This window comes from Canis aureus, chromosome 17 (genome assembly GCF_053574225.1).
Source record: "Canis aureus isolate CA01 chromosome 17, VMU_Caureus_v.1.0, whole genome shotgun sequence".
Lineage (NCBI taxonomy): Eukaryota > Metazoa > Chordata > Mammalia > Carnivora > Canidae > Canis > Canis aureus.
Window position 1 is genome coordinate 60,637,738 of NC_135627.1, and position 117,415 is coordinate 60,755,152.

Here is a 117,415-nt window from a genome sequence, read left to right on the forward strand (position 1 = left end):
GTGATAAGGTCAACCCAGGAGCTTGCTGCATTTGAATGCCGTAGGCATTGAAAACACACACACACACACACACACACACACACACACACACACACACACACGCTTTCACATACACTTCTTCTCTGGGAGGGAAGGGAAGGGGAGGGGAGGGGAGGGGAGGGGAGGGGAGGGGAGAGTGACCTGGACATTGTCTTGGGGCAAGTCAGAGGAAAGAGTAGATTTCTACAAGAAAGTATACAAAGCACCTCCCAAAGCTGAAAAGCCCTGTCCCCATACGTGTCTGGAGGCGACAGTCATAAAACCTATGCCTCTAGGATTTCCCCAATCCCCCCTTGAAACCGAGCCTGAGGAGTTAGCCGCTGAGGACCAGGGCAAAGGCGGGGGGGGGGGGGGGGGGGGGTCTGTTTGCCACGCAGGGTAGAGGCGTAGGCTTGCTCCGCCAGTCTCTTTGTGAGGCAAACAGAGCCGGGAGGTGGCAAACGGCCTTCCAGCCCATGTTCACGGTTTGGAAAGGCTCAGTGCTCCCCCTATTTCTTTCTTTTTCTTTTTTTTAAGATTTAAATAAATAAATCTATTTATGATAGATAGATTTATCTCTCATGAGAGAGAGAGAGAGGGAGGCAGAGACACAGGCAGAGGGAGAAGCAGGCTCCTCGCAGGGACCCTGATGTGGGACTCGATCCCCAGACCCAGGATCATGCCCTGAGCCAAAGGCAGACGCTCAACCGCTGAGCCACCCAGGGGTCCCCCCCCTATTTACTTCTACTCCTCTGAGCGGATATCTGTGCTGTAGAGGCAGAGGCCTGAGGAGCTTCGACTGACCAGCACTCCAGGTTCCTGACTCCACCCAGTAGGTTAGAAGAAACACACTTTTCTAACTTGATTACCAGGCTGGAGGGGCCGCACATCCTGCCGCCTCACGGCCCTTATCCTTAAGCTCTGGAGCTCTGTATGCTCAGAGAGCAGCTGTCAAAATCATTTATCCTAAGCTTTCCCGCTGCCGCCTCACAGCAGGTACGTCCAGCCAGAAGACGAAATCCCAGAAACGAATCTGGGTTCTCAGGCTTCAGCTAGTGGACGATACAGCCGTGCTAAGACAGTCTTCAGCGTCGGGCACTTCCCAGGAAGGGGAGAAGGGGGCCCTTCCCTGTTGACCACCACTGTGTCCCAGATGCTCTCACATCACCTCATAAATATCAATCGCTGTTTGTTGACTCTCTTTCATGGACAAGAAAACATACCTGTGGGAGGTCCAATTAGTAAGGGGCAAAGATAAGATTTGTTCAGATTACCATTTACCTGAATCAGATGAAGAGTTCCCCATTATCCGATAGGCGTTTATGCCAGAGAGCTAGTTTCCCCCTAGTGACCGTTCGCTCTCCTCTCTCAATTTTAGCTGAACGAATGCTTTCTCAAAATCAAGGTCACACTTCTCAGCCTTCCTGGCAACACGCTACAGTCATGTAACAGAGCCCTGATGCCCGGGGGTTAGTGGAAGTGTTGTGAGCTTCTAGGTTGCTCCATTAAACTAAGAGGGCTTTCCCTGGGACCCACACATCTGTATTTACGACAGCGCCGCACTCTTCGGATGACGGCAACTCCGTAATATATTTTGGGATCAGGAGTGTGATGCCTTCAGCTTCGCTCTTCTTTATGATTATTTGGCCATTTGTGGTCTCATGTGGTTCCATATACATTGTAGAATTGGCTTTCCCATTCCTGCAAGATGTCTTTGGAGCTTTGATAGGAATTGCTTTGAATCCGTGGATAGCTTTGGATAGTATGGACATTTTAATGGTACTAAGTCTTCCAGTCCATGAACACAAGGTGGGTTTTCCACCTGTTTCTGTCTCATTTAATTTCTTTTGTCAGTGTTTTGTAGTTTTTAGTATATAAATATTTCACCTCTTTGGTTGACTGTATTACTATACAACAGGATAGAGAGCCCAGAAATAAACCCACACATATATGGTCAACTAATTTTCAACAACGGTGCCAAAAATACACAATGGAGAGGAATAGTCTCCTCAAGAAATGGTGTTGGAAGAGCTATACATCCCCACATAACACAATGAAATTGGACCTGCATCTTACACCGTACACAAAAGTCAGCTCAGAATGGATTAAAGACTTCAACATGAGACCCGAAACTGTAAAACTCTGAAAAACGAGGGGGAAAGCTTGATAACATTGGTCTTGGCAATGATTTCTTGAATATGACACCAAAAAGGACAGGTAACAAGCACAAAGTTAAACGAATGGTACTACATCAAACCCAAAAGCTTCTACACAGCAAAGAAAACAATCAACAAAGTGAAAAGACGCCCTACTGAATGGGAGGAAATATTTGCAAACCATATATCTGATAAGGGGTTAATATCCAAATGATATCAAGAATTTATCAACTTGATGGCAGAAAAGCAACCAATCCTATATTTAAATTATACCCATCGCTCATTAGCCCATATCCCTCCTCTGCTCTTATCCCGGACCCTGACCAGGTTCTATCCACCCTGTGACATCCTCAAAATTCTAGACCTCCCACAGAACGGCACTCACTTGCCTTATTAATTAACTTGCGGGTGATAAGCTCAGTGACAGTGATTCCTTTCAGTCACCACTTGCCACTCTTCCTGAACAGCAAATAATGAAAGGGTCGTCGTAGCATCTGAGCTCTTCCAGGGCTTGCCGAGAAAGACGTTGAGCGAAGTGTCCTCCTTTCACAAAGCTGCGTCCACCCTAAGGGGTCTACTACTCCCCCCCTTATCCCGACCACTTCTCTGTGGTGTAATCAGAATCCCACAGGTCACTCCCAGACGGAAATGTGCACCTCTGGGGGCAGAGGTCAGGCTTCTGATGCAGCCCGTGATGCGCTGAGCGTCCACACCGAGTCAAGCAGCAAACCGACCATTGATCCAACCCAAGGACCACCCTACGGTTTCGCTAAAACTCAATACACTCCTCTCAGGAACATAGGGCACGTACCAACGTCCTCAAATCCCACGGCTACCTGTTGTTCCTGAAAGCAAGTTGCCTTCCCCATCACTCCTCCAAATGTTCCCTTCACCAACTGTGAAATTTTGCCCCTAGAATTGACTTCCCACGCCTTGGAGGATGCTGGGCCTTCACAATCCCCTGCTTTCTCTGACTCTACAAGGCCAGCCATCTGTCTTGGCTGGTACACTCCACAATCACAAGGGATACGTTAAGCCCGAGGCATTCTATTTCCAAGGACATATGCTACATTTTTTTCTTCCTTTTTTTTTTTTTTTTTTTTGTATACATTTTCCTAGATAAATGAAGTTGACAGTTAATCCCAGCTCCATCTGGAAGATCAGGGCAACTCTGCCCTCACTGAGCGCACTTCTTCTCGTCCTCCCGAGGGAAATTCTTGGCCCCAGAAGTCAGTGTGGCTTGGGGGGGCAAGTATGAGTCGTAGAGCCTGCAGACCTGAATTCAAATCCTCCAGATGTGAACTGAATTGAGTTGAATTCAACTCCTCCAGATTACCAGCTGTGTGACTTTTGGCAAATTATTAATCCCTCCTGAGCCTTTGTATCACCATCTATAAATTGGGGATGGGGCTAATGCTGCCCTGCCAGCCAGCAGCAAGGCCCATGTGTGTAGTACTCGGTATTAGTTCAGTGAGTAGGGGCTGGTGTTCTTTATCCTGACGCAGTACAGACGTGGTTAAGAACCTGAGCTGCTGTGCCGGAGAGACGTGGCTTAGCATTCACGTCACTACTACGGTTTTGGAAAACGTGTTTAACCTGAGTTTGTTTCTGTGTCTAGAAAGTATTAGTGAAAACTAAGTACTTCCTGTTGAGAGGATTAGAGGTGATTTCCGTAAAGCGCTTAGCACCTGGAATGTGCTTTATAAACAGGAACTGGCGGTATCCTTGATGTCGCTGTTGTTGTTATTATTGGACATCCTCCCAAACACGGGCTCGGAACGCCTGTTCTCTCAGCAGAATGATGTACCGATTCAGTTCGGGAGACAACTCCACGGCTGGGGCCCGTGTTCTCTTCTGGCCCACCCTGTGGCTGAGTCCCGGGTATGAGGGCAAGAAGGGTTCTCACTTCCTGATTTTTTAAAATCCGTCAAGGACTGTTGTGGCCTCTCTGAAAAATGTTTTGGTTACCACATCCAACCTTCAGAGTAACCAAAAACGTATGAGCCGTGATGGAGATGTCCTCGTCGCAGGTGAGAGGGCGGCCCAGGGCAGCTCTGAGTCTGAGGTTATGGAGGCTTATGGGGCCGGAAGCCCAGTATAATTCAGTGCCATCTGCTTTAAAGGGAACCAGGCAAGACTATATCGTTATTCAGGCGGTGAGGTCTGTGCCACACAATGCCAGCGTCTCTCAAAGCCTCTCTAAATGTCCATCTATGATCTTCCTTTTAAACCCAAGTAGTGTTCAGATGGTTGCTACAAAACTGAAATCATCTTCCAACTGAAGATGGTGCCGAACCCATGTATCTGAGACCTTGTGACCAAACTGTTCATCTTCTTCCCCAAAGGCAGTTGACTCCTCCATCAGCTCCCCTGCCATTCTTACTAAAGGAACAGTTGATTGAGTTTGAATGCTCAAGACCTAAGCACATTGAGGTGAGGAAGAGTTACCCATAACAACACACCCAATCAACTGCCTTTGCTTCACTAAATATGGGATATTATAAAAAAAAAATATGGGATATTATAAAAGGCATCTGCTGGGGCACCTGGATGGCTCAGCTGGTTAAGTGTCCGACTCTTGATTTCTGCTCAGATCACGATCTCAGTGTTGTGAGAGATGGAGCCCCGAGTCGGGTGCCATGCTGTGTGTGGAGTCTGTTGAAGAGTCTCTCTCTCTCTCTCTCCCTTTGCACCCCCCACCTCTCTCTCTCTCTCAAAAAAAAATAATAATCAATTAAAATCAAATAAAAAGCATCTTTTATAAATGAGTGATTGGAAAAGGACTATGCTCACTTACATTTCCATGACCACTCGTAACAGAAGCCAACCCTATGTCCAGCTGAAAGGAGTAGAAATAAGGAGAAATGGCACTGAAAGGACTAAAAATTAAATTACTGTACAGAAAGCATGCACCTTGTCTTGAAACAGGGTTTTATGACTGTGCTATATTTGTCCACTTACCAATACAATTTTATTTTATTCCATTTTTTCAATTTTGTTTTACTTTATTTTAAACTCCACTACAGCTGACATACATACAGTGCTAGTCTCAGGTGTAGGTGTAGTGATCCAACGCCACTCTTGGCCTATTTCACCCATCCCCCCTCACTTCCCCTCTGGGAACCATCCGTTTGTTCTTTGTCAATATAATTTTAAATGATATCTGTAATGTCCTGAGAACTTTCAGTGTTGGGGTGCCTACCACAGAGCACTCCTATAAGAAAGAGATAAAACCAAATCAAACAAGAGGATGGCTCCCTGGCATGGCCTTCTATATGCTAATGATAAAGGAGGGGAACCTTCCAACACAAAAGCAGAGCTTGAGGATCAATGCCCTGGGGTGACTGTGAGACTGTGACTGTGATAAATAGTTCATTATATCCATGTCTGGGCATGATGAACCTGTAAACCAGAATAACGTGATGACCATATATACATACACACAATAATCTGTATTACATAATGCACGTATATACTTATAATATGTGTTATATAATTTACATATACATAATGAGCATATGTACACATTCACAATCATATACCTGTATCTGGCTGTCATATGCAATAGTGAGGCCAAGGCAAATTTTTCTTAGTACTAACACCTACCCCTGGAAACCTAGTTAATAATCAATACTTTATTAGGCAGTTGAGATTTCGTAGGCAGTATCTGTTTTACTCTCCAAACTCTTAAATCCATTAAATACGTTAAAAAGCCAATGCTGGAAACATTTGTTATCAATTTTTAATTTAACACACAATACACTGAATTTATCTATATCATGTATATCTCCCATCTTTTTAAAAATTGTCCCATTTGAATCATTACCGTTTGCTTGCTTTCACTGTCAGAGAGTGAATGTGGTATCTGGCAATCTCTGTAATTCTGACATCCCATCCCTAGCCATCCCCGCCCTGCTCCCACCAGTCAAAACAAACACACCCTGGAACGTGTTTCCACTATTCTCCATTAAGCTTCACGGAAAAAAATAAATCTGATGAAAAATAAGCCTGTCATAGCAGTTGCTAAAGATGCCTACAACAAATTAGCAAAAGAATTTTGAGAAACAAATGATCACTCCAGGTAGCCGTAGAGAACAAACACATGGAGCATTTTTGAAAATTGATCAGATATCCCAGGCCACATAGCAAATCACAAGAAATTCCTCAGTAAATTCTGGGAGAAATGAATTCCAGTTTCCCATGAGGCGGGCAACTAGACAAGGCATCCTTACATGGGATTTCTCTCGTCTGCATCCTCATCCTCAGGGCCACTGTCCTACATCCTGGATCCCATTCCAAACAAGCCATCTGCTCACAGGCCTTTGTTCCGGGCTTTGTTTTCAGCGGGAACCAAATCTAGAATAAGATCTTTCTTTTGGACTTTTCGTGCCCATCCTGCTCACTTTGGATTTTACTCTTAGCAGCGCCTCCCGAGTCCCTAGATGTGTCCTGCAAGGTAGCTGGGGTTAGTCAGTTTTGAGGGTTCCCAGGGTCCACTCCATACAGCACTCACCTGGAGGTTGAAGCCTATGAAATGCTGTGCAAGTTTTTCTGTTCTCAGGCAAGTCGACTGACTGCGCTTTCCTTTGAAAATGTGTTAGCAGTTTTGGGGGGTTTAGCTCTCAGATTTGCCAGAAGCCCCTTTGCTTTCCCCCCATCTCCACCTTTGTAGTTGCTGATACCAAGAAGGTTTGGTGACTCTACATAACTCACACCAGCCCACCTGTGTGCAGGCGCTCTCCCCCGCTCTCCCCAGGGGGGTCGTGTGATCATCCGGTTTCGCTCTCCTAAACGGCATTCCGCGTCATTCCATTCTATTCCACGGCCACACGGGGTGGGAAGGGTAGATTTAGTAAGTGACCCACAAAAATAGGTGACTGAAGAGAAGTAGTGGTCATCCCTTTACAAGACATGCTAATATAAGTCATAGACGAGTCAGGATAAATGTTAAAATGAGAACATAATGAGAAGAAATGATAGGTGACTATGTATCTTATTTGTAAAGAGGAAATTGTTTTTCTAAGCTTAAAACCCTGCAATACAAAGAAAACCACGATAGACTCATATGTATAAAAATTTCAAAATCCGATTTAGAAGAATGACAAATTAGACAATAAACAACAGGCGAGAAAAACACTGGCAGTTCATCTAGCAGGCAAAGGATTAATATTTTTAATATATAAATGCCATGAAATAAGTCAGTATGGATGATACAAAAACCTGTATAGAAAAATGGACATATGGCATAAACATGTAACTTGTAGTAAACACAATGAAAATGACAAACACATAAGTAATTTTCAAGCTATCTAGTTAGCCCCCAAAATGCAAATTAAAATAATAGCGTAATGTCTTTTTTTCCCAAATCGCCAATATCTTAAAACCGGGTAATGTCTTTTCCTAGCAAGGATGCCAGAGAACCAGCATTTTCAAGGACTGCGATTGAGAATTAAATTGTTAACAATATTTCTGTAGGGCAATAAAGGGTTAAAAAGTGTTACTGTCCTTTGACCAAGTAGTTAAGCTTTTAAGAATCTATCTTAACGACCACAAAAGCAGACAAATATTTGACAGAAAGGTTCCTATCAGTGTCATTTACAATAACAGAACATAGAAATTATCTAAATATTCAAAATAGAATATTTTGTAGCCACTAAAATATATTCTCTCAAGGATAATTATACATGCATATTCAAATATTATAAATGTATTATCAAAAGACTGAAAGTAATATATGTTCCTTTTATTTGGGTTGTATGGTTACATGTGGTTTTGTTGTCTTTTCCCTATACTTTTCCCTGTTTTTTAAGTTCTTTAATATGAATAATCATTGCTTTGATTATAAAAAAGTAAGTTAAACCATCTGGATGTTACCTGACAAATACAGAATAAGAGTAAAAGTAGGTAGCATGTGAACTTATGTGAGGGTTGCAAATTGCGTCATCAACGCATCCTCCTTCTCACCACAGGGATAATCCTACCTTCGCAGAACAGATTCGTTTGCTCATCATGACATCCTCTGCCCTGGAAACACATAGAAAAGGCGAACTCTCCATTCACCTGTTTCTAAACCCTGAGCACCACAAGCCCTTCTCTTTGTTCTTGTCAGGTCCCTCTTTTTTTCATTTAAATCTGTTATTGAGGGACGCTTGGGTGGCTCAGCGGTGGAGCGTCTGCCTCCGGCTCAGGTTGTGATCCTGGGGTCCCGGGATCGAGTCCCGGATCGGGGTCCCCCTAGGGAGCCCACTTCTCCCTCTGCCTCTGTCTCTGCCTCTCTCTCTGTGTCTCTCATGAATAAATAAATAAAATCTGTAAAAATAAATAAATAAATAAATAAATAAATAAATATTTGAATCTTGGTAAAAGGCATCATCATCTACTCAGTCAACCCAGCTGGATCCTAAGATATCTTTAACTTCTTCCTATATCTAGTTTCTACTCCCTGCCAGGTGGGACACCCAGGAAGCTGGAGCTGGCCTTAGACAGGGGCCCTCACTAGTGCTGGGGATAGCGAGCGGTGGCCCAAGAAATAGTAGATCAAATAACTGGGCAGGCTCCAAAGGAGGAATCATGTGAAAAGGCTAAACCAGTGGCTCCTTACCACCTGTGAGATTGTGAAATGTGTTAAAATGTAGATGTCAGAGTTTCCCCACAAGAGTTCACTCAAGAATGGTTCAACCAAAGCCACCAGTGATCTCCTTGTTGCTAAATCTAGTGGACACTTCATAAGACTCATCTTGCCTGAACTCTTAACAGAATTTGACACTCACCAGAAAAGCTCTCTCCACCAGGCTCCCCCACTCTGGCCAAGAGCTTCGGTTGCCTTTGCCTGCTCCTCCCAACTGCTCATTCTCTAAAGTGTTGATGCTCCCTGAAGCTCGTATCCTTCTCTTCTTGGCCTATAAACTCTCTCTGAACACCGTGATATCTTCAATTACTCTATACATGCCGGAGTCTTCATAGATCTATGTTCACGTTTAGTACTCTCTTCTGAGCTCTTGGTACACAGTAGGTGGCTAATAAATGTCCACTGAATGAGTGAATGAATGAATTATGACAAACATTTCCAAGATGTATAATTACTTTCACTTTGGTTGCATTTTTAAATGGTTTACTTCTTGGTGACATGAAATGATCTTCATCTCATAATCAATATCTCTAATTCGTTCTTTATCCAGCAAATTTCGTGCAGAGTTTGGGAATTGACATAAACTGTCATATAAGGGAGTTCTTTGGGATGACCCATCTTCTTTTTGACTTGCGAGCTAGTTACGTCACACATCATTGTTTATCCTACAGTACCTAGGTTAGGGCCTTAAATACCCTCTCCACCAAAAGAGCCTAGAATTTATTGGGGAAAATTATTGATTCTATGTAGTGTAGGAATAAGATGAACCTAGAATACCAGATAGCAAGGAAGCTGCCAAAGACCATGAGGGCCGTGTCGAAAATACTCAGAAACCAACCTGAAGAGGCTCTTGCCAGCCAAAGAGAAACAATTTGAGTTTTGAAGAGATCATTGCAGTGATTAACTCCATTGATCCAACAGGTTCATAGTGATATTTTAAAAATTGAATTGTTTACCTTCAAAGAATCAGAGGAAACTGATTTTTTAAAAAAAGATTTTATTTATTTATTCACGAGAGACACACAGAGAGAGGCAGACACACAGGCAGAGGGAGAAGCAGGCTCCATGCGGGGAGCCTGATGCAGGACTCGATCCCAGGACCCCCGGGTCCTGCCCTGAGCAGAGGGCAGACGCTCCACCACTGAGCCACCCAGGTGCCCCAGCAAACCAATTTATCACCTTCAAAGCCAGTAACCCAAAGGAAAGAAAAAATATTCACCCTGCCTTCTATATGAATTAAATCACTCAACAATCAAATTGTAAATGAGTTCAATGTCTCCAGAGTTCTATAATAAATAATTTGCAAGAAGTGATAGAAATACCACTATCTCTGAGTCTCAGGGAGTTAGTGGATCTGGGCATTGAGCAATAGCTGCTGACATCACACACACACGAAGGCCACACGACATGCCTCCTCACGATAGGACACAGCACTACCCAAAGAGTACTGGTTATAAAATGAAAAAAGTTCTGGGGATTTAATGCAGAGCATCGTGATTATAATTAATAATTTGCATAATATACTTGAGAGTTGATAGCGAAGTCGATCTTAAGTGGTCTCACTACCAAAAAGAAACAGGAATTGTGCGACGTGACGTGAGTATTAGCTGAAGCTACGGTGGTGATCTTTCTGCAATAATAGGTGTATCCGGTCAACGTGTTGTACACCTTACGGTAGATGGTGACTACGCCTGTGGTGGGCACGACACACAGAGAAGCTGAATCACCATGTGGGGCACCTGAAACCAATATAACATTCTGTGTCAATTATACTCAAAGGAAATTTTAATTGATGGGGAGAAACGTGTACGTCTTAAAGTTACGCGATGTTATACATTGATTATATCTCAATGCAGGTGGAAAGGAAAAACAACACAGTGTCACCTGTAGTCTTGCCATAAGGATTAAACATGAGTCTGATCAAGACCTTAGATCTAAACACCAGTTTGCAGGAAATACAAGGGGCAGAGGAACATGTTGAATTGCATGATGATTATAGAATTAAAAATTCCGCACTGTGGGTAATTCTGCCGGTCAAATGAAACTTGACTTTTAAGAGAAATAAAAAGATGGGGGAACACTGGAGAACAAGAGAGATTTAATCCCAATTTTTTTATTTTTTAATTTTTTTTTAAAGATCTTATTTATTCATGTGAGAGAGAGAGAGAGAGAGAGAAGCAGGCTCCATGCAGGGAGCCCGATGTGGGACTCGATCCCAGGTCTCCAGGATCACGCCCTGGGCCGAAGGCAGGCGCTGAACCGCTCAGCCACCCAGGGATCCCCATCCCAATTTTTTTTAATGGGTGAGACTAAACTATAATGACTACTGATGTATCTGTACAATGAAAATATTCAAATGACACAAATATTCGATCAATAGATCATTTTACATGACCGTGTTTGTACAGTCATATCTGATCAAGGGAGACAGGTGTTGAGACCTGAATAGGCTGCATTGGACGGGTTTCTGGAGTGACTAAGAAAGTTCTAACCTTGTAACCTATTAAGCAAACATTGGTTTTGCAGCTTCTTTTTCATCAGATTTGTTTAAAAAATATATAGTTTTTTTTTTTTTTAGGTCTATGTATTAGCCACTATTCTTTCCTGCTTGTGTATCCTGCTATGAAGACAGGTGTGGGGACCATATGATAAATATGTTGAGAAACATGTCAGGTTGCATTTTTACACTAAAACTTTGTGTCCAAGACCGACTGCACGAGTACAAATAAAGGAGCTGTAAACTTTGCATGAGAAGGACTCGGGAGTTCAGGGCGTGCTGACGTGTGCTAGGACCATTCCGAGAGCGAATTTGGTCTTTGGCTACGTTAGTAAAAAGGCAAAATCTAGAACAAGAGAGGTGGTGGGTGCTCTCCATGCCGTTTGGGGGGTTGTAGGCTCTGTATGTTCACAGGGATTCCCGGCCCAGAGGGACACACAGACCGGAGGTTCTCAGAACCAGATGATACAAGAGATAATGAAGCAACGAAGGCTTTTTGCTCTGGAAAGACTAGTGTGAAAGACGCGTGACCATTATCTTCAAACATCGGCCGAGTAGCCCGTGGAACAGGGGAACATGGTTGTTCAACACGATCCTAAGATCGGTGGGTGAAGAGACAGGGAGACAAACTGCATCTCAAAGAATTTCCCGACCACCCAAGTCTGAGAAAATGTGATGATTTCCTTGAAGAACCAACAAGGTTCTTGGCCCGGGGATTTAGTTACAGGTGGGATGACCCCTTGGGGATGGATGGTGGATACGTGTCCAAAGTTGGTGTGAAATGAAACCCGTAGGTCCATTGACCCTGCAGGTCTTTGAATCCTTGTAATTCTGCAGGGCACAATCCTTGCAATTCTGGGACCAGGGGCCAACAGTTTATTGTCAGTTCTTACTTCATTTCCTACCATGATAAGGATGAGCCATGAGAAAAAATAAACCATCTTTCTGGTTTTGTCATCTCCTGTTAGAATGCAACCGAAACTCTACCCTTGATACGAGGAACAAATATAGGAACAAATTTGAGAAGCTGGGATCCTGGCTAAAAACCTGTGTGTGATTTTTCAGGCCCGGCGGGGAGCGGTCACAAAGGCTTCACCTGGCAGGCCTCCTGCAGGCGCATCCCCGGCTCTGCAGGACTCGTGCGGCTGACCATCTGCCCTCCCGGCCCAGCCGCCTCCATCCGGAGGTCCACTTCTCGGGACCCTTGAAGACGTCTTGCCCCCATGGCTCCGGTATCAGGTGCGTCTCCACGTCTAGGCCTCCGTTGTCCCCTCCTCCAGCCCCTCGATCAAACGTGAGGCACATCACGTTCACAGATGATCCGTGAAACCACAGGAGCCATTACGCTGCGAGGCCTGTGTGCACACCTCCTCCGACGGCCCGACCACCCCCGCGTCCGCAGGGATCGCGCGAACCCTGCTGGGAGCACCATTCCGTGGGCAAAGGGGACCACGGTGGCCCGGTGCCGCGTCCCAGTTGGGCCTCCCGCTTACACCACTGTGGCCGGACTATCTTATTTTTCTATTACAGTCACTGTCACCTTGATAGCTGTTCCGAGGTCTCCCACCAGTAGACGGAGGTCTCCCTGGGGTCAATAACTGAGACTCTTCTGCTGTGTGGATGTCTCGTCCTTTACCTTCCCTGAGCCCCTTCGGGGGACGTCTCCTCCCATCGTGGGCAGCAGCCGTGGGAGTCTCAGCTGATCTGCCATCGGAGCCAGTGGAAACACGTCATCAACGTCCCCACCACGCCTTCCTTCAGGGGAAGCATCCTCCTTAGGGTTGTCACGGCGGGGACAGTCCTGACCACACGTTAGTGCCAGGTGTGGGCACGTGACCCAAGGGAGGCTCCAGCCCTACGGCCATAGTGATGATCTCGGAACTCACGTGCCAGGCAAAATCACAGCCTTCCCGAGGATTTTTCTGCCATGGATATGGGAAAAATTTCTTTCTCTTCTTCTGGGATCTCGAGTGCTAAAGTCTATAAATTCAAGCTGCTTTGAGACACTTTCCTTGATTGGAAAAAGCTGTCTTCTGTGGGAAGAATAAGGCCAACACTCAAAGGAAGCAGAAGAAGACAGAGAAAAAGATTGAAAAATCAACTCTTAAGGCCCAAATGTACCGAAAGTGCACTTCAATCTTGCAGCTACACGAATCAATACGTTCATTTTCCTTTGATTTGGGTCTGTGTGAGTTGAGTTTCTCGCTGGCAAACCAAGAATTCTGATTAATACATACAGTACATCGCAGTTGTGTGTTTGTTTGACATAATGCTTTCCTGGATAATTGTGTTAATGAGACGAGATCTGAAATTAAGACTCTAAAATGAAGATAATAGCATTCGATTAATTCTGTGACATATTCATTTATTCAATTGTCATTATGAAGGGTGAGATTTGGGAAGGAGGATAAGAAATCATTTATAGCCCTCCACTCAGCGCAAAAATCCGGCACCATGGTCATGATCTTCGGTTACTGGGACATTCGCGGGCTGGCGCACGCCGTCCGCCTGCTCCTGGAGTACACGGACTCGCACTACGAGGAGAAGAAGTACACGATGGGGGACGCTCCCGACTATGACAGAAGCCAGTGGCTGAATGAAAAATTCAAGCTGGGTCTGGACTTCCCCAATCTGCCCTACTTAATTGATGGGGCTCACAAGATCACCCAGAGCAACGCCATCCTTCGCTACATTGCTCGCAAACACAACCTCTGTGGGGAGACGGAAGAGGAGAAGATTCGTGTGGACATTTTGGAGAATGAGGTTATGGACACCCGCATATACTTTGCCAGGATCTGCTACAGCCCTGATTTTGAGAAACTGAAGCCTGAGTACGTGAAGGCAATCCCTGACAAGATGAAGCTCTACTCACAGTTTCTGGGGAAGAGGCCTTGGTTTGCAGGGGAGAAGCTCACCTACGTGGATTTCCTGGTTTACGACATCCTTGACCTGCACCGCATATTTGAGCCCACTTCCCTGGACGCGTTCCCGAACCTGAAGGAGTTCATGGCTCGCTTTGAGGGCTTGAAGAACATATCTGCCTACATGAAGTCCAGCCGCTTCGTCCCAGGCCCTCTGTTTCTAAAGATTGCCATGTGGGGCAACAAGTAGGGGGGGCATAGGAGGAGATGCCAGCAAGGAGCTGGAGCTGTGCTTGCTCCATGTACCAGAACAGGTGTCCTGCTTTTTCCCCTTTGTTACATTTTTTTTTGTCCCCATGAAATACCTATTGACTCCTTTTTCTCCTTCCCAACCCTATTTTCATCAATGGCCCTTGACGTCAGCTATCCACTTCAGCAATTTTCCTCCTCCCCCAGTGTTACCCCTCCTGCGCTAAAGCCAACCAGATCATTCTTCCCTCGGTGCTTGTGCCACTTGCAGGAACTGGCCTGGACTTCTGGCCTGCAGAGCCTGCCCCTGAGCTCTGGAGCACTGCCCTGAAGCCCGGTGTGACCTGGTGTGCCCGTGTTGCTCCCCCGGGGTGGTCCCTGCCCAGCCCTGCTAATCCCCAGTAAAGCCTTGAGCACTATGAAAAAAAAAAAAAAAAAAAGAAATCATTTATAGCACAAAGCTCTGATACCTCGATTGCAAAATTCTAATCTCTATAAGATGACTACAACGTAGCTATTTCTGCTTGAGAAATGAGTGGTTTCTGCCCAATTCTGAATCTCTGCCTTATTGTGTGTTCTGAATTAGTACTTCCGTGAATGGGAAATATTAATTCTCATCAGAACCCATTTGGATTCTGACAATGGTTGTGATTTATATTTGCATCTAATTATGTTCTACTTAAAAGGGACAAGATTGGGTGTAGCAGAGACCGAATCCTGTTGAGTCCTGAAGAGGTGAGGGGTCTCCAGAAACCAGAAGTCCGGTGAAGTTGGAAGAGGGTGGCTGCGAGAACAGTTCATCTCGTCTCTTTTATCCACTTAACATCTTCAAAGCAGACGCTGTGTGGGTGCCCCTCTCCAGATTTCCAATGGCTGCTGTAGATATTTATATAAACATCTACAGTATTTTTTTCCCCACGCTCCTGGGGGGAAAAATTATGTTTTACTTGAAGAAGCTTTATGACTGTCCTGATTCCTCCAGTTCTTGTAGTGATTAATCTCCAAGTTTCTCAATAGCTTCGGTTCCAAACTCCTGCTGCACATCAGGATCATCAGTATTACCCGGGGAGCCTTCCTGGGAGTCCGGGTGTGGACGCCACTGCTGGATAGCCTGTCGCTCGCAGTGAGGTCCGAGGACCAGCTGTGCTGGCATCACCTGAGAGCTCTTGAGAAATGCAAGACCATTGGCTGCGCCATAGACGCATTGAATCAAAATCGGCAACAGAGACCCCCCATGTGATTCTACGCACCTTAGTGTCTAAGGAGCATCTACGGAACATGGTCAACAGACCTGGTCCCTCTCTCCTCCATTCCTACTCTCAAAAATTCTGGCTTCTACCTAATTAAGAACATTATGCAGTGCACTTCAATTTGATGTATTCTTCACCTGGGCCTTGCTCCAACAAAATTTAAATCCTATCTGAGACCATAGGTAAGAATAGGTTTTAAGCTTTGTAAAGGTCGTCTTCAATGGCTCATCCCATTTATTTTCAGAAGGATGCTCCCTGTTGGCCTGGACCACTAAGGCGTCCAGAGCTTTATCTTCTTGTGTTTCTTGATCTTTGCTTCCCGTGTAGGTTTTACTTTCCAAGGCTGTTTTATCTTAGACCTGACATTGTCTTTCATCTTGTGCTACTAAATCTTCAAAATCTTTCCTTTGACAGATTTTCCGGGCTCTTGCCTTTCATCTTTCTGGCCAGCTTTAATTTTGACTAATACAGAGACCCCACTTTCTACAGGCTCTCGGGCTAGATGCATGACCTATTATTCCGAGTTCTAAACTTCATTTCGAGAAAATTGTCTGTCAATATCCATTTCCAGGCCACTCCGACTTGACTTCAAAATGTCCGGATAAAGGGGATCCATCAATCACTTTGACATCTTACCTTCCCACTGCTAGATGCTTGATGTTACTCAAACCGTCTTCTGAAGATCTTCAATTTTTCACTTTTCATCTGGACATTTCGATGTCATATAGATGCAGTAGATTGGAAACACACACACACACAGAGTGATTAGCTTATTATATTCACAGCCACAAGGAGTAAGCAATGATAACAGGAACATGAGGATTGTTATGAATTAAGTCTGCTTCTGGTCTTTACTTCCTCACTTCCAGAAACTTCACTGCCACACCCTTTCAAGAACCTCTCCCCTAATTAGACCCTGGACGAGGCCATCATCAGGAATTGGCCACTTCTGACACCTTGAAGGCCACCTTCCCACCATCTGGTCAATAATTGTTTATTGATCAGCTTATACTCCCTCATCCGTGCCTGTTGACGTTGATTCAGGTGCAATCACCCAGAACGTGAACTCAGCCTTCCTGAGGTTCCCACAGAAAATCAAATTACCTAAGAATGTCATGGTTTCTGAGTCATGGAATCACACAGAAAGGTCGCATCCCCTATGGCACGATATCACCGTTCTCCCAAGCCCAGAGCTTCCCAGAGAGGACTCCATCGTCCTCACTCAACAACGCTAGCATGTAAGTCAGAAAGGGTGTGAATGGGGACACCTGGGGAGCTCAGCGGTTGAGCATCTGCCTTCGGCTCAGGGCGTGATCCCAGGGTGCCGGGATCGAGTCCCACATTAGGGTCTTTGCATAGAGTCTGCTTCTCCCTCTGTCTGTGTCTCTGCCTCTCTCTCTGTGTCTCTCATGAATAAATAAATAAATATTTAGAAGAAAAAAAAAGAAAGGGTGTGAATGTATTTAAAGTATTCCCATGTCCTTATATTAGCCAAGAGATGAAAAGTATTTATTAGACTTTGGTAAAATAATGACACATGCTGTCGTTTCTAGTGTAACCATTAGAAGAAAAGAAATAGGGGCGCCTGGGTGGTGTGGTGGGTTGAGCCTCCGACTCTTAATTTCGGCTCAGGTCATGATCTCAGGGTGGTGAGATCAAGTGCCAACTCGGGCTCCACGCTCATCACGGAGTCCGCTTGGGATGCTCCCTCTCCCTCTGCTCCTCCCACTCGTGTTCTCTCTCTTTCTTTCGCTCTCAAATAAACAAATAAACCTTAAAAAAAGAAAAGAGATATAACATAGCTGATCCTTGGATGACATGGATTTGGGTTGCGTGAGTCCACTTACGTACAGACTTTTTTCAATAAATACAAGACAGGACTGACTGTAAATGTGTTCTCTTTTTTGTGATTTTCTTAGTAACATTTTCTTTTCTCTGGCTTACTTTACTGCAAGAATAGTGTACAATACATCTACAGAATACATGCGCGCTGTTTATCTGTAAGGCTGCTGGTAAAAAAAAAAAAACTTCGCGTGTGAGCGCATCTTTATCGAACCTCCTTCTTTATGGATATTTTCGCTAGGTTTTTAAAAACCTCATTGAGAAAGTAAGTTCGTGACTTTCTGACTTCTTTTATTGCTCGCGAAAATTATTGCTGTCAATCCTTTAATAGTAATATGTCTTTTTTCTTCCATTGCTTTTAAGATATCCCCTTTGTCTTTAGTTTTCTGAATTTTCGCCATGATGTATTAGGTGTGGCATACCTTTTACTTTCCTTCTCGGAAGTCGTACGGTTCCTCGAGTATGTGATTGGTATCCTTCCGTAGCTCTGGAAAATACTCACTACCTCCTCAAATATTGCTTCTTCCTCATTCTCTCTACTCTTTTGTTAGACTCCGATTTAATATATATTGAGATTTTCTTACTACGTACTTCTGTTGCTTACTACACTAAACTCTCTTTTTTCCAGGTAGTAACTATATCTTAGGTCAATATCCCCAGCCCACGGTACAGCGTACTGAATCATGGAGACAATTCCACTCCCAAACTACCATTTAAATACAAAATCGAAATCCTGTGGTTGTCAATGGTGGTTTATAGCAGAACAGGAATATTCATTAATATTCCCTAAAACCATATAAGTGAAGGAGGGCCAGCAGGAATGTACCCAGGAGTGTGACCCACAGAGGGATCTTTCATGTTCACTTTGGCTTCCACCAGAAGTTTGCCCTACTAGGCAAGAATAAAGGTTTATCATCCAAGCTCCCATTGGGTAATAATAGATCAACCCAAGGGGGAACAGATGAATAAACTTTAGCTCCTTTACAGGTTAAAGGTTTTCATGGTAGAAACCAACCGCCATGTTTCACATGCTCACACGGGAAAATACTTTCCAGGCTCCAAACACCTGACATCTGTACATTTCTCCGTGTCGTCGTTTTTGGTTTTTCACTTTTTTTTTTTTTGAGATTTTATTTATTTATTCACGATAGACAGAGAGAGAGAGAGAGAGAGAGAGAGGCAGAGACACAGGCAGAGGGAGAAGCAGGCTCCATGCCAGGAGACTGATGTGAGACTCGATCCCGGGACTCCAGGATTGTGCCCTGGGTCAAAGGCAGGCGCTAAACCCTGACCCGCGGGGAGGCCTCGCAGAGGATTCCCGTCCTCCAGTTGCCCACCCCAGCCCTGGAGTCCTCCTCACTGGGGTTCCCAGCATGTAACTGGGTTCCCAGCATGTAATAAGCCATCCCCAGATCCCCCCCACCCTGTCCCCCCGCCCTGTCCCCCCGCACTGTCCCCCCATCCTGTCTCCCCACCCCGTCCCATCCCATCCCCCCATCCCATCCCATACTCCCTGTCCTCTCCCGTCCCCCTGTCCTGTCCCATCCCCCCCATCCTGTCCCATTCCCCCCGTCCTGTCCCATCCCCCCATCTGCCCCCCATCCTGTCCCCCATCCCATCCTCCCTATCCCATTTCCCCTGTCACCTCAGTCTGGTCCCCCATCCCGTCCTGTCCATACCCCCGTCCCATCCCATACCCTCTGTCCCATCCCATCCCCCCCGTCCCTTCCCCCCGGTCCTGTCCCCCACTGTCCCATCCCCCCCACCCCATTCCCCCATCCCGTCCCCCCATCCCATCCCCCCTGACCCACAAAACTCCATGAGCATAAAAAAAACGGTTTGGAGGCCATTGTGCTTTAGGGTTTTGTGGGCGGCAGGAGGACCCGGAGCCGTGGCCTCGGCTGTCAGGCATAAGCTAACCTCATCTCTGTCGGGTGGACACGTGCCAGTCCTGCCCGGTCGCGAGGACCTGCCGAGTGTGGTGCTCGGAGGCACGAACAGCCCGTAAAGGCAGCAGCTGGGGCTGCAGCAGGCGGGTCCATGCATGTCCCCCCACGGCCCCGTGAAGCGCTTACGCATCCAAAATCGGCAGGCTCTGGGGCTCGGGCTCCCGGGCCTCCTCCGAGGACTGGCCGCCCAGCCTAGCGCTGCGGGGGCGCCGTTGGCTTCTCGGATAATAATATCTCGGCCCGATGGTGAGAGAGAGAGAGAGAGAGAGAGAGAGAGAGAGAGAGAGAGACTGAAGTTTGACTTCGTTGACCGTTTTCCTCCAAGGCTGCTCCTGAGCCCGTCGGGGCCCTGGAGGGGCTCCTGCCTTCAGCTCGGGTCGTGTCTCAGGGTCCTGGGTTCGAGCCCCTTCCCCGCTGTGCTGGGCTCCCCGCTCAGCAGACAGTCTGCTTCTCCCTCTGCGTCTGCCCCCACCCCGATCGTGCCCAGGCCCCCCCCCCTCATTGCTCAAATAAATAAATAAATAAATAAATAAAGGAGAGCCTGTCTGTGACCTTCAACAGCCGCTCAGGAGCCTGAGACTCACAGGTCGGCTCCTCAGCCCCGTTCCCCGCAGGGACGTCCCCGTGGCTGTGCATCGCGTGTGGCCGTGGTCCCAGACGGAGGCCCAGCAAGCCCAGAGGTTCTTGGGGGCTGACGGCCCCATGAGTCCCGCAGAGAGTCGGCTTCCCCCCCACCATGGGTTCCCCGAGGGCTCCCCTCCGGCCGCCTCCGTGGGCGCTCAGGACCCCGCACGGGACCGCCGACGGGCTGGACAGGAGGAACTTCATACAGGCTCGCGGACTTGCCTGGGCAGGTCACCATTAGGTGGCCCCCCTGCGTACGTGGGACCCCCGGTGCCGCCCCCACCGGGCCGGCCGCCAGCGTATCACCTGCACGGCTGTCGAGCACCTTGGTGGCCGGGCTGCAAAGCCGGGCGGCCAGGGCTGGAGCAGGGGGCCTGCGTGCGTCCACCTGCCCCAGTGGGGACGCTGGAGGCCGAACCGAGGTCATGGCCGTTCAAACAGGGCCGTCGAGCCTCACTCACGCCCTCATGTACTGGCGGCGGCGACTCTGCGGGTGTATTTATATAGGGACCGTGAGGAGGCTCAAGGAGGTATCATTCGGGTCCGGCGATAGGTTACAGCCCGTGGGGCGCCCGGCTGGCTCACCTCTGACTCCCCACTTTGGTGCAAGGCACGACCTCAGGGTCGTGAGCTCAGGCCCCACAACGGGCTCCGCATTGGCCGGGGAGCCTGCTTCCCCTTCCCTCCCTCCCTCCGCCTCTGCACACTCTCTCTCTTTCTCTCTCTCTCTAAAAAAAAAAACCCCACAAACCAGTAGCAACCCATATAATGAAATAGTAAAAGAAAAGCTGCTTTAGGGGCAGGTAGGCCTGCATACGTTCATATAGGGGCGTCTCAGAGGCGCTTTCGAGGACAACAAAGGCAAGGTAGTGTGCGTGCGACGTTGCAGCAGACGTGCAAAGATGTGCGTGAAGGATGTCTGAGGGGAAGCAGGGAAACTGCTAGGGAGTCAGGCTAAGAGGACAAGAAGTTCTGGGAGGGAAAGAGTGGCTTTTCACGCACCTGGTTTGGTGCTGCATGAGCGTTTTTAGCACCTGCACGTATCTTACAGCTGAAGAAATGGCACCGCCGACCCAGTAGTGACCTGCTAGAACTCACTAAGATAACTCAACGGGTGTTAAGATGCTGGAAGTCCTCCCAGACCGTCCTGCTCTCTTCGTTTTTACGGCGCTGAGATCTTCTGGGTGTCGTCTGCTGCGACCCAACCGCCCTCGGTGGATCCCCTCTGACCCAAGCAGCTCACTGAAGCATCCTTCCAAAATAAGGTCAGATCAGCCTGTTTTATTTGCTTATCGTTTTATCTCCCCGAACCCGGAACAGCACCTCATGCACAGTGAAGGTAAATAAGTAACAACAACGTGCAATAGGTCAGACGGTGGCCAGTGCTGTCCAGACAACTGAGCAGAGGTGAGGAGGGATGAAGTGCAATCTTTTACAAGGTGATTAGGGAAAGTTTTATCGTTATTTGAGGAGAGACAAAGGATTTAGAAAAGCAGGGCACAAGACTGTGGGGAAGAAGAGATTTCCAAGCAGACGAGTAGCAAGTGCAAAGGCCCTGAGGTAGCTACGAGCATATCAAATAATATGCTGAATTCCTTTTAAAGCTCATGTTTGAATATATAGAATCATGTCAGAAGTTAACATAGGAATATGAATGCGGGAGGTTTCATCTATCTGGTCGCTTCTTTAATTCCAAGGGTTAAAGGCACTAACCAAGGAAATAATTTTGCAATTTTGAGCAAACCAGGATTACTGTTCTAAGAGAACTGGAGCTGAGGTTACCAGCCCAAGAGAATTGGGGTGGCCCCTTTGAGAACTCCTGGGTGAGAACCAGAGGGGCCGATTAACAAGTTGCAGAGATGCCAGGCAGTCTGGCCACCGACCCCGGGCCGTGAGATTCGAGCACCTTCTTACACGGACATTATCCAGTAGGGACTATTGGCCCACGCCTGTCGGGCGGAGCAGCGTCTTAGCTCCGACCCGGCCTCGGGGTCACACAGCCTGGTCCTCAAGCCCGCTTTGGGTCTGCACCCCCGGCCCAGGTGTCGGCGACCCCTGCAGCCCCTGGCTCCCAGCACGTGTGACCAGGGCTGCAGCCTCCCCGTCACCGCGCTGATACCTAGTTTCGCTCTTTCTACCAGGGCGTCTCTGACCCTCAGCGGTGTCTTCAGGGCTTTGTCCTACCTGAATGGAAGGATGCAGTCAGCGGGTGGCCTCGGGCAGAGCCACAGACAGTGCAGACCTGCCGGTGTGCCCGCTACACAGACCAAAAGGCAGGGACCCCTGTTGCCTGACCTGAGAGCCGCCAGCTCGGCTCGCGCCCGTGTCCCCCCTCTCCCCCCGTCTGCCCTACAGCCCATGGCCGGGCGTCTCCTGGTGTGCAGAGTAAGAGAGACAGAAGCACAACAGGCACCGATGGCCACGTCCCTGCTGCAGCCCCTTCGCCTCTCTGGGACCCCCGGGCCGGGCATCGGGCTCCTCACTCGGATTGGGGCTCCCCCAGGACCCAAGGTCGTCATCCACGTGGCACTGTCGTGCTTCCAGGGAGAGCAAAAGGGAGAGGTTGGGATCTTGAGACTCAGAAATGGAACCTTCGAGGCTCAAGTGCGGGCTCAGCCACTTACTGGTCATGTGCCTCCAGCGAGTGACCCGCCTCCTTGTAGCTCCTGTGTCGGGCCTGCAAACTGGGGGAGAAACAGGGCGTCTAAGGCACGGGGTTTAGGCACTCCGTGAGTTCATGCATTTGAAGGGTGTGGAGCAGTGCCTGGCTCCCAGGGAGCTTCCACTCCCCGCAGCGGCAGGGAGGAGCCGCGGAAACAGCAGAAGTCCCGGCAGCCCCGTGCTTCCCCGCTCCTCCTCCTCGTGCCCCTCCCCATTTCTGCTCCCAAGCCGAGCTTGCTTCCCACTCATGCTTTTCCCCCAAGGCAATTACATCACAAGTATGGAGCTTCTCTCTCCGGTTATTATTTTTTTTTCTAAGACCCAAGCAGAAGAGAGGAATCAAATGACTATGTGCTCAATGCCTTTATCTTCCTTGGGATAAAAAGTTCAATAAATTAGGACCTTCTTCCAGCTGGTTCCCGGGGAGAGTACAAAGTCACCTTCCGAATCACCACACGTTTTGAGCTGAGTATTTCCACCTGAACGCTGCACATTTCTGCAGCCCGGTGTCCTTCGGTTGTCTGCTATTTTGCTCTCTGCCTTCGGCTCAGGTTGTGAGCCCAGGGTCCCAGGATCGAGTCCTGCATCAGGCTTCCTGCATGGAGCCTGCTTCTCCCTCTGCCAGGGTCTCTGCCTCTCTCTCTGTGTCTCTCATGAATAAATAAGTAAAATAGTTTTTAAAATTAATTAATTAAAAAAATAAAATTAATTAATTAATTGACACGTTGGTTGTACATCAATCCCTCGTGAGCTAGATGTACGCAGACACCCCCTAAACCACTGCTTTGCTCTGGAGCACTCCAACGAAGTAGAGTTCCTCACCGTCTACAGCGTCTAACATGCTGCGGCCACCCTCCCGCTGGAGTGCCACTCCGTGGGTCCTAACGGGGGTGCTCCTAGCTTATGGTGATAACCTCCCTGTTTGGCCCTTAGTTCCCACAGCATCTACCAGAGCTACATTGCCTGCTCTGACCTCTGTGTCTGCTCAGCGGACCCTAACTGAGTCCTACAGGCATGTCAAGCTCAACATTTCTAAGACACAATGTAGAGTCTTGCTCTGCAAGGCCTTCCTTCCTGTTGCCCCTGAGGGTGTTGGGAGATCATGGAAGGGCTTCAATCAGAGAAGTAACATGATTCGGTTTGCACTTCTATAAAATTTCTCTACCTGGTATGAATAATATATTGTGAGAGGGCCGGAGTGGGCGCAGGAGTGCCAGTTAGGGGGCAGCTGTCGTCATCTACGTCAGCGATCATGCTGGTCGGGACTGAGATCTTCCCACTGAAGATGGAGAGAAGGGGACAATTCAAGGGACACTTATAGGGTGTGCTCATGATGATCAGATGTGAAAGGTGGGCCGGGGGGAGGTACCAAAGGTGACTCTGGTGGACGGAGAGCTCCACCGGGTTCTGGTGGACGGAAGGATCATATATTAAGAAACGCGGAGGTGACACAGCAGGTTTGGGGAGGAAGATCGGAGTTTCTGCTTTGGGCATTTTGCATTCAACACACCTCTGAGATGTCCGAGAGAGAACATCATGGAGAGAATTGAACTTAAGGTTGGAGCTCGGCTGGGAGAAATGGAGCAAAGATGCAAACTTAGAAGCCATCATCGTGGTGATTGTGCTCGTACTGCTGAGCATGCATAGAGTCACGGAGGAAGTGAGTAGAGAAGGAGAAGAGAGACAGACAGAGAGCAGAGGAGAATTACGCTCCTCCGATTGTGTTCTTCCAATACGAGAAGTTGGGCTGGTCTGTATCGGGTCAGGATCTGGCAAAGGAATCTGAGAAGCAATGTCCAGGGACGTGGGAAGAGAACCGGCAGGGGTGGTATCCAGTGAAGGGAGCGCTCCAGGGAGGAGGGTGTGGCTGCCTGTGTGGGATGCTGCTGACAGGCCAAAGGGAGCTTTCTGCAATCTTTCTGTTGGGAAAAATCGTATCACAGAATTATAAAACACTAAAGAAAAAATCAAAAAATTAAAAAAAATTATAAAACACTTATTTTAAAGGAAAAAACCCACACAAGACCTTTCTGGGTACCCATAGGTCTTTGAAACTCAATGTAAATCCTAGTTACATATAACAGAGCCACTTTTCAAAAAGGATGTATGCAGCCCCAAAATAAGGAATTAAAAAGGAAACCCACATAATTTTTCATCCAGAAAGTGTATCCTTGCAATGTCAGACATTTCAGTGTTTCCAAATATCTCAGGGTTTGGCATCGTATAAACCAAATGGGCAGATGCTTGACCGTCTTTTTTTTTTTTTTTCTTTTTCCCTCAAGAATCATCTTGATACTCAGCATCATGTGCAAAAGAGACCAAAACTTTCAACAGCACACTGACCCGTATTCCCTCCTTTTTAGCATAAAACCAGGGGTTGCCCTTGACCCTTGTGGTCCATGCGCTATTGGCGTCATAAATCACGTGGAACCCCACTTGTCAGTGTTCCCGGATTCATGGAGAAGATGTCACATGTGTTTCCTCCCACCATGAAGCCAAGTCCAGATAACTCTGAGCCCCTAAGATCGCCGTCTGGGGCCTTGCGCGTTTCCACGGTGACGGGGCCGTGCAGCTGGCTGCTATTCCAAAGCACACGGCCAGACCCCCAGCGCAAGGATGTATTCCATTTTCTATTCAGTTTTGTCCCCCGGAGAAAACCCGAGGGTTGTATGGAATTGCACATTCAGACGTGCCCTCCTGTCAAACATTAATAGGATCATGGAATCATAATGCAGAGGGAGGCCCGGGAACGCGAGGGATCAGCCCCTGCCCTGTCAGCAGGAGAGCATTTACCCTCACCCCAGGAACGGAGGCATCCTCGCATTTGAAGACGCTCCTTTACCTTCCCGATGGGAAGACTGTACAACCCCCAGCAAACGGTTCTCAGGGCCCAGCAACCTGTCCCCTGTGGGAACCGCAGGTGACGTGTCCACAGGGCCACCGCGGTGGACGCTTGTTACCCAAAGGCAGAAAGAGGAGAGAATGGCCTAAGTCTCCTTGTGATGACTGGACGCACTGCTTTGAATTCTGGAAAATATAATGGAAAAATGAAAGCATCCACGCACAGCCGGGTCATCACATAATGTTTTCCACATTGTCTTACTCACGCCCGGAGGAGTCCAGAGGTCGCTTGGGTCAGCTCTTGAGCGGCTGTGGGAATTAACCACTGTCACTCGCTGTACCCTTTCCCCCTGCTGCTTCCAGGAAGCGCGTCTCCCAGTGGCAAGAGGCTTAATTATTCGGGCCACGTCTGCTCTGCTACGTGTTGTCCCTGGCCTTAAAAAAAAAAAAAAAAAGATGAACATCTTTGAGAATCTTCTGGTTTTCCAAGAGCCAGGTTCAGTCACCCCGTCAGCCGTGTGCCAGGCGAGGAGGCACCTGCTGCAATGAGACACCACGGGCACACCCTGTGGGGGACAGGGCAGGAGCAGGCTGAGCGAGACGCCCAGGCTTTCCCAGAGCTTGCAACTCACAGGTCGCAAAAGGGCAGGGTCAAGGGCCGGGCAGGTAAGTCACGACCTCTTGGTTAGGGTCCTCTGGGGAGTAAGTCGGGGAGGAAAGCATTACTGAGAGGTGGTCGGTGATCAAGTAGGTGGACGGGGGCCGGGAAGGGCACTCCAGGTAGAGGCCGCAGCGTGAGCGGTGCTCCCTGCGTGGGGACAGATCACCGCTGGCCGCTAGAGGACATACAGGTGGTCGGTGCAGGTGGAGAGGAGAGAGAGCGGGGGGAAGGGGGTGGCGCTGCGGTCCCCGTCCTAAGAGCAACAGGAAGCGGCCGCCTGCTCTTTCAGGGACCTTAGGGTGCGGGCGTGAGAGAGGCAGCGGGGGGAGCGCGGGGCCGCCTGAAGACCAGAAGAGCAGGCCAGCCTCGAGCAGGAGGAGGTACGGGCCCACGGGACGGCCGGGGAGTCGGAGACAGGCCAAGACGGCAGGACACGCCGGCACACAGAGACGACAGGGCTTGGTGATGCTCCGGGAGGTGGCCAAGGTGGGGAGTTTCCGAGGATGACACCTCGGTGTCTGGCTGACGACGACGACGACAACGACGACGATGACAACGACGACGGGGACGCGTGAGGGCAGCATTGGGCCGGATGAGGGCGGAGAGGAGGGCGGGCGGGCCCGTCCTCAGTTGGGTTTTCTAGGACTGTGGCTGGAAGTGCCTTGCACAGCTAGCGGGGTGGTCGGAGGCCACTCGAGGCGCAGAGAAGGCGTCGGAGCCCGGGGCTCACATCGGGAGTCCCACATGCTGTGGCTGGACCCGCAAGCCCAGGGAGAGGAGGCACAGGAAGGGGGGCAGGGACCCCGGAGGCGCCCGCCGGCAAAGGCCTGGGGCAGCTGCAGGAGGGCCAGGGCCGATGTGCCCCGATGGGCAGGGAGACAACGGGGCTGTGATGCCACCGGGGCCCAGGAGACGGCCTGTCCCGGGGAAGACGGGGACGTTCACGGTGGTGAAGGGAGAAGAAATCTCCCCGGGATGGAAGGGACACAGGACTGTGCTGCGTGACGGATGCCTGGACCCGGACAACCCAGCAGCCGCGTGACCAGGGCGCGGGGCAACACGGCGGCCACCAGGGAGCACGGGGGTGCCCAGGGCACTGCGGGCTGCTGCTCGCCACCCGAGGACGGCCGCTCGGCTCTCGGCCACCCGCCGCCCAGCAGGACACCCCCTCGTTTCCCTCGTGACACCCGGGAAGCTGCCTCACAGGAGGCGTCCCCAGGGGCCCAGCTTACCCTGCTGGCACAAAATAAAATGAAAAAACAAGGAACAAAGCGAGGAAAGCAAGAGGCATGGCCCGGGAGTTCACCTGCACGACAAGCCCTCAGCCCCACGTCGGGTGGCTCCTTCCGACCCTGGGTCTCCGCGGCGGCTCCTCATCGCAGGCCGGGCCGGCCCCGGGGGCCTCGGTGCTCACCCCGACCCTGATCCTGAGCAGCGGGGGGCCAGTCGGTTGTCAGCATGGCCTGGAGACAGGCAGATGGAGAACCCCGGCGGCCCAGGTGAGCCCGTGGGGTGGCCCAGGTGAGGCTCCGGCTCCGTGCGCCCGCCGGGACCCCGCTTCCCCTCGCGGGCCCGATAGGGCCTGTGGGGCTGCCACCACAGGGACAGCGGCACGGAGCCTGGATGGGCGAAGGGGACCGGGGGGGGGGGCTGGAACGGGCTGCAGGGGGTCTGGAGGGGGGCCGGAGGGGGGCTGGAGTGGGGATGGAGGGGCCAGGGGGGCCCAAGGGGGGCTGGAGCAGAGCTGTGCCGCTGCGCGCCAACAAACACAGTCTCTTTTCTTTTTTTTACAGAACAAAGTAGGCCAATTTTATTTTCAAGTGTTTATTTTTCAGCATCACCTTAGTGTCAGGTGTCCAGTACGTGACTCCCACTCGCAGCCACCACGCTGTGCTCTGCCCGAGGGCCCCCCCCCACCTGTGTGAGCACGGCGTCTCCTCCGGGAAGCCTTTCCTTCCCCGGCCCCGTGGCTCCCGTGTCCCCGTGTCCCCCCCCATGTCACCCAGGGAGATGATTTCCTCATGGCAGCGGCTCTAATGGCACTTTGTACATGTCTCTAAACTGACCCCGCACAACCTCTGTCTGGCCACCCATCAGGCCATGCTGAGGTGTAGGGGTCCCCCCTGGACTCCCACGTTCAGGGCTCGGGGCCCAGTTGCTCTCCTATGGGGCCACAGCCGCCAGGTCCCCGCGTCAGTCACCTTGAAGAGCGAGCGCGGCCTGCAGGTGCAGATGGTCGGGGACACTGGGGCCATCAGGGGGTCTCAGAGACCTCCCAGGGGAGACGTGGAGGCTGCCTGCGGGGACCCAGAGACCTCCCAGGGGAGACATGGAGGCTGCCTGCGGGGACCCAGGGACCTCCTGGGGGAGACTGGAGGCCGCCTGCAGAGTGGAACACTAAGGCCTTGCTGCCCACCTGCCGGGCACCGAGTCAGCCCTGGGCCTCCCAGTGGTGACCCCTCAAAGCCCCCCCGAGCCCCGGGTGCTCCCCACGTACATACAAGGCATCCGCCCATCAGGTCACCCACCTACAGGTGCGAGAAGACGGTGTACACGTGGGCAGGTGGCTGCCACCAAAGCTCTTGTCGCCCACATGCACGTGGTCCTGCCTCCTAGTGAGGTGCTGCATCGGGCCCCCAAATCCACAGGCCGAAGCCCAACCCCAGATCTCCCCCCAGATGGACTGTGTTTGGAGGAAGATCTTCAGAGAAATATTTAAGTAAACGGAGCCTTTCGGGTGGGTCCCAGTCTGGCAGGTGTCCTCATACAGAGAGGACGTTTGGACACACACAGAGACGGATGCGGAGAAGGCAGTGACAGGGCCGCCATCGGCCACCCTCCGTGGGCCGTCCCCCTCCAGGGACCTGACAAAACCAATCCCTGCGCCTCAGGCCGCTCAGCCTGTGGCTCTCCGTGGTGAGAACGTGCAGACGAACGCCGGCGGTCAGAGGTGTGAAGACTGGACCCACGAGGGAAGCGTGAGGGTGTGGAGGGCCCGCAGGCAGCCTTCCCCAGACCAGGCCGCCGGTCCCACGCCCAGCGGGCCACCCGGCCGCGGTTCCCGGAAGGCCCAGCGCTCCTGGGCACTTCTCCCCAGGGCTCCCCGGTGCCCTGTCCCGGGTCACCCAGCCCTGGCGGTGGGAGGGCGGTGGTGGGCCCTCCATGGGGTGTCCGGGCTCGGGCTGCAGCTGTCACGCCGGGAACCGTGGGCTCGAGCGGGGGGCGGCCTCCTGGGCGGGACCCCCTCTAGGCTCCCTCATCCCTGCCGAGCCCTTCATACTTTAATGAGATTAATTTCCAACTCAACCGTTTGTCCTCCGATTCGTTTATCCCTTTGCCATCTGGTCTCCTTATGCTCCCACGTAAGCTAGTGGCTCTCTTTGTCTCAGTAGGTTTGTCAATAGTTTATGATTTTTGTCGTCACAATCATAATATTTATTTTTCACAGCAAACTCTTCTGGAGACTTGGAAAAAGGAGATTCCCGCCCCCAACCCCCACCCCCGCGGGGGCCCCAACCCCACCATCTCTCTTTACCCTGAAATGTTTGTTTCTGGGACAAGTGGTTTTTAAAATAAAGTGTTAAATAAAAGCCAATGAGCAAGACCTCCCGAAGCAGCCTAGGTCCCCCTTCTCCTTGCTTCTCGCCCGGACCCAGTAGGTACTTAAGGAGCCACCGGGGGCGGCCGGCCTGGCAGTGGCGGTGCCCAGGGCTGCACCCGGCTCCACGCTCAGCCCGGGTCACCCCCGAGCTTCCGACTTTTGGTTTATAGCAACAGAAGGCAGGGCGCTGAGTGTCCTGCGGCCTGGAGGGCGGGGCCCCGGGGGTGACCCGGGCGGGGTTGGCAGGTGATGGGCCAGGCGTGGCGGGCGCCCCGGGCTGCGGGGACACAGCTGCCCCCGGGACTCGCGGAGACCCGGGCCCGCCCCGCCTGTGGGTGCGGCTCCCAGCTCCCGGGAGAGCGGCGGCTCCTGGGCGCACACGCACGCTCGCCCACACGCCACTCGCGGCCTCGGAGCGCGGACCGGCGCCGGCTCAGGGCCCACCCGGGAGCGCGCCCGCGAGCATCACCTGACGCCGCCACATCACCGCCCAGCGCAGGTGCGCACCTCCCCCACCCACGCCTCCCGCGCAGGTGCCGCCCCCGCCCCCGCCCCCCGCGCACACGCCCCGCTCCGCTCCCAGGCGCGCACGCGCACCCGCACCCGCTCCCAGGCGCGCACCTACATCTGCACCCGCTCCTAGGCGCGCATCTGCACCCGCACCCGCTCCCAGGCGCGCACCTGCATCCGCACCCGCTCCCAGGCGCGCACCTGCACGCACACCCGCTCCCAGGCGCGCAGCTGCACCTGCACCCGCACCCGCACCCGCTCCCAGGCGCGCACCTGCACGCACACCCGCTCCCAGGCGCGCACCTGCACCCGCACCCGCTCCCAGGCGCGCAGCTGCACCTGCACCCGCACCCGCTCCCAGGCGCGCACCTGCACCCACACCCGCTCCCAGGCGCGCACCTGCACCCGCACCCGCTCCTAGGCGCGCACCTGCACCCACACTCATTCCCAGGCGCGCACCTGCACCCTCGCACACGCCCCGCTCCCCGCGCCCACGGCCCCGCCCACACGGCCCGCTCCGCGCTCCCAGGCGCGCACACGGCCCCGTGCACACGCATCTGCTCCCCGTGCCCACGCACGCGCACCCGCTCCCCTTGCACACACGCGCACCCGCGCCCACGGAGCCGCACCCAGGCGGCCCCCGCCCCCCGCCCCCCGCGCCCCCGCACGCGCACGCGCACAGCCCGAGCGGGAGGGCGCGGCCAGGAGAGGGCGCGGCGCCGGCGGGGCGGAGGCGGCGGGGCGGAGGCGGAGGCGGCGGAGGCGGAGGCGGAGGCGGTGGCCCGAGCCCGAGCGCGAGCGGCTCGGAGGGAGCCGAGGAGCCGGGGGAGCCGGAGCGGGAGCCGGCCGGGCGGCGCGGGGGCGCGCCATGGAGCCGCAGACGGGCGGCGGCGAGGAGGACGACTGCGTGGACTCGGGCGCCGAGACCGGAGGGTGAGCCGGGCGGGGGGCGCCCCCGAGTCCCCGAGTCCCCGCGGCGCCCCGGCCGTGCCTCCCCGGACCCCGCGGCCGAGCGGAGCGGGGAGGGGCCCCGGGGGTCCCCGCGGAGGGCAGGGCGGCGTGGTCGGGGCCGGGCCCGGGGGGGCACCCCGCACCCCCGGACGGTGCGCTTGCCCCCCAGGACCTCACTCGGGGGGGCACCTGGCGCCCACAGCTCTGTGAGCTCATCCAAGGCGATGATCTTTTTCATTTGGAGCCTTTCTTGCGCTCGCTGCTCAGCTCCTACCTCCCCGCCAAACTCGTGTGCGCACCTGTCCCGGCCTGGGGCCAGGTGGGACGACGCTGTGAGGTAGCCCGGCTTGCAGAGATGGCCTCGAGGCCCCGGCGGACACAGCCGGCCCAAACTTTTACCCTGGAGCCAAACCAGCCTCCTCCCAACGACACCATTTTCCTCAAGTGGGACAAAAGACCCGGTAGCATTTAGGAGATGACTGTCCTTGCAAAAGCTTGCACCCGGCCCCTATCTCTAGAGGATTTCCCTGTGCAGCGTCAGCAAACGTCCAGGATGCGGGTACTGATCCAGGAGGAAAGGGTGTCCTTTCCCATCTGGTGAACCCCCGGGGGTGGACCGGAGCTGCGCACATCAGGGAAAGCCTCCTCCCTGGAAAGTTAGGGAGATTTAGACTAATCTCAGGGCTTGGCAGTCCTGGGACAGGTTGGGTGTCAAAGGCCAGAATGGGCACAAGGGGCTGCCCCTGAGAAAGGCTCCCAGGGGGTCCTTGCAGCCCGCACCCACTCCTCGCCTGGATCTGGGATGTTACACCCCGCAGCAGGTACTTCCCAGCGGGCTCTCGCTGGTGTTCGAACTTGTGCTTGTTTAAGGTTCGCCGTAGAACCCCGTTACATCCTGGTGGGGTGACCTGATTCCAGATAGAACTCCCTTGTTCCTTCCCCACACTGGGTGCATGCGGCATCTATCAACTGTAACTGAAGATCCCTGATTTTTATCCCCCCCACCCCTCCACCCGCCTTCCCGGTTAGCTAAGCCATGAGTAGAAAAAACCAAGCAAAACTCGCCAGCTCACTTGTAGCTGGGTTCATCAAGGCACCAACGGGTCCGTTTGTTTTCAGTTTGTGGAGCTCACCTAAAACAGGTGTTTTTTTCCCCAAGGATTCTCTCCTGGAAAAGCGGAGGGGAAGCCCTGACCCAGGGCAGTACCCTGGGCTCCCAGGGAAAAGCATGATAGCAGCCAGGGCTGCCGGGAAGGGCTTGCTGACCATACGGACACCAGGCTGCTCTTCACTGCCTCTGTCACCAGAACGTATAGTCGTGATGGGATGGAAGTGGTTAAAGAGTTCTTTTTGCCTCGGTAGCCTCCTTAAGCTAAAGATGAAGGCCGAAGAGCGTGCACTTGAACATGAGCCTCAGCGTGGGGTTACTGATCCTGAGTTTGCCGCATACTCACGTACCTCCTGAAGTTTGGTTATCAAAAAGCCATTCATAGTTTCCTTGCTTTTCCAGAACTCACCCCCAGGTTTTGTAGAGCTGTCTGTCCAGACTTAATACTTGTTTGCTATCGTTATTTTTATCTTCTTAAGATTTTTAAATTTTTATTTACTAATGAGAGACACACAGAGAGAGAGGCAGAGACACAGGCAGAGGGAGAAGCAGGCTCCCTGCGGGGACCCCGATGCGAGACTCGATCTCGGGACCCCTGAGTCGAAGGCAGATGCTTAACCACTGGGCCACCCAGGCGTCCCTCATTATTATTTTTAAAATACAAATCTGATCATGTCTCTCCGCCTTCCAGACTTTTTGTGTCTGTGTCCGCTCTAACATACAAAGAGCTTAGAGTAGCTCTACAGGCCCCAATGTTATAGGGTCCCCCTGTGCGTCTGTGGCTTTGTTTCTCAGCAGGTGCATCCTTGGTCCCTTGGACATCAAGCCACATCAGCAAGGTGTTTCCGATCCTTTGCCTTTGTTGTGCTGCCCCTTTTGCCAGCTGTGCCCTTCTCCACCTGGCATGCCTGTCCACCGGGTGACACTCTATCTTCTTTCAGAACTCGGCTCAAGTGACACATCTGCTGAGGCAGGGACCCTAAGTTTGAGGTCCACGAAGGGCTTGAAGTCGTAGGCAAAATGATGTTTTTTGTGAACTTTTGTGAGAAAAGACTGATTTTTCATCCACATTCTCCAAGTAGCCTGTGGTCCCCCCCAAACCAAGTTTGGGCAGGGCAGGAGAAGCTCCATTTTCAACACGTTGTGTCTGAGGTATTGGGAGACAGCCAAGGAAGGATGTGCTGAGCCAGCGGTTGAGTAGATCTATCTGGAGAGGAGGTCGGCGTGATGACATCACATTTGGGAACCATCAGCCTAAAAATGGCAGTTGCCGCCCTAGGAGTGGGTTAAATTGACTAAAGGTAATAAATAGCAAACACCTAGCATTTTCTCTGGGCCGCGGACCGTCCTGAGCCTTTGCGTAGTCCATTAAGTCATTTAACCCTTCAACACCTGACGAGTAGGTGTGGCTTAAGACCAGCCTTGAGACAGGACAACACTTAAGTGCCAGGCAAAGGCGGAAGAGTTGATAAAGGGGCCTGAGAAAAAGTGGACATGGACACAGAAGGAAGAACGAGGTGGGGGGCACGGAAAGGCCTGGGCTATGAGAAACCCCGCTTGGATGAAGGGACGTAGACGGAGGTAGTGGAGGAGAGGTGCAGGCGGAAGGCAGATCCCCAGGCCTCCCCGAAGGCACGGAATTTGTGGTGGAGGAGGAAGCTAGAGCCCTTTGGGAAGGGACGGGTGAGGAGAGGCAGTAGCCGGAGTGGAGGGGAGGGTGGGCTGCAGGAAGGATTCCCAAGGCGAGCAAAGAGGTACTCCTAGAAGAGACTCTATAAAAAGGGAAAGATGAAGATCTAGGAGAAGAACGTGGTTTGCAGAGTCCGCTTGCTGAAGAGGTGGGGAGGCAGATGGGCTCCAGGCCTCTCTGTCAGAGGGGCTTTGGGTGGAAAGAGGGACCTCCCCTTCCTGCAGCGTGGCGGGGCAGGTGGGGTTCCGTTCTGGACAAACAGCTGCCTCCCCCAGGAAAGTGGGGACTGGAAATCGTTGTTTGGGGCAACGTTGGCCGAGAACCCAGCTGGGATTAGTGACGGTGAACGTGCGAAGGGCCCCATCTCCGTGCTGTATGTCCTCCTGCCGCCGCGCTCAGCTCCTTCGGGGCGGGCACAGGGAGACGGTGAGCGGTTGAGAGCATCGCATCAAGGTTTGGGGGAGAGGGACTATTATTGCCAAGCAGGTGTGAACGAAACATAGGAGCGGGGAATGGGGTCATAGTGGAGCTGACTGTGGATCCTTCCGGCAGCACGCTCAGAGAAGGTGCTAAAAACCTTTGTGGGTCCCGCCACCAGGGGCAGGGGGTGTTGACTGCTTCGAAAGGGACGATCAAGAGAGCCAGGCTGGGGATCCCTGGGTGGCGCAGCGGTTTAGCGCCTGCCTTTGGCCCAGGGCGCGATCCTGGAGACCCGGGATCGAATCCCACGTCGGGCTCCCGGTGCATGGAGCCTGCTTCTCCCTCTGCCTGTGTCTCTGCCTCTCTCTCTCTCTCTGTGTGACTATCATACATAAAAAAAAAAAAAAAAAAAGAGAGAGAGCCAGGCTGCTGGGGTTCCGCTCCATGCTCTGAGTTTTCTATGGGATGACAGCAGTAGTACCTACCCCACAGTGTGGTTGTGAGAATGCAGTTAATCTATGCATTTAAAGCTCCTAGAACAGTGCCTGGCATACGTGAACCCTCTGTACATGATTCCTCATCATGCTATTAATATCAGTGTGAAGAACACGCCAGATGATAACCTGGAGTTTTCTAAAATAAAAATGTATATTTCCAGGTACGCTCAGGATCCCATGTTCTTTTTTTTTTTTTTTTTTTTTGGATCCCATGTTCTTTATAGTCATTGCAGCAGATGCTCTGATGTTTTTTCAGTTTGATCAGCGTTCAGAGCATCTGCAGGATGATAGGACACGTCCCAATATTATTATTTTACAGATGAGGAGGTTCAGCGGGTCATGACGAGTTCGTGGCCTAAATTGAAGCCTAAGTCTCCGGCGTGCTTTCCACCTAGCGAAGTTGCCTCTCTGAGGGCTGTTGATTGGCAATTAATTCTTGTTTCCTGCTCAGACGTTTTTCTTTTGCTTGAAATGCCATCTTTGCCGTCTGCCCCACCTAGTGCGGGCCAAGCTAAGAGCAAACTAGTATTCTTCTGGGGCAGTTGATGCTATTTTGAAGCTCCTCTTTTCCAAATGCACTGAAGGCAAGCTTTTTTCTTTTTTTTAAGATTTTATTTATTTATTCATGAGAGACACAGGCAGAGGGAGAAGCAGGCTCTGTGCAGGGAGTCCGATGCGGGACTCGATCCTGGGACCCCGGGGTCGCGGCCTGAGCCAAAGGCAGACGCTCAACCCTTGAGCCACCCAAGGATCCCTGAAGGCAAGCTTTGTGCTTCTGTGTATTTTTTCATTAGGAAAAGCTGGCCAGCCAGCTACTGACCATGATAAACTATCTCAAGAAACAAAACCCCTTAACAGAGGGACAGGTGGTGGTGTTGCAGACCAAAATAAAAGACATCAAGTAAGATGAGTGCTTTTTAGCGGGTGTTTCATTAGTGAGGTCTCCCAGATACGGTGTCTGAGCCACTCTTTCTAATATGACCATATCTGATGGATGCATTAATTTAATTTAGAAGTTTGATCTGGCACTAATGAACCCCCACATCCATGTCACCCGTCACTGAGCTTCTGAAAACACAGCCACCCCGTACCCTTTGGGTGACCTCCCATTGATACTTCACTGTGATTTAGAGATGGCAAACAATTCACAGGTCTGGCGTTTATTAGCAGGAGAATGGAAAAGAATGGGGGGGGGATAAATCTGAAGATGGGACAGGTTTAGAGAACAGTAAAAGGGGAAATCTGGCAGAGGAGACAGGATGATCGATTAGGTACTGTATTATCTCTGTGTTCGAGGTGGAGCTAGTTAGCTCTCGATTACCATGGACTGAGAGTTAACAGATGAGGTCCATGATGCATCGAGCTGAAGTTTTACAGAAATGTCAAGATCAATTCTTATGCCAAGATTTTCCTGGAAAAGAGAATTTAAGAAGGTATCCCATATATGTGTTCATATATACATATGGGCAAGTAGGTGCTACAGTGACGGACTGTTTAAGTGCAGACCCCTTTATACTTAACCCTTACGTGTATAATTGTAGTTAAAATACCGCCAGGGGCCTGTGTCTAACTCTTTGGTCATGGTTGGCACAGATACCAAATAAATGTAATATTTGTAGATATGTCTATGTGTCAGGTGTGTGAATATATATAATCCTTACATTATTCTGCTTATCTGTATCATGTGCCCATACATCTTTTCTTCCTAAAATTCATGGATTCACCTCTCGTGCTTCATTCTCGCAGAGCTAAATGTCCTGTTTAGAGCTAGGTGGTAAACTCTTAGGATGTAAGACCAATAAATAGGATTCACACGGCAGTATCCTATTGCTGTTCCCTCCTGTCCTAAAAAAAAATAAAAATAAAAAAAAAGCTGGAGATCATGCACCCCTCCAGAGACCTGTAGTCAATATCTGAAATTATTTGAACCTGTTGAAGCACAAAATTATTTTAAGCTTTATAGCTTGTCTTTCACCAGCAATATTTCCAGTAAATAATCTCTCGGAGCCCTTTGTAATGTATTTTATGAGCTATACAAGTGTTTGTACCTTAACTCAGCTCCTATCTCCCCTCGTGATAATTTTCCTAAGGAACAGGAGCTGAAATATCTGTATGTATAAGTATGTATACAGCTGTATGTATAAGTATCTCGTCGTCATGTGGTTTGCGGAGGTGAACAATCAGAAACGATCATATAGCAGACAAAAGGCAAATGGTGCACATGGTAACGCGATGCACTACAGTCCATCACTTTGTCTAAAATTATAATTACATAAAAAAATAAAATAAAATTATAATTACATAGTAGCACGTGGTATCTCCATCATGATGGCAACTGTGGACAAGTCGCATAAGCAGGATCAGAGGCTGGAAAGCAGTGTAAGGTTTTAGGGGACTTTTCCGTTTGATTTCCGTTTTGATGGTGGACGGGGATGGCAGGTGGGGTGATGGATGAGACTGCGGAGCTGGGCAGAGGCCATCATTCACGGAAAGAGGGGTTTATGTTGTGCACTGCCGAGCTTGAACTTCATCCAGAGAGTGACACGATCAGGTTTGCACTTTGCAAAGATTGGCTGCTGTTTGGAGAAGGAACTGGAGCAGGGCAAGAGTGACAGTCGGGAGCACGGGCCGCTGGCAGGCCTCACCCCGGCAGCGCCTTTCGTCCCAGGAAACACATACGGAGAGAGGCGCGGCAGGGACGTGCGTTTTGCTCGCACCTGTCCCAAAATATGATGGTTACACCTTAGGATTCTCAGATTAGGTCTCACACATAAATTTCCTTCTGCATTCGTATCCATCTGCGTGCGGATCCGTGCAGCGTCTGCATTTGCAAAACCCGTCTGCCTCGGGGATGTCTGGAAAATCCTAGCTGAAAAGACAGATTTCTAATAATAAAATGAATAGTCCCATCACACGTTCCCGTTGAACATTTTCTTTGATTTGTCGCGGAATGTCCTTAAAGCCTGGCCACCTTATTAAGATGCTCCTGCGGGATTGTTGTGTTGTTGTATCTGCCACAGTGGCTGCTCCTGGAGCATCTGTTACATTCGTTCACAGCCACATTTCTAAGTTTTGTCCTAAAGTCAATTTATGTCCTGCCTGGTCTCAGGCAGAATTGAATGCACCAACGCCAGGGGCTCCTGACTGCCCCCTCTTGCATCCAGCTCCCCGAGCCAGCACGTCACCGCGTTCCAGCCAATGCTTGTCCCTTCTGGCTCCGCCCTTGCGGGGGGGGGGGGGGTGCTGCGCTCCTACTGCAGGTCCTTGTTGCCTTTTGCCTCCCGGTCTCCTCGCCGATAGCATCGCTTTCGTTTCCTAACCAATAGCATGGGAAGGTGGACGGGCTGAGCTCTGGGTGTCATGCTACATGTTGACAAATCGAACTCCGATGAAAAAACATACAAAAAATTAATTAATTTTCAAAATTAAAAAAAAAAAAGAAGGTGGATTCGGTGTAGGTGGATGCAGTCCGTGACGCATAGGGGGTGTGCAAATGTTAATAGTTGCTCCTCTCTCCAGCCCGAGGCATCAGTGACTCTGCAGCTACCAAAGCATTTCGTTTGAAAGAGAGAACTTCCTGCCGTTTTCCTTCCATTTTGTTCCTCTACCGATCCATGCATCACTTTGTGTGAGTGGTGTAGGCTATTTCAACCAGTAAGAGGTGTGCTTTTGATGATTTTTTTTTTGAAGTTTCGTATATACTTCTGTGGTAACAGTCCGCAGAGTGAAAATGGGATGATTTAAGGAAGGGCGCCATGAGGCTGAGTAACTAAAAGGAGCGTATACGGGGAGAATTAACCAGAATCGAGGGCTTTATTTGCATGAGCATATCCCCTGACTACCACCTTGCGGAATGCATCCCTACGTGCCTGAGAGATTAATTCCCTTCTGAGAATGACTCCGGCCGCTGGAGGGAGGGAGCGAGAGCCTCTGCACTGAATGTGCTGCCGGGAGGGAGGGCTTCCCAGCCGCACAAGGAGAGCACAGACCCGCGGAGATGAAGCAGGCAGCTCCCTGGCCAGATGCCCGTTCTCACAGAGGCGGGGGCCCGCGGCTGGCTGCTCAGCCTGGAAACCGATGGGTGGTTTCACCCCTTGTCCTAACCCTGCCTTTTTCCCCTTCCCTGTCACAGCCCACATCCTGTCACTGTAAATATGCAGCAGGATCTCTTCTCAGCTGGATCTGAGACCCCTCAAACCTCATGGTGCCCCAGTGCTTCCCGGTGGCTGGGGGGGGGGGGGCGGGGGCCGAGCCAGGGGCCCGTCACCGCCCTGCCCCGGTTGGCAGAGAAACATTTCCCTGTGACACGGTGCCAACCTGAGGGGTGCCCTCGCTTGCAGCGGCTGCTTCACCTTCTTGGGGAGTCGTGATGGTGGCCTTCAAGAATCTGCTGAAAACTCTGTCTTCTCCCCAAAAGAATAAGCTTCCCTTAAAAAATTTGCCAGTGAATTTACATCGTTTGGGATCCAGCTGGCTTCCCATCTTGGAGACTCACAGAGCCCATAGGGGGGACCCCTGATTTCTTTTTTTCTTTAAAATTTGCCCTTCAAATTCAGACATGCCTTTGTGTTGCACGAGAGCCCTTGGTTCTTAATTTGGTAGGAGGTCCTTACCATGTAAATATTGCTTACCACTGACTGTGTTTAAAATTCTAGCTTGAAGAAATCATGTGGATACAGAAAAATCGTGTGTAATGCGACTAATACGAAGGTTTTGTGTTTCAGGTCTGACTACAGCCACATGTCCTCCACCAGCAGTAAGTATGGCTTAAATGTCCTTCAGCGCTGGCTTCTCGGTCCCATTTCCCAGGAATTTTGGGCTTTTCCCGGAGAGTTTAACTGTCCCTTTCAGAATTCTGAATTCTGAATTTCAGAATTCAGTACGCCACTACTTTCCCCGTGGAAATCGAGCATAGGGGAACTAGCCCAGGCTTCGTTAGGATACATGCTCCTAAAACAGCTTCTCTGGATAATGGGAGGTTACTCATTCATTCAACAAACACGTATCAAATACCTGCTGCCGGTGGGCTCACAGCTCAGAGCACATCCATTAGACCCATGGGTGGCCCCAGTTCATCTTTAGGGCCTTGTATTTCTGCATCATAGGTGATTATCAGATACGGTAAAAAAAAAAATTAAAAAATTAAAAAACTAAAAAAAAATAAAAAAGAGGTGATTGGGAATATGTTCATAAACATCCTGCAAGCCTAGAAAAAGATGCCTATATTAAATACTAATTGACAAGTAAATCTGTTCATGGGCAATGAGGCCTTCTATCTAGGAACAGTTTGCAGTGATTAAGATCACTGTGTAAATGACCAAAGCCATTCAGATTAATTAAACACCTATTTTAAAATAACCACACACAAAAAAATTGTCTTACAATAAAAGACCTGGTTATGTGAATCAGTAAATACTGAATTGTTTTTTTTTTTCCTATCTTCCCTGTGAAACTCCCCATTCTAAATAGTACCCAAATGGAAAGACACTTAATTGGATTATTCTGTGTATTGATGTTCTGGCTTAGTTTTCCTTTGCAATAAGAGACTGTGCAGAAAGCTGTATTTCTGGCATTGTAATTTAGTGTCAAATTATATTTAGTTATTAGTATAACTGCTGCAAGTAATCTCTGATCATTTCAGGCAACTAGAGACCCAGCATTGCCCCTTAGTTATTAAGAACCGTTAGTAATAATGAGAATAATGCTCTGGTGATTCGCGTTCCCTCCCTGAAGCTTCTGCGTTCCTAAAAAATCAGGGAAAGCTCCCTTGAACTCTCTCTCCCTGCTGCCATTTTCATTCCTCTCAGTTTTGCCCAGAAGCTACATTTCTTTAAGAACGATTCTTATGAAATACTTGCCCAGAGCCTTTGCTCAATTTGTAGCTCTCACATCAGTCCTCTGGGTCACAACAAAGCACCTCCCTTGTCAGCGAAACTGGTAATTCGGTTTGGGAGGCTTTCCTCTCCCTTATTTTAATTACGATCTTGGAGTTGGAATTCCTCTTAGGGATCAATAGCCTTTTATTGTTCTTCCTTTTCTCTTTAAATCTTTGGTGACTCCTGCATCAGCCGTAGGTGCTGGGACCTCTTGGTAAGCGGGGATGTCCGTGTTTCAAATGTTTCACATTTGAGTTAGGAAATGTGTTTGGCGATAAATAATAGAGGAAAAAATAATGACTTGAGTAGGCGTTTATTCTCCTTTAATGTTAAAAAAAAGAAAAGAACTCAGGTCTGGTCTGGAGGCTCCTTTCATTGTTCTGCTTGGCTTTGGCTTCTGCCTCAGGTCACAGAATGGCTGCCTGGCCGCAGGCGTCACAGCCTTGTGGGGCAGGACTCGGGGTGAGTGGGTTCCGCGGCCCCGTCGTTGCCTTGAGCTTGCCTGGCCTGCCTCTCCTCTGAGCCGGGAGGTGAAGCCCGACTGCACCCGGTGGGGGAGGCCCTGCCGCAGTCCGTGAACTGGCACGGCGGACCCTTTCCAGAAAAGGAAAAAGAAATTAAGCCTGAGGTCTTGAGCTTGTCCTGCACAATGCAGGCGCGGCGGGGCTGCAGTAGGGAGGGTGTTTGCCACCCGCTTTTAAAAGTAGCGGTTCGGGATCCCTGGGTGGCGCAGCGGTTTGGCGCCTGCCTTTGGCCCAGGGCGCGATCCTGGAGACCGGGGATCGAATCCCACGTCGGGCTCCCGGTGCATGGAGCCTGCTTCTCCCTCTGCCTGTGTCTCTGCCTCTCTCTCTCTCTCTGTGACTATCATAAATAAATAAATAAATAAATAAATAAATAAATACCTTAAAAAAATGTTAAAAGTAGCGTTTCCCCGCAGACTGGCTGATGGCACGGAGAGGACCGTGGGGAGGCCGCTGGGCTTAGGGGCCTGGACGGGGCGGCTCCGGGCTCGGGGTCCTCGGCCAGGTCCTGGTCACCTCCTGGCCACAGTGACCCCGCTCCCAGTGCTGCCCGGGGAGCCCGGCCGTGGGTCTTGCCGTCCGCCATCAGGTTGGGAGGTGGCTTTGCCCGGCCACTGCCCTTCCCGCGGGGCCCCACGGGGCGTCCCGAGGAGCACCCTTGGGTCGCTGTCCTTCCGTCCTGCTCGCCACAGTCCGCCGGCCGACCTGAGGCTGCCAGGGCTGACAGCGTCTCCCCGGGGTTGTCTGCGAAACTAAAGACGCCGCGACACCGTCTTGGTAAACCGCGCGACACGTCCCGAGATGAATTTAATGTCTACTCGCGGAATTTTTTAGGTGGTTTTCCCAGCAGCCTGGTTGGACGGTCATCAAGCCACTACGTACGATTTGCGTTCTTAAGTGACTTAAATAAAAAGGAGAAATTTCATAAACAGGATGGAAGAAAAACAGCTGTTATGCCAGGGGGAGGAAAACCAACTGTGCCACGTCATGATCATGAAATTCCCGTCGTGTGTGATTGAATATTTTCATTCGGATAAAGATTTATACAGGCACTTGGACAATCACCCTTAGAGGATGCTGGGGCTTACGAAGGCCGTTGTGGGGGCAGCGGCTCTGTGGTCCCTGGCCAGAGAGCCGACTAGTTCTCTCGGAGACTCTCCCCCAACAGCTCCTCTACTCGGCCTCCTCATTTCGGCCTTAAAACTGCGCCTCCTGGAAACTCGGGTGTAGCCGCTGACTCCTGACGTGGCCCGCGGCAGCACAAGGGCCCTCCGGCTTCCCGCCCCCCTCACTTCTCAGGACGCAGGCAGACGGCAGACGATGCGCGGAGGCGCTACGGAGGCGGTGCCCCGACGAGCTCCCGGTATCTGCGGCCGCAAGAAGTGCCCGTGAGCGGCGTGTTCTGCAGCTTCCAGCCTGGGGCCGCCAAGCCGTGCAAAGCGGGGACGCGGCCTGGGGTGGGGGGGGTCACGGGACCTGGTCTTCCACCCGCCCGCCCTCCCGTTCCCATAGCCTCCCGGTCCTACGGCTTCCTGCTCTGTGCTTCCAGGGACTGGCTTCCCTGGGGCCGGCAGGACAGTGACCTGCCCTTGAGGGTCAGCCCCGAACAGGCCCCACTGACGCTGTGGGCCCGCCGGATGCATTTTCCTCTTGAGGGCAAAGGGTCAAGTGCATCGCAGGTGTCGTTCCAACGGGAGCGTCAGGGGCCTCCGTCAATGGCAAGGCCTGGTGGTTGGTCTGGAGCCCCGTGGGGCTCGTGGGTCCTGCCCCACTGCTCCGTGGGAGGACGTCTCCCGGCTCCCCGAGCCTGCCTCGTCTCGTGGGTGCCTCTTTGCACATAAATCCCATCTCTCCACATCATTTCTCCATAGTTTCATCATTTCCTTTAAGTTTTAGGATATCGAAGCATTGTTACATTTTTAATTTTGTCTTTGGCCGCATCTGTGCCTCCCCTCGGTGTGATTTAACCCAGAAGCAAAGGTAAGGAGCTTTGAAAGCAACACGTTGAAAAGACATGACCGCGTTCTGCAGAACATGTCGCTGATGGGGGGGCGTTTAAATAAAAATGATCCGTGTCTGCGTCTCCCAAGAGCTAAATTCAGACTCGGGATAATGAAACATTCCGTATTTTCCTTCTGTTTTTGTGAGGGGAGATCAACCTATTGACAGATTAAGGTTTCAAGGCCGCTTGTCCAAATAAGGAAGGTCAGGGTGTTGGAAGAGGCGGTGGTAGGCAGTTTCACTTCAATCCGTTGACACGTTCCGGAGTTTTCTTTCTTTTTCCCTCTGCGTGCAATGCTTACCCCATTGTGATTTTCAGAGTAAATGTTCTCTTAGGGTCTTATTTCATGAGATCGAGGCAACACCTGGATCTAGCCGTTAATCCTCGTGGAGAAGGGTGTCAGCCGTTGCCTGTGTGTGTGATTCCGTGACCCGGATGCAGTAGGCCGTGCACACGGCTCCGCCAGAAGACCGGATCACCCACCTGTGCATCTCCACCTTTACGCCCCTACTGCATGTAAAACATCCAAAGAAAGGCCACCAGAAAAAAAAATAATAATAATAAATAAATAAATAAATAAATAAATAAATAAATAAATATTAAAAAATTAAAAAAAAAAGAAAGAAAGAAAGGCCACCAGTGTTCTCTAAATGAGGACGACAAGCCCTACATGGCTCCAGTTGGGCCTGTGGCTCCTGTCACCCGTTCCCCGCTTGCTCGGCTTCCAAAGGGCTCGTTAGCGATGCCAGCGGTGTGTGATGTGCTTTCGTAGACCCAGCAGTCGACATAAAAGAAGGCGTAGGGGAAACCCTGCACTTACTTCCAAGTGGAGCGAGATCAAGGCCTTGAATTTCCACTGGGCCGCTCCACAGAGCCAGGGGCGCTTAACTTTGGAGCGTCCAGCAAATGGATCCCCCGACTGAGAACAATCCCCCCCCTCTAGGACGGTTCAGGGCCTGACCCGGCATGGCAGCTGTGCTCTGAGGAGCTGCCTGCCAGTGGCCCTGCGTGGGTCCGTGTGTCCCCGGGGACATGGCTCCGAGCGTGGCCGCGGCTGCGCAGCCCGATCAGAAGTTACGGAGCTGTTTGCGGGTGGGAAGGTGGCGCCGAGGCTCCCTCCGGCCGGGATGGCTTCAGGCTCAACTGGACTTAGCTCTGGGGCTGCAGCCAGGGAGCCTGCCGCTTGTGGGGCCTCCCGCGGGAAGGCTGCAGGTGCAGGCGTGTCGGGTTGGGCAAGCCCGGGTCGCGAAGCCCTCAGGTGGAGGCCGAGCCACAGCAGGAGAGCCACGGGGTGCTGCGGGTGCTGCAGGTGCTGCTGGGCCCGGTGCGCTTCCTCTGCATCCCATCAGCTTCCGGATGACAGCACAGCAGTCGGCATCCCGCAAAGCTTGCTGCTCGGGGCTCGGCCCACGCGCCGTGTCAGCATCACCCCCAAGCATGATAGAGATGCAGACCCAGACCTGCAACTCCAACTCCGAGGAGCTGGCTCATCTCCCCCATCGGCAAGATTGCTCTTAAACCCCCAATCGGCATAATCTATCCAAATTTCTTTTAGATTCTGATTTTTTTTTAAAGATTTTGTGTATTTATTCCTGAGAGACACACAGACAGAGAGAGGCACAGACACAGGCAGAGGGAGGAGCAGGCTCCCTGCAGGGAGCCCGACGTGGGACTCGATCCTGGGACCATGGGGTCACACCCTGGGCCGAAGGCGGCGCTAAACCGCTGAGCCACCTGCGTGCCCTAGCTTCTGATTTTTAATGGCATAACCTGTAGGCTCTAGGATCTGCATTATGTTGATATGAGAAAAAAAAACTCACTTGGCCAAATATTTAAATTATGAATGATTGATAATCTAAAAGAAAATTGTGTTCCTTTCCCAAGTTTATTTTAAAACATAAAATTTGTCCTTTATCGGGCAAGCTAGAAATGTGTGTTTGGGTTTTTGTTTTGTTTTGTTTTGTTTTTTTGATTTTTGGTTTTTGTTTTTGCGAAGCGGGCAGCAGCCTTATCTGTAAGATGCAGAGTCGCGACTGAAGCCCGGGATGAAGGAGCTGAACACTAGTGCGCTTAAACAGTGGCTTGATGGCGTGGGCTGTGTGCGGCCCAGATCCCCTGCCCAGGAACCGAAAGGCTGAGCGATACTGGTGTTCGGCGGTTGATAAGGAAAAAAAGCAATAACCAAAGGTACACACCAGGAAATCAGAGGGCGAAGACCATCTACCGTACAGACAACTCTTTGGACACTCCGTCATGCTGGCCTCCATGCCCCCAAGAGTAGGGTGAACTTGGCTCCAAGACAGGTTTTAATTGTATGATTTATTTTTTTTAAAGATTTTATTTATTTATTCATGAGAGACGCAGAGAGAGAGGCAGAGACACAGGCAGAGGGAGAAGCAGGCTCCAGGCAGGGAGCCCGACGTGGGACTCGATCCCACAACTCCAGGATCATGACCCGGACTGAAGGCAGGCGCTAAACCACTGAGCCGCCCAGGGATCCCCCTAATTGTGTGATTTCAACTACATAGATGATGTCAGTTTCTGTCCAGGATATGAAAGAAAAACGGAGGCCAGTTTCTCAGCACCACGTCTTACCTGGGAAGCCCAAGTGATGCTTCAGGGACAGCTGGTCTACCAGGTTCTCACGCCCCTCCCTGCCCCCACCAAGGGAGGGAGTACAAGGGAGCAGCTTCCATCCACACTCTGACACGCTTCGCTTAGTGCTTTCCTCAACTTTAAAATAATCGTGATTACTCAATAATACATCGTCGTTGTAGAAAAGCCAGAAAATACAGATTCCTGTCGTCTAGAAATGCCCAGTTTCTACACGGTGTCTGCCCTTAGAGGTTTTTTTTTTCTTTCCTGAGCATCTGTATCACTGTAGATACATATTATTCGCAAAAGTAGAATCGGATAGTTTCACAGGCTGGTTTTCTAAGTAAACGTATGTGAGCTGCTTTGATACCAGTAGAGTCACTTCTGCGACAGCGCGAGCGTACGGGATCCCACTACGTTCCCGTACGTTCACTGGCGCCCTGTTGTGGGTACTGGAGGTTCCGTTTACTTCTTCACTGTTACAAACAGCACTGCCAGGAATATTTTCATACGAAGTCCCCGGGTGTATATCCTTCCTCACTCCTTTCGTACAAGCTCCTCTGAGCGGAATTGCTGAGGTACGTGTTGCTTGCCTTTGAAAGCTTCTGATGCCTACCACCGGGTCATTCTCCGTACGTCCTGCTTCTCTCTCCCGCGGGCATGGATGGGAGCACCAAGGTCTCCTAAAAATAGTGATTTTTGCGAGCAAAAACCAACACGGATGGACGTGCACACACAATAACAATGGGCCAAAGGGCTTTGAAGAGTAGATGACAGACAAGGACAAGCAACTTGGAGCCTTGTGTGTGTGTCTCATGAAAAACGAGGTATCGATTCTACTCCGACGGGGACATTGGGCGGCAGCGCCAGCAGCAGAGGCTGTCAGCCTTTCCCGCTCCCGTGGACAGTCCCTGTGTTTGGCCGTGTCCGTGCTGTTGCCATCAAATCCTGCTGAGGTGACGAGACGGGCGTATGTGGGGAGTACTGTGCAAAGAGCCAGGTCGCGGCACGAAAGGTTGCAATATTCAGAATCAATTAGGAGAACCGAGGATCCCACCCGCCTGCCTGTCCTCCCCCTCGTCCACCGGACTTCTCCTTCAGACAGCACGCTGGTCACGGAAGGGAAGGAAATTTCCATCTGCTGCCACCCCCTGTGTTTCTGTGTCACCCGGCGTCCTCTGGCTTCCCTGCCAGGGCAGAGCCGTGCAGGCCGCGCCAGGAAGGCCCCGCTGCCCTCTGATGGGAGTGGCTATGAGCCGCCGTCCCCTTATGCCCCACAGGGCCAGCTGGGTCCCTCCGTGACTCATTTGTACCAGTTCACGGCTCAGGCTGAGTCTGAGCGCCAGGTCACCTGGGCCCAGACCCTGGGCGTGCCTTCTTGTGCCCCGGCGTGCTCGTGGAGCCATGTTCTCATACCGGCTGCGGCCCGCGGCGGACGCTGTGCCCACGTCCCACGACGGCGAGTAGGGCTCTCACGTCTGCAGTCAAGCTGCCCGTGGCTCCGAGCGGCAGGTGAGGGCACGGCCGTGCTCTAGGACCGTCGTACCCGCAGCGCCCGGCCCGCGGGGGTTCACACGTGACCCTTTCCGGGAGACCTTGCGGCAGGCGTGCAGACTTCGCTGGGTGCCTTCCCGTCGCCTGCCTTCCGCCCAAAGCCCAAAGTTGGCGCCTCCTGAGCCGGAAAGGCCGCCCACAGCGTGATTCACGGGGCAAGGCCCCGCTTTAAGGCGTTAGCCTTTCTGAGCTCAGAGGCCTTTGCTGCCTCCAGAGCCTCAGCCCTTGCCCTGGAGAGCCTTGCCCTTCAAGACTCTTCCCTGCTGTGATGGGAAGACATACACGGATCCAGAAACCCGGATCTCTGCCCCCACGTCCCCTGCGGCCGTGAACGGCCCAGACCCTGCAGGTGGGGTGCCACAAGGCAGTGAGAACGTCATGAACGGCGGCCCTTGGTGGTCCCCTCGGACGTTCGTCGGCTAAGTTGCTTGGAGCATCCCTCCTACTGTAGGTGTGTCTCACGTGTGCACGGCTTGCTCCCCCGGGGCGTGGGCTCTGGAAGGGCCTCGGTCTCCTGCTTCACAGTCCCTGGGCCATTAGGAGGCCGCGCTGCACAGGGAAGGGAGGAGAGCCCGGAACTGGGAACTTGGAGATGTTTGCTCTCTTTCTAGACCTGCAGTGAGTAGCCAGGTGACTCAAGTAGTCGCCAAACCTCAGCCATGACATGGAGGCTGGACGAAGCATCTCCCCCACCTTTAATTTTCCAGTCATTTCCAGGACGCTTGCTCTCTAAAGGGCTAGAAGTTTCATAATTTCTAAGGGAGTGGAAACAAGGACCAGGAACATGTTGGTGTCTTATTCAGACCGGTCAAACATTTGAATATTTTATTGAATTTTAAGCAAAAAAAAAAAAAAAAAAGGAGTCCAGAGGCTCCATTTCCTCCACCGCTAGTTTGATCACTAGCAAAGCCCATGCTGCGTCTCATCGCTGGCTTTCCTGCAGTGGTGCTCGAGAGATATTTTATCAGCAAACGGTGATAATGGCTCGTCGTCGTTTGATTTCTCAACATTCTGCCAGAAAAGTCCTTTTGTAAAATAAATCTTAATTACTACAATTGGGAGGATTCCTCCCAGCAGCTCTGGTCGATGGTAGAGGTCTTGGGCTCGTTGCTGGACAAATCCTCGGGGTGGATTTTAGTTACCATCCTCCTCTCTTGTCTGTCTTGGTAGATGCACGTTACGTCTCAAAAACAAAATGCATCTTCTCATCCTGTTGTTTGCAAGCCCTGCGGCCCCATCCCCAAATCTGTAGAACTTTATGAAGCCCCGGCTTGACTTCGCTGCCCGTGGAAATGACGAGATCCAGATGACGCGGTTGAGGAAGCATGGAAATTCCCGAGTAAAGGAAGGGTTCTGTGTAAAAGGTGGCATCCCCTCTGTCCGTTTGAGCCCTTCGATTGACTTTATAAAAGCCGCTATCATATTACTACATGTTGGACTTTGGTGTTCACCGGACCTGTGCCACCGTCTCATAAAGCTTGAAGATCATTAGGGTCCCAAGGACTTCGATAGCTACGCTGCTCCGTTCCGTGCTTCTGGCTGCTTTTGTACCTTCTCAGACTGATTACCTCTCTGCCTTCTGGTCCCCTTCCAGAAACTGTGCCACGCCGGGTCGGGACTCAACGTGTCTTGGTCCTGATGCTCCGGCGGCTGGCGGTTGGCCTTTGCTCCTCCTTCCTCTTCCCACCTGGAGGTCTCAGGATGGGACTTAGACGTACAAAATAAAAGGCACGTCCCGCATTCAAAACATATGCGGAGGATCTCGAGCACCGGCCGTACGTTCTCTGTTAATTTCTTCCCTAATGGTGTCCTGGTTTCAGACGAGCTCTCGAGCACGTGTCGCACATCCCGGTGCCGCCGTGGGCTCTGCGACAGATGGCAAGGATGGGAAGCAGTCAGGGAACTTGAGTTGGAGCTTTAAAAAGGCCTGAGGATCAGAAAGATGCCACGCTGGTTCCCTGTGCCAGGCGAAAATACAGGCTTTGGCTTTGGCCACCTCAGCCCGTTTTGCATTCTTCAATGACAAGAGCGCGCCACGGATTCGGGCCGAGGAGGGCATTTTTATCTCCACTGTGAGTGCAGCCTGAGTCCCTGGGCTCACTGCTCCGCACGCCAGCTTGTCGCCAGCACGTTCTCTCCGCGCCCACCCTGCATGTGCTCCTGCCTCCAGCTGGGGCTGGGCGGGCAGCAGGCTTCCAGGCACGCCCCGACTTGCAGGTCCATCAGAATCACCCAGTTACTAAGAATTGAGAAACCTTGATATTTTATCTTAGGTGCTGGCAGGGGCAAAGGGAATTGCTTGCATTTTTTTCATTAATTCAAGGAAATAGCTTTAAGTATACATATATATAGAGAGAGTGGGGCTTTAGAAATGCAAATAGGGCGTTTATGGGGCCTCATGCCTGTGCAATTGGAGGATCTGAGACAAGCACCAGCCAGATTCCCTGAACACCTGCACCTACTGCAGCTGGAAGTGCCCTGGGTCTGATACTTTTAACCTCCTGGGGGCTTCGGGGCGCAGGTGCTGCAGAATATATATAAATATATTTTTTTTTCTTTAAAAAGAAGGCAGGTCTGGAGAAGGAAGCCCCTCTCCAGAGTATTTACTGCAGGCATCCCGGGAAGGCCCGCCTGCTTCCCGGGGGAGCGTGGCCCTTTTGCGGTGGCTCGCGGTGCAGTGGGGTGTGTGTCGCTCACTGCAGAGCCTCTCTCCCTCATGCTTTCTGACCTAATCTTTCCACTCAGGGTCAGCCTGGGTCTGGCAGGTGCCTGTTGCGTGCCTGATGCACCCCGTCGTCACCTGGGTTTCCTTCCTGCCACTTGGTCGTGAGGCTCTGCTTGACCAGACCACAGGGCAGGGCTTTAGAAATGCAAATAGGGCGTTTATAGGGCCTCACGCCTGTGCACTTGGAGGATCTGAGCCAAGCGCCAGCCAGATTCCCCGAACACCTGCACCTACCGCAGCTGGAAGTGCCCTGGGTCTGATACTTTTAACCTCCTGGGGGCTTCGGGGCGTGGGTGCTGCAGACACATGGCCCTGGGAGGCCGCACATCAGTCGGCTCAGTTGATGATGGATGGTTATGGCTGCTGCCTGGACGTCTCGTGCTGTGCCACGTTCAGTACAGGTCTGTCTTCACTTCGCTTATCCTCCGACTCCCCCACCGGATCCTAAGTTCTGGGAAGGCAGAGATTCTCCTGTCCCCCACTGGATCCTGCAGTGCCCTGCACGCAGTAGGTGCTCAATAAACAAAGAAATGACTGTAGCTGGATTGCAAATGGCCCATAAATTGTGGGTAAAACAACAGAGGCAACGCCCACTGCCCAAAACCTCTAGAGAGAGGCATCTAACTTGTGGTATCCTAGGACATGGCCGGGCGTCATGTTCGGAATGAGAGATCTGGACTTCCGAGGAGACATACCTGCCGCTGGGAAGCGAGTGCCTTGGGGACACCCAGCAGTTTGGCGGTTCTGGGAGGAGGGCCCGCGCGGTGGGCGCGGCAAGGCTGGCGTGAGGCTCAGAGCGCGGGCAGGGGCAGTGAGGGGTCCCGGCCAGGCGGCACTGGGCCCGCCAGGTGGGACGTGCGGCATCAGGACGTCTGGTCACAAGCAGCAGCACCTCCATGTCCACCCACACCTCTGCCAGACTGACGCTTCGGCTGTCCATGCGGGTCGGGGGTCTCCAGGCCGTCCACGCGGGTCGGGGACCTTAGAATCTAGTCACTGCCTAAAATGCTACTCTCCTGTATTCCTTACAGCTCTTTTTTTAAAAAAGATTTTATTTACTTATTCATGAGAGACCCAGAGAGAGAGGCAGAGATCCAGGCAGAGAGAGAACCAGGCTCCCTGGGGGCAGCCCGGTGCAAGACTCGATCCCGGGACCCGGGGTCACGCCCTGGGCCGAGGGCAGCTGCTCCGCCCCTGCTGCCCCCAGACGCCCCCCTACTCTCTCTGTTGTACCGTGAGCAGCGTGAGTCCCTGGCCAGGGCTCGGTTGGGTCAGCTGGGGACACGGCTGGTGCAGCGCCGAGCTTGAGGCGTGGAGAAAGGATTCCATGAACGTTTGTTGAATGAATGAGCAAAATAAACCCATGACTTGGGCAAATCTGAGGAGTGCAGGAGGATCGGGAACATCTGTGGGGTAAGGGGCTGCAAGTGGCTTCAGGGGACACGGAGTCTCTCTAACGGCTGTGTCATCCCTTCCAGGCCCGTGGAGATTTCACTTTCTGCTGTCCTAGAGCACACCCAGCCTGCCGAGCACAGGCCTCCCCTGCCCTGGGGTTGGTGGCTCCCCCTGGAGCACAGGCCTCCCCTGCCCTGGGGTTGGGGGCTCCCCCCTAGAGCACAGGCCTCCCCTGCCCTGGGGGTAGAAGGCTCCCCCCGGAGCACAGGCCTCCCCTGCCCTGGGGTTGGGGGCTCCCCCCTAGAGCACAGGCCTCCCCTGCCCTGGGGGTTGGGGGCTCCCCCCGGAGCACAGGCCTCCCCTGCCCTGGGGGGCCCAGCCCTGCCCCCGCCCAGTTCCCTGGGTTTGGCTGACGGTAGTGCATGTGGGGTGGGTTTCGTGGGCGAGCTCAGGGTCGGGAGAACCCCGAGGATCCTGGTGGCGGTCCAGTGAGCGCTGAGCTTGCCTGTACCCGCCGGGACCCCCCGAAGGACATCGCGACCCTTTGCCTGTGTTGGGTTTCCTTGTCCCCCGCAGGTGAGCTGTCGCTGGAGGAGGCGCAGGACCCTTTCCTGGTGAGCATCCACATCATCGCGGACCCAGGGGAGTCGCAGGTGCTGCAGGAGGCCGTGGACAGGGTGCTGGCCTGGGTGCACCCCGACCTGCAGCTGTTCCGGGTGTCGGAGCGGAGGGCGTCCCGGCGGCGGCGCAGGGCCTGCAAGGGCGCGCGGCCGGCGCTGGCCGTGGTGCTCTTCCTGCAGGAGGAGTTCGGCGACGAGCAGATCCTGCACCTGCACCGCACGCTGCAGCGGCCGCCCTGGCGCCACCACCACACGGAGCGCGTGGCCGGCCGCCTGCGGCCCTACCTGCCCTGCAGCCAGGACTTCTTCTCGCTGGGCCCGGGGACGCCGCTGTGGGCCGTGCGGCCCGTGCACTACGGCCGGGAGATCGTGCGCTTCACCGTCTACTGCCGCCACCACAGCTACGCCGACAGCCTCCGGCTCTACGGGCTCATCCTGCGGCGCAGCCCCAGCCAGAGGAAGGCCGACTTCTGCGTCTTCCCCATCTTCTCCAACCTGGACGTGGACATCCAGTTCTCCCTGAAGAGGCTGCCCTGTGACCAGACGCCCGCGCCCGCCGACTCCGCCGTGCTGGAGTTCAGGGTCAGGGACATCGGGGAGCTCGTGCCCCTCTTGCCCAACCCCTGCAGCCCCATCAGCGAGGGGCGCTGGCAGACGGAGGACCTGGACGGGAACAAGATCCTCCTGCAGGTACACGGGCGGACAGGTGCTGGGGTGGGGACCCCGGGGTTGGGGGTCGGGCCCGGAACCCCAGCTACCCCAGGACCTGGTGCTGGGTGACCAGGGAGGCGAGAGGAGGGAAGCGTGGGGCCTGTCCGGCTCTGAGTCCCGGTGGCCGTCGGCCACCCCGGTCGTCCTCGCTTGGCCCCTGAGGCTGCGGGGCCTGGGGAGCACCTGCTGGCTCCTGTGCGGCCTCCATCTGCTGTGGGAGCCTCCACCACCACTGGTGGCTCCTGGGGATTCAGACCAGCTTCCATCCCTGGGGCCTTGTCACGTGGGATTCCTGGATCCCAGTCTCCCTGCCAACACTTGGGGAGTTGTCACCGGCGCGCCCTTCACTTCTCCGGGGACCTCAGGAAAGCCCAGCCATTGGGGAGCTGCAAAATACAGTGAGATTCCCGGGAGGAGACACCACGTCCCTCTTCCCTCTAGCGCTCCCCACCGTGCACCGCCCACCCTTCTACCCCGACGGTGTCAGCGGGGCGTTAAAAGCCAGTGATCGCTTAAAAAAGTACAGTCTGATAAGTGTTTTAAGAAGTAAGTGATGCCTTTTGGAATTCTTGGTTTCATGAAGCTTGGGAAGGGGTAAGCGAATACTTTTTAAGGGAATGGTTAACCCTTCACTCAGTTACGGGAGCTCTTTGCCCTCCCAGCCTCCCCCCGTTGCCGGACACTCTTCCAGGATCACTAATTGTACTTGAGAATTTAAAATTCAGCACAGGGGGGATTCCTGGGGGGCTCAGTGGTGGAGCATCTACCTTGGGCGCAGGGTGTGATCCCGGGGTCCCGGGTTCGAGTCCTGAGTCGGGCTCCCTGCAGGGAGCCTGCTTCTCCCTCTGCCTGTTCTCTGCCTCTCTCTCTCTATCATGAATAAATAAATAAAATCTTTAAAAAAATAAAAAATAGAAATAAAATTCAGCACGTAGACTTAAGCAAGTCCTACACCTGGCCCCACTGATAAACACTTTCTAAACTCAGGCTTTCTGGGATTAATGTGTAAATCCATTCCAGGCATATAGGACTTTGTTTTTTTCCTGGAAAATCTCTGGCTCAGGCATCTGAGTTTTCCCGTGTGGCTACCTGGAAGGAGAAAGTTGACAGTGAGTTAGGGGCCGTCATCTCGAAAGGTGCTGATTGCAGTTGCTTCAGAGCCTTTCTTGCTTTTGACACCAGGCGTCAGAACCGTAATCCGCAGGTCACAAAATGAAGCGAGCATTTGGCACGTGCCCGGAAAACTTTTGTTAAAACTGCAGCCAGGCCGCCTCGCTGTGGTCAGAAAGGTCACCCCTGAGACGGTCCCTGTTTCTAGGACACAGGTAACGCTGAGATCTTCCTTTGAACTACACAGATAAGAAAGTGAAGGAAATCGCCTTATTATTCAGTGAGCCGAAGGCGAGCTAGCACTTGCTCTATAGTCTCTTCCGAGTCGTGAGAACAAAATTCTTCCGTGGTCGCAGACTGCCAAAGCCCTATGCAAGATATAATGCAGTTGAATAGGTAAAAGTAAACGGAAGGACTTTTTTTTTTTTTCTCTATACTAAAAGATCTAAATGGATGCGATTGTTTTGAAGGGACCTCTTCCTTTTTTTTGGCTGTAATTAGAACACTTTTTCTCTCGAGGCCTGTAATAACCTAAGTGAAAGAACAGAGTATAAAAGACTCCTAACAAAACAAAACAAAACAAAACAAAACAAAAAAAAGACTCCTAACTCTGGGAAACGAACTCGGGGTGGTGGAAGGGGAGGTGGGCAGGGAGTGGGGGTGACTGGGTGACGGGCACTGAGGGGGCACTTGATGGGATGAGCACTGGGTGTTATGCTATATGTTGGCAAATTGAACACCAATAAAAAATAAATTTATAAAAATTTTTAAAAATTAAAAAAAAATAAAATTAAATAAAATTAAAAAATAAAAGCTTGGCCGGGACCGTGCTCAAAGGAACCGTTGAAAGAGTATTTCGAAGAAGATTCACACGTGTAAATGGTTATAAAACCTGTACAGGTGCAGGCTTTTGAAGTTAGAGCATCAAAGTGTGAAAACAGTAAGAAAAACAGATTTGGGGGATCCCTGGGTGGCTCAGCGGTTAAGCACCTGCCTTCGGCCCAGGGCATGATTCTGGAGTCCTGGGATTGAGTCCCGCGTCGGGCTCCCTGCATGGAGCCTGCTTCTCCCTCTGCCTGTGTCTCTTCCTCTCCCTCTCTGTGTCTCTCATGAATAAATAAATAAAATCTTTAAAAGAAAAACAGATTTGTATCTTGGTCCCAGGAACGCGGGGCTCCGTCCCACACAGTGATATGTCGCGGGGGTCAATCAATGTGAACGGAGACGGCCAGTAGCCCCGTCACGATGCTGGACCGTGGGCATCCGCACGGGTCACCAGGTCGGAGCCACTGCGGATGGCAGCCCCTCGCTCTCGCGGGAAATAAGCTGGAAAAAAAAAGCCTGTTTGCTTAAAAGCAAAAGTGTATGTCTCCGTCTTCAGCAAAATGAAGACATCTGAGTCACGGAGAGGGATCCGGTTGAGAGAACACCCTCTCTCCACATCACCCTTAGCATATATGTTTCCCAAACTGTATTTTCAATTATGATTTTTAACGTAAGTTGCTTTTGCTCGGCTGGGTGGTGTTATATGCTGGAGCAGATCTCGGTTGGGTAGTTCTTAGGGGCTTTCTTCAACTATAACTGCATTTTATTTCCTCATCCTGCCCCATTAACTATTCCAGACACCTCCCCACCCTGATTAAATTACTCTGGAGAACAAAAGATGAACGTTCCCCCCCGCCCCCCGCCCGACTAGGGGAGCTACCCAGCTTTTTATTTTTATTTATTTATTTATTTTTAAGATTTTATTTATTTATTCATGAGAGACACACAGAGACAGGCAGAGACCCAGGCAGAGGGAGAAGCAGGCTCCACACAGGGTGCCCGACGCGGGACTCGATCCCAGGACACGCCCTGGGCTGAAGGCGGCACCAAACCACTGAGCCACCCGGGCTGCCCTACCCAGCTTTTTATAAGAATTTGGAATGTTTTTGACTAAGATCCGATAGGATGGAAAGAAAGACCTCCTCCTCCTGAAGCTCATCTCTCCCTCTTTCTTGGCACTTCCTGATCTGGGGGGAAAAAGGGAGGGAAGGGGAGGCAGGGGGCTGCAAGTGTCGGAAGTTCCCCAAGATCCCTCTGAAAAACATGTTCCTGGAAAATGTCATCGATGCTCGATGAGGGGCAAGCGCAGCTTTCCGGAGTCATGGTCCATGTTCCCTGAATCCTTCCGTGTCCCCTAGAGCTGAACTAATCTTGTGCCTCAGCTACCACAGGTTTCCCTTTACTCTTCCCTGAAGGATAGTATCAATAATAGATGGAAAAGTGCGTACATCATAAATACACAGCTCAACGAATTCTTACACACTGAATGTGTGTGTAAGCAGCTCCCAGATGAAGAAACAGGGCAGAGAAACAGAAGACAGGGCCTCTCCCCAGCTCCCGTGGCGTCCTGCCCTTAAAGGAACATATTCGTTACTCGATTTTGCACAAAAGGGGGAAGACGTACCCCATCAAGGAAATTGGGAATGTGGGCATGTTATCTCTTCTTTTTTGTACTTATTAGATGTCACATTTTTAAAAGATTTCAGGGATGCCTGGGTGGCTCAGCGGTGGGGCATGTGCCTTTGGCTCATGGTGTGACCCCGGGATCCGGGATCGAATCCCACGTTGGGCTCCTTGCAGGGAGCCTGCTTCTCCCTCTGCCTGGGTCTCTGCCTCTCTGTGTGTGTCTCTCAGGGATAGATAGATAAAATCTTTTAAAAATAAATAAATAAATACATATTTATATTTATTTTAAATATAAAAATATTTCAGATAGCTGACAATGATATATATATATATATATATATATATATACCACACAAGAAGACCAATAAAAATAATTAGACAGCAAAGGGATTTGAAGCAGATGGAATCTATTGATAGGAAAGTCGGATGAACCACAAAGACCACATCCAGAATGCAGGCATTTCCCTTGCAGCGCTTAGAGCTAATTGGTAGCCAGGAGCCACGTGCGTCCATTTACATTTAAATCTTGAATTCATTAAAATGCAAAAAAATCCAGTTTCTCTGTCTCGCTAAACGCATTTCAAGGACTCAGGAGCCACACGTGCCCAGCGGCCACCATACCCGATAGCTCAGGTCCAGAAAATTCCCATCATCGCAGAGAGTTCTGCTGGACACTATTCTTCCGCAAGAAGTCCCCCCGGGTTTGACCCGAAGTTCTCCAGCAGCAGAAACAAAGTGTGAGGTCATCAGTGATGGGATCCAGCGTCCGCGAGGTAGAAATAAGCCGTGTTTAGGATGCACAAGAGCTCCTAAGTGCAGCAGGGCCTCAGCAAGCGCCTGCCCACGTGGTGCTGCAGAGGGGCCCCGGGCGCCTCAAGCATAGTGCGGGAAAGAGCCACCGCATGGAGCAAGGGTGGGCAACAAAGTGGTCCCGCCTCCACCGGGGACGCGGGGACTCGGCTACTCCTGGGGGGAGTACATCGTCAGAGAGCCTCCCCCAATTTGTGTCTCTTAGGCCTTTGGGACATAGTAGCAGTGAGCTTGGCTCTGAATCCCCAGCCAACCGCCCGCCCCTGGCACACCTGTGCCGTGTAGCTGCTCAGGTGCCCAGTCCTAGGCCCCGGCGCCCCCACCCCCTGCGCAGCATGGAGGTCTCCTTGGGGAGCTCCCGGGAATGGCCAGGGCATGCGCCTCAGGGGAAGGCCACCCACCTCCTTTGGGGGAGGCCTGGCATGGGAGCCGCGGGCGGGCCGGAGCTCTCCTGAGGGCACGACTCGGAGCCCCCCACCCCGACACGCACAGAGGCACAGCCGAAGGCTATTGGGTTCCACAGAGGGAATGTGACGGCCGCATTAGGCCGCGGGATGTTTGCCAGCGGGTTGGCCTCCGCCGTCCCCTGCGGCGTCCCAGGGCTTGGAAGCCTCTGTCCGTGGAGGGTGCTCACCGGCGGTTCTCGGTCCGCATGGGGCCAACGAGGAGACGCGTCCAGAACAAGAGGATCTGCGTAAGGTTTAAAAGGCCAGACGTCTGGCACGGAATCGTGAAGCGTCGCCGGGCTCGAGCCGGGACGTCCTTCCCCGGAGAGCTCTTAGGTGTCACCCACACGTGGCACTGCCCAAGTGCGGCCCCGCGGTATTTGCGGCCCCGGCCTACTGCACTTGGCAGGACGCTGTCAAGGTCCTGCGTGCCGTGGGCCGCGCTGGGTCCCCACCTTGCCGAGCCTGACTGTCCACCGGGAACGGCTGCATCAGACCCCCATGGGTGCTCACGGGCTCTGGGCTTGCGGCCGTCCTGGGCTCCTGCGAGGAACGCTGCCATGCACGGGGGGGGGGGGGGGGGGCACGGGGGGTGCACGATCTGTTCACCCTCCTCTTTTCTCTTCTTTCGGGCGTCTACACAGACGTGCAGCTAGCGACCCGGGTGCACTTGTGTTCGACTGCCCGAGGGGAGGGACCCTGACTTTCCGTAGGCGCCAGTCCACGCTCCCGCCGGCCGGGCTCGGGGTGAGACCTGTTTTCCACGGAAGCGGAGAGCGCGTGTTCTTCGTGAGGCCGCGCCCCTCCATCTGCTCCCAGAGGCCGGAGCCTGGGGTAAGGCTGGCCTTCCTGAGGTTCGCCCTGCATCCTCGGGCTCATGTGGGTGCGTGTTTACGGGCATCACACCTGTGTCTCTCAAGATTAAGACTCTCCAGGGGCGGCTCGGGGCCCTTGCAGCCCCCTGGGGACCCTCACCCGGGCCTCAGGCTTCGACATCAGCTGCGCTACGACCTGCCTCGCTGGCTTCGTCCCCCTCTTCCCCCCCCCACCCCTGTCTTGCTCCCTGTGCCTCCCGCACGGGCCTGCTTTGGGTTCCTCAGATGTAGCAGGCTCGCTCCTCCCTCAGGACCTTTGCACCTACTGTTCTGTCCGTGTGGAATGACCTCCGCCAAGACCTTCCCACGTCAGGTTCCTTCTCGTCGTTCAGGCTCCCGAGACGCCTTCCCTGGCTGCCCTGGTTGAGGTGGCGCCCTTTCCTTGACCACCGCACTCTATTACATCCTCTCCTTTTCTTCCCTTGCTCCTATCTAGTTATTTTGTTTCTTGTTATTTTGTTTCTCTGTTTTCTTGGTTGTTACGTGTCTCTACTACTAGATCGTCAAATGGATGAATTTCTGAATGGATTTGAGGTTGGGGAAGAGGGCCTAGAGCCCTGAACCTCAGATGGGTCCCTGGCCACCCTCTAGCCTGACATCTGGGTTGTGACCCCCATTGAAGGGACCCCCCCTCTGTGCTCACACCTCCCTCCCCGCTCCTTCGGCATCTCACAGTCCAGTGGAGGCAGCATCACGCGAACCAAGAGGCCCAGGTGCAGGCCCAGGTGCGGGCCCAGGTGCGGGGATCTAACATGCACAGGCCAGGGCAGGCACAGGTTTTGCAGTCAAAGGTCCTGGGGTTGGCCCCTGACTCCTGCTTCCTAGCAGAGGGCTGCCGGGCGTGGGGCATTATGTTGCTGAAACTCGGTTTTCTAGTCGGAAACTCAGGGTAACGATCCTCCCCTCGCAGAGTTCCTCGGACACATGGACGGATGCCTTGGAGGTGCCACTCGTCAGCATCCGCGGCCACTGGACGGAGCGGACGGGTGTGGGTGGGGATCACGGTCGACAGGGGCTGCCGGGAGGAGCCGACGCCTGAGCTGGGTGTGGGTGCCCGGGGGAGCCCCAGGGCTCCGAGTCGCCGTCCTGACGGCAGGGGCGCATCTGGGGACCAACCGCTTCAAGAAAAGGCCAGCACCCATCGTGAGCCAAGGGCAAGAGTGCCGCGGACAATGCAAGCCGTCTCTCCTGGGGCGCTGTGGCTCCACCCCGCGCGCCCCTGCCACCCGCGCCGGCTCAGCCACCACCTTTCCGCGGGGCTCTCACCAGCCTCGCTGACACCTGCAGGGGCCCCAGTGCCTCTCCTCCCGTGCCCACCCTGACCTGCACCCCCCACCTCGCTGGCACCTGCGGGGGCCCCGGTGCCTCTCTCCTGTGCCCGCCCCGCTCTGTGCCCCCTCCACCGCCTCTGCGCCTGCTTCTAGCTGCAGGACCCCCGGCGGCTCAGGTGGGTGGGCTTTCTGCCTGGGGAGGAGCTTATGCAGCGGCGAGTTTAGCCAAGAAGGCATCGTGATGTGACAGGGATGCTAATGGTTTGCTGAGCAGGTGCCACTGTGTGCTCACGGCTCTCCAGCACCGTCCTCACCCTCTTGGCGTTGCCACCAGTGGGGGCCACTGGCGCCTGAGCTGGGGGACTGAGAAGTGCCACCATCGGCTGTGACCCGTGGGTGGGCGGGCAGGCGGGGTGCTGGCCCCGGCCAGGGCGGCAGACTCGGAGCTGGTGGGTTGTGCTGCTCCCCGTCCTCCCCCCGCGGGTGCTTCTCAGACTTGGGCGGGCAGGGAGCTCGCAGGCTCCCTGGTCCAGGAGCTCCCGGGGGTGGTGCACGTCCCCCCTGCACCCTCACCGCGCGGCCTCCGTGAAGGCAGGATGACCCAGCTGCTCCATGTTGGCTCCGCGGCCTGGGCTGCATCCGCCTGGCACAGCGTCCGCATCGCACTTCCCGCAGGCCTGGGGGGGCGCGTGGGGAGCTCAGGCTGCAAGCTGGTGGACTGTCTCCCGATGTTCCCGTGCGCCCCACCTCATCAGCCTGTACAACTGCACATGAGGGTACGTGTCAGTCCTGTATCCATTTTTTTTTAAGGGGGAAACAAAGAGTCAAGTCACAAGAAGTGTCTGGAAGGCGAGCAGAGCTTCCTAAGACTCGTTTGGTTTTCATCAGAATGGAATCGCCATTGTACCTTTTTCCTCTTTAAAAAAAAAAAAGAGAATCTCTTACCCCCCACCCCCATCACAGTGACCCAAAACCCACTGGAGCCCGTCTGTTTATTATTGAAGATATTTCCTTTATGTTATTTTACTTTATTGAAGTGTGGCCGACGGAGGACGTTAGTTCCAGGTGTGCAGCGCAGTGACTCCACCTCTGCCCGCCCGGGACGTGACCCCACGATGAGCCCAGCTGCCGTCTCCCAGTGTCATTAGCTGCTTGCCCTGCGCATGGCCGCGGCTTTTGTATTTTATCATCAGAAGTTCCAGCCCTTCCCTCCTTCGTCTGGCGGCCGCCGGGTGCTTTTGCGCAGCGACGAGCCCATCTCTGTTTGGGTTGGTCGGTTGGTTTTTGTCCTTTAGATCCCACACCCATGTGAAATCGTCCGTCCCGTGTCTGTCTTTGACGTATTTGCTGTAACACCCTTGGGGCCCGGCCGTGCCGCTGCAGGTGGCAAGACCGCACTCTGCCTCCGTGGCCGAGCAGTCCCCCTGTGTGTGTGCGCGGGCGTGCGGGCGTGTGCACAGCGCCTGTGTCCCTTCGTCTGCCCGGGCACACTCGGGCCGCTGCCGTTTCTTAAGAACTGTCGCGACGACCACGGGGATGAGCGTATCCTTTGCAGTCAGGGAGCCCCCGGCAGTGGTGCCGCCAGGTATGTGGTGGCTCCACCTTTAGGTATTCGGGGAGCCCCCGGACTGTCTCCCGCGGCCAGCACCCTGGGGCCTCCTTTCCTTCCCGTCCTCCCTTCTTCTTTTTATTTTTTATTTTTTATTTTTTATTTCTTCCCTTCTTGAAGACGGCCACCGTGACAGGTGTGAGGCGGCACCTCGTGGTCGTTCGGATTCACATTTCCCTGACCGGGAGTCACGCTGAGCATCCTGCGTGTTGAGCATCCTTTCGTGGGCCCCTTGGCCGGCTGGATGCCTCCCCAGGAGAGATGTGTATTTGGGTCATTTGCCCGTTTTTGTTTTTTATTTTTTTTAATCGCATTGTTTGCTGTCTGGGTCATTGTCGTTGCCGAGCTGTCCGAGTTACTTGTATATTCTGAGCGTTAATCCCGTGTCTGACGTATGACTTGGAAGAGCATCTCCCACCTAGGAGGCTGCCTTTTTTGCTTTGTGCATGGTTTTCCTCCACTGTGCAAAACCTAAAGCTGTTTCTGTCCTGTTCCCGGCCCTAAGCCTGGTGTCCGCTGCACAGCGCTACTCCGTAGACGGAGCTTGTCCCCCCCCACCCACCCCGGCGTCTGGTGTTCTCATGGGAGGCACACAGGGTGGGCCGAGGCATCCACCGTGGAAGCAGGAGGCCGCTGGGCCCGTTGGCCACCCCACGAGGCTCGTGGCTCCCGGTGCGGACTCCGAGGAGCCCAGCCATACTCTGGCGGCCGCAGCACCTGCCCAGACTACCCAGACCCGTTGAAAGTCCCCCAGAAAACCGTTCCCCCAAGCATCGTCTGGGTTTAGCATTCCTGCAGGATGTGTAAGTGACATCATAGCTCTTTCAGGCCTGGAAGGAAAAGTGAATTTTTTTTTTTAGGAAAAAAAAAAAAGAAGTGAGCTGTGATTACGGGCCTTGGCAAGACTTGGAATCAGATCTCTGAGGCAGAGGAAGGAAAATGAGGAATTTTAAGCATTTTTTTTTTTTTTTTTTTTTTTTTTTTTTGCTCTTAATCTTAGAGCTGCCTTCCCCTTGGCCTCCCTGTAGTCTGGTCCGTCCTGGGGTTGGTGGTGGGTCTGGGAGCAAGTGCTGCTGTTCCTGCGTGTGCCGGACGCCTCCCTGCAGGCAGCGCTGGTCCCCTACGGGTCAACCACATCGTGTCTGCGAGGCAGGGCAGGAAGTGGACGGCCCGGCCCTTCCCGGAGCCGCGGGCTTGAGCAAAAGCTCGGAAGGTGTCCTCCCGGCTCCGTGTGGTACTAGACAGGGACAGGGTGGCCAGGGGACCTGCTGGTCCAGGCTGCGCCCCGGGGTGCGACGTGCGCAAGCTCGAGGCAGCCCGGTGGGGTGTGCTAGGCGGGCATGCTGGGTGATTCCTTAATATTTTCATAGTTTCTAATCTTTATTAGAAAGTAATAAAACTGGGCAGCCTGGTGGCTCAGTGGCTTCAGTCCCGGGCATGATCCTGGAGACCCGGGATCGAGTCCCACGTCGGGCTCCCTGCATGGAGCCTGCTTCTCCCTCTGCCTGTGTCTCTGCCTCTCTCTCTCTCTCTGTGGGTCTCTCGTGAATAAATAAATACAATTTAAAAAAAAGAGAAAGTAATAAAACCAAAGTACCCAGATTTTATTTTGGAAATAAGAATCTAAATAAAATCTAGATTTTAGTTAACATATGGTGCAATAATTGGTTCAGTGATGCATCCCCTACGTACAACAGCCGGGGCTCGGCACCGGTGCCCTCCTTCACCCTATCCCCCATCCCCTCCCTCCTTCACCCCATCCCCCACCCCCTCCCTCCTTTACCCCATTCCCCCACCCCTCCCTCCTTCACCCCCATCCCCACCCCCTCCCTCCTTCACCCCATCCCCCACCCCCTCCCTCCTTCACCCCATCCCCCACCCCTCCCCCTTCACACCCATCCCCATTCCCCCTCCCCCTTCACCCCTATCCCTCACCTCCTCCTTCCTTCACCCTTATCCCCCACCCCCCTCTGTCCGTCAACCCTCAGTTGGTTGTCTGTCATTAAGACTCTCTTATGGCCTGTTTCCCTCTCTTCTTCTCTTCTTCCCCTTCCCATATGTTCATCTGTTTTCTTTCTTAAATTCCACACATGAGTGAGATCATATGGTATTTGTCTCCGACTGGCTTATCTCACGTAGCATGATACACACACTTGGCTCGATCCACATCGTTGCACGTGGTGAGATTTCATTCTTTTTTGATGGCTGGGTAATATTTTCTTATATGAAGACCACACCTTTATCCATCCCTCGCTGGATGGACGTGGGGCTCTCCCCATAGTTTGCCTGTTGTGGGTAATGCTGCTATAAAGAGCAGGGTGCAGGTGCCCCTTCGAATCAGTATTTTTGTGTCTTTTGGGTAAATACCCAGAGGAGCAATTGCTGGGTCGTAGGGTAGCTCTAGTTTGAACTCTTTGAAGACCCTCCACACTGTTCTGCTCGCATTCCCGCCAGCAGTGCAGGAGGGCTCCCCTTTCTCTGCGTCCTCGCCAACACCTGTTGTTGCTCATGTCATTAATTTTAACCATTCTCACAGGCGTGAGGTGATATTTCACTGTGGCTTCAATTGGTATTTTCCCCATAATCAGCAATGTTGAGCATCTTTCATGTGTCTTTTAGCCATCTGGATGTCTTCTTTGGAAAAAATGCGTACTCATACCTTTTGTCCACTTCTTAACTGGATTATTTGGTTTTGGGGGGGGCATTGAGTTCATAAAATCTTTAATAGATTTTGGATATGGGAATGACAGATTGTTCTTAATGACCCTATTACTACTACCACAAAGGAGCATTTTAATACAGTTTCTTTTCAGTTTTTGGTTTTTGGTTTTTGGTTTGTTCTTTGGTCATGTAAGTGGTATATGTCAGTTTTCTTTAAAAACATGTTCTGAGGGTGCCTGGGTGGCTCAGTTGGCTGAGCGTCTGCCTTTGGCTCAGGTCAGGATCCCAGGGTCCTGGGAGTCTGTTTCTCCCTCTCCCTCTGCCCCTTACCCCACTTGGACACTTTCTCTCTCACTCTACTCTCTCTCAAATAAAATAAAATAAATAAATAAATAAATAAATAAATAAATAAATAAATAAATAAAATATATATAAATATTTTAAATATACATACATATATATTCTGTTTACTTTTTTTTCTTACCTGTCCCAAAAGAGCTTTTGCTAAAAAGCTTTAGACCTTTTGATTAGTTCTCTCTTTCTCACCTCCAACCTTTTATCCTACGAAATGGAAATCCAAAACATTACTTGGAATTTCAGGACCTTTTTGCATGATTCTTGGGCCTCATGGCAAGAGCGTGGGTTCCCCGGACCCTCTGGAACTGTATGCTCAGGGAACTTCTGGCACCTTCTTTGTTCTCCCCTACAGCGTTGTCACCCAGAAAGTTTGAGTGTTACTTCCTTGCCAGGGTGGTCTAGGGGGGACACCTGTAAGGATCTGGTTAACAGGTACCAGAGTGGCCGTCATGGTGCCCACCCCAGCAGGCTCTCCGTACTTGACTTCTTTTAATTTTTTTTAAAGATTCTATTTATTTATTCATTCGAGACACACACAGAGAGAGGCAGAGACCCAGGCAGAGGGAGAAGTAAGCTCCATGGAGGGAGCCCGACGTGGGACTTGATCCTGGGACCCCGGGGTCACGCCCTGGGCCAGGGGCAGGTGCTCAACCACTGAGCCACCCAGACATCCCACTCGACTGCTCTTAAAACAGCACTGCATGGCCAGCAGCACCAAAGGTCAGGCTCACCCACCCAGCCACCCGCGGGAGGGCAGAGAGTGCCCCAGGCCCTGCAGCCCCTGCCTGTCCCATCGAGTGACCTCCCCCCCTGCTGTGTGGGCTGGGCTGTGCACCCGAAGGAGGCATGGAGGAGGAGAGGGTTCGGGCCCTGGGGGGGAGCAGAGCCTGGACCGCCTACTGCGCTGGTCCTCGGGCTGTGTGCACACCTGCAAAGGGCTGTGGCCTGTGCGCCCCAGTGCCCCCCCCACCGGGCCTCCTGGGTGATCTGGGTGGGTAGGCCGCTCCCTGGGTGCCCCAGAGTGGGGCGGGGGGCTGCGTGGGGCGCCGTGCACCCCGGCTGAGCAGTCGTGGTGACACATGCGTGATGCAGCCACAGCTCCACGAGGCCTCACAGTAAGGCTTCTGCTCGGCTGAGTGGCCTCGTCCAAGTGGGCAGCAGACCCAGGGACTCTTAGGAGAGGACCTGCGTGGGTCAGAGGCGCTTCGCTGGGTGCAGATCCCTCTGGGCCCTTTGGGAGGCAGGCGAGGCCGCACAGTCCCTCCTTTCATGTCTGCTTGTTCACAATGTCGTGTAACGCTGTTTGGTTTTATTCTATATTCTTCAATCCCACTTGATGTCTGTATTTGGCATTTATAGATTACCTACCGCCTTACTTCTAGAAATAGTCTAAGTAAATATATAAATCACAGAATAGTTGTCCTAAGAGATGAGAAAGTGTATAGACGGGCAAGGACAGACCAAAGGGAGCTGAGGATTATATGTTGAGCTTCCTGGAAGCCAAAGCAAAAAGAGAAGCACAACGTTCATGATTAGATTAAAAAGACAATCCAGACCCCAAAACACAGATGTTTCCGGGCGCTGAATCTCAGTAGGTTCCTTTTATAAGACTCGCTCCAGGTGACAGTGGGCGGTCCTCAACTATAACTTTTGGAAGATGCGGGAATGTTCTTTGTGTGGCCACAGATGAAGTCGAGGGAGACTGGTTACTCTAATAGCCAGAACCATTCACGTCCGCTCAGGAACCATACTCTGATGCCTGTGACTGTTCTCTGCCGAAGGCCTAGGAGGAGGAAATCAATTAGAAATGGCACAAACCAATCCTTAAAATGGCAGGATGGGAGCCACCGCTCGGGGGACCCACCGGGCACCTTCTGTCCCTGCCGGGTGTCCTCGCTCCTCGTCTCCTAGGGCTGCTCCAGAGCCAAGGCAACTCCTGCTGCTGATCCCTCCTTGGGACTCGGTCTTCACCCCTTCCCAGCACCCCAGCTCCCGATTATCAGTCCCCGGTGTGGCTGGGCTTGGTGGCTGTGCTCTGAGATGTCTTCCGCTGCAGCCGAATAGAGCTCCAGAATCACATATACCGTGGCGTCTTCCATAGCAACAGCTTCCACTTCTTAACATGTATCTGTGTCTCTCTGAACATTTTTTAAAAATTTATTTAATTTAGGCTTTAGCCCCCCAATAGCTGAGAATCCTTTCTCTTACCATTTTGCATATTACAAAAATGACGATCCCAAGTTTGGCCTTTGAGCCAGGGTGTGCATTTATATCCCATGTCTTCCAAATGCTTAGCTCTGTGACCCTGGGCAAGTTAATGTTCCCTCTCTGTGCCTCAGTTTCCATATCTGTCAAAGGAGGGTAATAAAAATAAGCACCTGGTAGGACCGCTCTATCAGGCAGGGGTCCCTCGGGCTTATGAGTGGTCTGGCATAAGGTCTGTATATCGTCATGGGAGCTGGTGGAGAAGGCTATGTGGGGCCTGAGATCTCCCCAGATCTGATCGACGGGTAGGAGGGGAAACTGAAAAAAAAAAAAAAAAAAAAAAAAAAAAGGAGGGGAAACTGGTTGGAAGTCGAGGAGATCAGGGCAATGTTGTGATGGACCTGCGAGGCACCTGACCAGGCCCAGCGAAGCTGACATGATGGAGGTCCAGAGGAGGCTGGAGGCTGCAGGCCCAGGAGCCACCCGTGCCCACCAGGTGAGCCCGTGGGTCAGCTCCGCGTGTGCAAGCGGCCCGAGTGCCCAGCACCCTGCTCCGACCCGTAGATTGTGAGAAGTGGCTGCCCCTACCTTTCCACTTCACATCCCAGGCACATTTCTCTTGTGACCAACAGAATCGCACAGAGAAGGGAATTCCAGGAGACGTAGTTCAGTAGCTGCTAGGTTGACACAATGCAAAGCCCTGGAGGTGGGTTATGGGGTGAAGTCCATAAAATAGAGGGAAAGGATTGATTTCTAATTTTTGTCTAGTTTTATTGAGGTGTAACTGACATAGAGTACCGTATAACTTTAAGACGTGCAGCACAATTGGTAGACCCACACGTATCGTGAAAAGTTTCGCGACCACCAGCCATTTCATATAGTTACCAAAAAAAAAAATAAAGTTTTTTCCTTGTGATGAGAATTCTTTGGATTTACACCTAACAACTTTGAAACATACCATGCAGCAATGTTAACTGTGGTCACCATGTACTTTACATCCCTGGTACTTATTTCTCTTAATAACTGCAACTCTGTACTTTTGGACCAGTTTCACCGAATTCCAACACCTCCCACCCAACCTCTGGTAACCACAAATCTGATCTTTTTTTTCCTATGAGCCGGCTTTTTCATAGATTCCACATATAGGTGGGATCATGTGGTATTTGCCTTCCTCTGTATGATACACTTCACATGACATGATGCCCTCAAGATGTATCAGCGTCGTCACAAATGGCAGGATTTCCTTCTTTTTAATGGCTCAGTAATATCCCATCATATAGACATACCACAGTAGTTTACTCAGACATTGGTGGACACTTAGGTTGTTTCCACGTAATTGTAAATAATACTACTATTATGTATAATAATACATAATAATACTAAGCTATGAACGTGCGGGTTCACATATTTCTCCGACATAGTGATTTTTTTTTTCCTTTGGACATAACACCCAGAAGTGGAATTGCTGGATCATATGGTAATTCTATTTTTAATTATTTGAGCAGCCGCCATCCTGTTTTCCGCATAGGCTGCACCAATTCACACCCCCACCCACAGCGCATCAGGGTTTCCTTTTCTCTGCATCCTGGCCGGCGTTCGTTACCTCTTGCCTTTTTGATGATGGGCATTCTTACAGGTGTGAGGCCGTATCTTATTGTGGTTTTGATTTGCATTTCCCCATTGATTAGTGATGTTGAGCACCTGTTAGCTATTTGTGTACCTCCTTGGAAACATGACTATTCAGATCCTTTGCCCATTTTTAAAGAGATTTTACTTATTTATTTGTTAGAGAGAGCATGAGTAGAGGGAGGAAGGAGGAGCAGAGGGAGACGGAGAAGCAGGCCCCTTGCTGAGTGCAGAGCCCCACATGGGGCTTTTTCCACGACCCTGAGATCATGACCTGAACTGAAACCAAGAGTCAATGAATGCTTAACTGTCTGAGCCACCCAAGTGCCTCGTTTTTCCATTTTTAAATTGCATTATTTGATTTTTCTGCTATTGAATAATGGGTTCTTTTTACATCTATGTGATATTTCATATAATTATGTATTTTATATTTTATATTAAAACAGTATACATGATATATATAAGTAATCAGATATATGATTTTCCTTTTTTTCCCCCATTCCATAGGGGTTCATTTCCTTTTGTTGATTTTTTTTTTCTGTAAAGAAGCTTTTTAGTTTGATATCATCCCCCTTGTTTGTTTTTTATTTTGTTGCTTGTTCTTTAGGGATCATATCCAAAAGCTCATTGCCAAAACCCATGTCAAGGAGTTTTTTTCCCCATGTTTTCATTTAGGAATTTCATGGTTTCTAATTTTACATTTAAGTCTTTGATTCATTTTGAGTTAGTTTTGTGAGTGGTAAGAGTCTCCTTTCTTTCTTTTACGTGTGAATATCCAATTTCTCAAGTAGCATTAATTAAAAAACTGCCTTTTCTCCATTCGGTATTCTTGGCCCCGTTGTCAAATATTAGTTGACCATATATGCGTTTATTTCTCATCTGTCAGGTGGGTTCTTTTGGTCTGTGCATTTGGTTTTATGCCAGTCCCACACTGTTTTGATTATTATAGCTTTATAAATTAGCTTCAGATCTAGAAGTGTGATGCCTGTAGCTTCGTTCCTCCTTTTCAAGATTGCTTTGAATATTTGGGGTCTTTTGGAGTTCCATGTAAACTTTAGGTTTTTCTACTTCTGTAATAAATGGCATCAAAACCTTGATTAGGATTACATTGACTCTACACAAGGCTTTGGGTGGTGTAGACATTTTAATATTAGTTCTTCTCATCCGTACACATTGAACCCCTATTTGTGTCTTCATCAGATTATTTCATCATTATCTTGTAGTTTTCAATGTAGAGAATGTTAATGTCTTTGGTTAAATCTATCCCTAATTTATTGGCTTTGATGCTGTCGTAAAATGGCATCATTTTCTTCATTTCTTTTTCAAATAATTTCCTGTTACAGAAATGCTACTGATTTTTGAATAGTTAATTTTGTATCCTGCAACTTCCTTGAATGCATTGATTAGATTGAACAGGTTTTTGGTGGTGTTTTCAGGATTCTCTACATATAAAACCATGTCATCTGAGGTAGAGACCATTTTACTTCTTCCTTTCCATTGTGATGCCTTTTATCTTTTTAAAAATTTTTTTAATTTTTAAATTTATTTAAAATTATTTTTTTGCCTCATTATTCTGGCTCAGACTTCCAGTGGATGTTGAATGGGAGTAATAAGAGTGGACACCATGGTCTTGTTCCTGATGTTAGAAAAATTTTTTTCATTTTCACCATTAAGTGTGATGTTCACTGTGTGCTTGTCAAATAAGGCCTTTATTACATTGACGTAGTTAGCTCTGTACCTAATTTGTTAGACTTTTTATCATGAAAGAATGATTCTTTTGTACCTATTGAGAGGATCATATGATTTTTCATTCATTCTATGATGTATCACATTTATTGATTCACATATGTTGAAATATCCTGCATCCCAAAGATAAATCTCACTTGATCACAGTGAATGTTCCTTTTAATATGGCACTAAATTTGATTTGCTATTTTATTGAGAATTTTTACATCTCTGTTCATCACGGGTAGGTCTGTAGTTTTCCTGTAGTGTGCTTTCCTGGCTTCGTATCACTGGCTTTGTAAAATGAGTTTGGGAGTGTTTCTTTCTCTTCGGTGTTTTGAAAGCATTAAGGATTGGCGTTAATTCTTCTGGAAATGTTTGGTAAAACTCACCTGTGAAGCCATATGGTCTTGGCGTTTTCTTTGTTGGGGGATTTTTGATTCCTGATTCAGTATCCGTACTAAGAATTGGTCTTTTTAGATTTTCTATTTCTTAATGATTCAATCTTAGTAGGTTGCATGTTTCTAAGGTTTTTTTAGTTTCTTCTAGATTGTCCAGTTTGTAGTGTTCACAGTAGCTTCTTATTATCTTTTGTATTTCTGTAATATCAGTTGTAATGTCTGCTCTTTAATTTATAATTTTGTCTATGTTTGTTTAAGTTTGCTAGTCTTGTCAATTTTATCTTTTTAAAGAACCAACACCAATTTTTAAAATCTTTCCTATTGCTTTCCTTCTATTTCATATACTTCTGTTCTAGTCTTTACTATTGCCTTCCTTCAGTTAAAGGGCTTAGTTTGCTCTTCTTTGAGGCATTCAGTTAAGTTTACTTGATATCTTTCTTGTTGCTTATGTAGGTAATTTATTGTTATGAACTTCCCTCTTACAATTGCTTTGGTTGCATCCCATAAGCTTTGGCATATCGTGTTTCCATTTTCATTTGTCTAAAGATACTTATAAATTTCTCCTTTATTCTTCAATCCCTTGGTCATTCAAGAGAGCACTGTTTGAATTCCATGTATTTGTGAATTTGGTACTCTTCTTATTATTGATATTTTAGTTTCGTGCCATTGTGTTCAGAGAAGATATTGATAAGATTTCAAATTTCTTGAATTTGCTAAGACTTATTCAGTGACCTAACATATGGTCTGTCCTAGAAATATTTCATGAGTGCTTGAGAAGAATATATATTCTGAGAATATATATTCTGCTTTGTTGGATAGGTTGCTCTGTACACATGTGTTAGGTCCATTTAGTCCATAATGTTGCTCAAAACTGCTGTTTTCTTATGATTCTCTGTCTAGATGACCAATCCACTGTTGAGAGTGTTTTACAAAGATCTCAACTATTATTTTTTGGTGTTTATTTCTGTTAGGTTTTGCTTTATATATTTAGTTGGACCATTGTTAGGAGTATAAATATTCAAAATTATTATATTTTCTTGAAGGATTGACCCCTTTATCAATATACAGTGGCCTTTTGGTATCTTCTTTCCATTGTTTGTTTAAATTTAGTCTGTTTTGTCTGATAAAAATATAGGTATCCGTGGTTTTTTTTTAACATGTGCTTGAATAAATATCTTTTTCCATTCTTTTACTCTCAGTCTACATGTATCTTTTTTTTTTACTTTCTTTCTTTATTTTTTTTAAATTTATTTTTTATTGGTGTTCAATTTGCCAACATCTAGAATAACACCCAGTGCGCATCCCATCAAATGCCCCCCTCAGTGACACATGCATCTTTAAGGCTAAAGTCAGTCTCTTGTAGGCAACATTTCATTAGATCTTGGTGGGGTTTTTAAAATACATTCAGCTGTTCTCTATTTTTGGATTAGAGAAATTAATCCATCTATATTTACAATAATTATTGATAGGTACTTAATATTGCCATTTTGTTCAGTGTTTTCTGGCTGTTTGTAGATACATTGTTCCTTGTTTCTTATGTTTTTATATATATTTTATGTATATATTTTTATATATTTATGTAGATATTTTATATATTTTACATATACACATACCTATTTAAATATATTGATGCCTTCCAGAATCAGCATACCTTGACTTCTGTATCCTGTTCTTTTGTGTAATTTCTCTAGGGTTTTCCCTTGTAGCTACCATGAGGTATACATAAAATACCTTAAAATTATAACACCCCATTTTATTTATTTTTTAAGGACTCTCTACCCCCAACGTGGAGCTCAAATCCGTGACCCCAAGATCAGTAGTCACATACTCCACCAACTGAGCCAGGCAGGCACCCCTGTAACACCCTATTGTAAACTGATAACAACTTCCATAGCATTCCTAAACTTTTTACTTTTACTTCTCCTCCCACTCACATTTTAAATTTTTGATGTTAGACTTTACCTATTTTTATACTTTGTATCCCATAACAGATTATTGCAGTTGGGGTTATTTTTACTATGCTTGTTTTATTAACTTTTAAACTGTAGTTGTAAACGAATTACACACCACCATTACCATATTATAAAATCTAACCTTGACTATATGTTTACCATTACCAGTGAGCTTCACACTATCTTCTTATGTTTTTACAATGTTAAATAGGATCCTTTTACTTCCACTCAGATAACTCCCTTTAGCTTCTCTTAAAACAGGTCCAGTGATGATGAACTCCTTCAGCTTTTGTTTGGGAAATTATATCTCTCCATTTCTGGAGAGGGCAGCTTTGCTCGAAATAGAATTCTCGGTTTAGAGTTTTTCTTTTAATATTTTGTATATATCATCCTGTTCACTCCTGGCCTGAAAAGTTTTTGTTGAAAAACCTGCTGATCATGTGATAGGAGTGACCCTGCATGGAACTTTTCTCTCCTCTCTTGCTGCTTTCAGAGTTCTTTGTCTTCAACTTTTGAAATTTTAATTATAATGTGTGGTGGTATAGTCCTGTGTAGGTTGAACCTATCTAGGGTGCTTTGGGCTTCATGTTTCTGGATGTCGATTTCTCTCCACAGGTTTGGGAAGTTTTCGGTGATTATTGCTTTAAATCTACTTTCTGTCCTTTTCTCTTTCTCTTCTGGGATTCCCATAATGTGGATATTGTTTCTTTTGATTATGTCACATACATCCTGTAAGCTGTGTCTTCACTATTTTTCATTTCTTTTTGCTCCTCTGACTGGATAATTTCTAATGTCCTATCTGCTCAGTCAATGATTCTTTTTTCTGCATAGTCAAGTCTGTTTTCGAAGTTCTTTATTGAATTCTCCACTGAAGTTGTATATTTTTAGCTTTAGGATTTCTGTTCATTTTGTTGATTTTTTTTAATGTCTTCCATTCTTTATTCAACTCGTTTTGTTCATGAATTGTTTTCCTAATTACATTTAGTTGCATGTTGTAGTTTATTAAACATCTTTAAGAGGAATATTCTGAATTCTTTGACAGGCCTAGGAGTAAATCAGGAAACTGGCCTAAAACAGTGGTCCCTGTTACAGCTCCACAGTAAAATCACCTAAGATTTTTTCCATTCCCTTAATTCAGTTATTGGAGCTTTATTAATTCCTTTAGTGGTGTCACATTTACCCAATTTTTCATGATCCTTGATTCCTTACATTAGTATCTATGCATTTGAATAGGCTATTTTTTTTTCTTCGAGACTTTGTAGGTTCACTTTGGCAGGCAGTCCTTCACCAGCCTGCTCAGCTTGGGGTTCGGGACATGTCAGCTGAGAGCATACTTGAGCAGGTGGAGCTTGCTATCAGGGTCTGTTTTTGGATGAGGCCACCGACCAGGCCCCGAGGTCACAGAAAGAGGGGTAGAGCGGAGCTGCTGGCTGATAACACTTGACAAGACTGTTCTTGATTTCCTGTTCAAGCAGGGCTGTATGATGGGCTCCATGCCTGCCTGAGTTCCTTGTCAGGCTTCCCAGATGGCTGGGCCTGGAAACTATACAGCAGGCAGGGCTATGAACTAGCTCCCCTGTCCTGATGCAGTAGCAGAATAGGCTTCAAGGCCTGCACAGCTCATTATTTGAGAACTGAATCAGGCTAGACTTTGCACTGAATATCCCACTGAGACCAGTTTTGCTCTGCAGATAAGGAAAGCCCTGTGCTGTGCTGTCCATTCATGTGCCACTGTAAGCAGGGCTGTAGGGTGGACTCTACAGCTTCTCATGTGCTCTATTTAGGCCCCCTAGTCAAGTGGGCTGAAAACTGTATTCAGCAGCAGATGGGGCTACAAGGTAGTTTCTCTGCCCGGGCAGGGCCCCAAACAGGCCCCAAGGCTGGCCAGGCTCTTGTTTGGAGATCAAATTAGAACAAACTCTGCACCAAGTTCCCTGGCCTGACAAGGCTCTATCCTAGCTCTTTAGATGGATGGGCCACTGGCTGGGTTCTCCACTCAGTGCTTCCATAATAGGAGTTGCAAAATGGGCTGTACAGATTCCTGGGAGCTCTGGTTAGGTTTTCAGGTCAGGTGGGGTTGGAGACTCTATTCTGCTTTGGATGTGGCAATAAATTACCTTCCCTGTCTGGTCAGGGCTGCAGAACACTCCCCAGATCTCACAAGGCTCTTTGGCAATCAAATCACACAGATCTACACAGTAAGCTCCCTGGACGGATGGGGTCACCATTCTTGGCCCTGGGATGCAGAGCCACTAGTGGGGTTCTCTGCTCCAATGGCACAGGAATCAGGGCTGCATGGTGAGTTTCTGAGATTCCCAGGAGCTCTGGGTAGGTTTCCTGGTTAGCATGGTTAGAGGCTGTGTTCAGCACTGGGCAGGGCTGCAGATTGACTTCCGTGTCCCAGAGGGGCAAGGGGCTGGGATGCACACACGGTACACCCCAACGCTGATAGGACTCTTGTTTGGGGAGCTAACCAGGCAGACTGGGTCACCAGTGTGCCTCTGAAGACAGGCAGAGCTACTAGCTAGGGTTTCTGCTGTAGTGCTGCTGGGCCAAACCATTCCAGGGGCTCCGGCCAGGCTTCCCTGTCAAGCTGGGCCCAAGGCTACCCTCAGCAGTGACTGAAGCTACGAATTAGCTCCCCCCTCCAGATAGAGCAGAAGAGAGAACTTCGCATAACTTCTCAGGTGTTCTGGAAGGCCGTCTGGCTCGGTGGGGCCGGGAGCTACCCTCACCAGTGGATGGAGCTAGGAACTGACTCCCATGCCTGGGTGGAGCAGAGTACCAAGCCTGGCCAGGCTCTTTGTTTGCGGTCTTGGCTCAAGTCAGCCCACCCCTCAGGTACCTCGCTGCGTGGTGCCACTGGCTTGTTCTGCATTCGAACTGCACCCAGGTGTTGCTGGGCTGTGCAGCTTGCAGGTGTTCCAGCCGGGCTGCCCGGTTAGGCAGGGCCAGGAGCCACGCTGGGCAGTGGGCAGGACGGTGACTCAGCTCCCCTGCCTGGGTCAGAGGACAGACCAGGCCCCGGGCTGTGAAGGCTTTTCGTCTCAAGTCCTGAATCAGGCAGATGTGCCACCATCTGGGCTCTGCATAGGCTGGGGCAGCTGCTGGGCTGCCGCAGGTAGAACTCAGTGTGCCAACCGCCCCCCCCGCACCCCGCATCACAGCCAGAGTTCCAGTCAAGCCTCACCGATCCCATCGGGAGCCTCATGAGGTGACACAGGAGTGGGGGCTCCCAAGAAGCAACCCTCGATGCTGGAGGAGCCGGATGCCCACCCGAGGCCCCTGTTCCCACTAGAGGCTCGGGGGAGGCCTTTCTGCCCGCTGCTGGGGGAGGGGCAGTGCCCTGAAGCAAGGCTGCTTCTCTTACCTGCTCCCGAGTCCGTCTGGGCTCCTGAGCTACGGGGGGGCCTCGGCCTCACCCCCAGCCGTAGGGTTTTCTCAGCGCGGCCTTGTTCATGAACACTTGTTAACCGTTCTTGTGAAGGGGGCAGAGGCAGGCGCAGCCTGGGTCAGCATCTATGTGACGTCACTCAGTGAGTACTGGTGAGTCTCTGCGGCCACTGCGTTGTCAGAGCGGGTCCCCCCCGCCCTGGCCCCGCTCACTCCCCGAGGGCCCCGTGCAGAGCAGGCTCGCCCGTAGCTGGGTGGTGGCTGCCCGAACCTCCCAGCATCAGGGCCTACTCGACACCCCCGGGCCCTGTCGGCCAACACCAGAGCTCAGGAGCTTGACTGGCGCGGGTGTGCGTGGGGGCGCCTTCGCCTCGGTTACTTGTGGGGGGTTCAGGCTAGCACCCGTGGGAGCAGGATGTTCGGAGCGCCGCAGCTGCTTGCAGGGAGCTCAGCCAAAGCTGGGTATGGCTCTACCCCCATCAGCGCATTCCCGTCGTCGTGTGCGACCCTCGGGCAGGCGGGGGACAAGATGCCGACATCAGGCTCGGCCGGGCGCGTGCAGGTAAGGGAAGTCGCAAGATAACCATGTAGGCTGGGTGTTCCTTGTGTTCCTGTAACGTTTGTTTATTTGAAAAGAAGTCATAAACATTGGAGAAAGATGCACGTATTCTCAGCCATTTGGGGGGATGCTCTGGGGGCCTTCCATTGGGGCCCCCTGCACAGAATTGTAAAGTCCGTATTTAGAATATACGAAGGCTGTAAGGTAGTAGGTAAAACGTAACACAAATAGGGCGCCTCTTCAGCCTTGAAGTGGGGCTGGGGCATGGCGTTTGAGGATGCGGAGCCCCCGGGCCCAGGCTGGCACCCGCGCTCTCCCTCCGCACAGCCTGGCCACCCGACCAGGAGGGGGGCGAGGGGGCCCCTTGCGGGCGACGGCACCAAGTGATGCACAAGCCTAGGCTCGTGGCCTCTGGGCGGAGGTGCAGGGCTGGGTGTAGCCAGGGCAGAGCTGGAGAAGCATCTCGCGGCCCTGCCCACGCGTGGGCCTGCAGGCCATGGCCCGTCACAGCCCCACCTTCACCAGCGCCTCCCGTGGGGCGTTCGGGTTCCAGAGCAGGTACCCTGAGAGCTCAGGGGCTGCAGGAGGCCGCACCACAGGCCCGACCCTTGTGAAGTGTAGGGACAGGGGACAGAGGTCACAAAAACGGGTCCTGGGTCACGTCCTGCGTGGACTCCCCTGTCAGCAGGGAGTCTGCTTGTCCCTCCCTCCCCCCCCCCCACTTGTGCGCTCGTTCTCGCTTTCTCGCTCTCTCTCAAATAAGCAAATTCTTTTAAGAATAAATGTGACAAGAATGTATATATTAGGTTAGGAGGTACTTTGAGGGGAGAAATGGATTCTTGCTTTGTAGAACTCGGAACCCGGGCTGGTCCTGTTCACCAAAACACTGTTCATTAGACCTTCAGAGCCTAAGAGTTTTTAATACTTCGGCCAAGCGATACTTGTCCTCGTACATCCTACATTTCCCTGGAATACAGACCCAAAACTTCTAGAAGCAGACAGATGAACTTCCTTTGGAAGCAAGGAGCGCGTTAGCTTCAAATGCCCTTTTGTGCTTTGGCATAACACACATTGCACGGGCTCCAGAGAGGGGTTACCTTCCTCGGCCTCCTGTTCCAGAGTCACCTCGAGTGTGTGGTAAGGACACGTGCACCCCAGGCTACCGGCCCGGCTTCCCGTGGCTGCGGCTCGCGAGTCTGCACCCGCGTGTTTCCTCGTAGCCTCGCCTTCAGAAGCTCTGATGTGGATTTGTTTCCTTTTAATTGAGATACAACTAACAAAAACTGTATTAGTCCCAGGTGCACAGCATAATGATCTGACACGTTGCAAAATGATCACAAGGCCTCCTGAACACCCATCACCAGAACTTTTAAGAAATGTCCAAAAATGCAATAAAGTCTTTTTTTTTTTAAGATTTTATTTATCTATTAGAGCGCACAAGCGGGAGGAGGGGCAGAGGGAGAGGGACAAGCAGACCCCACTGAGCGGGGAGCCCCACACAGGGCTCAGTCCCAGGACCCCCAAGATCATGACCCAAACTGAAGGCAGACGCTTACCCGACTGAGCCGTCAAGGCGCCCCCCAGACACGCAGTAGGTGTTTTGTAGCTGCAGCCACCAGGCTGTATGTTATGACCCCGTGACTTACCTTATTTTCTGACTGGAAGTTTATACCCCTTGACCAGTGTCACCCCTTACCCCCCCCCCTCGGTCCCCAGTACTGGCAGTGACAATAGGATCACTGTATATAGGATAGGTCAATAGGATCTCGGTATCTACTAGACTCCACACAGAAGAGACGTCCTACAGCCTTGTCTGTCCCTGTCCGACTTAACCTCGCTTAGCATAATGCCCTCGAGGTCCATCCATGGGGTTGTAAATTGTTTTCTTCCTTTTTATGGCTGAGCAATATCCCGGTGTGCGTCTCACTTTCCTTTACCATTTCATCCGTCAGCCGACCCTCAGGCTGTATGCATGCCTCGGCTGTTACAGATAATGCTGCAAAGAACGGGGGAATGCAAGTATTTTTTCGAGTTACTGTTTTTCTTTCCTTCCGACAGAGACCCAGAAGGAACCGCCAGATGGTTCTATATTTCACTTTCTGGGGAACCTTCATACTCTTTTCCGCAGTGGCTGCGCCAGTCTACGTTCCTACGAGCGGTGTGCAAGGGTTTCCTTTTCTCCACGTCCTCCCTCACCAACACTTGTTATTTCTTGTGTTTTTGAAAACAGCCATTCTGTCGGGTGTAAGGGGATATTTCACTGTGGTCTTGATGTGCATTTCCCTGACGATGAGGGATGTTGAGCATCTGTGTCTATCGGCGCACATCACTATGTCTTTGGGAAAAATATGCCTATTTCGATCTGTGCTCACTTTTAAATTAGATTGGGTGTTTTTTGCTCTTAAATGGTAGATTCCTTTATATACTTTGGATATTTTATCAAATAAATGATTTTACGAATTTTTCTCCCGTTCAGTAGGTTGTCTTTTTATTATGTTGATGGGAAGCTTTTTAGTTCGATTTAGTCCTACTTGTTTATTTTTGCCTTGGTCCCCTTTGTATTTGGTATCAAATCCAAAAAGTCATCACTAAGACTAATGTCAAGAGCTTACCACCTGTGTTTTCTTCTAGGAGTTTTCGGTTTCAGGTCTTAAATTCAAGTCTTTAATCCATTTTTAGTTAATTTTTATGCATGCCCATTTGTTTGTTTTAGCTTTTCTTGCCTATACTTTTGGTGACTATCCAAGAAATTATCACTAAAACAATGTCAGAGATCTTTTTCCCTATGTTTTCTTCTAGGAGTTTTATGACTTCAGATCTTATATCTAAATCTTTGGTGTGCTTCAGGTTAATTTTTGTGAGTGGTATAAGATAGTGGTCCAGTTTCATTCTTTTGCATGTAGCATCCAATTCTCCTAATACCACTTATTAAAGAGACTGTCTTCCTATTGTTTTGTTTTGTTTTTTTTCTCCTTTGTCGTAAATTAATAGACCATATGTGTTTATTTCTGGGCTCTCTATTCTGTTTCAGTTTATCCATGTGTCTGTTTTTATTACTCTAGCTTTGTAATATAGTTTGAAATCAGGAACTACAGTGCCTCCAGCTTTATTTTTCTTTCTCAAGATTGCTTTAGATTTTTGGGGTCTTTTGTGACTCCTTACAAATTTTGGGACCATTTGTCCTATTTCTATGAAAAATACCTTTGGAACTTTGATAGAGATTGCATTGGATCTGTAGATTGCCTTGGATAGCATGGGCATTTTAACAATATTAATTCTTCCAATCCATTAGCATGGGATACTTTTTCCATTATTTATGTCATCTTCAATTCCTTTAATTAGTCTCATAATTTTCAGTGTACACGTTTGTCATCTCCTTGCTTAAATTTAATCCTAGCCATTTTGTTTTTTTGAGGTAAATGGGATTTTCTTAATCTCTCTCTCTGATAGTTATTTGTGTATATAAATGCAACAGATTTTTTTTTTTGCAACAGATTTTTATACATTGATTTTGTATCTTGCAGTTTTACTGAATTTGGTTATTAGCTCTGTTTTTTGGTGAGGTCTTCAGGGCTTTCTATATATAGTGTCATGTCATCTGCAAATAAGGAACAGTTCTACTTCTTCCTTTTTGTTTGGATGCTTTTCACATCTTCTTTTCTAATGACTGACTAGGACTTCCAGTACGATGTTGAATTAAAGTAGTAAGAGAGGCCATCCTTGTCTTGTTCCTGATCTTACAGGAAAAGCTTTGTTTTTCACCATTGGTAAGACATTAGCTGTTGGCTGGTCACATATGGCCTTTATTGAGGTATATTCCCTCAATATCTAGTATGGTAAGAGTTTTTTTCCTCATTTTGTTGATGTGGTGTATTGCATTGATTCCTGTTTAACCATTATAATCCTGGAATAAATCCCACTTTAACATGGTATATGGTCTTTTTAATATCTTGTGAATTCAGTTTGCTAGTATTTTGTTGAGCATTTTTGTATGTGTTCATCAGGGATATTAACCTGTAATTTCTTTTTCTTGTAACACGCTTGTCTGGTTCTAGTATCAGGGCAATGCTGAACTCATAAAATGTTTGGAAATGTTCCCTCCTCTTCTATTTTTGGAAGAGTTGAGAAGGATTTGGCAGAAATTCTTTAAATGTTTGGTAGATTTCACCGGTGAAGCCATCTGGCCCTGGACTTTATGTTGATTGGGAGGTTTTGAGTACTGATTCAGTCTCCTTACTAGGAATTGATCTGTTCATATTTTTCTGTTTCCTCGTGATTTAGTCTTGGTAGGTTGTATGTTTCTAGGAATTTATCCATTTCTTCTAGGCTGTTCAATTTGTTGCCATATAATTATTCATCCTAGTATCTTTGATCCTTTGTGTTTCTGTGATATCAGTTGTAACATTGCTTTCATTTCTGATTTTATTTGTGTCCTCTCTTTTTTATTGGTGGGTCTATCTAAGATTGTCAATTGTGTTTATCTCTCAAAAAACTATCTCTTAATTGTAAAGTTGCTATACTGTACACCTGAAATGAATATAACATTGTATGTTAACTACACTAGAATTAAAATTTTAAAAAGAAACAACTCTTAAAAAAAAAAGAAAGAAAAGAAACAGCTCTTAGTTTCACAGATCTTCCTTATTGTCTCTTTAGTCTCTATTTCATGTATTTCTGCTCTTTGTTACTTCCTCTACTAACTTTGGGTTTTGTTTATTGTTTTCCTACTTTTTTGTGATGTAAAGTGAGGCTATGTGAAATCTTTCTTATTTCTTGATATAGCCATTTATCATTATGAAATTCTCTCTTAGAACTGCTTTTGCTACATCCCATAAGTTTGGTATGTTATATTTGCATTTTCATTTTTCTCACAGTAATTTTTCACTTTTCTTTTGATTTCTTATTTGACCCTTTGGTGGTTCAATACCGTGTTGTTTAATCTCTGCGTATGTGTAAATTTTCCAATTATCTTCTTGTAATTGATTTTTAGTTTCATATCACTGTGATCAGAAAGATGGTTGATGTGACTTCAGACCTCTTAGATTTATTAAGACTTGTGGCTTAACATATGATCTGTTCTGGAGAATTTTCCATGTGCACGTGACAATATATGTATATGACTTTGAAAATTCCAAAATGTATGTCATTTTAGTCTGATCCCAATGTATTCCTTATCTGTAATGTTTGTTGTCAGAAACTGCAAATAGATTTTTTTCCCCTTGGACCTCAAAAGAGGATATCTTACTAAAAAAAAGAGAAGTAAAGGAAATACCTAATACTGCAAGGCTGAAATCACACCCAAATCATTAGGTTATTGACTACCTGTTCACTTTCTAGAGATTTCCAGGAAATTAGGTTTTGCAGTTTGTCACCTAACTTTTATACAAATAAGATTTTTTTTAATGTTCTCCTTTTCTAAAACAAAAGACATTCAAACCATGTAAATGAGGAATGTCATTTATTTAAGAGAAAGCCTAATGTTGAACCATCTAAGTAATGATATGAAGTCCAAGGGTTAAGATGTCCTTCTATTAATTTTTAACACTGGTCATCTCCATATCATGGCCAAGTAAGGTATTGTCTTCCTAGCAGTCCACTGCGGAGAGCCTCCTCCCCCATTCACGCAGGTATATTCAAAGCACCGTGTGAAGATAACCAAATCCTGCCTCCCAGCTGCAGTTGATGCATTTAGGCTACCTGTGTACTGATGTCATTTTGGCAATGGGGAACTGGTATTGGTTGGGAAAGAGAAGTTAGCCTCCCTCCGGGTAGCTGAAGCTGTAACATGTGAAGCTTGGGAGTAGTTAGCAGCTGTGTTTTCCACCGCAAAAGGAAAGCCACACTTCCGTAAGAGAAAAGAATGGTACTGACCTACAAGATGAAGGCCAGAGAAGAGAGGAGAATGGTCCTTACCGTGTGTGAATCCTAAGCTCACTTACTCCTGTGGCTCACTGCACCTCTGCAGCTGTGAGTGTCTCCAGTCTTCATGCACTAAATTTCTCTTTATTAAAGAATAGGAGTTTCTCTCCTTGACGGTTGAAAAAGTAACACATTCAGCCTTCTATAGGGGGCAAACTTCAGTTTGATCACCCTCTGTTGAAAGGGCCGTAGAAAGGATCAATGAAAACAGTTAAATAGTAAACAGGATCATGGAAGAAGCTTCCAGAGCTGGGGCCTTGTTAAATAAAGTAACAATTCTATAACCTTCTCCGGGGCTATGAAAAGAAGGTCTTTAATCTCCTTTTCACCAGAAAAATGGCGTGAGGTCAGAACAACTACTTTTTCTGTTAGATGTAACTTCAGACTTCTGCTGTGCCAGCCTAGGTGACCACCCTAGACTGTGTGTTTTTGTTCAGGAGCAAATCCAGTTGCCCAACCCAGCATTTTGCATCCTTTCCCTTAGGTTAGGTGTTCACCCTTGGCTCTGTCACCTAGGTAGATAGTGGGAGCAGGGCTATGTGGCATGAATATGCCCAAGTGGGACCTTAACCCACAAATGGCCGTGAGAGGATGCCACGTTTGTGGGCCCTGGAAGCCAGTGCATCAAATTGCTTTCCCTGACCCCTTAAGTTTTAATGATGTTGATAGTTGAGTTAGGAGCAGCTTAGCACCTTTCTTTCCTGATCCCACCTCTCTTCAGTTCCCAGCTGCTTTGGGGTCATCCCTTTAACACCAGATTCACATGAGACATTTCAAATAGCTGGGCCTTCCGGGCTCATCTGCTTTTCTCCATGAACCCAAGAACATTTGGTTATCAGGACTGTAGAGGCAGCAAAGCCCTGAGAAATGTAGAATTCAACGGGGTAACATGTAAATATCTTCAGAGAAACAGAGACATTGCAGACCTGATGAGGCAGTGATGAAGTCAGCCACCATCTCAGAGGAGGTTGCAGAAGTCTGTTAGTGGCGAGGAATCACATAATGATTTGACTTAGCCACAGAGATGGGCCCTCTAAGTCCTGGAATCCCTGTTATAGCGACCATAAACGAGAATCCTATTTGCCCCTCCTTTGTTGGGACATCTCCTGGCCAAACAGCCATCCATGCAGTTAACTAGAAAAGCAACCCCAAATTATTTGCAATAACATAGTTATCCCTTTAGTGGATATTTATGTTTTAATCCCAGAAAAAAAAAACTAGAATTAAGTACAGAAATAATAAAGTAAACAAAACCTATAATATTAAAATTTCTGTTCTAGGTTCAGAAATACTGTGTTCATCTTTGACATTTTAAGAATTTGTTGTGTTTTAGAGAATTTGGTCTATTAGAACAAGAGATCAACTTTGTGATTCCAATTTAAAATAGGGTTTAGGGGGGCACCTGGGTGGCTCAGCGGTTGAGCGTCTGCCTTCAGCTCAGGGCATGACCCCGGGGTCCTGGGGTCAAGTTCTGAATGGGGCTCCCTGCAGGGAGCCTGCTTCTCCCTCTCTCTGTGTCTCTGCCTCTCTCTCTATGTCTCTCGTGAGTAAATAAATAGAATCTAAAAATAATAATAATAAAATAAAATATAGTTTAGAGAGGCACCTGAGTGGCTCAGTTGTTAAGTGTTTTGATGTTGACTCAGGTCATGATCTCAGGGTCTTGAGATCAATCCCTGAGTTGGGCTCCATGCTCAGCGGGCGTCTGCTTGGTATTCTCTTTCTCCTTCCCTCTGGTCCCTCCCCCCACTCACATGCACTCTTTCTCTAAAATAAATAAAATCTTCTAAAAAATAAAATGTAGTTTAGAACTGAATCATATTTTAGATTTTGAGGGGTATAGGGTGAAGTTTTAATAAATTTATAAAATTGAAACATTTAAGAGGATTTAAGATTCACCATTTTTATCTGTTTAATTGATCAGATTTACAAGAATTTTTAAAGTATTTTAAAGGTTTTGTTTATTAATCAGTTCAGCAGTCACTTAACTACTTAGAAAATCAATACAATAAATGTATAAATACAGTTTACGATGTGAAAGGAAATTACTTAATTAAGCTGCAAGAGCTCTTTTAAAAATGTGTTAATTGTTAACATTTGATAGATTAGAATAATAAGATCTGAGAATTGAAGTCAAATCAGTAAGTTTAAGAATAAACTATGCTTGAGATTGGTAACTTATTAATTGGATATTAATTTTCCAAAAGTAGTTTTTAGATGGTTTCCTGCACACAAAAGCAGATAAGAAAACCTACACTGAAATTCCAGAAGTTTAAGTGAGTAATTAATGGAAAATTAGTTTAATCCCAGCCAAAACTAGTCTATGTACAGCTGCGGTGGGCCCCCAAGAGTGTAGAAAAATCCAAGGACCCTGCTACTGAACTGCGTGGGTTCAAGACCAAAGAGGCAGTTCTGGGGACCCACTCTCACTCATGGCATTCTGGGAGGGAGGCTGTTGTCTTAAGGCTCTCCAAGATCCCATGGAAATTGGGATCTGGTCCATCCCCTTGACGGTCCCCTTCAACTCACAGTGGGTCCAACCTGGAGCAGTGACCTCATTCCTAAATTTATCCTCCAGCCCAGGTATCTCCGCAGGTTAGAGTGGCCGGTACTTCTTCAGGCAAGTACCCAACTGAATACATGACAGCTTGTTGCCATATCTGAAAATACAAGCCTGAAATGACTCACTCTTTACAATATAGGAAGATACTTGTATCCCTTTATCTTCAGTAAAAAAAATGGTCATTTAATTGACATATGTGTTGCCTATCTATCAAGCTGTTCCCTCTTTAGGTCCTTCTGTTTCTGCATCTGTGTCTTGAATAGTAAGCTCTTTCAAAGATAGGATATATTTTTTTAATTTAATATTTTTACTTTTCATCACCCAGGAAAGCCCACACACAGTTCTAGCCGGGAGAGTACCCAAGGACATAATGAGTCCTGCTGCCTTTCAAATAATAGTGAGTTCTTGACATACTACTAACCCGTGAAACTTTGAGGTACCGCCCTAAATCCTGTTTGCTGAGTGGAGGCCTTGCTATTACAAGACTAATCTCAACAGTCAACATTTTTCCCCAGTGAGGCAGATTCGTGGAAAAGATTAGATCCTTCTTTGCTCTTTAGAACGTACAATGATGATGACGTCTGTGTGTTCTGGGGAAGGCTGGACGGAGCTTTTGTTCAGCCCGGGTCTTTGTTCTGTGGGGCAGTTAGATGAGCTCTTCTGATGCAGGCAGCCTTGTGTCTCTGGCGTAAGCATTACAAATGCATTCAATAGTTCTGTTTTCAGTGAGTTAACAGATAATACCGCAAGAGGAAACTTATGTAAGCCACAGCAGAAGTTGGAACCGAGGAGGATTCAAGGCTAAAAAGCACATTTTGTTATTAAAGCAGATTTCCAGATAACAGAGCTTGAAAATAATTATTGAGAGGGGAACATGGCAGTGGAAACTTATTCTTCAGGGTTTCCATTATCCATTTTCCAAAGTTAATTGAGAGGACATGTTAAGTATACTTTAGCCAAAATAATTACACAAAATGGGGAAAAAGTGAATGCTGTTCTGATTAATATGAGAGGGGGATACAACAAAGAGAAAAGAATATTCCTTTGTCCTCACTCCTGCCTTTCTCGCTGGCGTTCTCAGTGCAAATTATACCAGGCCCAATATTCTGGGTCTTGGTTTTCATGGTTTTTTAGAGGCATAGGTTTGGGGGCCTGGAAGGTTGTAAGAGTTTATTTCACAGAAAGTAAGTAAGTTTTGGGTTTTGTTTTGTTTTGTTTTTACAATTTCCAGTATAGTTAACATACAGCATTATATTAGTTTCAGGTTTATAAGATAGTAAGCCGTGTTCCCTCTGAACCTACGTTGTTCTGGTTTTGGTGTCAGAGTAATACTGGCCTCATAGAATGAACATCATAGTTTTCCTTCCTCTTCTATTTTTTGGAATAGTTTGAACTCTTCTTTAAATGTTTGGTAGAATTCACCTGTGAAGCCATCTGGTCCTGGACTTATGTTGGCTGGGAGTTTTTTGATTATGGATTCAATCTCCTTCCTGGTAATCAATCACTTCAAATTTTGTCTTTCTTCTTGATTCACTTTTAGGAGGTTATAGGTCTATAGGAATTTATCCACTTTTTTTCTAGGCTGTCCAATTGGTTGGCATATAGTTTTTACAATCCTTTGTATTTCTGCGATGTTAGTTGTTATTTCTCCTCTTTCATTTCTGATTTTGCTTGAGCATGCTCTTACTTGCATGTTTTCTTGCTCGCTCGCTCTCTCTGTCTCTCAGGAGTCTGGCTGAAGGCTTATCAATTTTGTTGATCTTTTCAAATAACCAGCTCCTGGTTTCATTTATCTGTTCTATTGTTTTTTAATTTCTATTTCATTTCTTTCTGCTCTAATTTTTTATTTCCTTCTTTCTACTGGTTTGGGGTTTTGTTTGTTCTTGTTCTAGCTCGTTTAGGTGTAATGTTAGGTTATTTATTTGAGATTTTCTTGCTTCTTGAGGTATTGTTATAAACTTCCCTCTTAGAACCACTTTTGCTGTAACCCAAAGATGTTGGACCATTGTTTTCATTTTTATTTGTTTCCGCGTATTTTTTATTTCTTCCTTGAGTACCTGGTTGACCAATTCATTGCATGCTATTTAAATTCCATGTATTTGTGCTCCTTCCAGATTTTTTTCTTGTGATTTCTAGTTTCATAGCATTGTGGTCAGAGAAGATACATGGTATGACTTTGATCTTTTTTTAATTTGTTGAGCCTTGTTTTGTGGCCTAATATGTAATCTGTTTTGGAGAATGTTCCATGTGCACTTGAAAAGAATATGTATTCTGCTGTTTTAGGATGGATCATTCTGAATATATCCCTTCGATCCATCTGGTCCTATGTGTCATTCAAAGCCACTATTTCCTTGTCGATTTTCTGTTTGGATAATCTATCCATGGATGTAAGGGGGGTGTTAAAGTGCACTATTATTATTGTATTACCATAGATTACTTCCTTTATGTTTGTTAATAACTGGTTCATGTATTTGGGTGCTCCCATGTTGGGTGCATAAATATTTATAATTGTTATATCTTCTTGTTGGATTGTTCCCTTTATGATAATATCCTTCATCTCTTGTTATAGTTTTGTTTTACAGTCTATTTTGTCTAGCGTAAATATTGATACCCGGCTTTCTTTTCACATCCATTTGCCTGATAAATGCTTCTCCATCCCCTCACGTCCAATCTGCAGATATCTTTAGGTCTGAAATGAGTCTCTTGAAGGCAGCATAGAGATGAGTGGTGGTGGTGTTCATTGTTTTAATCCATTCCATCACCCTGTGCCTTTTGATTGGAGTGTTTAGTCCATTTACATTTAAAGTAATTATTGATAAGTATGTATTATTGCCATTTTGTTACTTGTTTTATGGTTGATTTTGCAGCTCTTTGTTCCTTCCTCCCCTTCCTCTCTTCTCTCATGATTAGTTGCCTTTTTTAGTGACATATTTGGATTCCTTTCTCTATTTTTGCACATCTATTACTGGTTTTTGATTTGTGATTACTATTAAGTTTGTATATAACATCCTAGGCCTATAGCAGTCTATCTTAAGTTGATGTTGCTTAAACTTATTCTTTACTTCTCTCCCCTAACCCCACATTTTAGGTATATAGTATCATACTTTACATCTTTTTATTTTGTGAGTCCCTTGGCTGATTTTTACAGGTATACTTATTTTTACTGCTTTTGTACTTCCTACTTTTCTTACTCTTATTTATGGTCTTTCTTTTCTACTCTAAACCCTAACCCCAACCCTTTAACATTTTTTGTTGGGCTGGTTGGGTGGTCATGAATTCCCTTAACTTTTGTTTGTCTGGAAACTCTATCTCTCCTTCTCTTCTGAATTATAGCCCTGCTAAATAGAGTATTCTTGGCTGCAGATTTTTTCCTTCTTGCACTTTTATTATATCATGCCAGTTTCTTCCGGCTTGCAAAGTTTCTGCTGAAAACTCTGATTATAGCCTTATAGGGTTTCCCTTGTGTGTAACTGTCTTCTTTTTTTCTTGCTGCTTTTAAAATTCTTTATCACAACCCTTTGCCATTTTAATTACTGTATGTCTTAGCGTGGACCTCCATGCATTGATTTTGTTGGAGGAGTTCTGTGCCTCCTGGAGCTAGATTTCTGTTCTCTTCCCCAGATTCAGGAGGTTTTCAGCTATGATTTCTTCAAGTAAATTTTCTGCCCCCTTTCTCTCTCTTCTTCTGAAATTCCTATAACGTGAATATTATTACACTTGATGGTGTGGCTGAGTTCCCAAAATCTATTCTCATTTTGAATAATTTTTTTTGCCAGGGCAGGACAGTGTTAGCAAGGTTTGCGCTGGTCTTCTGGTGAAGGGGGGGCCCGCAGCACCAGGACTAAAGTGGGTCTGGCTAGAAGAGGCAGGTCCACTGAGGTGTAGGGGGAGCAGAAAGCAGGACGTGTGATGGTAGCAAGTATCAGTGCCAGGCTGGTTCCTGCAGGTGGCCATGCGTTGATGCTGGGGGGCTGAGAAGGGAAATGGCACCTGCCAGCTCCTTTGTTCCTGGAAGATTCTCCCCGTGATCTCTGACCCTCCAGGACAGGCTCTGAAATTAGTAAACAACTCTCCCTCTCGCATGCCCCAGGTGTTTTTCAAACTGCTGTTTCTATGCTGTTCCTCCACAGGCTGTTTTCTGTGCTAGGTTTTCTCTTGCCCTACCAATTTTCCCCGAGCCAAGCCTGTTGATTTTTAAAATTCCAGTTTTTAAGTCCTGTTAATTATAAGAACTCCTGAAATTCAGCCCTTCTGGTTTTCAAAGCCGAATGTTATGGGTATTTGTCTTCCTACCATAGGTTTGCTGGTGTGATAGTCTGTTTCTCTCCTCAATTTGAATCCATGGGTCCCTCTGTTCCAGATGATCGTACAGGTCATTTAGCTCCCCAGCATGTCTCCTCCCCTGCCTACCCTCTTCAGTGTGGCTGCTTCTCTACATTTAGTTGTTAAGTTTGTTTGCCAGTCATTTTCTGGGTTGCTGACACTGATATAATACGTATAATGTGATGTGCTAACTGTATGTGGATAAGGTGAGCTAAGGTCATCCTACTCTGCCATCTGTCCAGCAATAGAAAAAGAGTTTTTAAAGTTTTGAAAAGTACAGAATCCTGAAAATATACACTTTCAGTAGCCATAAGAATGAGTATGGGTCCCAGGCATAAGAAACATAAAGCTAGGCCTAGGAGTAAATCAGGAAACTGGCCTAAAACAGTGGTTCCTGTTACAGCTCCACAGTAAAATCACTTAAGATTTTTTCCGCTGATACCCACCCCAGAGATTGTTTCAGTTGCCCTGGAGTGCGATATTTTTAAAGGCTAATTTTTATATGCGTCCAGGATTATAAACTGGCCTATGTAATACAATAAATTCTGCTTTCATTTCTGCGCCTCTCAGCAGGATTTCAAGGCGGTCTGGGGTTTTGAAGACTCTGTTCTGGCAAATACGTGTATCTTAAAAAAATCTCTTCTGGTAAACACGTGTATTCAGTGATCCTGATCATGGAGCAGGAGGCAAAGTTGAGGATGGCCAGGAGGGGACCATAATGACCAGCACTAGTCTGACAGTAATGTATAATGACCAAGTCCACTGGTAGGTTTTGAAAATGGTGTGTAGACATGAATCCATGTTGCCTTATTTTAGGTGTGGTTCCTTGTCACATATGGGCAGCTAACTCAGACTTGAAATACTGCCTTTGAGTTTTGATAATTCATTCTTATTGATTTATATTAGAAAATGGCAAGAGGCACACAGTTACCCATGAATTAGTGATTGGAGTCCAGGCCAAAAACAAAGGAGGTGATAGGTATCCCATACTTTAAGTTCAGAGAAAATCCACCTGTGAGCCCAGCCTTTTCCCTCTTCGAGGCACGCTGGCTGGGCCAGTTCAGGAGAACTGGAACTCCTTTCACCCCACCCCCCCACCTCCATATAGGAGCACTGGAGGCATGGCAGGCCAATAGGTTATCTTTGGGAGAACACCTCCCCTCTGTTCCCCCACAAGATCGAGGGTCCCCAAACCATGTTCCCTACCTGCCCTCACAAACCAGTGGACTATTCATCGTCTCTTCTCTTTATCATTCTGAGCTACTGAATGGCCAGGACTCGATGTCTCAGGCCCAGTGTTACCAGGGCCCTGAGGAAGGAGGCAGGAAGAGGGTGACCAAGGGAGATGTGCCAGAGTGCATGCAGTGGTTCTGGCCTTGGTAAGGGAGCAGTAAAATTGGATAATTGGTGCAAAAGTTTGTTGACAGGATTCAACAAAGCAGAACCATGGGCCGAATCTGGCCTGCTGCTTATTTTTGTAAATAAATTTTTATTGCAATATACACAGCATGTGAACCTCAAATCAGCCACCTCTTCCTCATTCCATAGAATACTGAAGTTTATTCTCTGGAAAGTTGGGCCAGCAAACCTAGATGTGAAGATCCCAAACACAGTTGTGGGTAGGAGTGCTATACTGAACCCAGCAAATATAAGTGCAATTCCGTATCCTCAACAGCAACACCACCAGCCTGGCTTCAAGAATGTGGGCTCCCAGGTTTCTAACACCTGCCAAAGCCAGGGGAGAACAGTCCAGTGGCTACCGTACCTGACAGCACATAGCCACAACACTGCAGAAAGTGCTAGTGAACAGTGTTGCTCTAAGAAATGAGACGAGGTCAGAGCAGAGCCTTTTTTCCCCCACTATAAACTTTGTAGAACTACTTTCTTTTTAAACCTCTGCCCATATTTCAGCTTATAAAAATGAAATTTTAACTTTAAAAAATGATGGGGAGGCATTCCACTAGAATCTTGATCCCTGAGCTCATCTAAGGGCATTACGTTTCCATAATACAGAAGGTTAGCAGTGGTTTTCACCTGAGGGACTCTTTCCACCCCTGCTATGCCTGAGAACATTTGGCAAAGTCTAGAAACAGTTTTGGTTGTGACAGTGCAGGGGTGAGGAAGGGTGCGACTGGCATCCTACAATGCATAGAACAGCCCCCACCCACTCCCAGCAAAGAACTATCCAGCCCAAAGTGTTAGTTAGTTGTCTGAGGAAGAGAAACCTTGAATTAAACTAATCTCTAAGATCCAGTCAGGCTCTCAAATACATGTATTTTTTAATGAATAATTTTGAGGCCTATAATACAGTAATTGGCTAAAGCTGAGTCCCACAGTCTAATATTATACCGTTAGTGCACTAGAAAACTAAAAGGAAGAATTACAGCAATTATCTGGATAATTCAAACCAAAAATATCATTTCTCCTGATTATTGATCAAAAAATAACATAAAAGTGGTGTTCTTTCAATATTTTTTGAGATATAGTTGACATATTGTGTAAGTTTCAGGTGTATAGTATGTTGCTTTGGAAACATATATGGCAGTATGATTACTCCAGTAGCATTATCTAACATTTTTATCGTGTCCCATAACACTTATTTATTTATTTTTATTTTTATTTTTATTTTTATTTTTATTTTTATTTTTATTTTTATTTTATTTGTTTGTTTATTTATTTATTTATTTATTTATTTATTTATTTATTTATTTTTGCTGAGAATAGTTGAGACCTAGTCCCTAAGCAACTTGGAGGTTTATAACACAGTATTGTTGACTGTAATCACTTAGCTGTTCCTAAGACCTTCAGAACTTAGTAGATAAGTGAGTTTGTACCCCTAAGTAACATCTCCCCAGCTCCCCCAGTCCCTGGTAACCACCATTATATTCTCTGTTTTTGTCAAAATACAAGTTCAGTATTTTTAGATTCCACATGTAAAGGATATTTGTCTTTATCTGTCTGGCTTAACTCAGCATAATCCCCTCACAGTCCACACACGTTGTCACAAATGGCAGGATTTCCTTCTTTTTCGTGGCTAAGGAACATCCCATTGTGTATATACCACATCTTGTTTATCTGTACATGTGTCGATGGTCACTTAGCTAAGATGTGGAAACAACCTGTTGTGAACACGGCTACAGTGAACATGGGTGTGCAGGTATCTCTTCAAGATACTGGTGTCCGTTACTTTGGCTAGATGTTCCAGGCGTGAAATCGCTGGATCATATGGTATTTAAATTTTCAATTTTGGGGGAAACCACCATACTCTTCTCCTCAATGGATGTACCAATTTACATTCCCACCAGCAGTGTTTAAGGGTTTCCTTTCCTCCACATCCAACATTTGTTATCTGCCTTTTTTCTAAAAATCATTTAACAGGTGGGAGATGATATCTCATTGTGGTTTTGATTTGCATTCCCCTGATGACTACCAATGTTGAATATCTTATATATCTGTTGGCCATCTGTATATCTTCTTTAGAAAAATGTCTATTCAAATCCTCTGCCCATTGTTTACTCAGATTATTGTGTTTTGCTTTTTCTTAGTGAGTTGTAGAACTTCTATAGTCTGGATATTAGCCCTTTATCAGATATGATTTACAAATATTTACAAATATTTCCTGCCATTTCATAGGTCCCCTTTTATTTTGTTGATGGTTTCCCTGACTGTGTAGAAGCCAAAATGTTTGATGTGTTCTCATTTGTTTATTTTTGTCTTTGTTGTCTCTACTTTTGGTGTCAGATTCAAAAGATCAACACCAAGACCGATGTTAAGGAGCTTACATCCTGTGTTTTCTCTAGGAGTCTTTAACCCATTTTGAGCTTATTTTTGTTTATGGATGACATAAGGTAGCGGTCCAGTTTAATTCCTTCCAGTTTCCCGGCACTATTTATTGAAGAGACTGTCCTTTTCCTGTTGTACACTCTTGGCTGCCTTGTCATAAATTCACCTTATATGCATGGGTCTATTTCTGGACTGTTCCATTCCATTGATCTGCATGTCTTTATGCCATACCATACTGCTTTGATTACTGTAGCTTTGTAATGTCGTTTGAAATCAGGAAGCATATCCCTCCAGCTTTGTTCTTCCTTAAGGATTCAGGGTCTTCTTGGATTCCATACTAATTTTAAAATTAGTCTATTTTGGTGAAAAATGCCATTGGAGGTTTGACGGGAATTGCATCAAAGCTGTAGACTGCTTTGCACAGTAGGCACATTTGAACAATATTCTTCCAATCTGTGAACACAGAATATCGTTCCATTATGTGTGTCTTTAACAGTCCCTTTCACCAAGGTCTTCTTACAGCTTTCACTGTACAGATCTTTCACCTCCTTGGTTAAATTCATTCCTGGGTATTTTATTCTTTTTGATGCACTTGCAAATGGGATTGTTTTCTTAATTTTCTAATAGATTGATATTCAAGTCTAGCAATGAAACAGTTTTTATTTTATATATTGCAACTTTACTGAATTTAATAGTTTTTTTGGTGGAGTCTGTAGGGTTTTCATTATACCTGCATATCATGAGTTTTGCTTCTTTCTTTCTGATTTGGATCCTCTTTATGTCATTTTTCCCCTAACCACTCTGGCTAGGACTGCCAATAGTATGCTGAATAGAAGTGGGGAGAGTAGATATTTTTGTCTTGTCCCCGATCTTAGAGGAAATGTGTTCAGCTTTTAACCATGGAGTATGTGAGCTGTGGTTTTCTCATATGTGGCTTTTATTATATCAAGGTATATATTCCCTCTATAACCCCTCTTACTGAGAGTTTTTATCACAAATAGATGTGTTTTATTACATGTTTTTTGATCTATTGAGAGGATTATGTAATTCCATCTCATTTCGTTACTGTGGTGTGTCACATTGACTGCGAATGTTGAACCATCCTTACAATTCTGCATTCGATCATAGTGTATGAATCTTTTAATGTATTATTGAAATCAGTTTTGAGGAATATCCCCATCCATGTTCATTAGGGATGCTGGCCTGTAATTTTTTTTTCTTCTAGTGCCTTTATCTGGTTTTGGCATCAGGGTCATGCTGACCTCATAAAATGAGCTTAGCAGTATTCCCTCCTCTCCTGTTTTCTGAAAGAGTTTAAGCTAGCTTGGTATTAAATCTTCCTTAAATGTTCTATAGAATTTACTAGTGAAGCCTTCTGGTCCTGAGCTTCTTCATTCAGAGATTTTTGATTACTGATAAAATCTCCTTGACAACAGTCAGTCGTTTCAGATTTTTTTATTTCTTCATGATTCAGTCTTCATAGATTGGGTATTTCTAGGAATGTATCCATTTCTTCTAGATTGTCCAGTTTGTTGGCATATAATTGTTCATAGTAGTCTTTCATGTTACTCTGTATTCCTGTGGTATCCATTTTAACATCTCCTCTTCCACTTCGGATTTTGAGTCCTTTTTGTGGTGAGTCTAGCCAAGGGTTTGTCAATGTTGTTTATCTTACAAAAACTACTCTTGGTTTCATTGACTTTTCCTATTAAACTTTTCAGCCAGTGTTCCATTTTTTCTGCCCTGATCTTTATTTCCTTCCTTCTCCTAACGTTGGAGTTAGCTTATTGGTGTTTCAGTTCTCGAGGTCAAAGGGAGGTTGGTTAAAATCCTTGTTTCTTGATGTAGGCATTTATTGCTCTGAACTTTCAGTACTGCTTTTTTTTGATATTTTGTAGTTCCATTTTCAGTTGTCTTTGTATATTTTTTTTATTTCTCTTTTGATTTCTTCTTTGGCCCATTGGTTTTTCATGAGTAGGTTAATCTTCACAACTGTGAATTTTCCATCTTTCCTCCTATTACTGTTTTCTAGTTTTAGACCACTATGGTCAGAAAAGATACTTAGTACCATTCCCTCTTAAATTTGTTAAGACAGGGATCCCCGGGTGGCTCAGTGGTTTAGCACCTGCCTTCAGCCCACGGTATGACCCTGGAGTCCCGGGATCGAGTCCCGCATCAGGCTCCCTGTGTGGAGCCTGCTTCTCCCTCTGCCTGTGTCTCTGTCTCTCTCTCTCTCTCTTTGTGTGTGTCTCTCATGAATAAATAAATAAAATCTTTGAAAAAAAATTTGCCAAGACATTTTTTGTGACCTATCATGTAATCTTTCCTTTTTTTTTTTTCCATGTAATCTTTCCTAAAGAATGTTTTGTCTGCACTTGAGAAGAATGTGTATTCTGCTGCTATTGGATGGAATATTCTCTTTATGTCTGGTCTAAAGTGTAACAAATCCATTACCTTATTTTTATATCTGGATGGTCTGTCTGTTGTTGAAAGTGGCATTCTGACGTCCTCTCCTATTATGGCACTGCTGTCTATTTCTCCCTTCAGATCTGTTAACAAATCAGGTTTTTTTAGATGCTCCCATATTGGGTGCATATATATTTAGAATTGTTATTTCCTCCTGATGAATTGACCCCTTTTATCATTGCATAATAATACTCTTAATGTGTGTCTCAGATAACTACTTCTGTTCTCTTTTGGTTGCTCTTTGCTTGACATATCTTTTTTGATCCCTTGACATTTAGCCTGTGAATGTCCTTACTGCTTGAGTCCTATGTAGACGGCATACAAATGGGTTTTTATTTTTCCCCCATTCAGCCAGTCTGTGTCTGTTAGAGAATTTTGCCCATCTAAAGTAATTATTGATAAGTAAGGATGCACTGTATCCATTTTGTTAATTGATTTCTGATTGTTTTATATAGTTCCTTTCTTGTTGTCATTTTTTGTAGCAGTTTGCTTTAATTCTTTATCATTTGTGTATCCATTATAGGCTTTTGCTTTACTGCTTTCATGATAAATGGTGTAGTTATAACCATCTATTTTAAGTTGGTAACTTCAATTGCATGAGAAAGTTCTACCCATTTACTTGTCTCCGCCCCCCAACATTTTATGTTGATGTCCCAATTTACATCTTTTTATATTGCGGCCATTAACAAAATAACGTAGCTATGGTTATTTCCAACACTTTTGTTTCTTAACCTATATGCTAGGTTTCAAAGAGATTTACATACCACCATTGCATTATTATTTTGAATTTTAATATACCTTTACCAGTAAGCTTCTTACTTTAATATATTTTCATGTTACTAAGTAGCATCCTTTTGTTCTAGTTTGAAAACTCATTTACCATTACTTGTAGGTCGATTTGGTGGCTTTTGTTTATCTAGGAATATCTTTATCTCTCCTTCATGTCTGAATAACAGCTTTGCTGGGTAAAGTATTCTTAGATGAGTTTTTTTTCTTTGAGCACTTTGAATATATCACCCTACTCTCTCCTCCCCTGAAAGATTTCTGCTGAAAAATCTGCTGAAGACCTTTTTGGGATTTCTTTGTAGGTAATAGTTCTTTGTTTAGAGATTTTTGTCTTTGGTTCTTCAGAGGTTGATTATAATGTGTCTTGGTAAAGATTGCTCTTGGAGCTTCCTGTGCCTGGATGATCATATCCCTCCCCAGACTGGGGGAGTTTTCAATCATTATGTTTTCTGTTCCTTTCTCCCTCTTTTACCCTTACTTTGGAAGTCCCAGAAAGAGATTGTTTCTTTTGATGATGCTTCACAGTTCAAGTAGGATTTCTTCACTCTAATTTCAAAAAATAGGATTTTTGCTTAAGGTGTTGCTAATCATGCCAGCCAGCTACTTCTAAGATCTGTTCATTGAACTATGACAAGGAATATTTCTCTTTTGAAATTCCTTAAATCAGTTATACTTAATCAAATTGTAACAACCCTTTGTTAATACAAAGTCAGTTCAGTCTATCCTTTCATTTTACAGCCAGTAGTAGGGTAATACATAAGTCATACTGAAAAATAATCAGGGAGAAATACAGAACTTAGAGAAAAATTTACATATGGGCATGAATATGCTCCTTTCATGAATAGTTTTTTAGATTTACAGATTTTATCATTAAATTTATCAGCTTCAGCTCCCAATTCTCAGATCTATGACCTTAATTTTTTCTGTTGTTCCTCAAATGGATAGCTTTTTAATATATACCAGAGCAGTCAGAGCTAGCAGTTGTTCATAGTCCCATTCTATTTAGTATCTCCTGTGATACTTGTCACACTTTCCTAAGAGCTGCTACTCATACTAAACAAAGCTGATCCCTAAGGCATTTTTTTACTTCAAAATTTTCTATTTACTATAGATGTTTTTGCCACCTTCTTATAATACCAGAGTCCTTGTCATCTTTTCTTATAAAAACCATTTGTGGTTTATGGGGATTTGTACATACTTAAAATTCCCTTGATAATAAGCACTTTTAGATAATATGTATTTTTACCTCATATGTATTTTGTATTCCTTCATTCAATAGGAATCTATTGAGTGCCTATAGGCACCAATACCAACATTTGTGCAGGTATTAGAAGTCATTCAACTGAGCTGCTAAAAGCCTTACAGCAGCGATTGAAGATTTTATAGCTAACCCAATTCCTCTATGTAAATGTACATTTCTGCAAAAATATCTGTGTTTTGGTGATTTTTAAGGTCAGGTTCATGAAAAGACAAATAGTGTTTTTAGTAGATACATGCTTACTTCTTTCTCTTATAGACGGCAGCCCACAGTCCTCAGGGTTCCAAGCCTTTGTCTGTTTGGTCCCCTACCCTGTGATTTAGAATAGCTGTTAGATGGGTAGCAACAATTTCTTAAAACACAGCAAAGTACCAGCCTTAAAAGATTAATGATGATATGTGCAGTGTATACATCTGGAAAGAAAATTCAGTATATATATAAAGAAGATATTGTATCATCAGTCATCTGGGAAATGGCCAATTCATATCAGGGTGAAATATCATTACCCACTAGAATGGCAAATATTTTAAAGAACAATAACACCAAATATTGGTGAGGATGTGAAGCAACTGAAACAAAATCGGTTTGGATGTGCCTTCTAAGCTAAAAACAAACACACACACACACACACACACACACAAAACAAGCAAACAAACAAAAACAACTCACCTTGTGCCCTAGCAATTCCACTCTTAGGAATATGCCCAACAGAAGTGAATGTGCACTGTTCACAAAAGAGGGGAGGTTGCCAGATAAGGCTTCACAGCATCACCTTGGGTTTGCTCTCTGAAGATGGGCAGGTGTTCTCTAAGGAGCCAAGCATCCAGAAGAGCATGAAGTCATGGCGATGTAAGCCAGCCTGATGTTTTGGGTAACAATGTCTGTTCTAAACAGTTTCAACACAGAGATTACAATTCCAGAAAGACCCAAGGCTGGAGGAGTGTTGTAGCGCTTACTACTAAGTCAGTTCTGCCCAGGGACATGGTCAGATTTGTACTTACCAAGATCACTCAGATTGGTGTGTTGGAGCGAAGTTAGCAGGAGGTCAGTCAGGATGGATGGTTATCACTTTGCTGCCATTTTGCCAATTCTGGAGAATAAGTACTTTCCTTATATTGTGTATTATCTTGTGTCATTCTATAAGGAATGAACAAAGGACCATCTAGTCTGAAACCATTCAGATGATTTTCAAATGTTCTATCTAGAAAAATCCATGATTTCACCAAATATACACAGGTTTTGTTTATCTTTACAATGAAACTTGCATTTTTCCTCTGAATTGTCCTCATTTCTTTCTAATGACCACCACCAACAACAACAGAAAGCCACAGGGTTTTAGTTTGGGAGGATGACATAGTTCACCTCCTTCCAGCTACATATAAAAACAATTTCTTCTGAAGGAAACCCAAAAGCTAGTTAAGCAAACCCCACAAATCAGGCAAACGAGAAAAACACCCACATCAAAGTGGGTGGGGGTGTGGGGTTCTGATCCAAGATGGCAATGTAGGAAGATCCCAAACTCACCGTCCTCCATGGGCACACCAAATCTGCACCTATTTATAGAGCAATTCCTCCTGAGAACTGAGGGCTAAATGAACAGCTTCTGCACAACAGAAGACAGAGAAACTGCGTAGAGAACATCAAGAGAGATGGAGGCACGAAGGGAACCACCCACCCTTGACACTGTGAACTGAAGCGGGGAGAGGTAGTGTAAAGAGGCTGTGGGACGATTCCTCTGTCCTAGGGCACAGGGGGAAATAAGACTACAGTTTAACAGAGCACCTAGAATATAAAGGGCCTGACCCTAGAACCAGCCAAAAAGTGGGGGAGCTGCTGAAACTCTCCCTGAGCCCAAGGGGCAGGCAAGCACCAGGGTTTAAGTGCCCTATCCCCAAGTTTGACAGTGCAGATGGAAACAGGGTCCAGGTGCCCTAGCCAGCTCACCTCCTCGGTCACCTCAGCACAGTGCTGCTCACATCAGGACTCTGCTCAGCACTCACTGTATCTCTAGTTATTGCACGAAGGTGACACAGGCCCAAGCAACCTGGAATACCCTGGTACCCTGGGCTCATTCCACTTCCGCCTCAGCAAGCTTGCTAGGGTACTCCCAGCACAGAGCGCACTGGGACATCTCATGCTTGCCTCAGTTCTAACCCCATGTGTGGAGCACCCCAGCATCACCTATCCTGTGCCATAGCTCAGCTCCAGAGCAGGTGCCCTGCAGTGTGCCCTCCATGTGGAAAGCCCCAGGACACCCTGGCTTGCATCTGCTTCACCTGCCACTATTCCACCAGGGCAGCCCATCACAGAGTACCCTAGGAGCCCAGCCCACACTACATCTAAAAACAGAAAAACATTCTTTTCAACTGCACATGGAACATTCTCCAGGAGAGATCACATTATAAGCCACAAAATAAGTTTCAATCAATCATAAAAAGATGCTGTCAAGTGTCTTTTTCAACCATAATAGTATGAAAGTAGAAATCAATCACAAGAAAAAAAAAAAAAAAACCTGGAGAGGCACCTGAGTGGCTCAGTAGTTGAGCATCTGCCTTTAGCTCAGGCCATGATCTCGAGGTCCTGGGATTGAGTTCTGCTTCGGCCTCCCTGCTCAATGGGGAGCCTGCTTCTCCCTCTCCCTTTGGCCCTCCCGCTCACACACTGGTGATCTCTCACTCAAGTATATTAATAACATCTTTTAAAAATAAAACTAGAAAAAACACAAACATGTGGAAGCTAGACAACAAACAATGAATGGGTCAATAAAGAAATCAAAGAGGAAATTAAAAAATACATGAAAACACAATGGGCCAACATCTTTGGGATACAATGATGGCACTTCCAAGAGAAGAATTTACAGTGATACAGGCCTACCTCAAAAAATAAATATCACAAACTATCTAACCTTAGTACTAAGGGAACTAGAAAAAGAACAAAACCCAAGGGTAGTAGAAAGAAGGAAATAATAATTAAAAAAAAAAAAACAGAGCAGAAATAAATGAAATAAGAACTGAAAAAAAAATTGAAAAGATCAATGAAACCAAGAGCTGGTTCCTTAAAATGTAAATAAAATTGATAAGCCTTTAGCCAGACTCAAAGAAAAAAAAATGAGAGGTCCCAAATAAAATCAGAAACAAAACAGAAGTAAAAAAGCAACATCATAGAAATACAAAAGGTTATAGGAGACTACCACAAAAAAAATTATATGCCAAAAACTTGTACAACCCAGGAGAAATGGATAAATTCCTGGAAACATACTATCTTCCAAAACTGAGTTAGGAAAAATAGAAAATCTGAATAGACCAATTAATAGTAACAAAAGTGAATTGGTAATGAAAAAACTCCCAACAAACAAAAGTCCAGTACCAGATGGATTCACAGGTGAATCTACCAAACACCAGTTTATACCTATTCTCAAGCTATTCTAAACAATAGAAGAGGAAGGAAAGCTTACAAATATGTTCTACAAGGTACCAAAACCAGACAAAGACCCTACAAAGAAGAAAACTACGGGCCAGTATCCCTGATAAGCACAGATGTAAAAATCCTCAATAAAAAACCAGCACGTTCCATTTAGTAATACATTAAAAGGATCATTCACCTCAGTCGAGTAGGATTCATTCCAGGATGTATGGGGAGTTTGATATTCACATATCAATCAATGTGATACACAATATTAACAAAACTAAGGATAAAAATCATATGATCATCTCAGTATATGCAAAAAAGGCATGTAACAAAAGTCAACATTTGTTGATGATAAAAACTCAACAAAGTGGGTTTAGAGGGAACATACCTCAGATAATACTGGCCATATATGACAAACCTACAGCTGATATCATACGCAATGTGAAAACCTGAGATCAAGAAAAAGTCAAGGATGTCCACTCTTGCCACTTCTACTCATCAGTGACTAGAAGTCCTAGCCACAGCAAAAAGAAAAAAAAGAAAGAAAGAAGGGCACATTGATAAGGACAAAGTTAAACTTTCTCTATTGGCAGATGACATGATACTATACATAGAAAACCCTAAAGACTTCACCAAAAAAAAACTATTAGAATAAACGAATTCAGTGCAGTTGTAAAATATAAAATGAATACACAGAAACTGGTTTTGTTTCCTACAACAAAGTAGCATAAAGAGAAATCAAGAAAACAATTCTATAACTTTACACACCAAAAAAGAATAAATATCTAGAAATAAACTTATCCAAAGAGGTGAAAGGCCTACTCTGAAAACTATAAAACACTGATGAAAGAAGTTGAAGGTGACATGAACAAATGCACATTCCATGCTGATGGATTGGAAGAATTTGTTAAAACGGCTGTCCTACCCAAAGCAATCTACACATTCAGTACAATCACTATCAAAATACTAATAGCATTTTTCCTCGAACCAGAAGAAATTATCCTAAATTTGTGTGCAGTCACAAAAGACCCTGAGTAGCCAAATCAATCTTGAGAAAGAACAAACCTGGAGCTATCATAATCCTTGATTTCAAGATATAGTGATAGTGATCAAAACAGGATGGCACTGGCAAACAGAAATGGATGCAGAGATCAATGGAATGGAACAGAGAGCCAGAAGTGGGGCCCATGCTTAAATGATCAGTTAATCTCAACAAGACAGGCAAGAATATACAATAGGGGAAAGACAGTCTCTTTAACCAATGGTGCTGGGAAGACCAGACAGCTACAGGCAAAAAAATGAAACTAGACCACTTTCTTACACCATATACAAAAATAAACTCAGAATGGATCAAGAGCCTAGCAGCTGGGTGGCTCAACTGAGCACCTGACTTTTGATTTCAGCTCAGGTCATGATCTCAGGGTAGTGGGATTGAGCCCCAGGACTGCACTCAACAGGGAACCTACTTGAGGTTCTGTCTCCCTCTGCCTCTGCCCCTCCCCCTGCTTGTGCTCATGTTCTCTCCCCCTCTCTCCCACCCAGAAAAAATAAATCTTTTTTTTAAAAAAGAAACTAAATGTGAGACCTGAAACCATAAAACATCTAGAAGAAAACATAGGCGGCGGTAACCTCTCGAACATAGGCCTTAGCAACATTTTTCTAGATATGTCTCCTAAAGCAAGGGAAACAAAAGCAAAAATAAACTATTGGGACTACACCAAAATTAGAAGCTTTTGCACAGTGAAGGAAACTATCAACAAAATGAAAAGGCAACCCACTGAATGAGAAGATATTTGCAAATGATATATCTGATAAGGAGATAATATGCAAAATATATAAAAAACTTATACAACTCAACACCAAAAGAATATCTAATTTTAAAATGGGCAGAGGACCTGAATAGACATTTCTCCAAAGAAAACATAAAGATGGCTAACAGACACATGAAAAGATGGCTCAACATCACTCCACATCAGGGAAATGCAAATCAAAACCACAATGAGTTAGATATCAGCACCTATCAGAAGAGCTAGTATCAAAAAAGATAAATAAATGTTGGTAAGAATATACTGAAAAAGGAATTTTTAAAAAGATTTTATTTATTTATTCATGAGAGATACAGAGAGACAGAGAGGCAGAGGGAGAAGCAGGCTCCATGGGGAGAGCCCAATGTGGGATTTGAACCCGGGTCTCCAGGATCACGCCCTGGGCCAAACGTGACACTAAACCACTGAGCCACCCAGGGATCCCAGAAAAAGGAATTCTTGTTCACTGTTGTTGGTATAGACACTGTGGAAAATGGGGGAAGTTGTAAAATATAAAATCCACTAATTCCACTATTCAGTAATGTTGCAATATCAATTTCAGCATATCAATATACCACTATTAGGTATTTGGCCACAGAAAACAACACTAATTCAAAAAGACATATGTATCCCTCTATTTAGTGTAGCATGAGCCGAGATACAAAAACAATGCAAGTATCCACTGAGAGAAGAATGGATAAACGTGTGTGTGTGTGTCTACACACATACATACATACACACGATGGAATATCAACCATAAGAAAGAATAAGATATTGCCATCGTGTGTATGTATGTGTGTGTGTAGACACACAAACACACACATCCAAATACAGATGGACCTAGAGGGTAATATGCTAAGTGGAATAAAAAGAAGAAAAAGCAGAAACAAACACATTAATACAGAGAATAAATTGATGGTTGCCAGAGGGACAGGCAGTGGGAGGTACAGGCTTCCTGTTACAGCATGAGTGAGTCACGTGGATTAAAGGTGCAGAATAGGGAATATCGTCGGTGCTGCAGTAGTGTTGTATGGTGACAGGTGGAGCTACATTTGTGGTGAGCATACCATAACATATAGACTTGCTGAAGCACTGCCTTGTACACCTGTAACTAATATAACATTGTCAACGTTACTTAAATTTAAAAAAAAAAATGGTAGGAGAGACTGAGACACAGTCTCACGACGAATCTCAGCCCAGGCAAAGTAACCCACCGTCAAGGAGGCTATCTCGAGTTGGAACCTGTCCCTGGGGAGTAAAGAGTTTGAACTCTTCTTGTGGTACTGCAACTCTTTAAGGCCTGTACCTGAGAGATAAGTCCCCAAAACATCTAGCTTTGAAAACCCATCGGGCTCATGTCCAAGAGCCCCACAGGATATAGGGACTTGAGAAGTAGTTCTCACGGGGCTGTTCAGAATTACCCACCCCCAGGACCCAGCATAGAGACAGCCAACTAAAATGCATCAACTCTTTCTGTGAACAAAACCTGTTTGCATATTTTAAAGCTTCACCTGAGGGATAGGCATCTAATTTAACACACATCCAGGGTCCTACTGAAATACTTTACAAAACAGCTGCAGGTGGGTGCTATTTTTGTGCTCTTCCTCTGCTTCATTCCAGGTCACCAGTTTCTCCCAGAAAGGAGCTTATACACTAGTTCTTGTGCCCTGATTTTTGCAGCTGCCACTCAGGAGAGGCTGCTTGGCTCTGGTGGCCTGCGGGCCTTGACTTTTACAGGCTCCATGGGGCTATAACAAACTGAAAAGGAGTTCTTAACCAGCTGTACTGCAGGGCACAGCAAAGAGGCATCAGACTGAAATACTCACTCTGTAAAAGCAGCTTATTAGCTTATCTGTACAGCTGTGGCCTGTGGGGCATGCTTTTATTTGAACACTGACGACCTCTTCAGAGACTGGGAAGGCTGGTGGGCACCATCTTCACACTTTTCCTCTTCCTAGCCCCATGTTTCCAGTGTCTCCAAGAAAGGAGCTGCTTATATACTTCTTTGGTGGCCCAGATTTTGTGGCTGCCACCTTGAGAAAACATTCCTTGGTAGCTTGGCCCTGGTGTCCAGCGAGGCTTGTGTTCACAGATTCAGTGGGAAGGTAACAAACAAAGAAATGGCTCTTCATTGGCCGTCAGCCCAGGGCTCAGTGCAGAGGGGCAGACAATAACGCCTGTCTCCCAGGCTTCCCCTGAAAGAGGTACATTTGCACACTTTAAATCCTGTTGCCTTAGGTTCTTGTTTTCAATCAGCTTGAATCTAGTTGCTGACTGAGATCTCCCTTTGGGGCACCCACAGGTCCTAGTGCACCCTCAATTATTGGGAGCCACTAGGAACAAAATAGGAGGCTTGGACAAACACAAAGTTTTGAGATACCATGAAGAGCTAGAGCAAGGTTGAATAATAGTTTCATCTCCTTCATGATCTCACTCCTTCAGGTTGGGAAATGTGGCTGTTTTCTATGGTTGCATAGCAACCAACACAGAGAGTCAAAGAAAATACAGAAACAAAGGAACTTGTTCCAAATGAAAGAACAGGATAAAATCTCAGAAGAAGAAAAAACCTTAATGAAACAGAGGCAAGTGCTTTACCTGACCAAAATACTAAGTTCCGGAGAAAATGAGACAAAGTTAGAACTTCAACAAAAACAAAATATGAGTACCACATAGGAAGTCATAGACCTGAAGAAACAATAACTGAACTGAAAAATGCACTGGAGGGTTCGACAACAGACTAGATGAAGCAGAAGGAAGGATCAGCAAACTCCCAGACAAGGCATCAGAATGCCTCCAATTAGACCAGCAAAGAGAAGAAAGAACAAGAGTGAAAGTAGCTTCAGGAACTTATGGGACACCACCAAACAGACTAACATCCACATGTAGAGGTCCCCAGATGGAGAAGAGAAAGGAGTAGAAAACTTATTTGACAAAATAATGGATGAAAACACTTTTAACCTGCAGAGGGATACAGACATCCAGAACCAAGAACTCCAGAGAGTTTCAAAAGGATGATACACCATGATCAAGTGTGCTCTCTTTCAGGGGTGCAAGAATGATTCAACATCTGCATGTGAGTGTCATACACTGCATTATCAAAGGAAGGAGAAAACCTGTACAACCCTATCAATAGATGCAGAAGAGGCATTTGACAAAATTCAACACAATAAAAATCTGGATAGGTTGGGTATAGAAGAAACACACCTCAAAATAATAAATAAATAATATAACAAGTCCGTGGTGAAAAGCAGAAAACTTTTCCTCTAAGGCTGGAAACAAGACAAAGATTCCCACCCTTACCACTTCTATTCAACATAATATTGCAAGTCTTGGAGCAATTAGGCAAGAAAAAGAAATAAAAGGCACCCAAAGTGGAAAGGAATAAAACTGTCACTATTTGCAGATGACATGATACTATACACAGAAAACCCTTAAGCAAAAAAAGAAAAAGAAAAAGAAAACCCTTAAGCCTATGCTAAAACAAATATTAAAACTAATAACAGGGTAGGCCCAGTGGCTCAGCGGTTTAGCGCCGCCTTCAGCCCAGGGCCTAATCCTGGAGACCCAGGATCGAGTCCCACATCAGGCTCCTTGCGTGGAGCCTGCTTCTCCCTCTGCCTGTGTCTCTGCCTCTCTCTCTCTCTCTCTCTCTCTCTGTGTGTGTGTTTCTCATTAATAAACAAATAAAATCTTTAAAAAACTAATAAATGAATTCAGTAATATTGCAATATCAATTTCAGCATATCAATATATCAACATATATCGCAATTATCAATATATAAAAATGAGTTGCATTTCTATACACTTACAACAAACCATAAGAGAAATTAAGAAAACACCTTTATAGTTTCATCAAAAGAATAAAATACCTGAGAATGAATTTAACCAAGATGCAAGGCCTGTACATTGAAACCTATAAGACACTGATGAAGGAAATTCAAGAAGATACAAATAACGAGAAGGTATCCCATGCTCATGGATTGGAAGGATTAATATCATAAAAATGTCCATATAATCTAAAGCAATCTATGTATTCAATGCAATGCTTATCAAAATCTCGATGGTATTATTTATAGACCTAGAACAAATAATCCTAAAACTGATGGAACCACAGAAGATCCCGAATAGCCAAAGCAGTCTTCATCAAGAAACAACAATGCTGGAGGCATCACACTTCCTGATTTCAAACTACATTACAAAGCTCTAGCAATAAAAACGATGCTGGCATAAAAGCAGACACACAGACCCACAGAACAGAATAGAGAGCCCAGAAATAAACTCACACATACGTGGTTGGTTCATTTATAGCAGTGGAGCCAAGAATTTACAACGTAGAAAGGACAAGTTTCCTCCGTAAGTGGTGCTGGGAAAACTGGGCAGCCATGTGCCAAAGAATGAGACTGGGCCACTGTTTGATACCGTACACAGAAATGAACTCCAAGCAGATTAAACACTTGAATATAAGAACTGAAATTAGGGATCCCTGGGTGGCGCAGCGGTTTGGCGCCTGCCTTTGGCCCAGGGCGCGATCTTGGAGACCCGGGATCGAATCCCACATCAGGCTCCCGGTGCATGGAGCCTGCTTCTCCCTCTGCCTGTGTCTCTGCCTCTCTCTCTCTCTCTCTCTCTCTCTCTCTATCATAAATAAAAAAAAAATTAAAAAAAAAAAAAAAAAAAAGAACTGAAATTATAAAAACCCCTAGAAGAAAACAGGTAAGCTGCTTGACATCAGATATTTTTTTTTTTCCTTTTTCAATTTGACACCAGGAAAGGCAACAAAAGCAAAAATAGGGAGTCTTCATCAAACTAGAAAGCTGCTGCACCACCAAGGAAACCATCAACAAAATGCAAAGGCAGCCTACTGAGTGGGACGAAATACTTTCAGATATTTATATCTGATAAGGAGCTAATATCCAAATATATAAAGAATTCGTATAACTCAGGGACATAACACCTGATTCTAAAAATGGGCAGAGTATCTGAATAGAGACTTTTTTTCCTACAGAAGACATTCAGATGGCCAGCAAGTACATAAAATTGTGCCCACCGTCACTAATCATCCATGAAATGCAAATCTCAACCCCAGATGTTAAACCCCCTCATACTCCTCAGAGTGGCCAGTATCAAACAGACAAATACCGTGTTGTCAAAGACACAGCGTCAAGGCCGTTGGTGGGAATGGAAATTACTGCAGCCCCTGTGGAAGATACTCTGGAGGTTCCTCAGAACCCAGAAATGGAATTCCCATATGATCCAGCAGTTCCGTTTCTGAGTGTTCATCCAAAGAAAATGAAAACACTAACACCAAAAGAGCCTTGCTCACACACACCTGTGGGCACCGCAGCATTATTTACAACAGCCGAGACAGAGAAGCCAACTGTGTGCCCATCAGTGGGCAAATGTCTAAAGAAAAATTTTTTTTTTTTCAGCCATGGAAGAAAGAAGGAAATCCCACCATTTGCAACAACACAGATAGACCTCAAAGGCAGTATGCTAAGCACAAGTCAGAGAAACACAGGTACCACACGATCGAACTTATTATATGGGGATTTGAAAACAAAACAAAACAAGCTCACAGATATGGAGAACAGAATGGTGGCTGCTGCCAGAATTGGGGGCTGGGGAGTGAAGCTGTTCAAAAGGTGTACTTTCGACGATAAAATAAATAAGGCCCCGGGACGTGGCACGGCTTGACAACTGCTGTTAACAGGACTGGCTTATCAATCAAAAACTGCCAAGAGAGCAGATTAATAGTTTTTGTTACAAGAAAAGATTCTTAGCTCTCAGTGCTGATAGATTAACTAAGCTCATTACGGTGATCACAACATATATGAACATAGAATAATTATGTCATATGAATAGTGTGTATATCAACTCTATTTCAATAAGATTTATTTTAGTAAAATAATGTTTAGGGGCACCTGGGCGGCTCATTCAGTTAAACGTCTCCCTTTGGCTCAGGTCAGGATCTCGGGGTCCTGGGATCAAGCCCCGGTTGGTCGGTTGGTCAGCTCCCTGCTCAGCGGGGAGTCTGCTTCCCCCTCTCCATCCATCTGCTCTTCCCACCTCCCCTCCGCAGCCCCGCTCTTGCTTGCTCGCACTCTCTCTCTAATAAGTAAAATCATTAAAAATAATAATTCTTAAATAATTTTAAGTTTTAAAAGTAATTTCAAAGACAACACAGGCTATATGAAAACTTCCCAGAGGACAGTGAAAGGAGAAGATGTATTTATCTTTAGAACAAAAATCTGATTTCTCATGTGAACCCATTGCCCAATTTCCTTGAGTTACCCCAATTTCTTTATTAGTCTGTGGGGTAAAAGTTCTACTGCTGTGTCGTTACGTGGTAGACAGCGCCACGTTGGCTGTGTGTGTGCCAGGGACAAGAGGGAGTGACCTTTCTGCGAACGAGGAGGTGAGGGTGAGAGAGAACCCCAGCGTCACCGTGCCCTGGAGGGTCCGGGCAGTGCGGCCTTCCCTGGGGATTGCGCCCACCTGCGGAAATAAGCCGACTGCCACCGGTTGGCCGGCAAGCAGGCTGCAGCTCCGACCCCCTTCCCTGAGCGCAAGCTGCCTGTGCTCCAAGGTGCGTGAGACGCTTCTGGGCCATTGCTGCATTTTAATTGTTTGGTGATTCCAGAGACATAAGCTCATCTCCCTGGTAGTTGCCTTAAGCAGATTCATTGCTCTAATGCTGTTCTGCTCCAAAAATAGCAAAAGGGGCCGGGGACCGGCTTCCAGTGAGTCCCGGTGAGTCCCGACCCTGTGTTGCCTCAAAGACAAAGAAGGTGACCCCACGGTGCATCGCCTAGGTCGCCTGCTGTCACCTGAGGCAGCCCTGAAGCCACCAGGGCGGAGAGGGGCTTCCCCGGAAAGGCGGGGTGCAGGAGGTGCTGGACTCAGAGGGTCACCCCCAGGGAAGCGTTAACTGAACCCCTGGTGAGTGGCTCTCAGCTGTAGCGATGCTGGTCCCTGTGGGACAAGCAGGGACCTGCCAGGAGCAGGGCTGGGGGAGCAGGACCTGGGGAGGGGAGCAGGGCCCAGGGGGAAGCAGGGCCTAGGGTGGAGGAGCAGGGCCCAAGGGGAGCAGGACCTGGGGGAGCAGGGCCCTGGGCGGGGGAGTAGGGCCCAGGGGGAGCAGGACCCCGGGAGCAGGACCTGGGGGGGAGAGGATCTGGGGGGAGCAGGGCCTGGGGGTGGGAGCAGGGCCCACGGGGAGCAGGGCCTGGTGGGGGAGCAGGGCCCAGGGGGAGCAGGGCCTGGTCGGGGAGCAGGGCCCAGGGGGAGCAGGGTGGGGGAGCAGGGCGCGCCTCTTGCGCCCCTGGGGCCTGAGGCTCCGCTGTCCCAGCGGCCTCCCCCATCGGTGCCCCACTCCCTGGCCTTAGAGCACACAGCTTCCTGTCCCGGGCAGGCCCCGAACGAGGCCCCCCAGGCGCCCCGAGAATCCCCGAAGGCAGAAGGAAGGAAGGCCGCTGGGGCCCCTGGGGCCCCCGGGACCCCTGACGGACAGGGCAGCTAACACGCTGCCTCTCGGGGCGCCTGGGGGGCGGGGGGGGGCTGCCTGCGGCCCAGGCCGTGACCCGGTCCTGGGTGAGCCCCGGGTCGGGCCCTGCTCTCCCTCTCCCGCTGCTGCTCCCCTGCTTGTGCGCCTTCTCAAATAAAATATTTTAACAAATAAATAAACACCCCCCGCCCTCCAGCATCCTGGTAACCAAGGACTTCTGCCCTCAGCCTCAGGACATCTCGTGTGTAGCCAAGCTCAATGCCCGAGCAAACCAGTTTGCGCAGCAGCACCCGCCCCCCCACCCTGCCGCCAGCAGCGAGGCCTCTCGGGCACAGGTGCGCCCCTTCCCCCAGGTAGGGCCCTCACCTGGCACCCGGGCGCGTGCTGGGGAGCAGGGTGCGGAGCGCGGGGTGCAGGCCCGGGGAGGCGGGGAAGCCTCCATCTCTGCCGCAGCTCCCCGCTGAGGCCCCCAGCAGCCGCAGCCCTGCAGTGGCCGCCCCGTCGGGTCTCCAGGTGCCTCACCTGTGGGCGCCCGGGGCCGCCTCCCGCCTGCTCCTGCCTATAGCCTCTCAGGAGGGCGCCTCCGAGCTCCCCGGAGCCCCCGGTCGGTCGGGAAGCACCTCTTCCGAGATTTTGCTCAAGCACCACCGGCCCAGGCCCCGGGCCATCACCTCTGCAGACCCCGCCTCCCCCTCCAGGTGGGCGCCCTCCCCTGGCCCACCCTGCGGCCCAGACCGTCCCTATCACCGCTCCCTTTATTGCACCTGGACGCCGGGGAACATCAGGCCTCCCTCAGAGCCCCCGGGCCTGGCCCCCCGCCATTCTGCACACCGCGGAGCACACAGAAGAGGAAGATAGAGTATCCGTGTGGGGCACAGGCTGCTGGCGACGCGGGTCTCCGAGCGCCTTTGATGAACCCACTGAGAACTCAAACCTGCGTGGGGAAGCTCTGCCTCCCGTCAGTGCTGCTTGAAAGATGAGTCGGTGGGTCTGTGGGATCGAGACCTACCTGCAGTCGGGCGGGGACCTTAGGAATCAACGAAGGGAACGGTCATATGTAAAAAATGACGCATAATTGAGACTCTGAGGACCAGCAGGTGGATTCCCGACCCAGTGGGTCCAGGTCCCCACCCAGGACGGCGCGAGGCTCCACTCCCAGTGTGGCCTTCCTCGCTGCCTCCAGCACCTACACTCTGATCCACCAGGCGGCCCCCGAGCACGTTCCTCACTCAGGTGCCCCCCCACCCCAGCTGGATTCTCACTCACCTGCCCCCCAGCACATTCCTCACTCACCTGCCCACCCCCCACCCCAGCAGGTTCCTCGCTCACCTGCCAGCAGTCAGCCTCTGCGTGGTCAGCCTCCGTCCAGCACCGCGTCCCCTCGCCCATGCTGTCCACCTGGAGGACAGTCGCCTGTCTCCAAGGCTCACCTGTGGGGCCACCTGTGCTCCCACTGGGCAGGCCTGGTCTCTGTCGTCACCGTCTCTTGCCTAAGCGACTTCTGTCTCCTGTCCTTCCAGCGAAACAGGTCTTTCACGTGGTCACAGACGGGGTCTCGTTGCCGCTTCCCCTCCCTCACCTGTAACACGTCTGTTACGCTCACCCCGAGTCCCGGGTGGCTGTGGGAAAACCTGGTTCCCCATCAACAGGGAAGCAAGGGTGTGTGCTGTGCAGGAAGGCCCAGGGGGTCACGGCCGCTGGGGGCCAGGAAGCACCCCCGCTGCGAACCCTCACTCAGCCCTTATTTCAAGGATCCAGAAGTTGGATGATCCTGTACTAGAGCCAGGCTCACTGTCCCCAAATCCATTATTTTGTTTAAAGATTTTATTTATTTGAGAGAGAGAGAGAGAGAGAGAGAGAGAGATGTATGAGCGGGGGAGGGGGAGAAGCAGACGCCCCGCTGAGCTGGGAGCCTGACGTGGGGCTCCATCCGAGGACCCCGGGGTCATGACCTGAGCTGCCCAGGTGCCCCCCAAATCCCTTAGTTGACGGAAACTGCGTGGTAGGGTTGGTCTGTGGGCTGGGCTCTGAGCTGGAGCAGAGGGAGGCTGAGAGCAGCAGAGCACCGACGGCAGCCCCCCCAGTCCCACAGACGGACACAGGCTCCCGCTGCACCGCGGGGGCGGGTATCGGGCCGAGGGGGCCCTGGGGGGGACAGTGCCAGGCCCCTGCTGCCCAGGCCCTGAAGGGAGAGCGTCCCAGGACTCGCTGGATCCATGCAGCACCTCCTGGGAGCCCCACGCTCCTCAGATTCGCTGCCGAGCCATGGGTGCCCACCCCTGGGCAGGCCCTGGCCGCCACCCACCCGTGCTGACCTGGACTGTGCCACCCCACCCTGGTCACCCCGTCCTCCCATGGGTCACATTCCAATGGTGGTGCTTTGGCTGGAGACAAGCCCATCCTTCCAGGGGTCGTACTGCACTTAGTGGTGACCCCCCTGTCCTGGCCCGGCTCGGCCAGGCCCCCACCACCCTGGCACATCCACGGAGCGGGCACCCCTCCTGTGGCCCTGTGGTCCTGGGGGCTTCACCTCCCCCGGGAAGGTTCAGGGAGATCCCCGGCTGAGGGGCCTGGTGCACCTGGCCCCTACTGGCCCCCACTCACCCCCACTCACCCCCACTCACCCCTACTGGCCCCCACTGGCTCCCACTGGCCCCCAGTTGCTCCCACTGGCCCCCACTCACCCCCACTCACCCCCACTCACCCCTACTGGCCCCCACTGGCTCCCACTGGCCCCCAGTCGCTCCCACTGGCCCCCACTCACCCCCACTCACCCCCACTCACCCCTACTGGCCCCCACTGGCTCCCACTGGCCCCCACCCGCTGTGCTCCCTGCACCCTGGCTGTGGGGTTGGGGGACTGCAGTGGCTGCAGCCACACCTGGGGGGGGGCTCCGGGGGACCCGTGACTGTGCTCCGCTCCAGCTAACCACTGTGCCCTCCTACCCCACAGGCGCAGAGGGCACTCAAGACCCCCAGGCCCGCCCGGAGCCCCCACCTGTCGGAGCAGGAGCCTCCTCCCCTGCCCTCCCCGAGCGGGAGCGTGTCCGGCCGCCACCAGCAGCCCCCCGCCGTCGGCCTCCAGCCCACGCCCGGCCCCACGGCCCGGCCCCACGGGCACCTGCCGGAGTTGGCGGGTCCCGCCGGCAGCGCCACCAGCCTCCCCTGGTCGTTCCAGAGAAGCAAGTCCCTGTTTTGTCTGCCCACGGGGGACCCGCCGCCGGGCTCCTCCGCGCTGCCCCAGTGGTTTTCCAGCAGCGGTGCCACTGGGCACAGGGCATCGGGGCGCGGGCACGGCCAGCTGGTCTCCGTGGACGACCTGGAGGGGGCCCAGGAGACGGACGTGGACACGGGCCTCCGGCTGTCCTCCTCCGACCTGTCGGTGGTCTCGGCCTACTCGGCGCCCAGCAGCTTCGGCCGCACCCAAGCCGCCCTGGGCCCCGGGGGGGTGCACAGCCATGGGCTGCAGCCCAAGGGGGTCCGAGAGGGGCCGCTGCCCACAGGGGGCGGGGGGGCAACCTGGGCCCCCCTCCCAGCCGTGTCACCCGGGCCCCCCCCGGAGCTCCCAGCCCCTGCGCCCCCGGGTCCTGCGGGCCGCGACGCCGAGGAGTTCTACATCTGACAGCCCTCGCCTGGCTCCGGGCACGGGCCCTGGTGCTGTGACCCGGGGAGTCCCCGTGCTCCTGGCCCCCCTCTGCCCGGACCGCGCGTCCCCGGGCACCTGAGCGCCGCCTCTTACCTGACAGGTGGCAGGCGGGCAAAACACCAGCGTGTCTGCGCACCTGGATTCTCCAGCTCGAGCCCAGAGACGCGTCGTTTGCCTCCTGCGCTCCCCCGGACATCGGGCTTCGTGCACTTAGTGCAGCTTAAATGCTTCGTGTAATTACTTGAGATGAAAAGCAAACCTAGTCAGCCGGAGCCGACTTGGCGATTTTTCACGCCAAAAAATGGAAGGAAAAGCAATTAAAGCCAAAAGGTGGAGTGTGGGGAAGCAAACAAGTGGCCTGTGCGAGAGATGGGTGCGCGGCCACGTGGACAGCCGGCTCCCCGGAGCCCACGCAGGTGCCCACGGATCCGGGTGGTGCTCCCAGCGAAACCCACACCGCCCGCCTGCTGGAAGAGTGACCGCGGCTGTCCGCGGTGGCGCCTGGCCCTGTGCACACCCAGAGACGTGGACTTAGGCAAAGGAACCCCTGTACCTTGGGAGGGGTGATCGTGAGCACAGACTCCCGGTGGGACCGAGGCAGGGCCTGAGAGCCAGAGGCCAGGTCTGCGTCCACCTGTCAACCACCGCGTGGCCCGAAGTCGCCAGGTCTGCGGGAGACGCCCTGCTCCCTGCGGGTACTTGGATCCAGGAAGAACCGCGCTCGCAGGTAGAGCATCAGGTGACCAGTCACGGCGGAGGGTCCTCAGACTGCTCCACGTCCAAAACCAGCATCCAAGGGCTGCGCGTGTTTCTGTATAAACGGCAGGAGCCGCATTTTATACCACGTTCTCCCGCAAAAGCGCATTGTCACCCCCTCCCCCGACCTTTTCACTTTTAAATGATTTGTATGATTTTTAGGTGACATTTCGGTGGTGCAGGTTAATAAACACCCCTGTCTTCTGCAGACGGGGAAGCTGGATAGGAAACGCCGTCCCGGACGCACGGTCTCCTCGCCAGCCTCCCCGAGGGCACGGAAGCCTTAATTGAAGCCGGAGCGCTAGCCCGGCCTCAGCCTCCGCCGCCCGTCGTCTGCCTCTGTGGAAGCACGAGGGTATTCAAGCATCGGCTCCCTCCCGCTCACGTTTACAGTCCCCAGGTCCCAGTGCCAAGTTGGCACGGGGTCGGGCAGGGGGTGCAGGCCGAGCTGGGCCTGGTCGCCGCTACCTTTGGAAGCAGGAGCATGGACGTGTCTGCCTTGCTGCTTTCCTGGTTGGGGCTCCTTCCTCCACGACTCATGGCCCGGCTCCCACGTCCCTGAAAGCGCCCCCACGTCTGGGCACAGCCTCAGGACCCCTCTGCCCTCCGCCCTCCATTAGGCCCCTGCCATCCCCGTGCGGGGGACCTTGGGTCCCATCCCCAACATCCTGGATATTCCTGGCCTCCAAATTATCATCTTCTCCATGTTACATAAATAAACACGCAAGCCTCTTCGAATCCCCAGCTGGGGAGAGCAACCTGTTTCTAGAAAGGGCTACATGACAGAGGCGGGGCTTGCCAGCCGCTTGGTGCGTGGTCGCGGGCCGTCCTGTCGGGCAGCATCCCCGCGAGCGAGCACGGGGCTGGGGGCACCGAGGGGCATCCCTCCGCGTCGCCGGTTCCCAGGCAGCCACTGCTGCCCGCCTCCTGGTCGGAGACGTGCCTCCCGACAGCTGGGGACGGGGCGGAGGGGGAGCAGCATGTGGACTTCAGGGACGGAAATACCAGGCCGGGCTGTGGACACACGGACGTCCTCCCACGAGCACGAGTCAGTGCGGCGTGAGCGGGCAGGCCGCTGCCACGGGGGCTCCTCTGGCTCCTCTGGCCGGCCGTGCCCGTGTCTGCCGCACGTGTGTGCACGCCCGGGCGGCTCCGAGGCTCCCTAGCACCCCCCTGGTAGCCCCCCGGAGCCCAGTGACCCGGGGGAGGCGGGCAGCGGAGCAGGACGTGCAAGATGCCCCCCACGCCAGGGCCGAAGCGGGGAGCCCAGCTCGGTCCCCAGCCAGGCATCCCCCCCCACCCGCCGCCCAGGCGGTGCTCAGAGGCGGCTGCACCCTCTGCAGAGACGGCCACAGAGACGCGTCGACAAGGGCCTGGCCCCCCGTCTGGCTGCGCCGGCGTCTCCCCCCAGCCTGACGGGAGAGGCTGACACACGCTGAATAAACTTGTTCCACTTGAAAACATGAGGTTGTCTCCGATTATTTCTCTCCCGGACGAGGCTCTGTGGTACAGGACACCTGGGTCTTAGCCCGAGTGTTTTGTCATTTCATGGTGACCTCGTTCTCCGCCCCCCAGCATTGCCCGGGAGGGGGGGTGCTACTGCGTGTCCCCGTCTAGTTCACAGCCCGCCCCTCGTCTCTTTTCCGGAACGGCTCCCCAGATTACGGCTCACGGCCCCACCATGGCACCTGCACACCCCCCGGCGTCACTGCACAGACCAGGTGGCCCTTAGGCCGCTCCTGACTGACGTGCCGATCCTTAGGGAAACATCTGGGTCCCCCGTGGAGCTGACAGGTGAGCCACCAGATACTCGGTGACGGGAGAGGACGTGGTGGAACAGACCGAGTTACAGCACTGGTGTTCCTTGCGCCCTGTGACCCTCGGACAGGGGAGCGGTCACACGAAAGCTAGTGGGATTGCACAGTCTAGGCCACTCCAGCTGAGACCAAGGGCTTACTGCACCCGGACCAGCGCCAGGGAAGCAGCCTCACCTCTGCCGTTTACTATCCCGCGTCCGGTTATCCCATTGCCACCAGGGCTTGAGGCCGCGGAACTCCAAGGGCTTAAGACCTTGAGGCAGGAGAGTCCGCGGGAGGGGCGCCGCGGGGCGGGCCGGTGGCACCCGAGGGAGGGCCCGCTCGGGGGGAGCAGACCTGCTGACTGGCCTGGTCTTCCCCGGAACTCAGCACCCGAGGTGAATCCTCAGTGGGAACCAGGCTCCTCTTAGCACGGATTTCCAGTCGCTCTCTCACGAGGGGATTTCCACCAGCGGTTTGCTCTCCAGCAGAGGTGGAGGTGTAGACGCGGCCCCGCGCCCCAGAGGACCCCCTGATTCCCTGCCTCCCGGCCACGCTGCACTGCGGAGAGAGGGGAACTGGGCCCTGAGTGCCAAGTCCAAGGGCCGCCTCCCTCCAGTCTCGGAGGCCAAACCTGTAGTCAGTGGGGGATGAGGCAGGGGGTGGGGGGGTGAGGTGGGGGGCAGGGGGTGAGACAGGGGGTGGGGGGGTGAGGCGGGGGGCAGGGGGTGAGTGGGGGGCAGGGGGTGAGTGGGGGGGTGGGGAGTGAGGGGGATAAGGGGGGTGAGGCGGGGGCAGGGGGTGAGGCAGGGGGTGGGGGGTGAGGCGGGGGACAGGGAGTGAGGGGGGGCAGGGGGTGAGTGGGAGGGTGGGGGGTGAGGGGGGTGAGGGGGTGAGGCGGGGGCAGGGGGTGAGGCAGGGGGTGGGGGGGTGAGG

At 49.2% G+C, this 117,415-nt stretch overlaps 2 protein-coding genes and 2 long non-coding RNA genes across 5 annotated transcripts; 3 read left to right on the plus strand and 1 right to left on the minus strand.

The window, feature by feature from the left end:
- The first annotated feature begins 12,369 nt into the window (after positions 1-12,369).
- On the plus strand, positions 12,370-23,456 carry LOC144288117 (uncharacterized). The gene is made up of 3 exons (XR_013356117.1): positions 12,370-12,538; positions 21,126-21,339; positions 22,216-23,456. It is a non-coding gene; the product is annotated as an uncharacterized LOC144288117 (long non-coding RNA).
- On the plus strand, positions 13,720-14,853 carry LOC144288116 (glutathione S-transferase Mu 1). The gene has a single exon (XM_077855833.1). The coding sequence runs from the start codon at positions 13,754-13,756 to the stop codon at positions 14,408-14,410; it is 657 nt and encodes a 218-aa protein (XP_077711959.1). The 5' UTR covers positions 13,720-13,753; the 3' UTR covers positions 14,411-14,853.
- Positions 23,457-31,130: 7,674 nt separating the features above from the next.
- FAM124A (family with sequence similarity 124 member A) lies at positions 31,131-116,144 on the plus strand. 2 transcript variants are annotated; one of them, XM_077855834.1, is made up of 4 exons: positions 31,131-31,281; positions 39,739-39,770; positions 52,262-52,995; positions 113,235-116,144. In XM_077855834.1, exons 1-4 carry the CDS (start codon positions 31,217-31,219, stop codon positions 113,901-113,903), a joined length of 1,500 nt encoding a protein of 499 aa, XP_077711960.1. In that variant the 5' UTR covers positions 31,131-31,216; the 3' UTR covers positions 113,904-116,144. The 2 variants fall into 2 exon arrangements, with proteins under 2 accessions (XP_077711960.1, XP_077711961.1); XM_077855835.1 differs by lacking the exon at positions 113,235-116,144 and adding an exon at positions 53,458-54,743.
- On the minus strand, positions 96,296-106,110 carry LOC144288119 (uncharacterized). The gene is made up of 4 exons (XR_013356119.1): positions 104,605-106,110; positions 98,567-98,702; positions 98,235-98,451; positions 96,296-96,853 (listed from the first exon to the last, which is right to left on the minus strand). It is a non-coding gene; the product is annotated as an uncharacterized LOC144288119 (long non-coding RNA).
- Positions 116,145-117,415: the final 1,271 nt, after the last annotated feature.

What these genes read in the sequence shown, in the direction of transcription:
- FAM124A (XM_077855834.1), top strand. Translation starts at nt 31,217, where the DNA reads ATGGAGCCGCAGACGGGCGGCGGCGAGGAGGACGACTGCGTGGACTCG. An exon ending in TCGGGCGCCGAGACCGGAGG is followed by an intron (nt 31,282 to 39,738) that starts GTGAGCCGGGCG and finishes TTTGTGTTTCAG; the next exon opens with GTCTGACTACAGCCACATGT. An exon ending in GGAACAAGATCCTCCTGCAG is followed by an intron (nt 52,996 to 113,234) that starts GTACACGGGCGG and finishes CCTACCCCACAG; the next exon opens with GCGCAGAGGGCACTCAAGAC.
- LOC144288116 (XM_077855833.1), top strand. Translation starts at nt 13,754, where the DNA reads ATGGTCATGATCTTCGGTTACTGGGACATTCGCGGGCTGGCGCACGCC.